The sequence below is a fragment of the Pelecanus crispus genome, chromosome 1 (genome assembly GCF_030463565.1).
Source record: "Pelecanus crispus isolate bPelCri1 chromosome 1, bPelCri1.pri, whole genome shotgun sequence".
NCBI lineage: Eukaryota > Metazoa > Chordata > Aves > Pelecaniformes > Pelecanidae > Pelecanus > Pelecanus crispus.
This window is the reverse complement of record NC_134643.1, coordinates 35,546,622-35,690,800: the sequence shown is the minus strand read 5'-3', so window position 1 is coordinate 35,690,800 and position 144,179 is coordinate 35,546,622. Positions and strand designations below refer to the sequence as shown.

Below are 144,179 nucleotides of genomic sequence, written 5' to 3'. Positions count from 1 at the left end.
AGCTTGGGATTATCAGAACTTCAGCTGGTCATTTCTTTAACTCTGGGCTCTGAAAAAAGCTCTGGAAGGAAAGCGTATCTGAGGACAGCACCATGATAGATCAATAAGGGCATTATATGTCATAACACATTTCTATTAAAGATAAAGCACTTCCCACTTGTCTGAAAGGTGTACACCTATCTTCCAGAACAGCAAAAAGGAAAAGAGACAAAACTATATACTCCAAATTAAATGCATACCAAAACTGATGTGGAAAACAGAAATAAACTGAAGAATTTTCAATTTGGACGTTAAAGAACTAACACCGAAATCTTTCTATACATTTTAAACAGGACGGCGGAAAAAATGCAGTGTAGCAGAGGAAACCATATTCTCAGAAAAGTCTACTATAAAACCTGCAATGTCCCATAAGAATCATGATTTAATTTTGTTACTTCCTTCCATTTTAACAGCCAGACCGGTCATCCCCAGGGTACTCAGGCCCCTGAGCTAGAGGATAGGGATGGGGACCAGAATGGAGCCCTCATAGTCCAGGAGGAAGCAGTTAATGACCTGCTATGCCACCTGGACGCTCACAAGTCTATGGGGCCAGATGGGATCCACCCGAGAATACTGAGGGAGCTGGCAGAGGAGCTCACCAAGCCACTTTCCATCATGTATCAGCAGTCCTGGTTAACAGGGGAGGTCCCAGATGACTGGAGGCTTGCCAACGTGACGCCCATCTACAAGAAGGGCCGGAAGGAGGACCCCGGGGAACTATAGGCCTGTCAGCCTGACCTCGGTGCCGGGGAAGATTATGGAGAGGTTCATCTTGAGTGAACTCAACAGGCAAGTGCAGGTCAACCAGGGGATCAGGCACAGCCAGCATGGGTTCATGAAAGGCAGGTCCTGCTTGACCAACCTGATCTCCTTTTATGACCTGGTGACCCGCCTGGTAGATGATGGAAAGGCTGTGGATGTCATTTACCTGGACTTTAGCAAAGCTTTTGACACCCGTCTCCCGCAATATTCTCCTTGGGAAGCTGGCAGCTCATGGCTTGGATGGGCGTAGTCTTCGCTGGGTAAAAAACTGGTTGGGTGGCCGAGCCCAGAGAGTAGTTGTAAATGGAGTTAAGTCCAGTTGGCAGCCGGTCACGAGTGGTGTTCCCCAGGGCTCTGTTTTGGGGCCAGCCTTGTTTAATAACTTTATCGATGATCTGGATGAGGGGATTGAGTGCACCCTCAGTAAGTTTGCAGATGACACCAAACTGGGTGGGAGTGTCAATCTGCTGGATGGTAGGATGGCCCTGCAGAGGGATCTGGACAGGCTGGATCGATGGGCCAAGGCCAACTGTATGAGGTTTAACAAGGCCAAGTGTCAGGTCCTGCACTTTGGGCACAACAACCCCATGCAGCGCTACAGGCTTGGGGAAGAGTGGCTGGAAAGCTGCCTGGTGGAAAAGGACCTGGGGGTGTTGGTAGACAGCCAGCTGAACATGAGCCAGCAGTGTGCCCAGGTGGCCAAGAAGGCCAACAGCATCCTGGCTTGTATCAGGAATAGTGTGGCTAGCAGGAGCAGGGAGGTGATTGTCCCCCTGTATTCGGCACTGGTGAGGCCGCACCTGGAATACTGTGTCCAGTTTTGGGCCCCTCACTACAAGAAGGACATTGAGGTGCTGGAGCGTGTCCAGAGAAGGGCAACAAGGCTGGTGAAGGGTCTGGAGCACAGGCCTTATGACGAGCGGCTGAGGGAACTGGGGTTGTTTAGTCTGGAGAAGAGGAGGCTGAGGGGAGACCTTATCGCTCTCTACAACTACCTGAAAGGAGGTTGTAGCGAGGTGGGTGTTGGTCTCTTCTCCCAAGTAGTTAGAGATAGGACAAGAGGAAATGGGCTTAAGCTGCACCAGGGGAGGTTTAGGCTGGAAATTAGGAAAAATTTCTTTACGGAAAGGGTGGTCAAGAATTGGAACAGGCTGCCCAGAGAGGTGGTGGAGTCACCATCCCTGGAAGTGTTCAAAAAACGGGTAGATGTGGCACTTGGGGACATGGTTTAGTCTAGTCTACCCTTGATTGGCTTGGAGTAGACTTGGTAGTGTAGGTTAATGGTTGGACTGGATGATCTTAAAGGTCTTTTCCAACCTAAACGATTCTATGATTCTATGATTCTATGAACTTTGTCACAAGATCACATTATCTCCTTCACATGCTGTAAAATGAAAAATGAGAATATGCTATCATATATATCAAAGTAAGTTGTATTCAATGTATATATGTGTCAAAAGACATAGCATTATTGTAGCCAAAAAGGCATAAGAACATAAACAAGAAAAGTTTTGTAGGTAGAGATGATATCTTTTATTAGATGAACTGGTCTAATTAAAAAAAAAAAAAAACAAAACAGGTTTGCAAGAGCACAATCTCTTGTGCAGGCCCGAAATAGAAACAGCAAATGTAAGTTTGCTATGAAACTAAGTTTTGCACATCACGGTCTGCTCCTTTCCCAGCCTCACGTCAGGCAGGTGATGCATTACCCCTCCCTATGCTTCAGCGGATAAATTTATCAAACCTCTCCACTTTGCTGCGCAAGTACCAGCTACTTTTTCCGTCAGGTGGCCTAACTTACACACACCTAATTTGGCTCAGGGCAGCTTCCCTTTCCACTTCTGCCAAGCTTTGAAGTTTGCTTCTACATCTTACCTGAAGAAGGCTGTGTGTGCTCAAAAGTTTGCTTTTCCCAGCGTTCAAACCTCAGCTTGCCAGCATCTGTTAGCGCACTCCATCTGCGTGAACTGTGTCCCGGGTCATTGCCGTCCCGCATGATGTGCTAACACAGAATAGTCCAAATGACTAGAAACCAGAAGGCAAGTTTTACTGCAGCAGCATGACAACGATATGAACAGTTCAGGCATTAATGTAATGACATTAATAGCCTCGTGTCAGTGGCCTAGGAGAAAATAAACACTTTCACAGTAAGAAATAATTTCTTAGGGAAAATGATAGGCATGCGAATGAAATACGAATGAATTCTGAATGACACAGTATTTTTAGACTGGATAAATGCAGGGGAGGGCGGTCATTTGTGTTCGCAGCCGAGTATTTTCCAAGAGTAGTTCAACACTAGATCAAACTGAAAAGTTACCTTTTAAAGTTTTATTTCACTCTCCGAATGTGCAGCATGGACTCCAAAACTCTAAGAGAGCATGCAAATAAATACCCATACTCAAACAGCCCCGAATGGACCACCTAGGTTCTGCGTGGCGTCACCAAGATGAGGAAGGGCGCAGTGTGTGCTTGCTGTCCCTGTGGCCCATCCGGCATACCCGGGCAAGCTCTGGATCAGCTCTGCGGACCCAGTGCACCGGGCGAGGCAGGTGAGCTGGCAGTGGGGTATTTTCATTAGCAAAATGTTATGCCCTGAAGCTAGTGGAAAGAGAAAGTTTTGCCTGTCCTTAACTAATGACGTTGGTGCTCCACCCTTTCCGTGATGTAACATGATACAATGTTATCTATCATATAACCTAGCCTTAACAAAGGGAAAAAAGCTAAGGAAAAAGGCAGGAAAAAAACCGTGAGTTTTAATCCGGAAATTTTCCAAACATGAGATTAAAGTGATGAGGACAAATCCCTCCATTTTTAGAAGTCCCAATGCAGCACTGTTGCGTGCAAAAGGCCTGAAGAAGGCAGCCTTTGGTTGTGTTGCCGTCCTCTTCGCATTACACAGCTCATCAACTCTGTTGTCACAGCATTTTCAGGCAATTGATTACCTGGTTAAGAAACACAACTTAATGAGTCATGAGCAGCAGTGTTTGTTGTGAGTGGCACATGTTTGTTTAACCCACATGAGAAATTAAACGAAAAGCATCAGTAGCCATTTCAAACCAGCTGAACGTCAGAGAAAAGCAAATAGCTTTATATATGTAACACTGCACACTGGCACCGAACCCTCCTCCTGCGTGAAAACCAAAAGGCAAACAAGGAGCAAGTGAATGCTTGTGCCCACAGAGGCTGCATACGTTGCCGGCAACAACTAGCCGTGAAATTGAAAGCAAATATTTGCTCTGCTTAAAAAACACTCAGATTGTAATAATTGCATAGTGCTGTAAGCTTCGAGAGTTTCTTGATCATTTGTGGAAGCTGCCTCTCTGCTTGCTGAATATGTACTGTGAGTGGGGTGAGGTTCCCAGCAATTCGCTATCGGTCACTCCCCTGGTTAAATCCAAAACATTTTCAAACAGAATTGTACAAGTGAAACAAGTTCTTATATACCATATTTTTAGTTTCCTAGTTCCCTGTAGCACAGGTTTTGTTCGGGTTTTTCTCACTGCAGGCCGTGGGCATGCCCTAAAGTCTGATCTCTTGCTCTTTCATTTAAGGTCCCGGTTTGGGTTCCTTAAAACCACAATCAAAATCTTGACATTTCCTATGCCAGGCGTGCTCCAAGCATTAAGTGGTTTGGGGGGAGCTGTGGAGCTGGATTTGTCCTGTCTCAGCCAAGAAGAGAGGAGGGGAGTCTGTGGCTGAGCTCGGCTACTTTTTGGCTGTTGTCGCCAGCGGAACTGCCACTCGACACCCAGGTTTTTCATACCTCTCACCTTTGCACTAAACCACAGACTTCAGTGCAAAAATCAAAAAGTGCAAAACCCAAGGAAAATTGCAGAACTGTTCCATCTACCTGGGATGCAAGAATAAATGTAGTTTTATAACCCTGAGAGCCGTGCAGCTCCTGTAGGGCTGTGCTCCCTGCCGCGGGGAGCTGGAACAAGCTCCAGCGCTCCCTCCGGGCTGGCACACAGAGCATCCTCTCTGTCTTACCGGAGGTGTGCATCACCAGCCCCTTGCCCTGTATTTTCAGGCAGCCCTCGTCAGGTCTGACAACGCTGTGACCCTGCTCTGGTCCCAATCGCCCCAGTCCTGCCCCTGCCACCTCGTGTTGGCATGCCCCCGCTGAGGCTGCCTGGGCCCCAGAAAGGGACCTCATCTGGTGAAGCAATGCAGTGGGGAGTCTTGAGCACCCGCTCTGGGAAGGGGACATGAAGGGGTGGGAGAAAAAGTCTCTTGTCCAGCCGTGGGAAGTCGGGTCCCAGACAAGTAGACAACTCGTGGGTTAAAAACGCTAGCTCAGGCTTCAGAGAAGCAAAGCCGCCTGTGCACCACCTGCCTGTTTCTGCCTCTGCACTGGCCCTTCTGTGAACTGATCTGATCTCAAGGCTTGGGAGGGTGTTGTTCTTAACCTGGATGTGTGCCCCAGCCTAGCTCAAAGCAAAAGAGATGTCTGTGCAACTACGAGGGAGGTGTGCTCCTCCCCAGGCTGCTCCTTCCCCCTGGACCCTTGTAACTTCTGAGCAATTATTTACATCATTATGTCCTGGACTCCCCATTATGGACCAAATTTGGGAAAGTGCTTCAGCACAGGCTATGTTTTATGTACCTGCCTGTCTTCATTGACTTCAACAAGCTTCCAGTCAGCCCTAACAGTGACTGAGATTGCTGAAGACGCGACTTCCCGCAGCCCCCCGCACTCAGGGGGTGGAGCAAGATGATGGACTCTGCGAAACTGGCACCACGACTCTTTCTGAAAACAGCATTTTTAGGTGACAACCTTTTAGAAAACCATCCACAACCCGAACCAGGCAGCATTTGCAATGAACATGAATATTTCAGAACACATTTACAAAATGCAATTACTCCTTCCTTTTACAACTGCATTGGGCCATGATGGTAGTAGTAGAAGCATATTGGGTCAGGCAGGTTCACGTACACTAGTCCGTAACAACATTTCCAGTGTGACTTCAGTACTTGAGTGCACAAAATTTGCAGGATCAGGCTATGATTTGCTTCCAAGGCAAGGCTTTAGGAAGACAGAGTTTTCTAATGGCCATTTTGGACTAAGAACGCTCTAACAAACTACAGTCAAGTTCATGCATCAAATACAAGTTCTGAACTCATTTGCAGGGTTTTTTAAAATGTATTTATTATAAGAGATATGGTAGACATATGCTAACATATAATATACACTATGTACCTGTAAATTTTAGCTATAAAATAGTAATATATATAAATTTATATATATTACATATTGTAATATATCTTCTGCCTTCTGCTTATCCAGAGCTTTATACACCAGGTCTACTGGTAAAGCATGTGTTGCATTCTGATCTTGTAAAACTTTTTTCTACTATCCCTTACCTCAGGATAATTTCTTTTAAACCAACTTTTAGACTTTTATGTGGGTCTTAGAAATTTTATTTTACTTGCCCTCTAACACAGCTTTGTTAAAATTTTACCTGTTTTCTTCATCTTCTGACTAAGCAATGTGAAACAGATGGAAAAAAGGGGAGGGACCTGTAGCTGAGATAAAGCAGTGGGAGTCAAAACTACTGAATCCCTTTTCCGGTCTGAAGAGCTTCTACCAATGCTTGTGTATGTTCCACTGATAATCGTTATCTTGTTTCCTGTAAGAATGTACACAATTAGTTGTATGCATTGCTAAGTGAACAGCATCTTCTGCTAACCCTCGTTTACCAGAAGAGGCTGTAGGACAAGGCGGGTGGTGTTCACTCAGATGTTCAACTTCTGGTCACACCGAGCATCCCAGATAGGACACTATAGGGATGTAAGCCCAGATAGGAGAGGGATGTAAGCCCACAACTCTGCAACACATTTTAGGTGGGCAAATATACAGCTGCTGGAAGACAATAAAACAGATGCTGGTAGGGAGCAGGTTCAGCTTTCCATCTCCAAAGATCTCAGGAGCTGGCATGAAGACAGACCTACCTCTGTAGAGGCATATACTGATAATTAAGGCAGACACATAAAGTCTTTTAAGATGTCTTTTGTCTTGTAATACTGTGCTCCTATCATTAATATGACCACACAGAATTTCCTGGTTATTGTACAAAGAGAGGGGAGCTGCTCTGGGGAAGAAAACTTGCAGGTGCTGTATTCAAGTGGAGGCTGTGAGCAGTCTCGTTTTGTACCCAAAATCTATAGCACCAGGACATGCATGGAAGACTCCTCCATCCTAAAGAAATGCAACAAAAGGTCTTTTGCTTGTAGGATCCCCTTAAGGACATTAAAGGAAAGGGTAGCTAGTCTCGAACTAGCTAGTCTTGCTCCACCATTTGACAGGAATCCTAAATAAATAATATATTCTTTCATTTTTCCTCCCAGTTTTCAATCTGCAATGGGACTAATAATACTTGCCCCTTGTAGCAAAATACTAGGAGATTCTGAGATGAAAAACACTATGTAAGTTCAAAGTACTTATCATAATCAATAATTCTACAATATGACAGACTCCTCACTTCAATCAAGTGCACTTTAAAAAAAAAAAAAAAGATGTCCTCTAAAGATAATTTCCCAAAGACTATCCTTGAAATCAGAGGATTCAGATATGGAGTACTTAACTAGATTGCAGGAGTGCATGCCATTTCTAGTCCTGTAATTAGGCAACAGAGCAGATCTAATCACTTCATTACTGTAATGACAGCTGCTATATGAAGCCCAAAACCAGAGAGAGAAATAGGTTACCGCATAGGTACCTCAGAATATTTTTAAGCACGACTGCTAGTAGAGCTGTGTACCTTGATATTTTTGTCTTCTCTTTGCCTTTTTTCTTTATTTGCAGCTTGAGCTCAGTCGTGTGTCAGGGAGGTGTGACTGGCATTGACCAGCTCTGTGCTGCAAGGGAGACTCGGGGGAAGCAGCCACACCAGCAGTGCTGGAGACTTCCCTGTCTCGAGCAGATCAGGAAGTTTTGCTGTATTTATAACATGAAGTTCCAGTTAGGTTAATTTTATCAGTTTAATGTTTTTTCTAAAGAACCTGACTCCTCCATAAACACATTATTAAATGTATGCACATTTAATAACCCCTGAACACGCACACACAGAGAATTGCTTTGGCCTACAGCACTGTCACAGTCTCTAGGGAAGGACTTTCACGGAATACATGATACCCAAAGCCTTGTAAATTATGGATTAAATTTTGCTTTCACTGATTTTGTTTAAGTTTAATGAAAATGGAATTTGTTTGCATTTTAAAGAATTGCAAAAGTTAATGTAAATACCAGAGGAACAATGGGCTGGGTACTGGGCAACACACGAGGCACCTGCCCCGTCTTATGGATGTGTTAACAACCTCAGCTTTTAAATACGCTCACTATTTCTGCTGTATTTCAGCTATGCTTCCTGACATGCCCTTAGGCACATCAATAGCTTTATTTTGGTTTATTCTTTTAAAAAATATTAGCCATCAAGATATTCTTAAAGGACTTAATTTTAACCTAGTCCTCTACTCCTTGAGTATGAATTTCTTGTGTGTAAAGCTAATCTTTATTGGTTGGTTGTTTACTGTGGTCATTTAAACAGTCCACCATTTTAGCACCATCCTGAAAAGCTTATGTCATCTTATTAGATAGGAATTGCCAAAAATAAGAACTCACCCCTTTTTTTCAAAGTCACTCATATCATGGTGTTTCATAATCCTGTAACTTCTCCAGGATACATTATTTTTGGATTACAGTAAGGTCAGTATGCGCAACCTTGATACTTACAGGTTAGCATCTAATTTCATATATAGTCAGGTAAACGGGCACTCTGATTTCTAGAGATACTGAGTTCCCTCAACTCCCATGGATTTAAGCAGCAGTGAGAGAGGCTCAGCAAATTTGAATGCTTCTAATGAATTATATGGATTTAGATATACAATATTTGGCACCCAAACTCTGAATTAAACTTTCATATTCTTTTCTTTTATATATGTATCTTTTAATCTGCCTTTTTTAACAGAGGAGAATTCTATTACAGGGCTGTGCACTGGCAGGCCAGTCCTGGATTAAATAAATTATCTTCAGTATAATTTAATTCACAGCAGTTATCAATTATTTCATGTTTCTAGGCACATCCCATCTTCCATAGCTATGCTTTATGCTGGGACTAGGAGTTGCAAGTTGCCAGGACTATTTCTGGCAACCCAACATAACAGGTGCTGTCCCTCAAAGTGCTGAGCAAGCCTTTAAAGTTACTATACAAACGGAACGGCAAAAAAATATCCTCTTCTGGGAAAAAGGAAAGATGATCTCCTCTTTGTATTGTAACACAACTCAGCATCGTGGTTATGACAAAGTCTGAATTTACTCATTTCAGAAAGATTAAAGTTTTATGGTCTACTCAGACCATGTAAATTGGTCTATAGCACTATAAATTGACGGTAAGAAGGAACACCTTAAAAGCGAGTGAACAAAAGAGCGTTTTGTTACACATACATTTAAAGTGTGTTTAAATGAAGCTTTTAGTATCACTACAGGCACCTATCATACTTGCAGATCTCTTTGTTTTAGTCACTGCTATTTCCTTAGCCTCATGCAAGAAGTTTGAAACCTTTGTATTCCAGTAAAACACTTGTTCTGACCAAAGAAAAGAGTTAGAGCAGACGATCAGAAGGTAAGGAGAAAAAACACAACTACCTGGTTCGTTGCATGAGTTCCTGAATCTAAAGAGGAAGAGCAGAGGACAACTCCTCCTATTAAACCAGGATTAGTCACTGTAGTTGCATACCACACTTTGGCCAGGAAACTAACAAATTCCACCATCTCATGATCACAGAGTCACAGACATGCACGCAAGATTTCGCAGCCCTCGAAAACTGATTGTCTCAACATGCAGAGTTGGAGGCGGCTGAACACATGTTTAAACACAGTTGATGCTATCGGTGTTCACGAAATCTGTGACAAGTGTGGGCAGTTCTTTTCAGAGTATCGTGCAAGACCAGTCATGTACAGATCGTACATTATGCATCATAGTGAATGATGTTTTTACTTGCTCAGCTGCTAGGCAAAATATCCTTCTCAACTAATGTCACAGAATCAACGTCAGGACCCTGTTAGCACCAGCGGGCTTTTAACATGGCAGTAGATTCCCAAGAAACCTTTATTTTTGTCTGATAGCAAATCCTGGCATCGCAGACTAGAGAAACCATATTTGTTGAAAATTTTACTTTACTTCCAAGAAGAGAGTTGCACCGGGCAGTGCAATAGCTCACTGTACCGCTCTGGAAGAGTTCACCCACCTCAGGGAGCCCCTTGGTACGTTTGGGCTTGAACCACCCTCAGCCCAAGTAGGTACCAGCACTTTGTTCCTCCTTGCAGCACATCTGCAACACTTTTTGAGCGCACAGGCTCCTTGAAGCCGTGGTAGGATGGGCATCTCACTGCTTCCTAAAAGAGGACCGGTACTGCCCCCTCCTGTGAGCAGCCCTGTAGCTTAGACACTGCCTTATCAGACCTAAGGTCGTGGGCTCTCTGCAGCAAGTGGTCACAAAGTCTTCATTCCAAAAAACCAAAACCAAATAAAAAAAGCCCCAAAAGTCTATGTGCTTTTTATTTCAACTAGCACAAGATGTAGATGTAGCACTGAGGTGCAAAAATAGCCATTGCCTACATCCTGCGCTTCCTCATCCCTCTCGTCCATCCTTGAAGGCCAGTCAGAGACTTCAAAGATGTTCAAGGTCACTTTCTGGCAGCAAGCAGCTTCTCTGCAAAACACAGGATTTTTCTCCTTCAGCTGGCTTTCTGCTTCTAATCTGTTCTCTTTTATTCCCCTCTCTTTCACACAAGCACTAACACGTAAGTTCAAACATGCCAATGACGGATGTACTAAAATAGAGGTGAAGAGAACTCTGTAAGCACCTCTAGTTCCTCCTGTCAGGCTCGTCACATGTCAGCCCTGAATCCCCCCACCCCAGGCACAGCTACCTCTGACTCGAGCAACTGCCTTCCCCTGGGCCATAGCCATATATTTGCCCAGGAGTAAAATATTTGAACGGGTAATCATCGAAATTTAATGACCCTCTGTCATCAGCTTTGTGCCAGGTGCAAGAATTGTGCTTGGAATCTCTCACAGGCTTCCCTGCAATTTGGAAGCAAAAGACAACAAAGAAGCCAACCAAGCCCCACTTTCAATAAAACGCACCCCAAATCAAACAGCGTCCAGAAACTGGGCATGGAGAAGCTTGCCAAATGCTCATATGTGTGATAATTTAGTCAACTAAAGAGGTATTTGGAGTCTTTTGATTTAAGTTTTATTATATAGGTATATTTTTTGTTGGATACCTGCAGTTTCCATTACAGTTTAAGTTAGTCAATAAGCATAAATTTTTGAAGGACAGTGCAGAAGGGAATTTTCCAGCCTCTGGAAGAACATTGCACTTCAGAGTGTAGTTCTGAAAATGAACGTGGCTGTTGATGCATTTTAGGCAGAGGAAGGATAATCTAAAGAACATTTGGAAGTTGCAGGTCTGAACAAAAGAAGGATGGGAGTGGTGTTATCACAGAGAAAGGCTCAGGGCTATTTTACAGGAAAGAGAAGAGGATCCATTTTGACTAGATAAAAGGGCATTGAGAGGCATCCAAGAAGAGAACTGCCAGTTCTAGATGGACAAGAGGAAGTAAAACGATGGGCTTGAAATATAATAGCAAATTCCTCAATCTTCAGTGTATCTGAAGCCAGATACAGGAACAAGACTATAAGTGAAAAGGATAAAGAGAAAGGCCCAGGAGAAGTGAATAAGGTCAATAAAGAGTGCATGGCATGAAAACCTATTGGAAAAAAGCTTACAAGAAATCATAAAAGCTGGAACTAGGAGATGCCGGTCACAAGCATCGAGGTTCACAGAATATCAAGGCAAAGAGAATGAACAGTGCCAAAAAATCAGGCAGATATTGAGAGTGGAGAAATGTGAAATACTAAAAGTGCAAAGCAAAATAGTTACCATTTCTGAGAAGGGCTGTTATTTTTGTGGAGCTGTGTTAAGATATGCTAAAAAGATTTTTTTCCAAATTCTATGAAAAATAATTACTTTTGTTCTCAGACTATGTTTGACAAGGTAAGAATCAAATTATCCGTAAGGTAGAAACTGCAGGCCTCTACAGGTATAAAATGAACGGTGGCAACAGAACGCATCAAATCAATGACCATTCATTCACCTGATAGTCAGCCTGATACATGTTTTGTTTTAAAGAAACTAAGTCAAGTTTCTTGTTATTCCTTACAACTATACCACCTGACCACATAATACATATTTTTATTTAGTAATTTGGGGGGGGGGTGTTGATTATCAGTTTAAGAGAAATAAGTCTAATTGAGTAAGAGCGAATTGCAAATACTTTCTTCTCTGCTTTTGGGCATGGTGCCTTGCACATAGGGCTGGATGGGGAGTCAAGCCCCGACTCGGAATCCGACCCCACATCCTTTGCCGATCTGAAATTTCTACAGGGCTGCACAGGGTGCTGGTGTGAGCCCCGGAGAGGTTTATTTACACGAGGAAGTGTTGGAAGAGCAGCCCTTGGCTCAACAACCTCAGGCAACCAGCACTTTCTCTGGCTTCACTCTCATTGCTGGGATGATACGGCTCTTGTCCTAGTGGGGTGCGATGGGTGTTCATTAAATGACTGCACAGTGCTTCACACTGAAAGAACTACCCTAGTGAAAAAAAAAGCGGTACAAGCACCAAAAAGGGAACCCAACTTGTACATGCAAAGACGGTAATTTGAAAACCACACTTCGTGTGTGTCATCTGCCTTTTTGGCTTGACATTTAGGAGACCCGGTGGGGGAACTTCCAGAGCAAACACCTCGAGAAGGTGCTGGCAGAGCTACCGTGAGAGCTTCCCAGCAGCCGTCCCCGCTCCGTGGACAGCCAAGCAAACCGCCCCCAAACCCGCCGGCTCCAGCGCCCTTTCACGCCTTGCCTTGCGATACCCATGCCAGTCATGCGTTGCGCGGGGTGAAACCAAGGACTGCGGTCCCAAATTGTCAGCTGCAATGCCAGCTTCTTTCAGGTTTGTTCTTAAAAAGCTTTTTTTTCCAGGCTGAAAAGCTCATACAATGCTTTCTAGAGACTAGTATGGAAACAACAAGGTACAGGAGATCATCTGTGCCCCAAATCCCCCTCTGTATCTGAAAAGCCTGTCTTGCCCCAGCTGGAAATGTTCCGACCTCTGACACAAATGGCAGCACTTGCAGCCTCTAGTTCTGCATGACGAAACAGGAAATTGGGGGACATGATGATGTCAGATCTTCCGTGGCCGTTTCAGGGAAAACGCTACAAAAATGCGGTCTGCCTGCCAGGCGGGCTTCTCCTTTGGGCAAGCCGTGGCGTAAAAAGAGAGAGAAAAACGCTTTTTGTTGTGGCGGTTGTAAAAAGAGTAAAAAAAAAAAAAAAAGGGGGGGGGGTTTAAAAAAGGAGAGACGCTGAACCTACAGGCGGCCGGGGGGCGGGGGGTGCCGGGGAGCCCCGCGGGTCCCCTGCCCCGGGGAGGCGGCTCCGCGGGGGCTCCGGTCCCGCAGCACCTGCGGGCGCGGGCGCGGCCCCGGCCCGGCCCAGCCCCGGCCCCGGCCCCCAGCCCGGCCCCGGCGCGGCGGCGCGCCTGGCGCTCTCCCGCCGCCCGCCCACCTCCACAGGCACGCACCCGCGGCGGGAGGAGGAGCGGCATCCTCCTCGCCGCCTTCGGACCGCCAGTTTAATTCCCCCCCCCGCCGTCCTCGCCCCTTTTTCTTAATTTTTTTTTTTATTTTACTCTTATCACTGTAATTATTTGTCGGCGTGCCCTCGCCGGAGAGAGCCGGATTGCAGCCCGGGGGACCCCGGCGCTCCCGGGAAGGTAGGCAGCAGCTGATGCAATCGGGGGGGCCGGGGCCGCGGCTCCCCGCGCAGCCTTTGTCTCCGCGCCGCGGCCGCGCAGCGCGGGCCGGAGCCCGCCGCGGGCCGCGCTTTGTCTCCGCCGCCCTGCGCACGCCCCCCCCCCCCCCCCCCAAACCCGAGCCTCCGAGCCCCCGGGCGCGGAGGGTTTGCAGACCTTTACAAATGCGCGCAGCGAGTCGGGGAGGGGATGGGGGAGCCCAGCGGCATCGCTGCGGCGGGGTGGGGGGACGGGGGGAGGCGGCCATGCGGCATCTCCCCGCGGCTGGGGCGCGCTGCGGGGCTGGCCGCCGGGATGCTGCCGTAGCGAGCCGCTGCGGCGTGCCTTTGGAGGGAAAAAAAAAAAAAAAAAAGAGAAAGCAAACAAAAAAACCCCACCACCCGGCAGTCAGCAGCTACGAGCCTTCGCTGGCGGCGCCAAAAAAGAAAAAAAAAGAAACGAGTTTCACCCTGGCAAGCGTGATGGCTGGGCCGCGTGTGCCGCAGCCCCCGCAAGACGCGCGGCCGCGGGTTTAGCCCGGCCTTGCTGGGAAACGTTCCTGCCTTTCGCTTAAATCCAGCCCTGCCGCAGGGGCGCTGGAAGTTTTAAGGTATTCAGAAAATGCAGGCTGGGCCCGCGGCCCGCACGCGTGTGCGTTTGCCCGTGAATGCATAGTACGCGCTAAGCTGCTCGCTGTTTAACGAGCGGGGGGCGAGAACAGAAAGGGGCAGGTTTCAGTGCCTGGCTATGCGTTTGCTCGCGTGTGTACGCGGCCAGCTTGTTCCTGTGGCAGAGGGCTTGTTCCGTTGTTTTGCAGAGTTTGCAATGCAACCTGTAGCGAGGACCTATCTCCTTGTGAAAGAGGAGAGGAGGAGGTGTGTAAACCCGGGCTTTGTTTATGTGACATTAGAAGGACTGAAAAAAAAAAAAACCCGTGTTTGGCAGCTGGTTTTATGGAAAGCAAAGCTATAATCTGCTTGTGCCGCCAGCTGAACCCGCCACATATCCTTAGGCTATTCACTGTCCAGCCCACTGCTTTGGGGCATTTCTACTAACCTCTGTTCCAAATGATAGTAACCCGTGCTTTGTGGTGCTTCATTCACCTTTAGGTTTGGGATTTACGCGTGCTTGAAAGGCAAAATAATATGTACCAGCCATTGTTCTAGAAGTAAAGTATTAGAAAAAGATCTTTCTTAATTGATAAAATACATTCTGGAAGGAAAAAAAAAGACATTCTGAGTCTAACCATCTTGGATCAGAAGTAAAAACAGCTACGGGGGAGAAAGAAAGAGCATCCTTCCATCTAACTTTTACTCCATTTGCCACCAAAGTACCAACTTTGTTGAAAAGGAAATTCCATCTGTTGCTGAAGGATAGAGTATCAATAACTGCCCTTTTCAGGCTAGGAGCCCGTGCCGAAATTGCGCTGAAATCGACTGGCAAAGCCTGTCTGAAATCTAGGAATTGCCACCTTTCCGGTGAGCAGAGGCCTTCTGCTGTGGCTCAGTGGAAATTCACTGACTAAAATGGGATCTGCTTCACTGTCATACTGCATGACTCCTATTTGACTTTGCCTTTTTGGAAGGTTTGGGTTGTTTTTTTTTTTTTTTTTTTTAAGAGGCACCACAGAGAGAGCACTTCACTGAAGCACACTGCAGCATCCTCTGGCTTGTCACTTGAGCCTGTTTATGCTGTAGTTGGCCCAACTGGGCTCTCCAGCCCGGGTGAGGACGGGAGATGCGTTGGCAGCGAGCGCCACGCTCCACATACCCCTGTGCAGAGGATTATCCTCCAAATTGTTCAAGGCTTCCTGCAGGCTGCCGTAGAACACGGAGGAGCAATTGTCCTCCATGTCCAAATCCTGCTTTTTACAAGGGTTTTAAAGGACGGAAGGGAAGGCAGGGCTCTCTCAGCCAGACTGCTTGCGGGCTCCTCATGCTGGGTCTCCATCTTACATTTCATCAGGGTTTTCTGGTTTTGGGGTTTGTTCTTCACAGGGGAACAGTGGTGACTGAGCAGAAATGGGGCTGTCCTTCCTCCCGTGCTCTCCCCTCTGTTTTTCTCAAATTGCTCATTTCTGTAGAAACACGCTTAGCACATAGCATGACAATAACCGCTGCTTTGAGAGTTTGTATTGTGAAGGCGAATGAGGTGGTGTGGGAATATTTAAATATTCTAAGCCTGAATTCAGTTTCCTTTCTGATAGGTATTTATTGCTGTGACCTTAATCCAATCCAAGAAGTTCGAGTGGCCACTCTTGGGAAAAATGGCAGCTTTGTCATGTTGAAAGTGTTTCATGGCCCTTTTCTACTTAACTCTCATATTTGTGTAAGCTTATCAGGTAAATATCACTCTGAGTCTCTTACAGTCAAGAAAACTGAAGCAAAGAAATTACTTTTAAACTGGGGGGGAAGGAAAAGTGAGTTGCATATGAACTTACGCAAAGAGTTCTTCCTTCTGTAGTGCAAAATTCATTTTAAGTAAGAATTTCAGAGCTGCTGTTTGGCCCTCACGAATTCATCTGGATTCTGTTTCATTGCTGTAACCCATACAGCCCCACTCATACAGCGCTTCCTCTTTCTGGGGAAGACAAGAGTTCGTTTATTTGTGGCGGTGCGTTCTGGGATCTCTTCAGCAAAACCGAGACTGTTGAGAGGATTTCACAGAGAAATATAATTAGGAAAAAATGTGACTATATTCCTCTGCCAAATGCCTTCCCTAAATTGACTGGGAAGGGCTCAAAACAAAAATGTACTTAAAACCATTTTCCTTTATGGCTCATCTTTAAGTGTTTTGCCTGAAGTCATGAATCACTGGGTGAATCAGACTGGGATTTTATGATTCCTTATTTGCCTGTCTTTGATCAGCTGAGTAGCCTGTCGAGACTTAATTTGGGACTGTCTTCCCTTTCTTTATGGCAGCATGGAAAGGCAGTGTGGAGAACGGTGGGGCAGAGCAGGACCGTCTTCCTGTTGCAGCGCAAGGTCACGCAGTACCGAGAGAAAGGTTGAGAATCCACCTTTTGAGAGTTTGTGCTCGTCGCCTCTTCTTTAGAGCATCCTGTTCCCAGCTTCCTTCTCAAGTCTTCTGTCACTTGTTTGTTCCCCCCCAACCTTTTAACTGTTTCCATCCCTTGCGCTGTGGGGGCTGCGTGAGAGGGAAGGAGCCTGGAAATGAGAGGTGATGGCTTGCAGCCGCCAAGCAAAGAGCTGCAGCAGCTGGAAGGCCTTCCTTTGCCAGTGGGCAGGACGGGCGCCTGCCGGCACCTCGGTGCCTCTCGCTGGTGCCCTCAAGCCCACCGGAGCTGGGCCGCCGGCGGGGCCGGGGTGAACCCGCTTCCTTCTGCCGCTCCTACGGCTGCAGCCTGCTGCAGAGGGGCAGCGCTGAGGAGCTGGAGGCAATGACATTTCAAGCACTGCAGGTGTTTGCTCAGTGAGTGTGAGTCAGTAATTTCCAAGCTCTTTGTTATCTCGGTGGCTCTTCTCTAATCTCTCCCATTTTGTCCTTCCTGTAGATGAGGAGTAAACCGGGAGCTTTATGTTCCACATGTCAGGTGTCACTAATGCTGAGCAAAAAGGAGATAGTTGCTTCCCCGCCTCCCAACGTGATACTGTAACGTACAAAGCCTGTTGTTGCTTTTTGTCATTCAGGTGAACAGGCTGTACACAGGGTTTCAGGCTCAGTGTTTCATTATTTATATCCGTGGAGTCTTACTGGTCATATTGCTCTTCTTTCAAAGAACTTTCAAAAGTACGAGCAAAGAAAGACGTATCACATCTCCGGCTTTGCAGGAATAAAACCAGCTTGTGTGAAACTCAAGCGCTGGATTCTGATAACTCATAACTGACAAAGAGGAGTTCTTGGCAAAACTGCCTTTGAGAAGAAAGTTGAGTCATATTTCAGCTTTTAAGCAAATTGTCTTGAATTCCATAGTTAAAACTGCCTAGCGTGTCTTGGATATTTGCCATCCCCAAGACCGTTTGACTGCGGGTAGCGCTCACTGAATGAAGTGCCCGGTGAGTGTGCGAGAAAGGCACGTGACAAAAACCATACCCAGAGACCGGCGAGATGTTGTCCAACCCGACCGCTTAGCCGAACGCCTCTCACATACTAGGTCGGCTTTTGGGCAGCCATGTGTCTTAAGATGGCACTTTTTGAATGATGTCATGTACAGGATATAAAAAAAATGGCATGTGAATTAAGCCATCATCATTACCACCAGGAGTGATGATGTTACTGTTAAAAACATTACTTCTGGTGAGGGTTTTCTGAGATTACACCTCTTCCAGGTACTGCCCAGAAAGGATTCATGCTTGAGCCAGCAGAAGAAATAGAGTTAGATTGTCTGTATTACCATATTTTTTCAAATACAAACTTTTTGAGCCCATTACTGCTGTTGTGGAATTTTAGCAGTCCAGAAAACTGGAGTTGCAGGGATTCTTTTTTTTTCTTTTTGATGTCTCAGAAGGCAACAGAGAAAATGACCCCAGTTCTTGGAATGTGTTTTAATGGCTTGTGAAGGTCTCAGTGTCCTTGAGAAAAATAAACTCATTTTATCTTCTTGTGTCATCTCACAGCGCTCCTTCTGAAGTCTGTGACCAGTTGTAATCTTTCCCATATTCTGCAATGAGCACACGATGAATAAATTATCCATAATGGGTTTTACAAGACATGTCATGGGATGTTTAAAGAGAAAACTAAGCTCCTAGGCCAGAGCAGTGCTTTTCCTACTAAACGGAGCGGCTGGATCAGCTACCAAACACAGACCTTCGAGGTTCCTTTAGAAGGGTCATTAGCTCTTTCCTGTTTTTTTCTCCGGGTGATTCCCGCTTCAAGGAGGAGTGTTTGCCCATGCGAGTAGAAAAGTTTGAAGTAAGAGCTAAATTCTTATTTCTTCATGCTGATTTGCTATGTGTGTGTCTGGAGGGAGAGGTTTGATAGCAGGTCTCCGGGTTTTCTTTTTGGGAGGTTTAAGGCTGGGCAGAGTAGTAGGCACAGTGACTGGAAGTGACTGGGATTGCTACAGTCACTCTTCAGATGATTATTTACTGCCTTTCAATATGAGTTAAGAATAAAGCTCAGTCTAGGAACTTCTGCCAACATAGCATTTTTATTTGCATTTATTTCATGACATTTCTTGAATGAGAAGACCTTAAAAGTAAAAATATTACCATGGGGCTTCCAGTAGCTCAGCGTCAACATAGGTGAATTTTTATTAGTCAAAGCAATTTTTTTTCTTCCCACAGCATTAGTGGCACATATACCTGAGGTGGCCACTTGCTTAGCTTGGCTATCTCAGTGGCAAAGATTGCTTTGGGAGCAAAGCTACTGCATTTGCAGAGAGCAGCTCAGCGTGGCTGCGAAGCCCTCCCGTGCACCGGGACGGATTGTCCTCTGGCAGCGCCAGGCTCCGCTGCAGGGGCCAAGTGACGAGCCTGGGGCGGACACTCGACTTGTAGGGAATAAAGCTGGTTGATGTGAAGCCTACCCTTAGGGACTGCAGATTTTATTTAGGCTCCGTGATTTGTCACATCCATGAACTTGAAATTTAAAATAGGTGATTTTCATGCGACCACCTGTACTCCACTGACTGTGGAGGGTGCCTAGAGTGATGAGCAATCACAAAAGGTTTGCTTTGTATCTATCTAAGGTAAAATTACCTTTGCAAAAAATTTGCGATTTGCATAGTGGTTTTTTCCAGTTATCACACTTCTATCGCCCTTTCCCCCTGAATCTGCAAGTGCTTCTTCACAAACTGAGTGTTACTGTTGCTATTGCTATCTTAATTTTACAGATGGAGATGCTAAGGACAAGGTGGTTATCCTTTGCCAAAGATTTGCAATGAGTTCATGCTGTGACAGTGAAAATTTCAGTCCCCAGCCCCACCTCTCTCTCTTCACCCTCCTTGTGTTTTGGCGCCGACATCAGGTTTTCTCATACTTGGAGGTGCAACGCATTATTTCACCCAACAATTTCTTGGTGTCAGGGGTTTGTTTTGGTGTTTTTTCAGTAAATCACTTAACCTAGCAAGAACCCGAGGCAGATTCAAAGATGTGCCTGATGTCATGCTGCTTCAGGAGCAACTCGTCTGCCTGAAACCTGGAATCTGCTGAAATGATTGCTGGTGCTTCCGCTGGCAGTGCTTGCACTAAGGTTTTGCTGCGTCTTCATTCAATCAATTTTTTGTAGAATCAGAATTTTGGTTAAAACGAAAAAAAAAAAAAAAAGGTTGTTTGCACTGCAAAAATTCCTTGCGAATAAACCAGCGAGCCGTTTCCCTGCCAGTCCAGCCTTGCAGCATTTCAGCTGCAGAGGAGCAGAACGGCAGAGCAGGAGCTGCACGTCAGTGAGCTGCGAAGTCCGCTCTCCAGCATGCTGTTTACCTCACAGGAGTGCTAATTTCAGCACCTGCTTTTGAAACACTTAACGGGGAATTTGTTAAGCACAGGCAATGTCAAGGCAGTTCTGAAAATCCTCCTGGGGGACCACGATGCAGAACAGTGCCCAAAGGGAAAGCTGCTCGGCTTGTATCTCAGACGAACCTTTACACGGGTTTTTAAATGCCAGGGGATACAGATCTTGATACAGAGGTTGTCACATCTATTAAGGAATTGTTTATTTTAGGAACTCCTGGTCACAAGAAGCTCCAGGATTCAGCAGGCTCGGTCCTTGCCACCTCAGCAGTCGCTGTCTCCTGTGGCTTTATCCTTTTATAAAAAGATCATGCTTCTCTTCCAAAATAGGTAGACTATTTTATCCCCACAGCCTCCGGGAAGACTGTTCCAGAATGTCACTGCTAAAACCACCCTCTGCTTGCCAGTATGCATTTATTTATCAGCAGCCTAAATCCTTTTCTTTTTTCTTTTTTTTTTTATTGTGCCAACATTTTAATACCTGAGCGGTTGCTCCCCTGGTATCTGTAGTGGAAATCTCCTCTGTAGAGGAGTTGAAAAGGACCCAGCTCACCCCGCACTCCCCATTCGCACACCAGGCTGTACCAGGCCCTGTCTGCCACCGTAACCACGTGCTTAAGTTGCTCCTTTAGTAGAAAAGCGCAGATCCTGCCCTACTGTAAGCCTCGAGGCTCGCCTTTAAACTTTGCGCCTGAAATCTGGACAGTTTGGGCTCTTGAGGAAATGTTAAGAGCACATGTAAACTTCAGCATAAAATTACATTTCTGAGAAAGTAGTTGCAGGGGGAAAAAAAAAAATGCTCATTTGCAAAGCCCTTTTCTGCCCAGCGGGGATGTAGTATAAACCAGAAGTATTGGGTCTTACAAACTTAATTTGAAACAGGCAGCTATCATCACTGAACAAGTGAACTGTGTCCTCCTGCCTCGACATAGTGCCCTGCAAGAGTCGGGGATGCTCCTGCTTCTTTGGTTGCATGCGAGCAGTTTGATGGTTTTGAGGTAGCCCTGACAATTTTAAAATATGCCCAAATTAATCTGGCATCTGAGCGTTCACCACGTACCCCAGGGTGAATCGTTGTTTGGCAATACTGCTGAAAATTCATTCACAAAATGGGAATTGAGAGAGTTGTGGGTGCAGGAGCTTGTTTGTGAGTAACATCCTGTTGCCTCAGCACCACACTGGAGTTGTAGCTCTGCCAAGAGTGGTCGGACTCTGGAAAATATTGGTCTTTCAGTTGATTTGCATTGCTGATGAGGAAATATGTCACTGTAGCAGACTTGTGTGTCTGCCTTTAGTGTTATTGTCGTCGCTTTTAAGCAACACACCTATCAGAGGAGAGATCACCCGATCTCTAGATAATAACTGCTTGACACAAGATATACATTACTCTTTCTTCCTGTGATACGTGAGCTTAGAGATTTGGTTTTGTCTGTTTCTGTCCTTGTTCAGAATAAGTTTAACCATACACAAAGCATCCTCTGCACATCCGCTTTACCAAAAAACCTTAACATATTCAAATACCTGGAATACAGATATTAGTAGAACAGAGTACTGGGATAACTCTATCCCTCTGCTCCATCCACTTAACAGCATGGACACAAGGTATTTTATATTTTTAAGAAAGAGGCAACATGGAGAACATACAGAAGATGAACACTGAATATCAAAGTGAGACTTGGACAAGCACATAGTTTTTATTCCTTAATTTGTAGGTGGTTAATCTTCTTCTCCTGAAACAAATAGGATTGGTTTACTCACTAGTTTATAAATGCAAGTACTGTCTTCAGCAGTTGGTTGTGGGACAGAGTAAATTTGTAAGGTTAGTGAAGTTGATCTCATTAAGGCATATAAGGTTACTGCTGTTCAGCAATGCATTTAGGTTATAACCTGACGTCCTTCCAACAATACAAAATTGGTTGGTAAGGACAGTCCCTCTTGTCCAGGTTTCACTGGCTTCTTCTGGTGATATTGCCTGCTGGTGGTGGTATACATCTTGGGTTTTTTCCTTGTGTTTTATTTAGGTTGCTGACACTGTGGCTGCAGTTTACTCACGAGATACCAAGCAAACACTAATATCTGGAGAAACGCTTGGATACGTACAGTTCCTCACCCAGGATGCCTTTCAAAGCTGGATTAGAACTGACTGAATTGCAGAATATGACTGTCCCTGAAGACGACAACATCAGCAATGATTCCAATGATTTCACAGAGGTGGAAAATGGCCAGATAAATAGGTGAGTATTCTTCCACTGACGCTGCCTGTGCTAAGAAACACACTGTTTAAAAACAGCATTCTAATTTTCAGTATATGTCTTGAATTATTCATTACCAAGTCATGCTCCATTTGAAGATGTAATTTGAATTTCATATGTGACATCTGTTGGGCATAGGCTGCAACAGCAGATAAAGCAAACAGTGGCAATTTATTCATCGTTTTGAATCTTTCAAATTAGTCTAATAAAATGCACAAACATATAATGTAGCAAAAAGCCAACATTTTGAAATGTCTGCTTGCACCCAGCAAAGAAGTAATAATAATTAATACAATTAGACCAATGGCATAATTTGGGGCAAATCGCATTGTTGGCCTTTGATACGACAATTTTAACCTGCCTGGCCACCTCCATGCACCCAAGCTCCTGGGGATTTACAGCTGGTGGTGTTGGCAGCCAATGTAGTCCCGGTCCATGTTTGCAATTCGGCGAGGTAAACTGGGCAGCTGCTGTTGCTCCCTGAAGGAAGAATGGCAAAAAGTCGGTGAAAGAGAGACGCATGCCTAACTCATGTCAAGTTTAAAAAGTGCATCTATTTATTGATATTGGTTTGTTTAAATTAGGCTGTAGACTTTTCCTATGAGCTGTACAGTCATTTCAGAGATCAGCCTGTTCCACCTGAGAGCAGTTCTTCAGGCCCTCCCAGCAGCCTCCAACAGGTGCTGAGCCGGCCTGTTTACAGCAAAGACCTGCTGACGGACCCTTTGTGGGTTTTGTGAGCTGTAAAACGAGGAGCTGGTTTTTGATCAAACTTCCTGTTCAGATATTGGAAACCAAGGTGGAGCACGCCAGCCGGCCGGTGCCTGCGCAGGGATCCAGCCCTGCCCAGCACTGGTGCTGCTGGGAAGCCTCTCCTGGCACATCATCCTGCTCCTTCGCTGCTGGGCTGCTGCCGCCTGTGTTTATGGTCTTTAAAAACCCCTTCTCTTGCCCTTTCTTCCTTTTGGCAGCAGCTTCTCTGGCTACCCAGAGAAGGTCACTTTCTAGCCTAAAAACAAAACTAAGAGCTGGTTTTTCCCAAGTGAGGGTAGAGTCGCGTGGCTCTCGTGGCCACGCGGGCGGACAGGGAGCTTGGTGGCAGGTCAGGATTAAGCACGTGGCGTTGGCCATACCATGCACGTGGCAAAACCAGCCGGCCATACCCTGGGACTGAGCAGGGGGCCCTGGCTGGCGGCGTGGGCGACCCCCCCTGCCCCGGCAGGAGGGTGCCAGCCTGCCCCCCCCCCCCCGCCTGCCTCGGGGGAAGTCCTGGGGCGGTCGCCAGCTGCGCCGTGTAGCGACCGCAGCGCAGCTGCACTGATGAAGATTAGAGGTGGCCAGGAATTTTCTGATGCAACTGCTTTGATGGAAAGTGCCAAAACGAAATGCAAACCACTTCTGTTAAAAAAAAAAAAAAAAAAAAAAAAAAAAAAAAAAGCAAGAAAAAAACCCCCCTCCAACTTTGCCAAAGCAAAGCAGTTCCAGTACGAACCTGCTTGCTTTCCCGCTGGCACGCTTCGTAATGCGAGGAGCTCAGGGGCTGACAGTGGTAAATTTGCTCCTTGGAGCCTGCTGAGGATTTATACCCTTGAGAGGAGAAGAGCCGTACCAGGCTGGCTGTGCCTCCCCAGCGCTTTGGCTGTGCCACCAGTAACTGTTACGGGGAAAAACCCTGTTAGCGCTTCATCTTTCAGTGAATGTTTATGGAGGGTGTGGAAGGAGCGCGTGCCATATGTACCTGATCCTCAGCGGTCACGGCGTGCTTTGTGGAGTTAGGGCGTAGTAAGCGTGGCAAGGTCTGGGTTGGATCCAGACAAGGGAGGAAGAAAAGTGGGATGAGGAAAGAGCGTCAGAAACTCAGAGAATTTCTGATTGCTGTTCTGGCTCTTAGGGCGGATGAACATATTCCACAATTTTCCGTTCCCTTCTGGATAACTTTGTTCCTCTGCAGAGCATCATTTGCTTGTAGGGTAGCCCATTATGGTTGTCTTATCCCTCTGCTGGGGTGCTTGCGGGATAGCTACCTACTCATGCATCCCATACATAAGTATTTTTCCCTATACATCCTGGTGCGTTCATGCTCCCCTCCATGTCTAAGACAAGAGTCTCAAGGCAGCTAGTGCTGACCGCAGCTTCCAGCGCAGCAGCACGCTGGCGCTGGCGCAGCCCCGTCGGCGTCCCCCGGGGCTGTGGCTGAGCCACCCGTGGCCGCTGCCCTGGGCAAGCACCTCCACGCCGACACGGGTGGCAAGCAGGCGGGCAGACCCTGCTCTGTACCCCAAGCCAAATGCGTCCTGACAGGACGTGGTTATTCCCTTTCTGTGGCTATTTTGGCAAATGCCCTGTCTCTGTGGAATAAAAGGTTAACAGGCGTGCAGAAGAAGCATTTCTGTGCTGCCTGGCACACGGTGCAAGGCCTTGTGAAACTCCAAAGTCCATCAAAATCAGTGAGACTTTTTCTGTTGATTTCACTTGAGCTTTAGATTAGATCTGTAATTTTCAGCTAACCTTTTTTTGTTGTTTCGACCTGCTGGTTTTGCACTCTCTACTTGATTTCAAACATTTTTTTTCTCCCAATGCGTAATTTTTCAAGCTCAATATAGAGCAGAGTTTTTAAGGGTCTTTTGGAGAAGGTACACCAGGGAGAAACTGATTCCAGGCCTGGTTGTAAACTCCAAATATTTCTTGATCTTGGAAAAGAACTCTCTAGTTTCCTTTGGATTTCCAGCCTTTCCTGTGCTGTATGTAGGGAGTTGTATGTAGGGAGGGGATGTTGTTTGGAAGGGGCTGTATGGGGAGGAGTATTTCTTTGTATGCAGATTGTTGAATTTCTTCTGGGAATGTCGATAAAGAGACTTGCATCAAATCCAGACATGGATTTGGTGTCTTTTAACGATGTGTTCTGGCTATAAAACTTTGCCATCTCTGCACATAACTGTAAACCAGTATTCAGGTGACCTACTGCTTATCTGTAACTACGATGATGCTCTCAGGAAGCTGCTGGCTGAATGTCTGTCTTGGTTTACAGCTACTCGTAAGTTATCAGCACCCCTCGTTTGGTTAAAAAGGTTGTTAGTAGGTATACCCAGATCTGGTCCAAATTTCGTAGTGTAAGCCAGACCAAGGTTTCTTCTGCATCTCTTGTTCCTGCCTGCCCTGGAAACCTTTGCCATTGCTCAAGCTAGAGCTCAGTTTAAGAAGCTGCCTAAGGATAAAGTTCTGTCATCTTGGCAAAACTAGGTTTCCCTAACGAATGTTATAAGGCATTGTCAAATATCACTTTAATTTAATTATGTTTAAACATACCTGAGATGGCTAAATGGTTTTTGGCTAACTCTGCTTAGCCAAAATGGTTAGCCTGGGGGTATCACCTTAATCAAACATTTCTCATTTAAGTCCCTTAATAAATTAAATTTGGAAACCATAGTTAAACACGGTCCTTTTAAAACCACTTTATCAATAAGACTAAGTTTCTGCTTTGCACTAAATCAAACCAGAAGAAGAATTATATGAAGAAATTCTTTCCAAGCCAATCGTGAGGCTTCATGCATCGCAAGGATCAGCTGGTTAGTTTTTGGCCAGGATATTTTATTAACATATCTGAAAAGTTTTGTATAAGCTGCTCATACTCAGCTGTGATGTAGGAAGCACAACAGGAAAGAAGAAACAAATAAGAACAGGTTATGTCTTTTTAACGATGAGTAAAGCGTTTGAAATGAAGCCAGCAAACAGTGCAAATGGATTTCATGCTTGTCAGGGAGTCACAAGGCTTTGATGGCACAGACGGTCCTACTGCGCGTTGCCACAGCACCTGTCACAGTGGCCTCTAGTCCTCGGGAGGGCTGGGAGAGGCTGGAGTAAGCAGTCATTTCACTTCATTCGTGTCATATCTATAAAGGTCAGATATACAACATTCTGTGACAATGAATAGCTCGTTTTCTAAGCACAACTATTAAGCAGAGCAGATGCATGTCACGGTTTAACTAGAAATTCCACTATTCCAAGATATGTTCCCTTCCATATGCTGTAGGGGAAAAAAACACCCTGAAATAAAAAAATGTTTATAAAAAGCAAAATCTTGGGAAAATTTGTTTCTGTTGAGTCCATTGGATTACCTTTCCTTTTTTTTTTTTTTTATTTATTTTTTTTTATTTAAGTTCAGTAATACATTCCATTTATGGAAAACTTAGGCTGTCATATGGTACGTCTGTACCACCTACCGAGCGTGGTCCCGAGGCAACCTTCTTGTCTGGACTTGCAAGTTAAGTTGCCTGCAATAGCAAATGCAGCACAGCCTCCGGATCAGGCGGACCCCGCATCCCCCACCACTGCCTCGCTGCTGAGCTTTCTGGGCAAGCTGTCCTGGGGCTGGGAGGCGGTGTTGGGAAAAGCTCCCCATAGAAAAGCTGGGCACGATGCTATGTACCTCACAGAAGGTGTGATTTGGGAGCCCGGTGGCTACATTTCCGTGCCTGACTTTGCCCTCCCGTACCCATCATACAGCATAAATGGAGAAAAAAACTGTGGTAAACATGGGGTAGCTGAGGAGCCCAGCTTATAATAGGAGATGAGAGGCTGGACAACAAGCCCAGTTCATTTTAATGTAGGACTAACTCAAAAGAACGTACTTTGGATCAATTTAGCAAATCAGTCTAGTTTTCTTAAAGCCCCGTCCAGAAGGAAATAATGTGTTGGCCACAGAAGATACCAGTTCTGCAGAAGCTGTTTACTCTGTCACAAGTATTCTAATGGAAAGTCCCACGGACGCTTTATATTCAAACAATATTACTCTAGTGTTGTCATGTTAGATCTTTAACAGTAATTTTCATTGAACTTTAATACCAGCTGGCAATAATAATAGTATCTACAAATTTGTTATTTTTGTAATTATTAAGGGGGGACTGGCTGCAGGGGGATGGGGAGAAGTGGGGGGAGCAGATAGTTGCTTCTATCATAACTCTGACAAAATCTAAAATGACACATGATCTCCATAAATGACAGAAGAAGGCAAAGTCCACAGATGTTCCCAGGAGCACTTACAAATCCAAAAGAGGCAAAACTCTGCTCTGTGCTCCTGCCTGTACAAACTGCCTGAGGGGTGTTTCGAGAGAGAGCTGGAATGTCTTTTTCAAACCATTCACACTCTGCTGCCTGCGTTCAAGAGATGGGCTTTAAACAGACATGGAAAAAAACAAAAAGCACATGCTCGGAATCAGGTTGAGATTTTATTCCGTGAGGATGAAACACCTACACAGTGAGCTTTGGAAAATTAATTTTGGATCAGCCTATCTTAGAAGTGGTTGCTTTTCACTTCTTGAAACAGTGGGGGAGGTTCAGCCATCTATTCCAACTTCATTAGGGCTCGTAAACCTGGCACAGTGTCTGTATTTTGCAGAAAATTAGTTGCTGAAATTAGTAGTTTAAAAAATATAGGAGAAGCCTATAGCTGGTTTTTATTGATATAAAGGAATTCAAAGCAGACCAATGGGTAGGAGCCAAAGTTGCAACAAAACCAGCAAAAATACTACATATATTTTGCCAGCTATGCCCAGATTTAAGGGATAAACTCAAAACGTGGATGTAGCACACAAAATGTTAAAGACACAGGGCCCAGTGTGTCAGCTGTGGAAGCCAAGTCAGCAGCATTACAGCTACATGATTTTGGCATACACTTAGAAGCTGTGCCAGCATATATTGCTAGTAATTAGGCCACAACCGGGGTAGTACGGAACTTTGATAGAGCTCTGTCTTTATGAGTTCACGGTTATATTACCAGCCTGAATACCTTTGGATGTACTCAAATGATGCACAGTCTTGAGTCACAGTTTGAACTATATATCCCCAGCCAGTAGACGTTCCCAGTTGTGGCAAAGGACCAGTGGTGTTGCTCTTTCTTCTCAGCATATTGTTTTTCTGGTTTAATTTAAGAAGAGCCACCTTGATTTACCTACAGCAAAAAGGGTCTCTGACACTTGGTGACAGCCCCTGGTTAGGTATGTAACGCGTACGATGACTGACGCATTAGCCAGTGCAGCCTAAGAACCATCTGTGGATTAATGAAGATGCCAGGGACTTAATTGTGCATAAACCTTCAAAAGATGAAAGGCTGAAAGAATGCTCTATACAAACTAAAATGTTTACTGAAGAGAGGATCTGGGAGAAAATAGCAGCTCACCCAAATCAGAAGTGTTGTAAATCTCAAGGATACCAACACAGCCGCAGGAGGCAAATCTTGTTCTGGTGACAGTAAGTTCCTAAATGTGGATGTATCAAGGACACAGAACAAGTAAAGGGTGCAGAGAAAGAAAAGCTGTTTATTCCGTGTTTCCCTGCACAGAAGTCTTTAATTTTGCAGTATGGTGAATTTGGTATTGAGTTTTGAAAGACACTTACATGAAAATCCAGTAGCCCAGAACAGTGCACCAACAGAGCACGTTGCCCAGTTCAGGACGGTCCGGGCAGTGCTGGCTGCGTGGGGCACCTCTTCCTCCTCAACTCCAGCCGTACCGGCCCTAGTGGCAATTTAGGGTTTCACAGGGTGCTGTGGTGTCACCCAACACTGAGGGGACAGACAGGGTCTTTTAGCGACCCTTGGCAAAATGATGATGGCACTAGCTTGTAGTTACAATTAAAGCTTTATTTTCTTAACAGGTACATTAGGGTAGCACAGAATTTATGATTCGAATGGCACAGGCTTTCTACTAACAGAATCAATGTAGTACAACCTATAAGTGGCATAATACAGAATTTATAATACAATTTACAATTTCTAGTCACCTGGAGCCTCTGCAGACCGGGTCAAATGCTAGACTCGAAAATCATATAAAAGAAGACGAGTCACTCCCTCAGTCCCTGGAGGAAGCAGAGGGCGGTGGGGGTGTCCCTGGCCACCGGGGGTCCCGGGTCCCACTGTCCAGCAGCAGCTCTGGTGCAAGTTCCCCACGTAGGACTTGTAACTGTTTGACTTTATGGACGGTGCTCTGGGTGCTGTTAGGCTTCCCCACTCTGTGGTGGGGTCATGACCAGCACCCGGTGGGCCTGGCGCCTGGGACCTTCAGGGCTGGCAAGGAAGGGAGTAATCAGCCTGGCGCCCAGAAGTCTTGAGGCCAATAAGGAGGGGGAGAAGAAATGTGTTTGGTTTGTCTGCTTGGTTCACAGGACCTTCAGCGCCTGATAATGGGGGAAAGGGAATGAATACGTGACCCACTCAGTCACAGAGAATGGCTGCTTGCCTCATAAAATGGCATTAGTTATGCTAACCACATTAGCAGGGGTCAGGAGCAGGGGGTACCCGTCACATGCACCTCTGCAGGATACCTGGAGAAGTATCTCCTCTTAGTGTCTGTGCAAACAAATTACTTGCCCATCCACAAAATTGGTGCTGCTTCTTTACTAAATCTCCTAAAAGACCGTTCTGTATATATACGTTTATTCTCATCTTGTGCTAGTGTTGCCTTTATCGATGCCCAATGTACGCTTGTATCCATGAAGCATAATCTGGCTCATTAAATATGAGTTTGACCTCTTTTCACATACACTTTTCATACATCGCGCATTTTGTAATCCCATTCTGCTCATGGAATTAATGTGTTTGCATTTTCTAAACGCTGGAAATAAATCCACTGACTTCTTTCAGCAAGTTTATTTCGGATCGAGAAAGCAGAAGAAGTCTCACAAACAGCCACCTGGAGAAGAAGAAATGCGATGAATATGTAAGTCTCTCTAGCTGTTTTTTTCCCTGTCAAAATGAACTATATGTTGTGCATATGAAGGGCCTTTAGACACGGTCTTCAAAAGTGCTGGGCACGCACAATTATAACTGAAATTCAGGTTTCAGTAGGAATTGCCTGTACTGAGCACTTAAGAAAACCCCAAAACCAAAAAACCCAAGCATTTTGGTTGAGTTGAGGCAAGGGAATCCCTCTGGCCTGTGTTAGGCAGGAAGTCCTGGTGGTTCCTTATTGGCCTTACAATATATGAAACGTGCACCTAAGATGTTTCACAGGTGTAGCGAAAGATGGGGTTTAAAACTGAAAGTGTATGAGATGTGTATTGCCTATACCGTTTACGTCAGTTTACAAAATCTATAGGACAGCGATCAGAGTGTAGCTGTGACAGGGTTCAGCGACGCCTTTTCCTCTTTCAAACCAATTTCTATTAAGTCATTTCAACAGCAGTAATTACTTATATCTGATATATCGCAAAAAGTGGAGTTTGAAGTATAAAGATGCATTTCCCTGCCCCATTCCAAGCTGTTGCTGATGCGCCTGTCTTTACTTCTCCAGATCCCAGGAACTACTTCGCTGGGGATGTCCGTCTTCAACCTCAGCAATGCGATTATGGGCAGTGGGATTTTGGGTCTCGCTTTTGCCTTGGCCAACACAGGAATTCTCCTTTTTCTGTAAGTATTCGCGTGGTGAGTAGCTGATCCCCGTGCAGTTTCAATGCATTTAAAGAATCTCTGCACTGCCAGCAAGCGGAGGGATTTATAGTCCATCCGTAATCAAGTACAGCATTCAAGCCTGAAAATGTTAGCTACAAGTTTTTTTCAGTCAAATTTTCTGGGGGGAAAAGCCCCTACTTGTAATGCTAGAGCAAATTAACTCCATGTTATTTACGACTGACCTGAGCCTAGCCAGAGATTTTTCCTATGGTCCACAAACTACACATACATCGGAAATATTCAGTAGTAATATTCGCAGTGGGATAGTACCTAGTTCTTACTTGCGTCACAGGATCTCTAGAGCTTTCATCAAAACATGGTGCAATAGCTACTTTTTTTTTTAACCAAGAAAAAGAATATTTATATTCCTTTATATGTTACATATAATATTTTCATCTCACTCCCACAGTTTCTTCAGTTTCTTATGTGATAGTCCTTGAGAGCCAACATAAATACAGCCAAGATTTTAGTATAAAAAAGGAGTTGAGGTAGAGTACTTAACTCCAGGAAAAAAGAGGCATTTTGTAAAGGAGAATTTTATAGTTTAAAAATGAAACGGTGCCAGTGAATGAGTAAGACAGTGTTATTCTGTGTTATTCTGGATCGCAGTATGAAACATTGCATTGTGAAAAGTGATTGTTAAGAAATCAGTTGGGAATTGTGTGCAGATTTCAGTGATAAATGTTCATTGAGGGAAGAAATACAATAATTTACAATCTTTTAGAACTGTTCAACACAGTTAATGAATCTACACCTCTAAAGAGGTGTCATTTCTTGAATGTCAAATCTGAAAATCTAGAACTTTTATTATTTCTTAGGTTTTTGGGAAATATATAATATGAGCCCTGTATATAGCAGAGTGGATGGCCAAAGTGGTACGTATAGGCATCTGCTCTGGGGTTTTGTGCCAGGATAACTACATCCATGCTGCTAGCTTACAATTTGCTGTGGTTGGGTAAAATCTAGGAATAATCCAAGGAGTTAATATATTTACATTAAGAATGTACAAAGTCTCGTAATTGTGTTGTCACTAAGCTAAGCTATAAAGTAGCTGGACTCTAATTTAGGTCTTTCTTATGCAGAGGGACCGAGTTTATTTTACTTTTCCTGCTTTTTTTACCCAGTACTCTAACCTGTTTGTGATACTTCACCCATGCTCTGACAAGCACACCTCTGAGGGCACAGGCTGGTGGTTGCAAAACCTGTTGTAACCAGGGAGGAAAGTTACCTCTCTACAGCCTTGTTACAGCTTTTGTGATAACCGTGCCTCAGCCAAGGACCACCCTCGATTTCTCCTTACTGCTTCAGTTTTCTATAATCTCATCCTCTTCTCGTTCCTTCAGCAGTTTTTCATGAGAGTTAAGTGAAATGTGAAATGTGTTTGCTCTAAAGGATATAAAAAGGCAGTTTCTTTTAAGCGAAGTAGATCACACCAGCGATGCGAACATCAGAGAAACTTCTAACAGCGTGTGACGGTGACCAGGCTCCTCTTGGCCCAAGTAGTGAGTGTGTAGATCTGTACCACCGCATTGTATGAAAAACTGCCAAACCTGAATGTAGAGATTTTATACAGTAAATAACAGCATTATTCTCTACAGAATTAACTGTGTGTATTTAAAAGCGGATAATTGTTTTTGTTAGCTTTATAATGCCTTTAGATCTGTTGGCCTGGAGATAGACCAGCCCGCTGAGATCAAACGTAAGGAAGCTAGCAGGACCTAACTAACCAGGTTAGCAGAGCTTTCCCCTTTGAAGCCTGGAGATACAGGATCCTAATGTTGTGTCTGTAGTTATGCCTGAAAGTTGAAAATGTTTTAAATGTTCTTTTATCATGCAGTAATCTCAGAGTTAAACCTAGGCCAGTAGTGTTAAAATTTTTTCTCACACTCTCATTCAGTGCATTTTTCCCCTAAATGTATAGTTCTGCTGTCACTATCACAGGTGGATCTTAGAACCATTCCTGCTTTACAAGTGATTAAAGATAGAGTCGTAGCAGAACTTTAATTGTTTTTTGCATATGAGAAAGCACTTAAATTCATTGCTCTTGAGTAGCACAGTTCTGGAAAGTTTCTAGGTTGCTTTCATAGAATCATAGAGTGCTTTGGGTTGGAAGGGACCTTTAGAGGTCATCTAGCCCAACCCCCTGCAGTGAGCAGGGACAGCTTTAACCAGATCAGGTTGCTCAGAGCCCCATCCAACCTGACCTGGAATGGTTCCAGGGATGGGGCCTCCACTGCCTCTCTGGGCAACCCGTTCCAGTGTTTCACCACCCTCATTGTAGAAAATTTCTTCCTTATATCCAGTCTAAATCTACCCTCCTTTAGTTTTATGCAGTATTGGCATGCACATCTCTGAAAAGCAGAAAGCAGAGGTGGAAAAATTAAAGGAGCATTTTCAGCGCTAACAAAGCAGACCCAGCCTGATTTCCACTCTCACAACTTTTACACTCCTGCAGTGTGAAGTGTGCACTGCCATGCACACCTGGATCAGTTCAGATCCTATATTCTTGTAAAATAAACATGGCAATGAGTATATGCTCTCACATCCTATTTGCATAACTTAGGGCCATAGCAGTGTCGTGCTTTTCAGGCAAAACAGCTGAGGAAGGAACTCAGAGGAACTTAATCCCAGTATTGTTGATAACTACAGCCTAGACCAAAGAAGAGCATCCTTTCCTGTATGCAAAAGGGAAGAAAACCTTGCTGCAGAAAGATGGCACAAAAGACTCAGGAAGTAAGAGATGGACCAGGCCACCTAGGGAAGGCAGGGAGCACTCATCGCTAGCTCACCCTGCTTGTGGTTTCATCCTGGAGACCCAGCCCTGGAGTGATGGATCACGTTGCAGAGACATAAGCGCCGGCCAAGTGCAAGGTGCCTTCAGCCACATTTAGCCCAGCATTGCACGTGATCTGAAAAACCCTGCTGACGCACAGGGCTTGTTAGATGAGGTACAGTATGAGATTACAACTGAAGTTTCACACTGCTTTCTGCAGCCACTTCTGCTAGGGTAAACGGGAAGCAGTCACGAAGCCACAGCCTAACTCCTCCAGAGTTCAGGGCAGACAGTCCCTCTGCGACACCATACGGTGGCAAACCCTATTATCTGCCATGCTCTTCTGCACCCGATACCTTGTGAGGGTTCAGAGCTGTTCTGTGCAGTAAGGCAGGTGACTGCATGAGCCTCACAGGTCTTCTGGTCCCAAAGTCTGGGACTCCACGGAGGGCTGGGGACAGCACATGTTTCAGCTGAACCGGTAACGTGGCAGCTGGGAGCAAGCAGCAGTGGCATCGCAGGAACAGTTTGTTCTTCCCAGCACTGTATTGGTCCCCTGCCCTAAACTGTTTATTCTGAATTTGCTGGGGGGAGATGACTTTTGCATGTGCCAGTTGCTTGCACAGCTGCCAGCACTTCTTTAAAAGCAGGAAAAATAAAAAGTAGGGAAGTGCTTTTGGGACTGCAGCGCAAGCTCCCCTGCTTCTGTTTTGAATTTGTGCAGAGCAAGTGGCACGGACATTTTCATTCCTTTCCAAAGGGTGGTTCTGGCACCAATATCCCTGTCCATACCACAGTCCTAACACAAACAAGTTTTTCACACAGCGCTAATGAAAATGCCAAGTGTCTCTGTAAGAACCCTACGGGGAGCTAAGGACAACAGATCAGATAAATACCTGGCTGCTTGGGAGTGTTATTTTTACCGCTGCAAAGACTCCATGAGCTCAGTGCCTGAAAAACGGGAGCTTTTAATATTAAAATAGACTCGATGCTGGCATGTGGAGCCGAAGCCATTTGGGGCTGGGAGTGAGTCAGCCCAGCAGCCGAGCACAGGGGGCTGCGAGCACCATGCCTCCAGGCAGACAGGGGCGTAGCGGCTCTGCAGGGAACGCGGGCAGGAGCAGGGCTTAGCACATCTGTAAAAAATGGAGCAGAGTGACCTCAGCCAGTACAATCTCCCTTCCCTTCTCCACCTCCTGGAGCAGAAACACCCTTTGGGCTGTACAAAGAGTGTGTTGTTATTGTCAGCCATCATACTTCGTTGGCAAAAGAGTGGTTCCTCCTATCACCTCTTTATGTTTCTCCCTGCTCCTCTGGCCCCGAGAAACTTGTGGGTCATTATTTGGCACTAAAGTATTTCTAGTCTAAAATAATAAAAAAGTGGGGGGAGGAGGCTTATCATCCTGTTCTTTCTATATATTCCTATGAAAAAGACGTGTTGCTGCCTATCTATGGCAGCAGCTTGTTTTCTGTTAAATTTTAGGCTTGTTTTTCGCAGTGTCCTGAGGGTAGTTGTCATAATAAAGAGAGGAGTTGCCAACAGATTGTCTGAATGCTCTTCACACACATCATGAAAACATCATCAGGTCTTTGTGTGTCAGTGTTGGAGGGGAAGGCACACATGGTGCTTGGCTTAAAGACATAGAGCAATGAGTAAATGTGTTTGTATGTACTTAGCCCCCGGCACTGACTAATTATCATTTGTGCCAGCAAGTTCCCTACACAAACAGTTGGGTCATTACTTCCTGCAATTCTTCTACACGAAGTCAAATTGTGGATCGCAGCAGACCAGGAGTGACATCAGTGAGGGAACACCAGTCCCCACCTGGACAAAGAACAAGCCTTTGGTTTCTGCCTTTATTCCCAAGGGAAGCCAGTCAAGCCTTAACTTCCCTCCTCTTCCCCCTCCTTGGCCACTGGGAGGCACGTAAAAAGCCATTTGGGCACCCCTTTGGTAGCATGTGAAACATGTCCTGGGAAAAGATGCTTCCGTTTGGTATATGGAAGTCTTTAAATAGAGGACTTCCCTTTGAAATTTTTACTCTGCTTCCAGGAAGAAAGCTTTAGAGTGGGTGGTGAGCAACATATCTGGCTCATCCCTGTTCTGATTAAATCTTAATTCCTACCTGAAAAGACATCTTCATTTTTGCTTCTTTCAGCTTGGAGGGGGGTATAGCTCACTAATAAGCTGCACTCTGCAGCTCTGCTAAGTTTTACTTGGTTGAATCCCTCTGCATGCAGGGCTTTCTACCTCCACGGTGGTGTGGTGGAACTGCAAAAAGCATGTGAATCACATGTATTTTTAGGGCATTTTGCATTGTAAGGAGAGTATAAAAAGTATCTCGGAGTCAACGGGAATATGACCTGACGTGAAATACTGCAATGTTAGAGCTCAGCTCTTACAGTAAGCTTTATTTTCCATTCTTTTGTAGGCTGCTTTTGGTTTCAGTGACACTGCTGTCTATTTATTCAATATATCTCCTGTTGGTGTGTTCAAAGGAAACAGGTAATTTAAGATGTTACTCTACCATTTCAATACAATTGTAAAGAACGAGAGGTGAAAAGTGCTCAAATCAGGCCAGGTGTTTTGTGTAAGACAGAGTTTCTATCACTTTGCTGACACAATAGAAAGGCCTAACACATTTGGGGTCAGAAGCCCAGAATTAACACGAATTTATGTCATGGCAATGGAGAACAGCATCTGACCGTCACTATAAAGAGAAAAACTTACGACAAAGAGTGAATTCTGCTACTGTGAAGTGTTGTCTTCGGTGAGCTAGAAGGAACAGCTCATATAGTTTCTTTGCATTACAAAACCAATTGCAAATGAGATATGATGAATCTTTGCCTATGGTGAAGCTTACCTGGAAATACAGTTTGTTCTTAATGGTTAGTGTGAAATTCCTGATAGCCTTTGTGTTGTAGTAGGAGGTTTCCTAGAAGAAAATACAAGGGAACAGTTCCTCCACAGAGAGAAGTGTATCTGTAAGCAAAATATATTCTGAACACAGAAATTAAAAGTTACCTACAGTGTTAAATGTCACTGTGCTCTGAAGTCCAAGAGTCTCTTTCCTTGGGTAACAATCTATGAAGCCAGATTTTTAAAATTATCTGTGCACAAAACACGGTAATATTTTAATATGTAATATGTAATTTGGGCACGCATGAACTACTGTTATAGCATGTATAATGGCGCGACTGCCTATCTAAATTAGGTACGTATGCCTAATTGTGGACACGTTTGTGCCTGGTTAGTTCCCAAAATCTAAGCCCTGGTTTCTGTGCTGCTGGTACATTTAAGCTCAAACTTAATGTTTATACAAGCTTCAAAGCAGAAATGTCAGCTATAAAGAAATATGTAGAAAACCAAACAATGGGATGCATTTTAAAAATCATCTGTACAGTGTAGCATCTGCAGTACTTCTCTTTCTGTTCTCATGCATCTCACCATCTTCACAATGTCCAGTCTTTTTCTCAGCCTAAATCACAGCCAAGGAAAAAACCCATTTAACAGAAACACAAGCCAATTAATAGAGGAGTTTCTCAAGCTTGACAGGTATTTTAAAAGAAGTTTTAGTTATAATTTACACCTTTCCCTGCTTTTACTAAAAACATACCACACTGAGAATTCACAAGTTAAGGCTTCGTCATTAGAAATTGTAAATCATCCTGTAAAGCAATGGCTGCCCTCGTTTGGATTGTTGAGTCAAAGCACGCAAAACTGAAGAATGGCGGTACTGTGTCTGCTGTGGCCAGGCCGCCAGTGCTGACTTGTGGATCCTGCTGTGCCGAGTTTTGTCTGGAGAGGAGGCTTTCTGCGTCACTGTCATTGCGGGCACAAACCTAATATGCCAGGATGGGGATACCAGAATTTAACATGTCACTAGGGGTATAGACAGACTCATTAAAGGGGTGTAATAGCCTTATTAAGAGCTTCAATTTCAAAAGTGACTGGTAGCCAACGATAACATTTATAGACGTCAAGAAAACATTCCTACATAGGTTTTAGCCCTAGTAATTACAAGAGAGCTCTCTATTTACTTCCAAAGGGCAGATATGGCTGCACAGGTGGGTGGTTAGCTGAAAAGGAATCGTAAGTGTTTCGACTCAACAGCTTTTGCTGGTGTGTTGGTTACCTTTCTCCTTGTTTTCTCATGCAGGCTGCATGGTGTATGAAAAACTGGGTGAGCACGTCTTCGGTAGCCCAGGGAAAATGCTTGTCTTTGGATCTACATCTCTCCAAAACATTGGAGGTAAAGGAGATGACGGGTATTGAAAAGCAAAACCCAGTAACATCTTGATAAAGTTATGGCTACCAGGCAGTCAGGTTCCTCCTTCCCTCAGGGACATCTTGGGATCTTCACGCTCCTCAGTATGGCTGTGGCTAACACTTTGCATGCAGCCCTTTAAAAATGCTGTGTTACTGAATGATCAGTAGTTTACAGCCAGTTATAGTTTGGGGTCTTCTGTCATCAGAGGCTGATGTGGGAAGAGGTTCAGGATGCTGCTCTGTACTTACTCTACAAAACATCCATTTTCTAAACTGACTTTCTTCTTCCAGCAATGTTGAGCTATCTCTTCGTAGTCAAAAATGAGCTGCCTTCTGCCATAAAGTTTCTAATGGGAAAAGAAGAATCTTTTTGGTAAGTTGAATTCATTTTGGTGATTAGATTATAGAATTTAATGTTGTGGAGATAAGTTTAAGCATATGTTTACAAAAGCTCTTAAGTATTGGTTACTCTCGAGGTTTGTCAAAGTAGATTTTCACAGGAATATCTGAGGCAGTTAAAAAAAACCAAGACAACTTTGGAAAGGAAAAGAAGATGGATAGGAAATGAAAGGTTAAGTCATCAGCAGTTACTCTCTTCACACGCCAGATCTTCATGCAGAATTGTGGTTTGTACAAACCTCTTATCACAGGATCCAATCTTTTACAGTGTTAAGCAACACTTGAAGATATTTGGAACAATGCAAGCTTAAGATATGTATTTCCCTGCATTCTTAGCATCTTGCAGTATTTTGCCTCTGAAGCGCTGTCTTTAGTATGAAATTCTTCGATACTAGCATATGACAACAGCAGAATATTGTGCTTAGATTTCTGCCATTTACCACTCCTTGACATTTACCAACCTCTTTAACAGAGGGGTGGTATTTCTTTATAGTGGTAAATAGCCTTTGCACTGGGTTATATAGTGTGCTGTAGTGCACGAGAAGAAGGTAGAAATCCCGTTCCTCAGGCTTGCAGACTAAATTGGACGGAGCAGTGGAAATAGGTCATACAGAACATCACTAACACTCTCCCTTCTCCCCTTTCTTGCTTTCCAGCAGGATTCAAGCACTTTACTAGAAGGAGATACAGCCTTGGGCTGGCTCATGTATGCCAGCCCGCAGGAGCCTGGTTTGCCACTCCAGGCGTGTGCCCGGGTGGTTTAGCAAACAAATCGTGGTGCCCCCCCTGCCCCACTGTGCTGTATGTGTGGCCCTTTGCATGATTTTTCCTCATCCTGGCATGTTACAGAGGGAGTTGTTCTGCCTCTCAGGCCCACTCACTGATCTCAGCAGTAGGGTGATATTTTTTCTAGGGACTAGGAAAATCTGCCATATCTGAGTCAGAGCAGTGCCATGTTTTAAGGGCTGGATACTTAATGAGTCTACAAAGTTCAGATGTGGCCTCCATCTCTCCTTTTGCAGGGTAAGGAGACCAAAGATAGTTTTGTAACTGCAGCAATCAAGGAGGATGACTGAGTGTGAGGAAAACCAGAGAGGGTTTAAGGTGTGCTCATGGTGGGTTTTTTTCATGTTTTTTACAGGGCATGGTACGTGGATGGACGGTTTCTTGTTGTCACAGTGACGTTTGGTATAATCCTCCCTTTATGTCTCCTTAAGAACTTAGGTAAGATGCAAATGCCGTTGTGGGAATAAAATAAAGGACCCCAGACATCATGCCACTGATAACCACGCTGGCAACTCAGCCATAATTTAAAAAAAAAAAGTGCTCTCATGGTAATCTAAGCAGCCTCCCTGGTCCAGGAATAAGCTGTGTTTTGAGCATCTTGGAACAAGTAGGCGTAAATTGTCACAGCGGTTGAACTCGGTGTAAACCAGCTTCATCCATACAATTGTGGAAATTGATTTAAAAAATTTTAGTTGAGAGGGTCTTCATTTCATAAGGCAATTCTAGTTCATATGTAGCTTGTAAAAATAAGTTCACAAATTGTGACATTACAAAAACTAACATTTTTCTGTCAGCATCGAAATTTTCAGTGGTGAGGTTAATTGGAGGTATTGGACTTTGAAGTACAATGTGTATAGAGGATTGCATTTTCAAATGTGTTTGAGTCCACAGAGATGCCAGTAGGTACACAACGTATTTTTTAAAACCATGTAACAAGTTTCAGCACTGAAGTCCTGTTGGGATCTTCCTTTTGAGAAAATAAACGTGGCTCATATCAGGAAATCTGGGTCACGTTCTGATTGCAATTCCACATTTTCAGGTTTGTTTCAATTATCACAGCCCCTTTCAAAAGTAAAATTAGTTAAACTACCGTAAAGGTGACCTTCAGGAAGTCAAGCCAGTCAGAGCAAAGCTCAGGTCTGTCTGAAAGCCCAGGAGGCTTGTGACATGGGAGACTTCCACACCAACACGACATGCTTCTGTCCTGCCCAGAAGCTCACAATGCATATTAAATTATTAAATGTATAATACGTTTAAACTTTTCATGAAGCAGCAAAAAGAAGTGAAAAACAAGATATGGCTAATAAAATAATTTTGTATGAGTTTTCCTTTTAATTTCTTTCAGGGTATCTTGGTTATACCAGTGGATTTTCATTAAGCTGCATGGTATTTTTCCTGATAGTGGTAAGTTCAGCTTGCTTTCTTTGTTGAATGAGAGTCACTTGATAGGATATTCACAATTTCTCTGATGTTTTAATTTTCATTTCTTTTTTTATTATTTTTAGCAATTAGCTGTCTTCTGCTTTCATTCCAGGTTATTTACAAGAAGTTTCAAATTCCCTGTTGCGGATCGGAGCTAAATGCAACATCAGCTATCCTACCAAATAGCTCAGCACATGAACATATGTGTAAGCCAAAGTATGTTATCTTTAATTCCAAGGTATGTTTCTTTTTATAATACTTATTTTTAATTCACATAATATATGCACCTACACCCCGTGTTCTTAATCTGGTCAGCACCACATAGGGCATGATTCTCCATGCTTCCACTCGTGCTCCAATGGGGAATGCACAATGTGTCTCCTTGCCCAGTCTTATGGAGATGCCATGTTGAATGTACCTCCTTGCAGTCTTGCTCTGCCCCAGTAGTAGATGTGCTAAGGCTGTGAGCCCAAGCTACCACCAGACAACAAATGCTTTCTTTGGGAGAATTTTCCTTTCCACTACTTCTTACTACCCGTGCCGCAACTGCACCTTTAGGCTGTAGTTCAGCAGAGGCTGAGTAAGCCATTCCTGCATCCAAAGCCCAGACGTAATCCCTCTGCCCTTCTGCACACAAACTACTTCTTTGTGATGTGGTACGTGTTTCTGTAGCCATATGGTGAACTGGATCGGGAAGAGGATACAGTTGAAAGATAATCCAGCAAAAATTTGATTGCCTTTCAGCTGGATGTTTTCCTCCATTGCCACACAGCTGCAGAAAAACTTGTGCCAAAAGAATGCGAAAGAGCAACTGGCTGTAGCTGTGGGAGCAGGAGGATTGCTCCTGTCAGCTGTGCTGGGGCGCAGTGCTCGTTAAACAGCACCTTATCCAGCAGGGCAGGGTCCTCAGGGTGTCGCTGTCGCATTCATAGGGAATGCGCATGTATAGCATATGTGTGCAAAAATTGGTTTTTTTTAAATTCATCCTACCAGCTTCAGCTGAAGAAGCCAATCCGAGCACTTTTCTTTAGTTGGGGGTAGCCATCAGCCCAGGTCTGATGTGACTGACCAAGTGGTGTGCGATAGCAGCTTAGGTGTAGGTATATTTTAGATAGCATTGAAGGGCAGTCTTGTTCTCCTGCAGTAAGTGCCAGCGTTTGCCTTGGAGTCAATGGAGGCACATCAGAAGGATCGGTCCATCTGAACTAGGCACGCTGGAGCTGAACTCTAGAGATTTGCCCCTGGGGCCAGCAGTTTGCCAATCCATTTAACAACTTCGGTGTGTGAGAGGAGAGACAGTTTCACAGAATCAGAGGATGGCTGAGGTTGGAAGGGACCTCTGGAGGTCATCGGGTCCAACCCCATTGCACAAGCAGGGCCACCTAGAGCTGGTTGCCCAGCACCGTGTCCAGGCAACTTCTGAATGGGGACTACAACAGTAGCGTGCTGTGCACGAGGGAGGGGATGTGGCACAGGCCAGGGTGAGGAAGGAGTGCTGGAGAGCAACCAGTGTATTTACTGAATCTGTCGGACCTGGGGCGTACCCCAGGACGGCTTCTGTGGGCAGGGGATGCCTGTGGCCAGTGCAAGCAGATCTCAGAGGGCCGGAGAGAGCCGCATGTAGGGATGGACTCATTTTGTCCTCGCAGGGGGACCTGTTTTTCATGTGATTGATCTCTGCTCGTACCTGTTCCCTGGGGAGAATGAAAGCGCTTGGGCGCTGAGATAATTTGTGAAGTTTGGCTGTACGCTGAAGACCGAAACCTGCTCAGGTTTTTGGTGGAGAAGGGGGTGAAGTCCCCCCCCGGAGGCCTCCTGTGCTTCCTGGTGACGTAACGGTCTCTCTCTTTCCCCAAGGAAAAGCATGCTCCCTCCACAGCCCTCCTAGCCCTTTTGTTGGCCTGGGAAATGAAGGGACGCAGTCTGATACCTTGAAATATCCATTTATTTGTAAGTTCTGCATTCCTCTTCTCTTTTCTTACAGTCTGGATATGGGCTTCCTCTTCAGGACTTCAGCCTTAGCACCACCGGTGCGCACCCCTCTCCATGCCAAGGCAGGGTAGAGTAGCGGTGACCCACCATACGTCCCTTTTACGCGTGACGCTGTGCTAGTAGCGGTGCCAGTAGCTGGGCAGGGAAACCCATCCCAGGGAGCAAAACCAGCAGCCATGTGGCGTCCAGCGCTGCGCTCCACGGGCAGAGTCAGGACTGTGCTCGTATGACCAACGAGAAGACTTTGTCCTCCCGTTGAAAGAGCACTGCTCTCCATGTTTCATTAAATACGTGCTAGCTGACAGGTCTTCTGCCTTCTCTGAAGGCTCTCAACGTTCGGTTGAAGAGTCCAGAGAGCTGAGGTAGTTGAACACGGATCATTTCTTCACACCGCTGGGGGAAATACTTCTTCTTAACTTCTTTTCTGAAATTCTCTCCGAACAGACCGTGTACGCTTTGCCCACCATCGCTTTTGCGTTTGTGTGCCACCCGTCAGTCCTCCCAATTTACAGCGAACTTAAAGAGTAAGCCTTCCTCTTTTTTTCTTTTTCCCCGTTAATTGTTTTGAACCGCTTTGCATGGAAAATGTTAGCGCAGAGGTGCTCTGAGTCATTCATGCCATTCAGAGGAGATGTGCTTTAATAACACCCAACAAGCCAACGAGCGTGGCTGTCAGCTAGGAAATCTGGCCTCCCAGGCGTGCCGCTGGGGCGGGGGCGAGGGAGGCTGAGGATAATGCAATACTTTGGGAGTTTTCTCTGGAAGTACGCAGCAGCCTGGGGAGAGCCAAGTTGCGCCGGTCGTTATTTGGCATAGGGGAGAGGCGTGTGTTCAGCTAACGGCGTTTGTTCCAATACAACTAAAAAGCTGTTGCAGTACCAGGGAAAAAAGTACTTTCAGCCTTGCCTGTACTAAAAGACCTTTGCCGATAGAGCTGTCTCACTGACACCTCTGTCTGGGCAGGGCTGTGGGGAGCTGGAGACCGGCCCTGCTGCGGCATGGCCGGCGGCCCCGGGGGGCTGCAGTGGGGTCCTGGGCCCTGGGGGGAGCCCCAGGGGAGAGGTCGGGGTCAGTCGGACCCGTGGGTGCTCTCAGGTCTTGGTCGCTTGCTGGGTGCTTTGAGTTTCAAGGCACTCCAGCAGGTGCCTATATAGGCCATCCCTGTGTGGATTTAAAAGCCTAACTTCAGGTACCAGAGCGTGAATATTTCAGAACAAATAATCTAAAAATGAGATGCTTACACTTAACCTATTTTACAGGTCTGCGGTGGTCTGCAGACATTCATTATTTCCTACCCATGGGGACACAAACGTTTCTCTGCAAACATTCAGAATGTTTGGGGTTTTTTTTCTCCTGTGTATAATTTTACTGTTCCTTTATTTTGGCCTTTTAATTGAATTACTGAAGTGTTTAAGGGCCGTCCCTCTCCGCTTGGCTTCACCCTTCACTCTGTTTAGGCAGGTATGGCCGTGGAGCAGAACCAAAGGGCAGGCCCACCATTTCTTGACTTAAGCCCCAAGCAGGGTCCATTTCCCCAGTCCTCCTCTTCCTTGTGCAGCTGTCAATTAATTCCTGTTTTAAATGAAAATGCATTCATGAGTCTCCCCAGAATTACTCTGTTTATGCAAACACTTAATACATTTTTAAACAGCTATTGAAAAACCCAGCACAACCATTTTTATGTGTTCTTTTCTTCTTTCTCCAGCCGTTCACAGAAAAAAATGCAGTTGGTTTCAAATATCTCATTTTTTGCCATGTTTGTGATGTACTTTATGACTGCCATATTTGGCTATTTGACTTTCTGTGGTAAGTATGCAGTTCTTTACTGATTAAAGTAGAAAGGGAATACATGTGAAATCATAGCATATCCCAGCTGGAAAGGAAAGTCCCATCCACTTATATTAAAATACTTTTTCAAATCGTTTTCGTTAACATTTTCGTACTGAAGGTACACATCCTCTCCTCCTTTCCCCCATGGATGAAAAGCACAAGTGAAAGTAGTATTTACAAAAGGTGTATTCAAAATACGAGGGAGAGATTTGTTTAGCAGAATTGGGGATTAGGTGGGCCCCACTACAATTTTCATTCCAATGTCCTCACCTGAATGTTGTGTACATTGGTAATGACCGAAGCCTGCATATCTGTATAAAATGAGACAGATTTGAGAGCGGGTCCTAGAAAATGGGTATCAAATTAGCCATCACAGCTTTTTCTTTTGCTTATTGATGCTTTCATCATAGAGGCGAAGGACCAAATGTTTTCCCTGTGTCCCTAGAGCTGACCCCGTCAGGTCTTGGTTAAAACAATTGGCAGTGAAGGCGGGGAAGCTTCGAGCGCTGTCCCAGCCCAGCCGCCAAAGGATGGTTATTTCAGTGTTTGGGACTTGCACCCTGTCTCTTTTCATGGATATCAATTCACTTAAAGAAACAAACGAGTTATGTTGTATTGCTAAAGGATAAAACATATATGCCCTAAAGGCACAATTATTAAGTAGGATAAAATACGCATGTTGGCCAGGAAGCTACTCCCATGTTCCAGTATAATGGGAATGTTGAAAAGTACTGTCTTTTTCCATGGACCTTTAAGGGGTTACAAGACAGATGACAAAACTGATGTTTGCCTTTTACCTCAGAGTCACCAAAAGGTCATCAGTCTTCTCCACCCTAATCCAAGTGACCTTTTTGTTACAATCTCCTCATTCATGGTACTGTTCCTTGTGAGCCACGTATTGCAAGAGAAAGAAAATAAGTAAATATGAAATGTGGCATTTTTTTTTTTCAAAGGTGTACCTGTCTCATTTGTTTTCTCAGGCTCTCATTCTGATTATGAGGCCTTGAGTCTGCATGCATTGAAGTAACTTGAGGTCGTCTGTTCTAATTTTCCCAATAAAACTGCAAATACGCTCAAGTGACAACAGCAACAGCCGTTCTCATCCAACTGCTCCCGTCTAACACATTTTCGTAGAAACGCATCAAATTAGCAGCCCCAGGGAGCAAGTGGGTGTAAATCAGCACGGACCCCTTCGCTTTGGCAGGGAGGAGATTCTGATGTGATTGCCCCAGGGATCTGAGGAGGCAGATCCGTGGCGCTCCTCTCTGGGAATCTCCCACGCCCCTCAAGGACGAGGGTCTGGAGTCCATGGAGGAGGTAGGGGCTGCGTCCTTCTGGCCCTCCCGAGGGGGAACGGCGGAGGAATCCCTGGGGTGTCTCGTGTGCCTCTCCCCACGTCAGGTGTCCCTGCTCCCCAGCGCCGAGAGCCCGTGGGTGGAAGCTGTGCGGCTACGCTGGGGCTTCTGCAAGGGTCAGAAGCCTCTCATGCCATGAGAGGCAGCAAAAAAGATGCCGAGGGAATATAAAATTCCTCCACTTTGATCCTTCTTCCCCTTGAGACTGACAAGACCTTACCTTTCATATGTTCCCTTACAGTTTTCTAACCCTCTTCTCTACCCTTACCTGGATAAGAACAGCATTTTTATTGTGGCCATTTCTTCTTTACACCAATAGTACTTGTCTGTTTGCTGTATTCTCGAAAGTGTTGCAGTGATGACTATATTTACATTGCAGAATTACAGAAAAGAGGTGTTTTTCTTCCCCTAAAAGGTCACACTGTGGTTGGGCTCTGTGGTGTATCTAGCTGAAAGGAAAACAGACCTTCAACTGTAAGCCTTGCCCTTCACTTCCTACCTGGCTGCAGTCCGTGAGCGGTACAGAAGTTGCAGTCTGTGCTTGCAGGAGCAGAGTAAGCTCTGTGTCGCAGAAGCTGTGCATGTGCCCGGCTTGAAAACCCCACTCCTAATCTGCAGGGAGGTGGGAGAGTGTTTCCTTTCTCCTGGTGGGGATTCAAGCACTGCGTAGGTGGTGTTGACCCGTGGTCTCTCCCCAGAAGGGCGTCCTGGGGGGAGCACAGGCATTTTGCTGCAGGACGGATCCCTCTGCCTCCAGGAATACATGAGGTCTTATCAAGTGCCAAAGATTTTAAACGAGACGTGGCTGCCGAGTTCCCTTTAAGGACTTTGGTTTAAGAGCCTGTTATGTTTTACCACCAGCTTTCCAAGATTAGCAGGCAGAAACAAAACATGAGCCTAAACAGGGGCAGCGAGTATGTTTTTGTGGCATGCTTAACATCCACCCCCGTAGGTGATTGCTCCTAGATATTTAAACGTTTCAAAGAAAACACACAGGTCCTTCAGCAACTTGGTTTTCCTGTTGGTTAGCACACGCAGACCCACTCTGCGCTATTTACCACAGCTGCAAGGAAACATTTTTGCAGGAGGTCATATTAAAATTATCGCCAGCGCCTCCCCGTTGGGCACCGCCCCCCCCCCCCCCCCGATTTGTCTTGGCTGCTGGGGCCGCCAGCCGGCGCGGGGCCAAGCTGTAGGCACTGCTGGGGGTGGGGGACAGGTTCGAGAGAAAAAACCATCAGGGCAGCCCTCAGAGGAGCTGCCGAGGGATTTGAGTGCAAATGTCAGAGCGTCCCACTAAGAGTTGACCCAACGTAGGCTTTGTTCTTGGTTGAGAACAGGGGCACTGCTTTTCGCTGGAAGTTTATTTGCTGTTTAAATTAATTTAGCTTAAAACCTTGTAGTTTATATTAAGTTCAGCCATTGCAGTGCATGTGGGTTTTTTATAATGCTTGAAACTTTAAAAAAAAAGCCCACGGAACCAACTAGAAATAGCTTATTTCACTTTTTTTTTTTACATACATATATATGTAAGCAAGCTTTCGTGTATGTGTCACTGTTATCTTTCCCACAGTGAAAATTACCTTAGACTTAGGCATGTGCTGTCTCGAATTAGGATGCATTCCTAAATCAGGCCTCCAAAGGATTAATCTGGAATAATGGGATCATTAGGATTTGGTTCAAAGTGCTGGTTTAACTCAAGAATGTTTCATTCCATACTCTTTTGTTTGCAGATAAATCACTTGTTGTTCAAGAAGGCTGTTGTTAAGCCATGATTTTTGTGAACGGATTGCCTGTTTGCCAGAACACTTACCTTACTGTCTTTCCCATAGACGATGTGCAGTCAGATCTGCTTCACAACTACCATAGCAAAGATGACATCCTCATCCTGACCGTGCGCTTGGCTGTGATCGTTGCGGTGATACTCACGGTGCCAGTGCTGTTTTTCACTGTAAGTAAAAAGCTCCACGCGGTTTGGAAGTCGCTAGTGGCTGTACACGGCATGTTTCTTCAAACCAAAGGCCAGCGGTTGCCGTGGCAGTGATGTTGCAGCTACAAAAAGAGCTTGAGCTCGGATCAGTCTTTTCCCACACTGGACTCCCACTAACTTCTGGAGAAGTCCTCCCTGCAGGAAATAAATTAATTGCTTTTGGTCTTAAATCTGTTCTAAATCGAATCCACAAGGGCCCTGTCTTACTGCACGTGACTTCACTGGAGCAGGCTCAGAGGTGAAGTTCATTTTTAAGTGCAGAAGGACCCCAAAAGGCAGGTCAGAAAGGGAGGAATATCCTACTGCAGATGCATGTATGTATACCTACAGCTTTGAAATACCAAATACATTTTAAGAATTATTTCAAAGGGCTTTACATCAGAGACCCCAAAGTTTCTGACAGATCTATGCAGCCCTTGTTGTCGCATGAAGAACTGCTTAAAATAAACATGGGAATCTTTCAATTGGCTTATAGACTGTTCCTGACAGAGAACTCTCTCTCTTTCTACAGGTGCGTTCATCATTATTTGAAATGGCTAGGAAAACCAAATTTGACTTATGCCGTCACGTTTTGGTTACTTTTGTTCTTTTGGTTATCATCAACCTGTTAGTCATTTTTATCCCAAATATGAAGGATATTTTCGGAGTTGTAGGTACAGTATCCTGGTTTTGTGCTACTAATAAAAGACTGTTGCTAATTAGCTGTTGCCGACAACTAACAAAACTCATTTATTTGAATTTTGCAGGGGTCACTTCTGCCAATATGCTGATTTTCATTCTTCCTTCATCGTTGTATTTAAAAATTACACAGCAAGATGGATCAAAGTTGACTCAGAGGATCTGGGTATGCATTCCTTTCCTGTCAGTGCAACACTTTTGTCTTGTCATTCCTTATAATGTGCTAGATGCAAAGCGTACCCAATCTGAGCATATGTGTGAGCTTCTTTACGTTACTTTCCATCCTTGCTTCAGTCAGCTGGCAGCTGTGCTTGCCTTTCTCCTTTGCTTACCCTGGGGGTCTCCCGGTAGAGGGGCTGTACCACGCAGGGCACTTTGTGTTCTGGGGGACTCTTCTCTGCAGGGCGAGGGGCTCTTCCCCTGGCTGGCGAGCGGCAGCTCTGCAGCAGCCGTAGCTGTCGGCAGGGTGCGGGTACCCCTCCAGCCCCCTTCGGCTGCCCTTTCAGCCCAGCCAGCTTTCTCTGTTTCAGCGTGTTGATCCAGGAAGCGTGCAACGCGCGCCGTTTGCGATATTCCTCGTGGTTTTAATGGACCTCATTCAGACTTAGGGTGCTGCCCCCAGATGCAGACAGCTGAAATGTTAGCCTTTTAGCATGCATGATCAGATGGGAATGGGCCTTGGAAAGATTTTCTGTGAGCCCCAGAAAGAGCTGCAGCTGAAAAGATGCAACACTCCTGTGTATTCCCAGTCTGACGGGGTGTGCACTGGAAGCATTCTAAGGTCAGACCTTCCTGCTCGGAGCAGACAGGCAGGAAACCCGTGTTCCACTTGTGGCTCCATCCACAGACCCCAAGACGAAAGGGCTGAACTTTGATGGACACATATCTGACGGGAAGCGTACACTTATTTCCGTAAGGCTTTGAAAAGGGCAGAGCTGATCGGTCCTAAAAACAGACTCACTTAATCCTCTTTAGGGATGATCAGTGTTTAAGAAGTGCATTGAAAGGAGAAAAAAATTGGTTTTGGTGTTCAGCGAGTAATTATTAATGACGCTAATCTGTTTAATTATCTGTGGGTCTTGTCTTTACCAGAAGTGTATCCCATTTTAGCTGATAACTTTGATACATCACCTTGTAAATCTTCTTAAGAGGAGAAGTTAACATACTTGAATTAATTGTCTTTTCTTTTTATTCATTAATTTTCTCTCCTTTTTGTTCCAGGCTTCTCTTTTCTTGGCACTGGGGATAATGTTTTCCCTAGTGAGCATTCCCTTGGTCATCTATGACTGGGTACAATCAGGAGGCAGTGCCAAAGGCAGCTGAAGTTCACCTGAAAAGAAGACACCCCTGTTTGCTACACACCAAAATCGCAACCATCCGTTCTGTTATCTATTCCATCTTTTGTGAGTTTACTCAAATCAAATCCAAATAATGATTAGCCAGTACTGAAAATACTGTTATGGGTGTATTTTCTTGCAGAAAACAGACCTATTTTTCCAACAGGCTTATCACTCTGTCCCCCCATACGGAGTTATCAGATCAGCCTAAAGTTTGTGTTAATTGTCTATGAGGCTATATAGAGCATTGCTCATAGAAATTCATCACAGTTAATTTGTTTCCCCTCTTCCACCCATGTATTGCATTGTTCCGTTACTATCCGTAGCCCTTCAACCATAAGCTCTGCTCCTTTAGGGCAGCATCACCTCTTGTTATCAACCCCAACTAGAGTGATGTCAGTTCACAGCCTTCCCCCCTCGCCTTTTAGCCAAAACTCTGCTCTCCCATTGTACGCATCCAGTTTGTTGGTTTGTTGGTTTGTTTGTTTGTTTGTTCTGTTGCTGTTTCATGCACCATTTGCCTCATTGGGTTAAGTGTAGCATTCTGGTTACAGGCACAAAAGGCACCATGAGCGTATAAACGAGCTTTGTATAAGCGTAGGTCCTAAATCTGTTGCTTCTCTCTGATGTTCTGGTGGGGGAGCCAGGCCCAGGGCTTGGCCATTTTGTGGCTTTGGGGAACAGACCTGTGTCTTTGTGATGGGGTGCAGGGAGCAGGAGAAGGGCAGCCACCACCACCAGCCACCGTTCCCCGGCACACTTCAGTTGGAGCCTGACCAGAACTAGGCTTGACCCCAAGCCATGAGTACTTGAGCCTGAAGAGAAGCAGATGCTCAGAGATTTCCATAGGAAGTCTGCGTTTTCTTCAGCATTAACCTGTTTACTAATGCCCCACTTCTCTCAGAACAAAAATGGCAAGCTCCAGTTTTATCAAAACCCACGCATTTAATCATACCTCATGCCTTTTCCATTCTGGGATTCATTTGTACGTATCTTGTAGAGACTGGCTCCTCTTTTGTGTCTTACCCTCCTCCCACTGAAGTCAGCGGGGTTTTTGACAGCAGCGGGAGCAGGATTTGACTCACCCTGCCAAACTACTGGATTTCTAATGGAAATTGAAATCTGTACCATTTCTTTAAACAAACAAAAACACTTTTTATATTTAAAATATTTCATTTACATTTCCTATCAATTCTCCATAACGATTAAAGAAAAAGACATTCAATTACTACTAGCAGAAACACTGTAACTTGCATCTGTTGTCCATAAAATAAGCATTTGCCTAATGCCTTATAGCTGGTGTAGAGAACTACTTGTAGAGACTCAAATGCTAAGCAGGTGATCGTTAACCATCCTGAGCAGACATCTTTTATTAGTGCACTGCCAGCAGCATAAGCGTGTTCACTTTGTGTCATTCACCGTGTGAGCTAAAACACGTCTCAAAATATGAAGCCGGCTCCCACTGAAAGAACCAATGGCTAAAGGGAGCCCCGCTTCACAGCCGAGGGCTGAGTGATGCCCTCGGTGTGCTGGAGCCGTACCTGTCAGTATGCCGTGATCCTCTTGTTCCCAGTAGCTGGTTCATTGCCGACTCCCACTGTAACTGTGGAAGGAGACTGTCATCAGCTGTGGGGAACCTGTCACTGCAGCTTGCTCTTTTTAAGGTTAGGGATGGAGAATTCGGGGGTCTTGGGATTTCTGTGAGCTATTGAATTGCCTCAGTTGCCATTGCCTTGTCCTCCAAGGCTAGAAGTCACTGAGAGTTGAGATCACAGAGCACTTCTCAGGACCTTGAAAGCTGGTTTCTGAGGGTGACATCCAGAGAGGTTAGTTTGGGGCCTTCCTTGGAAACTGGGCATCGAGATGCAGAGCGGTCATGCTGCAGAAAGTAAACCTACTAAACCCAGACTTCTAGATCTGTACCTCAGCCTAGGCAGTGAGGTACTCGGCTCTGCCGATGCTCCACTGTGATCAGAAATAAGGCAGAGTAGACTCTGCAGGCTGCCCAAGTCCTTGGAGTAGCCCAGCAGCAAAAACAAAACTGGAAGCCTCCTCCCTCCAGATGAAGTGACCTGCTAGACTGCAGAGCGGGGTTTCCTTAGTCTGTCCTCCTCCTGGCCCTTCAGACTTTGAATCCTTGCGGCACAGGCTCCCAGCAAGGTCTCTGGTGCAGCGTCCTTCCTCCCAAGCACCCCCCAGCCCAACATTTACACGCGAACCACTGAGCTACCTGGGACCCCTGGGCTGAGGCAGCTCATGCTTTCCACCGGCTGGTCTCAAACCCTTGCCTGTGATGGGGCAGGTCACCAGTTTTCTCTGCAACATCTCTTTATGGGACTGATCCCTGCCCTGATTCACAGAGAAGTCCATACCATAGCCTACAAGCCCAGGTGTTAGTCAAGCTCCAGAGAGAAGAACCCATGCTTGGTTCCTATCTCCTCGCAGCTCATTCCAGGCATCTTCCCAGCTTGGGGTGTAAGTTTGTGGCTCCCCTTTCACAGACACCCAGTTCTGTCTGGTCACTGCAGCAGGAGCCCAGCATCTCACTCCGTTTTCTGACTCAGCTTGCTGGGGTCACATTTCAGGTTTCGAGGTGCCTTATAATCTCTCTGGATCTCATCCCAAAAAACCTAACTCAGACCTGAGAATGCTGTACTGTGTTATCCTCAAAATGCTCCAGGGCTCTCCTGCTTTCCTCCCCCCTTTATCCTTCTTCTACTACTGATTTATGTGCAGTCATTGGGGGGCTGTGAAAGAGGACATCCTGGGAGCAACTTCAGAATACCCAGGTAGGAGCTAGAGGTCTGATCTGTTGTACAGGGTCCCAACAAGGTCACGACTGTGACATCTCCCTTCCACCCCGCCTCCCAAATAATCTGTAGTCTCGTGTTTAAAATACCAACCATTGAGTTTTGGCACCCAGTTTCCTTCAACTTGAAGGACTGTTGGGTGACTGCTCCTTGCATCTTCCTAAATCTCCTCCATCGCTATCCCTCTCTTTTCTGCCTTCTCCTTTTTCCCAGTTTATGTGTATTTTGGAGTTTTACTGGATAAACAGGGAGAAGAATGAGCTGGGTGTGTGCATGGAGTGAAATTACCCGAGGTACTGGACCATCAAAGCATATCTTAGATACTGAAAAATAGATAGTCAAAATATTGAGTCTTTAAACAGACTTTGTCTCTGGGTCTCTGAAAAAAAAGAGGGTATTTTGCTTAGACTGATTTACTGGCATCATATTTATAGATATTTATGGAAAGGAATCATGTGTTTATTGATGTCTGTGGTAATGAACGTGAAATAACGTGCTTTTTGTTTTCTCATCAGGTTTATACATTCTTAACAGAATGCAATAGACCCTGCTGTAACTGTCAACATCAGTGATGGATGACAATATTTGTATGAGGTTATCTGTAAAATGTACTGCTGTTATTCAGTTCATTTGAAATAATAGTGAACTTGTAGCCAACGGTGTACGAGTCCCACATTTTAGCTAGGATTTTAAGAGCACAGTGAAATGCTGTAGGAGTTTCTCTATTGTTAATTTAATAGGATCCAGAGTACCGTATCTACTTAGTAGGTGGTAGCATGCTTTCTTTTCATAGAGAGTTTATCACTATTGTGAGAACTGCAAATGTCGTAGACTGGATGCAGAATTGCTCCTAATAACTACAACAAAATACTTTAATATTCTCATTTGCATAATAGTGACAATTGAGTAGTGAGGGACAAGGAAGGACTAATTAGAAGCAGGGGCTCCTAGTAAGATTGTAGGAGTTAATCCTGTACTTAAAAGACGGCCTTGCTGCCTCTCCTAGTCCACAGCACATTGCAAAGAAAATAGTCATGAGCCTAAAGCACCCTTATGGTTGCAGAATACAGCTGCCCTTCTCTGTCCGATGGCAAACATGCCTAGTAAGTAAAACACAGAAAATTGTTATTTGGGAACAGTACCTCGGGAGCAGTGGCCTCTCTGGGTGATGCTTGCTCCTGGTCAGAGGGCCAACGACAAACCCCTGCACCGGCACAGAACTTTTGTAGGGCTGAGGTGGACCGAGCGGTGCCCGGCCTGAGCACAGGCCCAGGGCAGAACGGCCAGTCTCGTCCTGCGAGGTCAGGGATGGGGGTGCCCATCCGCTCCCGAGGGCTGCTCTCCTGCGCCACACGCTGACCCACAGCTTGTGCTCCACATGCCAGTGCAGACTGGACGATACGTGGGTTGCGTCCGTACATCTGCCTTACAACGCATAAGCTCCACACCTCTCTCTGATATTATTAATAGTAACAATTAACGGTATCTCTAGCTTATCTTTAAATGAATAAGTTTCTTTGCTTGAACCTTACATTAAGGCTAAAGAGCATCTCTTGGTCAAAACAAAACTCTTTCCGTGTGGTGGTGTCCCTTCTCCAGTCCTACCGTCCCACCCCAGTGCCTGTAGGAGAAAGGCACAGCAGAATGTACTCAGCTCCATCAGCAGCTCCACGAGATGGCTTTATCACCTGGCACCAGGGTGCTTTCCTAAACGACTCCCCAGAGCCCTTGGCGCCAGGAAAATCCTTATTTCCTATAACTTACACAAAGAATGTTTTATTTGTATCTAATGTAAGGATTTCTGTAACAAACTGTGAAAAAAAAAAAAAAAAGATAATGAATTAATAAAAAGTACAGGGCTGGAAAGGTCTAGAATTCACAAATTGTACACATGCCTATGTTTCTGAAGACAAATCTATGCAGCTGTGTTGTATTGTAGGAAATTTCATTTTTATGTACAGATATATTGTAAATAAATAGGATGCTGTATATTTTTGCAGTTCTTTATGCCCTATGGTATAGAAGTGTTGAGATAGGCTCTGCATATTAAGAATAATTTTAATAGAAATACAAATACTTTAGCTTCTGACTTAGCAAAATGTATATCCTTTCCTTTCTCCCAAGAGCTCACAAGTTAAATCCTAAACTTGAAATTATAATTACATCACTGATGTAACAAGAAAAAGAGAAATAAAAGGTCCAATGAAATTGCTAGGATTAATTCCAGCACATGACACTCTGTTTTCTCAACAGCAAGTTATCCAGTCTTCTTTCTGGGTAAAGTATCTCCCCTGTAAAGGGCCCCTTTGGTACCCATGTACCTCTTACCTCCTCATTTGAGGTCAGGTGGTAGTAAAGTGCTGGAAAGGCTTTATGCAGAAAGCAGAGCAAATTGCAGCCAGCAATCTGACCCAGCATTATGCTATATCCAGGCATGTATTTACTCAACTAGTAAAATCAGGGCAGGACTTCGCATTTCCATTTTCAGCCACCAGAAAATGCCTGTAGTGCAGGAAAAAAAAAGTACTACAAGCCAGGGGCGGGCAGCAACCAGAGCAATCCACACTGTTTCTAGCCCACTCCCTTCCTGCGGAGTCCTGCGGCTGCTCCTCTGCTGCAGACCCAGGCATGCTGCTATCATGCGACCAAAACACTAGCACCTGAGGCTGACGAGAGCATCCCCAGCCAGGGACTGCTTGCACATCCCACCCCACGAGCTGGCAGAGGCCGGCATTTTGGTCGTGGGATAGCTGCGTGTCCAGGGGTGAGGATGATGGGAGGGGAGGGTTGTGTATGTCATCAGAGTGCCTCCGTCAAGAGCCTTGCGTAGTCTTTCTTGCTGGTAAAGCACAGAAACGTATTTTTTCAGGATTGCTGAAAAACGGAGGTTGAGAAACACATCTAAAAAGAATTGTATTTTTTTTCCATGTTTACTTTATGGTGTTGGATGGAAATGAAACTTGAAATAATGATTGTTTTCACCGTGAGCACAGATTTGAGGAAAAAAACCTATATGCAGTCACTTCTACAGAGCTTTTCAAATTAATACAAATGTACATTTTGTTTTCACTGTTATAGCCAACAAAATGTAAACTGTAAAGGTATTTTTCCACAAGACTTGAACTTTAACTTGTTTATAAAAACCTGTTTTTAGTGTCCCAAGAAATGTTAAGGCTCACCCAGATCCAGTATAAACAATACTGTTTGAATGATGTACGCTTGGTATGAGCTCGTCTCTAATAGATTGTTGAAGTGAGTCATTGATAATATTTTGCTCCTGCTGACATCACCATACTTTGTGCTGCTCATATCCAAATAAATGATGCAGTTTTTTCAGTTTCTGTGTGTAAATAAAAAAAAGGTATTAAGTTCTATAATCACTGTGTTACCTCTATAGTTTTTAACATTAAAATTGTGATCTAAACTAATGTTGGGGCCATAGTCATTCTTTCAAAGGAATTACTATATATCATAATGCCTTAAACAGCATGTGCTGCCTGCTCTTGCACAAGAATTTTCACTGAACTCGGGGCCTACAGCTCTTGCAAAGCCAACTGTTATTAGACTCGGTGGAGTGTATAGAGTAAAACATCAATACATGGCTGTGGAGCATTAATGTGAAGTTTCTGATACAGTTTTAAAGGGACCTGAAGCTGGGGCGTATGTTCACCACAGATGAAGATGACAGCATTTCTCAAGCCCAGTCCTTGTTTCTGCCTGTTTCCTGAAGACTGTCGGAGCACTCACCAGTCTGTTTCAGAGTCAAGTCAGGCGCTTTAGCTTTAAGAGCTTCTGTTAGTGTTGGGTTTGATTTCAGATGCCAAATTGGTGCCTGGTATGGCTAAACCCCTGCTGGACCTTCTCTGCTGTGGAAGCGGAAGCTGTTAGAGCAGATGGATGAGGAGTATCCCAAGGACAGTAATGTCTTAAGCATTCCCAGCTAGGTCCGCCACAGTGCCTCTGTCAAAGCCTCAGAGGGTCTGGAAAATGCTAAATTTTTGCTTTTGACCACTAATTTTACTAGTGCTCAGGTTGTAGTGACCACTTACAAAAAGACCTCTTGGCTAGAGCCCTAGCCATGTGACTGAGTAGCTTACTTAACAGGATGAGTACAGCCAACATCTCTGTGGCACATTTTGCCGGGCCCCTGTGCAATAGAAGCGATGGGAGGATTTATCAGAGGATCCTTGGCAAGCCTCTGCCTGGTCCCCAAGCCCAGGCAAATGTCTTGAAGCCATAATCCTGGGAGCACAGAGGCACATGATCTGATAGTGTCTCCTGTTGGGGCATACCCACTTCTCTGCCCAGCCAAGACCAGTCATCTCAGAGCCATACCTTAAAACATGGGAACATGGGTTGTGGTGCAGAGGAAACAGAGGAGACGCTACATTTCCTATCTTCCTTGCTAGCAGAGGCAACAACAAACATCTGTTGCATTCTGCAGTGCAGTCTGACAGCTTCACCTGAAGCTCACCTTAAGCCACACAGCCAAAGAAACACCAACATCCTTTCCAGCACAAACTTCTACCTTTGGTTTGGCTTGGTCTTCATGTATCCCTAAGGTTAGCCAGATCTCTGAGTTTGTCTGACCGGTCCCTACTTGGGTGTGGGAAAAAAAGGAAAACTACCTAAGGCAAGCTCTGCCTGAGGGAAGAGACCCCCCATTTGGTTCAAGTGGAGTCTTAGTTTGACTTAAGTTTGTCTGAAGTTGCAGTTAGTCTTCAGGCGGAAGCCCAAATTCAGGCCACTGTTAAGATGTCTTATTCCCCACTGTACCAAGAGCTGGTAGTAAGCACTCACGCCAACTTTAAGAAGTGTGGAGAAAGCGGAGGTGGTAGGAGCAGGGATGAGTGGTAAGTCCATTTCTAAGCCTTGCTGATCCCAGACCCTTGATAAACTGAACATGGGCTTCACTTCTTACACCCTGTTCTCCTCAGACCCACGCAGGACAGCAGCACCATTTGCTTTGCAGTCAGTTGCGTTCGCTGAAATACTGACTTCTTAACACAGACCCCACTGTGGTTAGACAGACGTTTTCAGGCAGCCTGGCATCTGTATTTTGCAAACATTAAGCGCCATGCATTTCTCTTTCAACTTACAGAAAATGGAGTCCTTTAAAGCTGTTGGTGTTACACTGCTAAATGCGATGGCGCTGGCAAGGGACGGTGCTGCTGGCTTAGTGTGCCTCAGCCTTGCCATGGCTCACTGCTTGAAAAACATGAGGTTACTGGGATTCTTGGAAAAAGGTGTAGTTTGGCCAAGGCTCAGACAATAGAGTTAGGAAAGTAAACTGTGATGGGCTGGGGTGGCACAGGCCAATCTGCAGAGCAAATCCACCTTGCGAGGCTGATGGTCATGCCTGGCTGACTGCTGCCCTCTGTGACATCCCTGTGCTATGGGCCCAGGGAGGCTGCTGCCCCGGAAAAATGGAGGGAAGTTTATTATCAACGGGAGCCAGAATGTACCCCAGAGCTGAGAACCACATCCCTGCCCTGGAAAATGCCACCTGGCTTAAAGCCTCAGCTCCTTTCCTCAGAGAGAGACAGATCCCTCTCCTCCTGCCTATGTCCCCTTGGGAGAGCGTTTGCCCAGTAGTCAGCAAACCTTAAGCACTGTCCTCTTGCCAGTTATGAAAAGCTGGTGAAATTCACCTAGTTTTTGGTGGAGATCATTAGTTCAGACTACACCCTTTGAATGTACCAGGTGCTGATCGTGCCCATGACATGCTCCCACAAGCTCTTCCTTTCGGAACCCGTGCTCAGGTAAGTTCCCAAAAGTGACTCTTTCCAAAAACTGTTGTTTTCCCAGCAGTGCTCACTTCACATAAGCTTTGCAACAGCTGGACCATCCCCGTTACTGCCTGTTACAGACCTGCCCTGCAGCCCAGGCAGAGCTGCCGGCTCCCCGCACCTCACTTAGGAAGGGTTTGCTCAACCATTCCCCTTCCGCAGCACCGGATGGCAACAACCCTTGTGCCTCTAGAGGTGTTTGACAGTGATTAGGGAGGCGAAAACAAAGTACCAGATGCAGGAGCTTCTGCGGCTGCCACTTCCCCTCTCCAGGCTCAAGTCATGAGCTCGTGCTGGTGAGTGGCCGACGAGGATGAGGGGAGAGGGTCTGTTAGCCAAATGTCTCCCCAGCTGCCAGGACCAGCCCTCCGGAGCTCCCTGCGTGTTCCTGGGTGTGCGGTCTGCCGCAGAGATGCGGCGAGCGCAGGGCTCGGCAACACCGCCGCAGGAGCCAAGCGCGTGGAGGGTAAAAAAGGCGGTTGTTCTACCCAGGGTAATTATAAGGAGCGTAGCAGAGTTAGGCGCCAAGGTATTGGAAAGTGTTATGATAACAAAGAAACTCATGAAGAGGGTGGAGAAATTTTTACGACGTGAGATCAGATTAATGACCTGTACGACAGCTGCAGTAAAAACAGCGGCGTACAGATGCTACAACATTTGTAGAACACATTTCTCCCAACCTTAACCAAAGCCTGTAATTTACTAGGATGTTAAAAAAAAAAAAAAAAAAGAAAAAAAAGAAAATTATACGTTCACTGACAAAGCCAGTTCTTGCAGACTCTGAAGTCTCCTCAGGCTTTGTGCAGGCAACGGTTCCCACTAGTATTTCTTGCATGAGAGCTGGATGTCCTATTAATTTTCAGATACCATTTGTAGATAATCAGAGAAGTGCCAGATGCTGGAGAAACAACTTCCCTGACATAACGAGGAATTATATATCTCTTGCAATTAGATCATCATAAAATGAAAGGAAAACAGGCATCAGTCTGCCATTCTCACATCCAGTGGCATTTAAACAATGAGCGCAGTCTCTGTTACTACTGCTGGCAGGCCTCCAGCAGCACTTTGAAAAGGCAGCGTGGCCTCCCTGTAAATTGATAAACAATCTTGTTGAGCAACAGGCACAGGAACATTCAAGCCTTTGTTAAATTTTGACTCGAGTGGAGCACTAATTGGCATCTATCCGGGCAGAACAAACAGGGTCAACTTCTCCTCTTTCCAGAGGCAGAGTATTTTAACCAGAATCCACAGTCCCTGCAGTTAATGGAATAAAACCCAGGACTGCAGGTACTAAGAGATGCAGAAATTGTTTTCTTAAAGATTTCTGGTAGTGAAAACAATAAAACTCGGTTGACAAAAAAGCCTGAATAACTGAGTCCTAGCTGCGCCGATGGTTTCGACACACACTCAGTATCACTACAAAAGCAGACGTCATCTTCACATGGGATGCTGATTTCCTAGTGTAAGATGGGATCACAGACTGTACTGTTTAGGACAAATCCAATCCACAGAGGGGATGATAGTCTCACCTCTGCTCTGGGCTGAGGAATAAAGAATGGCCTGAAATCTTTCGTAGGGGCTGCCAGTGCCCACCAAGATGCAGAGTACTCTCTAGGGAGCAGGAATTGTGCTCAGACACACACGTGACACTTAATTATCTTCCTTCGTCCAGAGAGCTCCGGCACATTCCTTCCTGCTCCAGATTACACCGGGGCAAACTCAGCTCTTGGTGGGACTCATGCTCTGGTCAGCTGTGAGAAGGAAGTTCCTCTTGGTGGCTGACCAGAGCATGAGCCCAGCGAGCAGAAGATGCACCCCATGCAGCCTGGAAACCCCAGGCAGGTAACCAAAGCACTGAGCAAGTGGGGTGGCACTACAACACCCCAGGCAAACACATCACCAACACCTTGACTTCTCTGGGGACAATCTCACTATGCTAAAAGAGAGGACGATTATAAATCAGTTAATTCAAGTAAGAACATGTCTATATTTACATTACAACCCTCTAGCACAAGGGACCATTAGTCCTGTTCAGTGCAGAAATAACCCATACTTCCTCTGAGGGCATCTGAATGCACTCTGAGGGCTTGGGACAGTTGTCTAAAATTGGAAAGATTTTTTTTAATTTTGGTATTTACAAACAGTCCAGACGCCAGTAAACAAAATAGGTCAAAACTAATTGCCAGAAAACACCTCTTGCAACACACTCTTTACCTACTCACCTACCTCTGAGAAAACACTGTGGTTAGCACAGATGAGCAATGAAAACAGCACCCACAAAGAGCAGATTCATCGAAGCCAGCTCTGAGAGGTGCACTTTTCACAAGGGGACAGACGTGATGAGGACATTTACCCAAAAGAAGAACATGCAGTGTTTCCAACCGCACTACTTTATAGGTGCTCTCAGTGGACCTCCATAAGTGCTCTACCGAAGGCAGTATTGTACCAGCAGATAGCTGGTAACACCTCTGCTACCTTGCTGTGGAAGTACTAACTTTGGGATGTCCTATGGCTCAAAGCTGCAAAAGAGGTTTCACATGTCCTTGGCACAGGTCTGCCCAGCAAATTTTTGGTCCCAGGGACCTTTCAGGAAGACCTAGATGAGACAAAAGCACAAAACCCACAGTCTAGTTACAATAGACCACATTAGCTATATAGCACCCATCTACAAATGCTGTACATTTTTTAAGGATTAAGAGCTAATTAACTGCTATCAAGGACGCCATTTAGAGTGCTGAGTTTTATGAGCAAAGAAATTTAGCCACAAAGATCTTGGGTTGGTACAGAGCTTACGTCACAAAGGTCACTAGCAGCCACCTCTAAGTGGTAGGAACACTACTAGAAAGGACCAGACTAATTTACTATTAGATACACAGACCTATTCCCAGATATCACTTCCACAGACTTTCCAAGGTTCACAGCCTGCTGTGAACTGGTTGAGGTCACTGTGGTCAATGGAATTAGCCTTAGATTTATATAATCTGATGTCTTAGACTTCCATAACCTGAAGAACTGCCTTAATGGGCCTCTACTAAGATACTAAATTATACATGAATTGCTTTGGAGGGATGGAGGGGACAAGGGAAATGCTAGGTAGGCTTCAAGCCTTTGTATCTTTTATTGCTGACATAGGATTTATATTCTATTGGTTCCAACCTTGGTAAGAAATGAAAAATTATCAAACCAACTCTGCAAAAGATGTGGAGAATCAACAAAACCCCAGGAAACTAAATAGCAAAGGATGCCAGTGTTGCACTGCTGAGGAAAACATTTTAAGGAATGAAAACTACTGCAATGGAGTTGTAAGAGCTCCAGGTCTTCCGGGGCAACATTACTGCAAATCTCAACTAGAAAAAAAACCCCAAAAATTAAAGGCAAATGCAACTGTAAAGCTCAGTGAAACCCCATCTAATGCGTGAGGTCCAAGCTGTGATGAGGTAGCTAACATGGCTACTGATGGCTATTGAGAATCGCACAACTGGGCACAGAGTCTTCTCTGTTCTTGAAGCAACATTACTTTGCATATGCGCTCGTATTTCTAAGTGTGTCTTTAGCTAGTGCTGCTCTTTTTCCTCATCTCCCCAGTCAGTTGAGCAAAAATATCATTAGCTATATGATTTGCTCCTTGTGGGCTACCCATGCAAACTAATCCCTGACACAAATGTATCATTTCTATCCAAGGTCAAGAGAAATCAGCACGGACACCAGCGGTTTAGCACTAAACCAATAGGATTTGCAGCAGTACTGCATGCTATAGAAAATGCATCTGCTCTCAATGCCAGTGAAACTGGGTCACCAAAAGCATTTCCTCCGGCACTGTGGTTTTAGAATCATAGAATCATAGAATGCTTTGGGTTGGCAGGGTCCTTTAGAGATCATCTAGCGTAACCCCCCCTGCAGTGAGCAGGGACAGCTTTAACCAGATCAGGTTGCTCAGAGCCCCGTCCAACCTGACCTGGAATGTTGCCAGGGATGGGGCCTCCACTGCATCTCTGGGCAACCCGTGCCAGTGCTTCACCACCTTCATCGTAAAAAAATTATCTAGTCTAAATCTATTCTTCTTTAGTTTAAAACTGTTATTCCTTGTCCTGTCACAACAGGCCTTGCTGAAAAGATTGTCCCCATCCTTCCTATAGGCCCCCTTTAAGTAGTGCAAGGCTGCAATAAGGTCTCCCTGCAGCCATGCAGAAACTGAGGTGTTACTCCAGTGTAGCAGCTCCCGATGACCTGTGGAACAAAACCACCTCACCCAGCAAGGAAACGAGAGGCAACCAGAAGCCTCACTGGTACTCACAACATTTTTCATAGGGTTAGCTCTGTGATAAGGCAGATACCGCGTGTTTTGCTTTGACATCTGAAAAAAAATAGTCATACCACAACACTAATGTGTGTGTGTCATTTAGCAGCCCAGCTCACATTTCTTGTGATGGCCTTAACCAATCTGCAAGACACTGGGTGCCTGCTGCTTTTTCTGTTTCAAGTCAGTGGACAGTGTTTTTAGAAGAACTGTCTTCCACTTCTGCTGCTTTAAAGCCAAAGGAGTTTGGTAGACCCTGTAAAGAGATGCTCCACTGAGCTGCAGGTCACCTGGGAGGCCTAGAAGGGGAGTAAGAGGAAAAGGTTGCACACATAACCTTAATACTGGTTGAAGTAAGGAAAGACAGAGGGTCAGAAAGCTTTGTGTGAAAATATAGGTCCCTTGATGAGCCATGCTTTCATTTTTAGTAATGTGCTACTCTCTCATCTCAGCATTTTGTACCGCTGTTTCTCAGAAGAGAGTCTCAGACTGCCCCCAACGCGCAGCCAGTCAAGATGGGGAAGTCTCTGTTGAATGTATTCTGCGGAGAGGCACAAACCAAGCTGCAAAGGAAGAAAGCGCCCACAAGAGTCCCAACACCTCCTCAGAGCTGGCCAGGCGAGGAGGTGATGGCCAGAAGGCTCCTTCGCCTGCCATCCTGCATTTGAGGACCTTGAGGAGGACAGGGGAGGAGAATAAGGCAGCTCAGTTTATTTATTACTCCCCTTTTAACACGTCTGTCCTTTTCTGTTTGACTCAGCCGCCGCGCTGTGGTTGGAATTTCAAAGTCAAAACCTGAGCAATTTGAATGCATTTTAATAATATTATTCATAATATTATGCCATTATTATAATAATGTAGAAAATGTGCATTCTTTATATTCTTAAAATGTGTGTTCCCTCTGCCTTTTTATTGAAAATTATCTTTTTCTTGAGCTTTTACAAGGATCCTGAGCATTTTCACATGTTTGCCCTCTCCTCCTTGCCCAGGCAACGTGGCCGCAGCCGGATTTTTGTGGGGGCAACTCATACCTGAGGCTCCTCTTCTCCATGCACGGGGGTGACCTGGGGTCCCGCGCTCTCTGCCTGCCTGCTCTTAGGGGCCAGGCAGGAAGGGCAGAGCTGGCTTCTTGGCCCCCAGCCGAGTTTCCAAACCATGTGAGAGCAAAAGCAACTCACTGCGTGTGCCAGACAGGCTCGCTGAACTGTTCCCAAACTCACAGGGTCGGTGCTAGGACTGGCCTTCTTGCCCGCCATCCACCCTATTCTTTTATTGCCATAATAAACCCATCATTTTTCAGTCATTGCCTTTGCGCTTTCGAGGGACCTCTGGCAGCCTGGGTCCTGTAACGCTGAATGGAGCAAAGCACAGGGACAGCATGCTCACACCCACAGCAATCTACACTGCCCTTTTGCTGGTACTGAGCTCCCCTCTCCCTGCGGAGCCAGCGACCCATTGAAGGGTTCAGCTGCTGCGCCATAACCTGAGTGGCATCAAGGGTGCTTCTACTTGTCACCTGTGCTTATGGCATCCTGATGTTACAATAACAATAATAAAAAACAGTTCTATGCAGCTTTCACAGCTTCTTTGTAGTAACTGAGAACTAACACAAACATTACTCTAACGTCATTCAAGCAAACCTGCAACAAGTTTTTGTCCTGTATGGAAAATATTTCAATAAATGAGAAGTCCTAAATCAGTTTTCTTGCTGCTTTACAGAACAAACCTGGTGGGAAGCATTTTAACTTTAGCCCAGTTGATTGGTGATATTCAATGTGTTTCATAAACCTAGCAAAACTCAAAGCAATTGAAATCAAATTAAGGGGTGCTCACTGGATAGTCATACGCAGGGGAAACCACAGAGGGTTGTCAGTCCTAAGCATGTAGAAGTTAGCCAATATGGCTTTCCTGGTATATTGCCGCAGCAAATGACAACACAAAATTGATACTAGGCAGAAGACCAGCAGATCTGCAAACACCATGAAGAAGTTGGCTCTACAGTTCTCTTAGCTGTGCCTCCTGCAGTTTGTTGTAACATCACTCGCACATGGAAGCAGATGGTACGCTACGTATCAATTTACTATGCCTCACTTTCACAGACTTCTTTTCAGCTCCGTCTGTGCATTTTTATTCAAAAGGGGACCATATGGTCCCTGTGAGGTAGTTTATAAATAATTGTATATTTACAGTAGCAATTGAAACCAGAGTCACATGCTTACCTTCAAGAAGGCAGCTGAAAGTAGCAGGGTACTATAGGGTTTGGAACGATTTCCTCAGTACAGCATAGAGATATGCAATGAATAATTAAACAGAAATTGATTTCACATGGCCTTCCTGATTGCATTTGTTCTGCTACTGCTGCAAAACACAAGGTTCCTAATCAGAGCTGGTCGAAGAGAGATGGGGCTGTGCACGCTCCGATGGCATCGCCTCCATCTGTCATTTGCAGGTTGGAGCAATGATCCTGTGCCCCTACTCTGCCCAGGGCTGGATTAAGCTCTCAGTGAAGGATGGCCTAGGAATGATGGTGCTGTCTCACCAGGAGACCCTCCTTTACTTCATGCTTGAAGTTTGCAGGGGCTGGTTTCAACGCCTAGCTCAGCCCTTCCCCCAGGAGAGAAGTTTTCCAGGTGCAGATGGTTGGAGGACAGCAGATATCTAGCTAGCACCACTTCCCCAAACACTCTGAGGCGTAAAGGCTCCTGCGAGCAACCACCACGCTACTGGCTCCTTCTGCTTGCCCTTGCCCTTCCCCTTCCTCCCTGCGCGCCCATTGACCATACCTTACTTCCATCTCAGCAAAGAGCAAATTTACCTTAAGAAAAAAACAACTGTCTGAAGAAACAAAACCAGCATTACTCATGTAAAAACCTAACTTTTTTCCAAGTGGCAGCAACTGAATTAGGGGCCGCTTCTGCCCCTCCTGAATATTTTCAGCACTGCCCTCATTTTCGCACATAAAGATTCAAAGGCAAAACTGCACCTCCCAGATACCAAGGGAGGGTGTGCAAGGTCAGATGTCCCAGATGCTCAATCTCCCCACTGGGGATAAATTGTCAGAAGAGCTCAGTTCCTGCTTTTGTCAATAAATAAGAGTAGATTTTTAAGAAGTGCCTCACATTGCTATTACTGGCCAGGATATGTCAGCGAGAGCGCTCTTCCAGAGAGTTCAATCTCTCTTTGTAAATCCTGACTACTCGTTTGTGGGCTTAACTGCGGGCACGGGAATAAGCATGGCCCCTGACTCCCTAATCCTACACCTTCAGCATGAGATCTGGGCTCCTCTGGTCACAGGGAATCCTGTAGTCCAATTCCTACCTCCTTCCCCAACTCCCTGGCACGACGTTTTTTGTGTGTCTAAGAATTAATACTGGATAAAAATGAAGATAAAACTGATTCAAGCTAGGTGGCAACGTTATAATTCTCTTTACTTTCCATTCTCTATCGCTTGCACTGCTGATGGGTAATGAGATTTGCTTTTCATCACGATCCTCCGGGTTGATGCCTAAGAAGAGGGCTGCAGGCTGCGATTTACTGAGCTGGGAGGCAGGATTAGGTGGGTTATGTAAGCAAGACAGCAAAATCAATCACGAACGAAATTTAGACTCATTCCAGTGTTGTGTTGAACCCTGCCCTCCCCCCTTCAGCTTGAGGACAAAAATTGCAGAGATCTGTACAATGATTTGAGAAATGGCTTTCAGGCACTGCCCCTCCTACTCCTTTCCAGCTTGGCTGTTCGCACTGCCAGATGCTGGCTGACATCTTTTGCCTCGGTTATCCAGCACGTTCATCAGTACCACAGGCAGCAAGGTGTGCTGATGTGTTTCTTTCACGCGAGGATGAGAGAAAAGTAGTATAATACATACATGCAGTCCCATACGATTCTTAAGTCTGCTCCTGGGCTTCTCAGTGATCAGTAAATCTGGATTTGGGCAAGATGACGGTCTGCCCACTGAGCATGGGGAAGAGCACAGCCAGCCCTAAGCTCTCCAGCAGCCACTGCGGGGATGGTGCGTGGGGTTTGCAGCGTTCCAGAGACATCTCCTTCACAGATGCTGGGCGAGATGCTCCAGTTGTTTGCCTTAAGCAAGGTGGAAGAGGCATTGCCTGGAATTGCTGCTGTTTCGCCACTTCATGAGGTGGTTACAGCACGGTCCTCTCGCTGAGAGGGCGAGGAGGGCTGCCCGCCACCTCTGTCCCCAGTACCAGCCATCCTACCCATCCCCACACCTCGGGTAGGTCGCTCTGCGAAAGCATCTGTAGCAGTGTGAGCCGCCGCGCAGAAAGCCTCCCACCAGGGACTCAGCTGGCATCTTCCCCGCTGCTGGAAGCTTGCTGCCCTCTTTCCTTATTTAGAGAGTAAGAAAGGAGTTTTGGTTTTCATTGTATTTCTTTTCCAGCTTGACAACCAGACTGTTCACAGTAACAGAGCTAGGTACAGATTAATGTGTTTCCATTATCAGGACTAATGTCTGACTCCACAAAGTTATTTAGGCTCCTAATAATAAACACAGGCACCAGGCTTGCCCTAGATTTCCAAACAGAAATGCCTCTGAAGACCTGGGTCTAAGTGGCCATATCAGTAAAACCATCAAACTAATTATACACAGAGGGCTATCAAATGCATAGACTAATCAGCTAAAAAAAATAGAGATTGCTTTTTGTTGATTGCTTTCATTAACAATTATTTTGCTGTTATTGGTGATGATAGTTCAAACTCTTCTTCTCCTGACAGGAGAACTTAAATGTTCCAATACAATGCTCGATACAAATACAGTGCACCAGTTCTGTGCTTCTGCAAGACCTCCAGAAAGTAAAACCAACATAAAAATGAGAAATATAATTCTTTGTCTGAACTAGTTCACTGTGATAAAATGAGCAAGCAAAATACCTACAAATACTGAATTTTAAAAAGTGTTATTGCTTAATATAATCTACAATATTATTGGTTTAGCAATCCTACCTTTAAAGGTATAGACCCATTTTTAAATATACAGGACCAGATAGTACACTGATGCAAATAATAATTTCACTGATTTGATCACAGTGGCTTTAATTTTTGTTATGTGACAAACAGATTCAGTAGTATCTGTCCTCTATTTTTAGCTTTCTTCCAGAACTCCACATTGTCCCTGACATAGTAAAATGACACCTTCCACAAAGACAAGAAATTCATCGACTTCATATTGTAAACAAGCCATTGTTAAAATAAATAGAAGTCTCTTAACAATAGTGAGTCAGATGGATCTGACCTCTGCGGGTGGGACTTTAATTATGCCCGCTATGTTTAAGAAAGTACAGTATTGTAATAATATTATTCATTGCATACCAAGAGTTCCATCAAAGGCTTGACAATCCCAGGAAACGATGCACATCCTCACTTACAGTACTGCTAAAATGCTAAATATGTCCGGTCATATAAAGCCTGATCCTGTGAAGTTTTGGCATCACTGCTTAATAGGAACTAACAACATCTCCGGCCGTCCTTTTCCCTAAGGGACAGTCATTGTGCTCAATCACAGCTTGTCGCCTTTAGCCCTCTCTAAAAAAGGATAACTGGGAGGGATAAAACTCCAGCAAAAATAAGTGGTATTGCTGCTGTACAATGAAGCGTTTGTGAGGGGAGGGAGGGAAGGAGGTGAATAAGTGGTTAGCTGGTGTGGAAAGCTGGGGACAGGTAATTTATAGGCTGTAGAGGACAGAAGAACTGCTGGAGGGAGGGAAATTGCAACGTGACGTAAAAGCGGCATCTCTGCGGAGCCTGTGGTCTCTCCTAAGCAGCTCAGTTATGAATTGGAGTTCCCAGCTGCCAAACCATACTCTCGAAGGGTGACATGCTGCCACATACTGCGTCGGGGTCCCGCACGGAGCCGGGGCGGCTTGCCCAGCTCTCCTGCCCCGGTGGTGGAAAGACTCATCTGGAGCAATAAATCCCGGCATCTCCTTCAAATGATGTGGCTAATCGATACTTGCTTGATAATTAATTTTGGATCGATTTCATCGCAGTGAACAGAAAAGTTGTCTGAAAGGGGTTACCGCGGCAATCCTTTTTTTTTTTTCTGGAAAATCAGGATGCCGCTGCTCAGTTACACTTCTCATTCACAGCTAGTAGTGTTCATAGAAATAATCACAGGCTTATTCTGAGTCAAAGGCTGTGGTTTAGATCCTGCTGAAATACTTTCTCAGGTGGAAATCAGTCACGATGTTCAAGCATCTAGAAAATTAAACTTTTCCCCTAATCTTATGTTTCCATTCAAGCAGTTGGGTCTGTATCCGGGGTCCCATGCCTGCTGGCATTCGACCCCGCTATTTAGCATTGCTGAACAGCCTGCTAAATCTCTTCCCTGTTCAGAACTGCTTTTCTGTGTTTGCCTTCTATTTGAAGGCCCACTGATCACTTATGTCTGGAAGATACCAAGCAGGATGCCTGCCAGCAGTTTGGGAGGCAGCATCCCAAAGCCAGGAGGAGCATCTCTTGGGATTCTTTGACCTTCTCCTCAAAACTAGCTCCACCATGTGGCTACTTCAGTTACTTTGCACCTTCTGCAACTCAAGATGTGTAATAGCTGCTTGGTGACTACTTCGCAGCAGCTGCCCCAGGAAGGTTGTCTGAAGGGGCTTTCCAACCACTCGTCCTGACTTACATTTGGAGAAGAGGCCCTATTATTCAAAGAGGATTTTGCATCTTTGCCCACAATTATCCAAGTAATTCAGGCTCGAGAAAATACGGGCACTTGTAGCTACCATATACACAGGTTTTGTTTCCATCTAAAATTTTCAAGAATTATTAGCCAGTCCAGAGTCAATTGCAAATCCACATTTCTCCCTCTAAAATCAGCAATCTGCTTTACTAAAACTAATACAGAAATCCATACAAACTACTGCCCCAGGCATTCTCAGGAGCCAGGGAGGGCCTGCGTACAAGCTGGCTGACAGGAGTTGTCCGCCTGCCACGTGCACGTCCAAGCTCCCAGCTCATGCCAGGGCCACCGCAGGGACAGCCTCTCCAGGGAGCAAGCTGCACGGCTTCGAGGAGCAGCATGGGAGGGCTGTCCACCTCTCCCACCACAAAAAAGGGAGGATCCAGAAGCCAGCAGCTGCCATCTGATAAACTCATCTCACCCTTAAAACAGTTCCCTACCCATTATTGAAGTCCTTTTGGAAAGGTGGTTGGCAAGTGGGGGAAACAGAATAATTGCTCTCATGGGCAGCAGTGCCCTCCAGGCCACCACACCACCAGCCTCCCACGTGAGCTGGTATGTTGATGCTGTGATAGGGAAGATGGCATCAAGGAAACACTGCCTTTGCAGGGCTAGAAAATGTTCAACCTATCCAGCTTATTCCAGAGGGGTGGGCTGAACACACAGCATCCATCACATCTCTGCTGGGGAGGTGCAGTCTCAGTGCTGGATCTCATTTTTGTTGAAAAGATACAAAATTTTATTTGGAGTCTCTTTAGCACTTCTATTACAGACTTTAAAGCAGCTGGAAGAGGTTGGTAGGCAAAAATAAACACCCTTATGCTATGTGCTTAAAATGTTCCTTTTGAGCAGTGTACCCCAATAGTTGAAAAATAAGGTTTGTCGCATCTCAGGTATGGACTCAGCCACACTTTTAATGTTGAATTGAGCAGGTCACTACTGACTGCCCATAACAGCTTACTGTTATTAATAGCTGCAAAATATGTAATGTGCTCCCTCAGAAGAAATATGGCTTCCTGTTTTATTAAAACTTTATAACGTTTCCTTCTCACTAACCTGGGAGGATGGCATTTATATGATCTACTTAGCTCTCCAGTGTACCAATTCGGAAATTTATAAAGCAGCTCATCTAACTTGATAGCGTTTTCTTTTCTTTTTTTCCCATATTTGCTCAAAAGCAGCTTGGCAGAAAAGGCCCTGGGGTCCTGGTGGACACCGAGTTGCACAGGAGCCAGCAAAGTGCTCTTGCTGCAAAGAAGGCAAATGGTATCCTGGGCTGCGTTAGAAGGAGTGTTGCCAGCAGGTCAGGGAGGTGATCCCTTCCCTCTGCTCAGCACTGGCGAGGCTACACCCAGAGTGCTGGGCCTGGTTCTGGGCTCTCCAGTACAAGAGGTGCTGGGACATACTGGAGAGAGTCCAACAAAGGGCCACAAATGATCAAGGGACAGGAGCACCTCTCCTATGAGGAGAAGCTGAGAGAGCTGGGACCCTTCAGCCTGGAGAAGAGAAGGCTCAAAGGCGGATCTCATCACTGCGTACAAATACCTGAATTGAGGGTGCAAAGAAGACGGAGCCAGGCTCTTTTCAGTGGTGCCCAGTGACAGGACAAGAGGCACTGGGAAGAAACTGAAACACAGGAGGTTTCCTCTGAACACTTCTTTTATTGTGAGGGTGACCGAGCACTGGCACAGGCTGCCCAGGGAGGCTGTGGAGTCTCCATCCTTGGGGATATTCAAAAGGCGTCCAGACATGGTCCTGGGCAACTGGCTCTAGGTGACCCTGCCTGAGCAAGAGTGGGGTTGGACCAGATGATCTCCAGAGGCCCCTTCCAACCTCAACCATTCTGTGATTCTGTGAATTCTGTCTGATAAACAAATGGATACACAACCATCCTGTATGGGTCACAGAGATACTGTGAAAAGCACACACAGACTGTGAAGGGCAACGGCTCACTAAGGAATTGCTGTGGGCAGCTACCTGTAGGCACTCCACCTAAACAGGTCTGCAGTAACATCAAGGTGCTGGGGGAAGAAGATGGCTAAGACCGTGTTGGTTCCTTTGATAGATGGCTAATTGGGCTTGATAGCTCAGATCCCTTCTGATTTTTGATGCTGCATGAGTTGCAACCCAGTCACTCTTTTTATCTCTTGGGTCCCTTGAAGAGACAGTGGCTTTTCCTTTCAGACACTACTCCAAAATTTGTCTTTCACCCTGTGTCCCGTGAGCCTTGCTTGGGTGACAGGTTCATATCGTGGCAGACCCGCTGTTCCCCCACACAGAGCTGAGAGGAGCAAGGACAGGAACCCCACAGCATGCAGTGTGCCCCACAGCTTGGGGACCTCAAGACTGCAACAGGGGGGGCATCAGAAGGTGCCCAACTCACTGAATTCCTATTGGGAAAGTTACTTCACTATTTTTAGTTATTATTTACAGGTGTGAAGGTGCTTACAGCTTTGGTTACATTTTCTTTTAGCATTTTGAATTAAAAGGACTAATAAACTTCAGGTGGAAAAAGCCCCACTGGAAAAAATCCTAGCTTAACTGTTGAAAATAATTTTGAATGCAACCATAAGAGAACAAAATAAAACAAAACAGCCTAGAAAAATCCCAAGGCATGTGATAATGGACCTAGGAAATAATTACATAGTTGCTTGATTTTATATCCTGTGAGTAGTCTCAGCAATTCGACAGAACTCTTCACAGTGCATAAAGCTAAGCATCTGCTCCAGTCCAGCCCGGACAGTGGCTGCATTAGCTTGAGCACCATAACATTAACAACTCCTCCACCTAGCTGCCTTTTTCCATAATGTCAACCCGAGCAGCTGCAGTCAAGCAGAGGCTCACTGAAGGGTTATTTTGGGGGAAGTGCCAGAAATTATTTATTTCAACAGACTTTTGAACATACTGTACTAGTATTCTTAGAGTGTATCAAGTGGGGTGTACTTTTAGTAGAGTGGATGCTTAATTTTTGTTTTGGCTAAAAAGATCATTTATTATGCACTGAAAATACACCAGTGGTATTATATATGATTAAAGGATGTTCTTTTTAGCTGTGCCCTTATTAGTGAGTCTGCTATGAAAAATGTGTTTATTAGATAGCTAACCGCACTTCAGTTTGATTCGGACCATTAGCTGGCAACCTCATGGGTGACTCTACTGCTGTTTCTGGGTGATCAGCTGGGGATTATTGCCTAGGGACTGTAATAACATAGCCCAGTTTGGGTGCAGTAAATCACTACTGTCCAAATAATGTTATCAACATAAAGTATTTGATAATAATACAAAGCTAAATGACTACTTGGAAAAGCTGATGATGGCGATGTTGGCATTGATGTAATTCATGTGAGCTATACAGCGAATAATATGAAGTCTGATATAATTTTTTTAAAAGTTATGGCCAAGTTTTGTTCCTATTCTAGTCACTTGGATTATTGCCTGTTGTGCTTAGGACTTGACATTTGCTGAATGCATTTAAAGAAACATACGCAACTTTAAAACTAGTTAATAGAAGTTAAGAGAAAAAAAGGTCTGAAAGTCCCCTGAGAAGGTGCCCGGCCCCTGAGAGTCGCTGCCTCAGAGCAACTCCTTTCCACTTGTGTGACACTGAACTACATTCCTGTTTTCTGCCTTCTCTGAGAAAGACCCATGCAACTAACACAGGGGATCAACAAACTAACTCGGCAGACTCAGAATTACCAAAAAGATGAAATGAGCCATCTCCAAAGAGAAACAATCAAGTAGCATCGTCTTTCCTTGTCACCACCTCACCAACTCTACCAGCACTACCAAAAGTGAACGTGGATCGTCTCCTACCTTCTCTGGGTATTTCCAGACAAGCTTGGGTGACTCAGGTGGAGCAATCAAAGAGGATATTCTACCTCTAGTGGTAATATTACCACCTCTTTTTCCTTTTGCTGATGACCAGCTCATAACAGGCAACAGAATCAACATTTCAAACTGCACAGCTCATCACCCTGCCTATTAATGTAAAGCACCATAAGTTTGGGATTTGTTTGTTGGGTTTTTTTCCTGAAATAGAAACCTTCAGGAGAGGGACAGCTTAGATGGGGGGGAAAGTAACTCCTCTTGGTATGAACAGACAGACGTTTTCTGCAGACACTGTTCTGGAGCAGGTTCTTTAACTGCTCTTGGATCATGTCTAGATGGCATGGTATGTTGGATTTCAGAGACTCCTGTTCATCCACCAGTTACTGCCATTGGTAAACCACAGAGTTACAGATACAGAATTCCTCAACAGGGGGAATGGCAACTGCAGGAAATTTTGCAAAGTCTGGTGTATTCAAAACCTCAAGGAAGGGCAAATGACACAGCAAGACTCAAAATGTGGGACAACTGAGGAAGAAAAAGATTTCAAGCCAGATTTTTTTTTTCTCAGCACCTTTGAACTGTAGTAGTTAATCAATACTTTGGAAAAGTAAGTCTGTGCTAAAGATTCAGCATTTTAAATGAAATATATGGGGCTCTTCTATAGTAGAACCAGCAAAGGCCAAAGAGTGTTCCTAACATCTCGAGGTTAAATAAGGAAGAAGATCAGACAAATCAATCTGTCTTTTTTTGTCATGTAAAAAATCAGCTAATGGACCTTTTGCATCTGTTTAAAAAACAAAATCTTTTAGATACTCATATAAGTACAAAAATATTGATTCAAGTGAGACAAAATTATTAAATTGCAGTATTATAGTATTCTCCAGTATGGTTCAGACTGCATATGCTCTTGATAGCTGAGATGTTTTCATCCCTTAGGGTAAACAAAAAGAAGGAAAAAAGATAGGGAATAGGTTTATACATTTATTGATGTAAGAGAGTGCTGGGGTATGCAATAGGAGCAGTACCTCCACCTATGGAGTCCAGATGTGTGGTACAAATTAGGAGTCAACATGCAAATAACAATGTACCAATCAATGTGACTATGTGACAGGCCTCAGAAGGGTTTAATTTCATAGGGTTCCTTCACTTGCCCAATAACACCTAGGTATGCCTAATTTATTACCTGTTTGTAATAAAGACATGAGCTAAAGAAGTCAAACTGATGAATTTGCAGTTATCAGTTGCTTTAGCAGAAATATTGTAAAATATACCAGAAAGCATAGAATCGTTTAGGTTGGAAAAGACCCTTAAGATCATCCAGTCTAACCATTAACCTAACACTACCATGTCCACCACTAAACCAATTAAGGGTAGAGTAATAATTTCATGTTTCCTGGCTTGGTGGCTGGATTATTTTTTAATGAAAGTAAAAACTAGGTGCAGAAAAAAGAAAGATGCAGTTTATCCATCCCCTCATTAATCAAGAACATTAATGGGTTTATTCCTATGTCAAAAGGAAAGAAAAGACAAGACCTTACATGAAGTACATTAAGACTCAGTCATTTAAAAATTCAGCATGTAATTTTAAATGTTCTTATTCCTACTGCTATATGGGAAAAGTATATTTTCATTTATATACTTTCTATATCAAGAGGATTACAGTAAAGAGTTTCCCAAGTAGATGGCTGAATCTACAGCAGGCACGGGCTGAGACTGAGAACCAGAAACACTTTCAGTGTTGGCTGAGAATGAGGTATCAAAAGCTGAGTCTTGCCTAGCTGCGTTTTTAGATAATATTAAATGGTAAAGCTAAGAGCACTGATCTATCTTAAAAACACTAATCAGCCACTATTTAAGTAAATAATATACAGGGAATAATGCAAAAAAGAAATCAAGAAATGAGAAATATAAAACATAAACTAGTACTTTTAGAAAGAAAAGCAGAAATGGATACTGGTTTTTTTGCCGTTCCTTGGTCTTTTGAGACTGCAAGATTTTTGAACCTTGACCTATGCAGCTGCGATCATGCAGCACATCCTTGGGCAGTATCTGAAAGTAATCATAACCACAGTTACAGCCTGAAACATGCAATCCCCAGCTGTAGCTCCTAGTGCCAGCAGCTCCTAGTACACACTGTAGCTTCACAAGGTACAGCTTGCATGTGTGTTTCACACCAGGTTTGTCCCAGACATTCACGAAGCGTGTGTGTGGTTGACTCACGAACGTTATGCACCATTACGCCACTTGACGGAAGCGGGTGGCAAGCAGTGTGAGATCCTACAACTTGGTGTGAGAAGAGGTTGATAGAGAAGTAAGGAATCTTTCATCGTATTTTTGCTTATTCCTGCTATTTGCACAAATGTAAAAGACTCTGCTTCCCTAAATATTTCAGCTGTACTCTCAGTTTTTTCTTGGTGTTACCGGTTAACTCCGCTCCCTCTCATCCTCCTCCCGCTCTGTCACGCACATGCTCCCACAGCAAAACCTCACTGCCCAAAGAGTTCAAGCCTGCGTGTACCTTTGATTTGAGCTTAACTTGGCTTTCACTTAGCTATCTCCTATAGCTCTTCTAAGATGAAGGGTGGTAGTTACACCCAGCGCTTTCAATAATATTTATCACAGCCTGTTACAGCAAGTTTGAGTGAAATCGGTAAGCCTGTTCAGGGTGGCGAAGAGGACCATTGCATAATATGGTTCAGCTTAAGTCCAGTGTGCTAAATTAGTTAGGTCACCATGCCACCAATTAGAAAACATAATTTGGAACAAGAAAAGAACGCAGGTTATTTTTGCTAAAGAGTGCGCTGTTGGGTTTTTGTTAGAAATTGCAAGGTATGCACTTACTATACACTGGTGTTAAAAGCTCCAAGCATTTTTTGTCTTAAGATTGTGTGAATAAATGTGGTTGCTCACAGCTCACTGCCAGAATATTTGCAAAATGCTCATGGGAACTCTTGGAATAATTAAAGAATGGTGTCTCCATGACAGGATAACACCCATTCCATTTCTTGCCGAGGAAATAATATTGTTATATATTATAAATTATGGCTAATTATCTCACATCCTGTTTCCTCATAGCCCTAAACACAGGAAGCCTTTTCTTCTTCATGGTATTCAATCTTGCTGTTAATAACATCTTTCATTTCTACAGTGGGATGTATTCCAGAGGATTCCAGTCTATCTCCACGGAGCACAGTCAAAGTGTGAGGACGACCTGGCATGGTGAGAGGAAAATTCCGGCCAAGACCATTACAAAATTCCTCTGATCCTATATAAAAGGGTCACTGCTATCCACAAAGAACTGAGAAAGTCTCATTTCCTAGGGTTTTGTCCAAGATCTTCAGCTTCAGAGCCAGAACATACTTTAATTGAACAGGAACCTCTCAGGAACTGATGCATGGTTCCTGGACATGGAAATACTGTGAATCTGAATTGTGTGCTGCCAAATTTTATCTGATCTGATCCCACCCATCAGATTCTTTTGAAGCTGAGTTTTGCCAAAGATTAAGGCAATGGGTGTTTTTGTATTTAGTTTACTAAATGATAAACATGGCTGGTTCAAACACCAATAGTAGAACCAGTCGTAGCTGATTAATCTCTTCTAATGAATTAGAAGACCAAAAAGCCCAAACAAACAATGAGCAAAAATCCAAAGCAGAGGTTTGATAACTTGGTTTCCAACATGGTCCCTAGCATTTATTAAAACAAATACAAGAAAAAAAAAAAAGAAGAAAAAAAAATAGAATAATTGTCTGTACTCTGACTGACTATACTCTCCAAAAAAGTTTTTTTTAGTTGTTAGACGAACCTTTTGCATTCCCTTTGGCTAAAAAGCAGAAGTCTTGAATTCCTCATTAGTGTGTGTTAACACATCCCACTTACTTTTATTTATAGAATATCATGCCATATTTCCAAACAATGAAGCTTGCAAGCAAAGACATACTGCATACAAATAAAAAACATATAATCTCAATCAAAGAATTTTTTAAAACAAGGAAAGAATGAAAAGCTCTAACACTGAAATAATGTTCTCAGTGCAGCCAAGTATCTGAAGCATCTTAACATACAAAACACACAACCTATTACTTGGATAGATATACATATGGCAGAACTTAAAAATCAAAAATTCCCCAAAAAGCAATGAGAATGCAAGTAGCAAAGACAGAGACTTCAGAACACTATGTTATTAGAACAATGAGCTAATCCACCTAGTTTATTTCCAGTTGGTTTTTTTTTCCAAAATATAAAAACACAAGCCAAACTTGAATTTTAAATGAAAGCAATAATAAAAATTCATTGCTGCAAAGAGGGAGAGAGAGATCCCCAGAAAATTTCTGGAAAAAATAATTAAGCAACTGATTTGTAAGTACTTCAAAGATAAGAAGAAGTTAAAGACCAACTAATTTTTCAAGAACAACTAATGCCAAACCAATCTCATTTCTTTTTATAGCAGAGTAACAGGCCCCTTGGATAGGACAGCCCAAGCACTTATCATATATTTGACTTTAGTAAGCCTTTCAATGCTGTTTAACCTAAGAAGAAGATTGAGAAGGAATTTTAAAAGTTAAAAGCAGATAAAAAAACTGTTGCAAAGAGAAAGGGGACAATCTGTTCTTGGTGCTCATGTGGACAGGACCAAACATACAGGCTTCTGATGCAGCAGGAAGGATCGTGGTTATGGATCAGGAACAGCTTTCCAAAAGTATAAATTTCAAACCAGAGAAATAGCCTGCTTGAGGAGGCTTTGGAAGAGAGAGTCCACCACCAGAGATCTTGAAGAACAGAGTGAATGAAGGAGCAATATATGCATGACTGACCCTGCATGGAGGCAGAGGGTGAATGACCTCTGAATAAACTCTCAGAGTCCAGACTTTTTTTATGCCGTTTCAATATATCTACATTCTTCAAAGGCTCAGAATCCAAGAGCCAAATAGATGAATCCTTCATTGCTCAAATGACCATCTGAAACCAGACAGCAAAAATATTATATCATCAATGGTCCTTTTGTTCCCTGGGCATAGGATATTTTGGTGGCCTTAATCAATCACTCCCAACAGTGTCACAATAGGAAGAACAACCCACTATGCTAAAATTTTTTCATCTTATCTTCTCCAGAGACAGAATATAGTACTGGCAGCTTCAAGACTCCAAATACACCACTTCAGGCTCATTCAGGCTTATTACGTTGAGAAAGTAATAATAATAAAGTCACTTGCCTGTGCCTTTGTTGCAATGTTGTGTAGATGGTAAATGGCATAGAATCATTTCAGTGGTGCAGGGTACTTCAAAGTTAAGAATTCAAATTCACAGCACAAAAATGCAAGTACCTCCCTCTCCCCCTCTGTGCTCTATGCCAATCCTAATTTCTGCACTCATGGATAACTACCATTTTGTCCTTCAGGAGTCCCATTCTTTATCACGTCTTGCCTCATCCCTGCTTTCTTCACCCACCACCTCCCCTTCTACGCTCTGTCTACCATATTATGATAAAATCTCATGGTCTGTCCTGCCACCATTTCCCTCCCCCTAATACTACTCTTATTTCTGGTATCACACTCCCTGTTGCTCCCCTCTCCAAACAACCATGCCCTCATTCACACTGTTCTCTCATGCATGTCTTCCAGTTTCCTTCTGACACATCTGGCTTCTACTTGTCCTCACAGCTGCACCACGAGTATGGCTCTGCTTCTGCTTCCACACAACGCTGTCCTCCCGAGAGACACACAAGTCAGCAAGAGGCTCAACTTCAGGGAATTTTCCAGCTCTCATGGCTGCAGGGAAACTCTGAAAATGTGAGCAGAGTACATCCCCCAAACAAAACACAGGGCACACACAAAGGGACTCCAACGTACTGCTAAAAATCATGTGCCTCCTACAGCTTGGGGTTTACTCATGATCTTTCAGTAGAACATTTTGGAGCTAGCTGGAAAATGAAGAAACAGTCCTACTTATGTCTAGCTACAAAAGACAGCAGGCAATAGTAACTGTCTTCACTAGTCCTATCCTTCATCTACAAAGGATTTATGGGTTGTGGTGTCCACCTTGACTAAGGACAACCTCTACCATCAGTTGAAGAACATTTGAAGAACCTAAAGACTTTAGAACACATAAAAAAAAGACTAAAGAAATGATGGTTTTACTATCCTAAAGCGTGAAAACAAAAAAAATTGTATGTCAAAAATCACAAGCTTGGCTCCCAAATCGTAAGATTTTGAAAATAAGATTCTCCTTTCAGTGAAACTGGCTGGTGCTCCCAACTCATCCACTAATCCAGAAATTGTAACAAATTATTTCTGTAACCATTCATATCAATTTTGTCGCAGTCTGATCCCTCTTTTCCTGCCATCTTCACCTCCATTCCCAATGATATTTCATCCATCCCTTCAGGCCAAACCACCCCCTCCTTCTTGATTTTTTAGAAGAACACTAACGGGTCTGGTCAGACTCGAAACCTCTGCAGGCTGGAACTTGATGTACACACAGGAAAACTCAAGCCATGTATGCCAGAGCTGACAGCAGTGAAGTCCCAGATTTTTCTCTTCATTGTATAGAGTGTACGGGGTATGCCCATCTCAAAGGTTGGATGAGAAACGGCCAAAGCAATTCTTCTGTCACTACATATCTTGAAGTTGTGTGAGCAGCTATAAAGGCCATTGTGCAGCAGGATAACTACGACTTAGTCGCCATCACAGAAACATGGTGGGATGACTTTCATTACTGGAGTGCTGCATTGGGTGGCTATAAGCTCTTCAGAAGGGATAGGCAAGGAAGGAGAGGTGGTGGGGTGGCTCTGTATGTTAGGGAGTGTTTCGATTGTATAGAGCTCAACGATTGTGATAATAAGGTCGAGTACTTATGGGTAAGGATGAGGGGCAAGGCCAACAAGGCAGACATCCTGCTGGGAGTCTGTTATAGACCACCCAACCAGGATGTAGAGATAGATGAAGCATTCTATAAGCGGCTGGCAGAAGTCTCACAATTGCTAGCCCTTGTTCTCGTGGGGGACTTCAACTTGCCGGACATCTTCTGGAAATACAACAGAGCAGAGAGGAAACAGTCTAGGAGGTTCCTGGAGCGTGTGGAAGATAACTTCCTGACGCAGCTGGTAAGTCAGCCTACCAGGGGAGGTGCTTCAATTGACCTGCTGTTTACAAACAGAGAAGGACTCGTGGGAGATGTCGTGGTCGGAGGCCATCTTGGGCTTAGCGACCACGACATGATAGTTTTTGATTCTTAGCAAAGTAAGGAGGAAGGCCAGCAAAACCACTACCATGGACTTCCGGAGGGCCGACTTTGGCCTGTTGAGGACACTGGTTGGGAAAGTCCCTTAGGAGACAGTCCTGAAGGTCAAAGAGGTCCAGGAAGGCTGGGAATTCTTCAAGAAGGAAGTCTTAAAGGCGCAGGAGTGGGCTGTCCCCATGTGCCGTAAGACGAACCAGCAGGGAAGACAACTGGCCTGGCTGAACAGGGAGCTTTTGCTGGGACTCAGGGAAAAAAAGGAGAGTTTACTTTTGGAAGAAGGGGCAGGCAACTCAAGAAGAGTACAGGGATCTCATTAGGTCATGCAGAGAGGAAATCAGAGAAGCAAAAGCCCAGCTAGAACTCAATCTGGCCACTGCTGTAAGAGATAATACAAAATGTTTCTACAAATACATTAGCAACAAGGAGAATCTCCATCCTTTGTTGGATGCAGGGGGGGACATTGTCACCGAGGTTGATGAAAAGGCTGAGGTACTTAATGCCTTCTTTGCCTCAGCCTTTAATAGCCAGAGCAGTTATCCCCAGGGTATTCAGCCCCCTGAGCTGGAAAACAGGGACGGGGAGCAGAATGAAGCCCCCATAATCCAGGAGGAAGCAGTTAACAACCTGCTACGCCACCTGGATGCTCACAAGTCTATGGGGCCAGATGGGATCTACCCGAGAGTACTGAGGGAGATGGTGGAGAAGCTTACAAAGCCACTTTCCATCATCTATCAGCAGTCGTGGTTAACAGGGGAGGTCCCAGATGACTGGAGGCTTGCCACTGTGACGCCCATCTACAAGAAGGGCTGGAAGGAGGATCCAGGGAACTATAGGCCTGTCAGCCTGACCTCGGTGCCAGGAAAGATTATGGAGTGGTTCATCTTGAGTACGCTCAACAGGCATGTGCAGGTCAACCAGGGGATCAGGCCCAGCCAGCATGGGTTCATGAAAGGCAGGTCCTGCTTGACCAACCTGATCTCCTTTTATGACCTGGTGACCCACCTAGTGGATGAAGGAAAGGCAGTGGATGTCATCTACCTGGACTTTAGTAAAGCCTTTGACACTGTCTCCCATAGCATTCTCGTAGGGAAGCTGGCGGGTCATGGCCTAGGCAGGTGTACTCTTTGCTGGGTAAAAAACTGTCTGGGTGGCCAAGCCCAGAGAGTTGTGGTCAATGGAATTAAATCCAGTTGGTGACTGGATTAACACAAGCGGTGTTCCCCAGAGCTCACTACTGGGGCCAGTCTTGTTTAATATCTTTATCAACGATCTGGATGAGGGGATTGAGTGTGCCCTCAGTAAGTTTGCAGATGACACCAAACTGGGTGGGATTGTTGATCTGCTCGAGGGTAGGAAGGCCCTGCAGAGGGACCTGGACAGGCTGGACCGATGGGCCGAGGCCAACTGTATGAGGTTCAACAAGGCCAAGTGCTGGGTCCTGCCCTCTGGTCACAACAACCCCATGCAGCGCTGCAGGCTTGGGGAAGAGTGGCTGGAAAGCTGCCTGGCAGAAAAGGACCCGGGAGTGTTGGTCGACAGCCAGCTGACATGAGCCAGCAGTGTGCCCAGGTGGCCAAGAAGGCCAACAGCATCCTGGCTTTTATCAGGAATAGTGTGGCTAGCAGGCGAAGGGAAGTGATCATGCCCCTGTACTCTGCACTGATGAGGCCGCATCTTGAATACTGTGTCCAGTTTTGGGCCCCTCAATACAAGAAAGACATTGAGGTGCTGGAGCATGTCCAGAGAAGGGCAACGAAATTGGTGAAGGGTCTAGAGAGCAAGTCTTCTGAGGAGCGGCTGAGGGAACTGGGATTGTTTAGTCTGGAGAAGAGAAGGCTGAGGGGAGACCTTATCGCTCTCTACAACTACCTGAAAGGAGGTTGTAGTGAGGTGGGTGTTGGTCTCTTCTCCCAAGTATTTAGCGAGAGGGCGAGAGGACGAGAGGAAATGGGCTCAAGCTGCACCAGGGGAGGTTTAGATTGGATATTAGGAAAAATTTCTTCATGGAAAGAGTAGTCAAGCATTGGAACAGGCTGCGCAGAGAGGTGGTGGAGTCACCATCCCTGGAGGTGTTCAAAAACCAGGTAGATGTGGCACTTTGGGACATGGTTTAGTGGGCATGGTGGTGTTGGGTTGATGGTTGGACTGATGATCTTAGAGGTCCTTTCCAACCTTAATGATTCCTAGTTTTTACTTTCATTAAAAAATAATCCAGCCACCAAGCCAGGAAACATGAAATTATTACTCCACCCTTAATGGGTTTAGTGGTGGACTTGGTAGTGTTTGGTTAATGGTTGGACTGGATGATCTTAAAGGTCTTTTCCAACCTAAACGATTCTATGATTCTATTCTAGGGCCAGTGCTGGAACAGATGCAAGATACACAATCAGAGGATCAAACAAAAGTATAGACCACACCTCAGAAGTGTTGAGTGTTTCTCTTTGCATTCCTCCCTCTCACAGACACCTCTCTTCAGCTTGCCTGGCTCTTCTGTGCAACATGATCTGTGCAGCATGAGTAGATGACAGAAACGTCTCCATGACTTGTGACAGAAACAGTGAATACTGAGGCTTTCTCTGCATTTGTGAGTTCCAAGTGACTTAGTCATTTTAATTAAAAGACTCAACAGTAACAAATAACATACAGCAGTTCTGTATAGCATGCCCTCTTTGCAACAAAACCTTACCTCTGTGATCGGCTAGTCAAACATACAGCTGTTCTTCTGCTACGGCTGTTTTTCTGCTATTGTTCTTCCTTCTTAATTGCGTCAGTGTCTTGTTCTAGGGTCACTCAAGATTTCAGTCTGTTCAAAACACAGCACTGAAAGTCATCTTTCTTATTTTATAACAGAGCTTTCTTTAATGCTAACCTTCAAAAGAGCTTATTCCTTTCTTTAGATGATCCCACTGAAGATTTGGGGAGTTCATTAACCTTAATAACTTTAAAGTCAGACCTACCTTAAAGCATTCATTTCCATTCATAACTCTGTGTTTTCCTACCTATGGTTGTAGTCTTGCTTCTTATTACATTTCCCTGCAGCCTGCTAATGAATCCAGTCTTTTGCTTTCTTCCTGTGACTCTTCTTACATGCTGTCCCCGCAGGCTGCTCTTACTTAATTCAAGTTCTTCTGAGTTAATCCTAAATTAATACTCTGTCAGTAATCATGGCAACTAATAAGGTATCATCATTCTTGACAGACTGACTCTGACACATATTTTACTCCACTCAGGCTGCAACAGCTTCATTCTGGACGCGAGGAGACACTCTAACAAGCCTGCGTATTTGGGGTAGCTGGTTCCCCTTCCGTGTAGTTTGTTGCTATGGCAGGTGCATTGCCCTGGGGCTTCAGCTGAGGGTTTGGCGATCCACAGCTCCCCCCAGCTCCCTGCTGACTCTGAGCCTGCGTGGAGGAGCCACGGGCAAACACATGAGTCTGGGGGTGCTGTGATGGAGATGTATAAACAGGACCGGCGTGCAACAGGAGCTGCTGCATTGAAAAACTTCTGTTTGCTATAATCAGGATGTATGACAATGTGGCAAACTGCTTTGAAAAAAATGGTTATAGAAGTATATAAGGATTAAATCTCGCTACTTCTGTGAGGCCCACAAGCACTATTTAGCACCAGTCACCACTGGCAGCTGGAGGGACTCTTCCGGCCCTTGCAGCAGCAGTGCTGCCTCTTCCCGCGCAGCCGTGGGGGCCGTGGGGCAGGACCCACGCTGCCGCCATGCCCCACACAGCGCCGCGGCCATGCTGGGGGCTCCTGGGGGACGGCATGAGGCGGCCCTTTGGGGGCACACAGCTGAAAGCCCCAGGCCTCTCGACGAGCAGTCGGGTCGGCGGCAGAGGCGGTTCCCAGGCCCCAGCCTGCCCCGGGCCTCTCGCCCCACCGCCGCCATCGCCCCCAGGCAGAGGACAGCAGGCCCAGGCTGGGCCTAGGCCCGCTCGTCAACCCCCACCGCCTTCTCATGCAGGTCGCAGGGCTCCGTCCAACGCTCCTTTTGGATAATTTTATTAAATTGAAAAAAAAAAAAAAATATTTGGCACTGTGGGTGTCCCACGTCGCGGTCAGATGACGTTGAGGCCCGCGCGTCCCTCGGCCGCGCCCTGCCGCCGCGCCGCCACCAGGGGGCGCCCCCGCCCGCGACGCGCGGCCCCCTCCCCGCCCCGGCCGCCGCGCGCCTGCCCACCCCTCTCCCATTGGCTCCTCGCCGACCGGCGGCGGCGGCGGGTCACGTGCCCCCCCCCCCCCCCCCCCCCGCGGAGGGCACCGGCGGACCTATCCCACAATGCCCCCGCCGGCGGCGCGGGGCGGTTTGGAGGCGTCTCGTTGGCGGGCCACGCCGCCGCCCCCCTCCCCCACCCCCACCCGCGGCGGAAGGCGGCAGAGCAGCGCCCCCCCGCGGCCCCCGCCGGCGCTGCGCACTCCCGGCGGCGCGCGGACATGTGGCCCGGCGGCCGCTGAGCGGGGCCCCGCCGAGCCCAGCCCAGCCCGCCCGCCCTCCCCGCCCGGGCGGACGCCGCTCCCGGAAGGCCCGAGGCGGCGGAGCCTCCGCTCGATGCGGGCGGCCGCGGAGCAGTGACCGCGCGAGGGGACGCCGCGGCGCCAGGTGAACGCCGGCGGTTGGGGCCGGGGGCGGCGGGGGGCGGGCGCCTCCCTCGGGAGCCTCCGTGCGGCGAGGGGGAGCGCTCGGGGCCGCTCCCCGAGGTGGGGCGGCGGCGGGGCGGCGGGCAGGGGGCTGGCGGGAGGGAGGGGAGGCGGGCGGTGCCGCCGTCCCGCTCTGGCCGGGGCCTTCGCCTCCGCCCGGAGCCCGCCGGGCTCGGGCGCTCTCTCCCTCCCTCCCTGCGCCGCGCCGCGCAGAGGGCGGGGTTTGCTGCCGGCTCCGGCCTCGGGTTTTCCCCCTCCTCTCCCCTCCCCTCCCCTCCCCTCCCCTCGCCGCCCGCGTCGTGGCGCCGGCCGGGAGGCTGGACCGGCCCGGCGCTGCCGCTCGGCCGCCGTGACAGGCCGCGGGGGGAGGCCGGGGAGGCCGCGCGGCCTCCGGTGCGGCGCTGGGCCGCCCGCCGCGCCTCTGGGGCGAGAGGGGAAACAAAGGGGGGCGGCCGGGGCCATCCGCCGCTCGCAGGCCGCCGCTGGCCCCCTCGGCGCCGAGAGCTGTTGTGAAGGCGCAGCGGGAGGAGCGGCAGCCGCCCTGCCCGGCGATCCGTGAGCGGGGCCGGCCTGAACAAAGATCCCGGTCCGGGGAGGCACCGCCGTCCCTCCTCTTCCCGGGAGCGGCGGGCTGCCGGCGGGGCGGGCGCTGAACCGGCCGCCCGGAGCCGTAAGTACCGGCGGCGTCTGCTGGAAGAGCGCCTTCGAGCAGCGGGACTTAGTGGAAGAGTTTGCAGTTGCGGAGGAAGTTGCACGGAGAGGCTCAGCTCAAAGCCCGGCTCCGCTTTTGTGCTGCTGGGGCTTCGCGACTGACTGAAACATCAGTAAAGTTGCACTGAGTAGCGCTGGAGCCTGGAAGTGGTGCAGTTATCAAGCCAGTGAGAGACTCCGCTTCTTCCTGTATTTTAGAGTACCTTGTGTCCTCATTTCCCTCCCCGCCCCCCTCCCCCTTTGGTGAGTACTAAAGAATATTATTAGCTTGAGCCCCAAATGTAACTCATCTTTGACAACTGATTTCCACGTTCAAAACTCTTCAAAACAATTCTGGTAGGACTAAAAGTGGTCCCCTTCCTCTCACAGTGCTTTTGTTTTAGACTACTAATTAATTTTAATTTTTTAGGACGAATGAGGTAACAGAGAGAAAGGCTGGGTAGTTACTGTTTGGTTATTTGTATCAGTAACTAGGTACTGCAAAGAATCACCTATTTAAAATGTCAAGAGGTGGTTAAGGCTGTTCACATCTAAGTAATAATTATATAACAGGTTGGAATGCCCCTGATTATTGAACAGCTATTTTAAGATTGTAATTTTGTAGCTTTTTAGGGCTTTGATAACCTTAAAGGGAGATCTGGCTAACTTAGTGTCTGATGTTATGTTTGTATATCACTAATGTATTGGGGGATTTTAATTCTCTTTCAGTGGATTATAGTTTTAAGTGAAGTGTAATCTGACTTTTACTATGTGGGTATTCAGACTCTTACAGAAGAGGAATGGGGGAAGTCTTTTAGTCATTTTGTCATGGTTTCTTTCAGTCTTAGCAGAAATAAATAGTAGGCTTCTTAAGTGAAATTACAGGGTGACTAAACTTTGCTATTATTTGGTTGATCATACATGGTAATCCATGCCTTCTCTTTTTTAACTGGAAAGCTGTATTTAGAGATTCACAAGATTAAAAAAATGGATGGCATCCTTTTTAGTCACATGGAAAAGACTTGGAAATAATCCCAAGTACTTTTTTAAATGTTTCCTTTAGAATTTCTAGGAATACAGTGTTTGTTGTTCTGTTTTCCTTAGACAAGATGACAAATACTGGGGAGGGGGAGGGTATTTAGACTTTTAGTCACAATGTTAAATCTTTTGCAGCTTTCCTTTCAGTAGTTTACATTTGCTGATGTGTCAAATTGAAGAGTGCTAAATGGCCTAAATAAGAAATACATTGATTTTCTTTCATGTTCCACTGGCCTTAAAGTCTGCTTGTGAATAAGCAGAAAGGACAACTTTGTGGCGGGTAGGATCCCCCTCATCTAAATGGTCTTGAAAGAGAATGTTTTTCAGACCTTCTTTAATAGCAGTAAACCCGGGTTCACTAGTTTGTCTCATATTCAGATTATCTTTAAAACTGGGAACGCTTCCCCAGGAATTCGGTGAGTTTTTTGAACATGTATTTATAGTGCTGAGACACAGTATGTGAAGGTTGTTGAGTTTGACTCAACAAGGAGATGTGAGTTTATTTTATTCTCCAGTTTTTCAGCTAGCGCTTTTGAAACATCCAGATGATAGAGAGTTACTTTGTGCTCTCAAATGGCTGTATTTTGACACAGTTGATGCATGACTTCTAGCCTCTGGTTTTATAAAACTTGTAGATGGCTCTACTCTGGTTACAAGCATCTGTTGTGTTGTAGCAGGTTTTTTCCCCTGTTATAGGGATTCTTTGCAGAATTGTCTCAGTTTTCCAGTGTCCTGAGTACTAAAAAACCTGTGCAAAAACTTAAGTTAAAGTTGGCTTTATTTAGTAATTATCTTAAGGGTGATTTTATTTCAGTTAATGCTATATTTAAACATACATGATATTAATGGCGGGGGTGGGGTGGGAGGGGAACACTGCTGGAAAAAGTGTGATGGACTGACTTGCCATACCTATACCAAAATTCTTGAAGCCTGGCCTTCTATCAGTCCACTGTTCAGTGTTGGGATTTGCTTTGCCAGCAGTCTAAGGTGAGGGAGGAGAAATGTCCTTCCAGTTAACAGTAACAAAAACATGTAGTCCAGTTCCTGCTGATAGCTAAACTGATTATTCAGTGCTGTCGACCTTTGTTATCAATTTATTTGAATGAATTCTGAAATGGTTACAGTTAATCTGCTAAACCATTTAAGATTAAAGTGGATTTTATAAATCTCATCATTGCTCAATTTTTTTGCAAGTTGGAGATAGTGTTAAACAGATTTATGCCCTAACCCTTCTTCAGTACTCATAAATGCCAGAGGTCTCTGATGTGCGTATTCCGTAGAGTGTTTCAAAACAAGGGTTAGTTCATGGCTTTTCAGCAGTGAAGGCACATTTTGTTTGATCTGTATGCACTAGTCCACCTTGCTCTGAAGGTCAGTGACCTTGATCTGAGAGGATATGAGTGCAGTGACATTGTATCTTCTCTTCCCTACCTGTTTGATGCCTTTTTACCAACAGTTGAGGATATGGGCACAGTTTGCGAATAGAGAAGGCTGTGAATGTCTCTCTTTTGGGTTTGAAAGTTGATTGGTTTTGGTACCCTGAACCACTTGAGTAGGATGATTCTCTTGCGTAGGAAGTTAGCTGCAGTCGTGAAATAACAAATGGAGGACTGCAGCTGCTGGAAGATGGAAGGTGAATGTGCGTCTGCCTTTCTGTTCCCTAAAGTTGCAGCTCTGCTGTCCTAAACAGTTGTCCATCACCTCTCTACATCTGCATCTGGTGGAGTGCCAAAGGCAGGGTGACTGCATTGGAGGGGCTCTCAAAGCTTGAATAAGCATGTTCTGTACTTCAGTGGCCCACACCAGGTTCAACAAGTAGTTTTTCTCTGTCAGGAATTTTTTAAAAAAAAAAAAAAGTGCTAAGGAAGTTGCCCTTTGCTTTTAGAAACATTCTGCTTTCCTACAGCTTATTTTTATGGCGCATCAGATTGTTTCTCCAACTAAAAGTCTTAAGGAAAGCTAATTAAATTTAACCAAATGAAGTTGTCACTTCTAGGCTGGGGAAATTGTTAGCTGACTTGACAAAGGATGATAAAAATACTACATTTAATTATGTACGAGTAGGCCAGATGAAAATAAACTCTGTGTAAAATGCAGTTACTCAGCTAACAAATATATAACTAATACTTACATATACACACACCTGTAGGCATATGTGCATCTGTGCCTTACAGTTGTGTATGTTGTGCTAAAATGAATATTTTCAGCCATTCATTTTTTATTATCAAGTAATGCTGTCTCACAAATTAACTTGATGAAACAATAGTATTACTTTTTTTTTTTCTACATGAGAACATAAAATTTGAATTTTAACTCAAAAATGCTCCATCAGAGCAAGCATGAAAAGTAGTGTTTTAATTCATCTGTGGCCATTGGCATCTCTTCTTAACTTTCTGAGATTATTTCAGATTATTTCACGTGTGTGTATATATAAATATATTTTAAAAAAGTATGAATGGGTATGTAGAGAGAATTGGGAAGGAGAATAAATAGGTCTTCCAGAAGCTGTTTTCTAAAGCCTAATAAATTGTGGTAAATTGCAGTATCTAATAACTTTTTCTAATAGACATTAATAATAATGTCTCTCTTAATGCAGATTTTATTTAAGGATTGCTGAACTTCCATTAAAATGCAATCTTTGTTCCTCTGTTATTAGGTCTGTAAGTAGTGCTTAACTGCGATCTGCCTTCAAAGGTACGATCTGTGAGTAAACCTGACTGATGCATTTAATGGTGTTTGGAACTTTTCCAAGCTAGTATGAAAATGTTTGGAAATGTTGAGTTAACACTAGTTGTCTCTCTCCTTACTACCTGGCTTTTGTTAGACTGCCAGCAGTAATAGGGAATGTGAAATTCCATGGGATCGGTGTCTGGGTAGATGTCCTCATGTGTGTCCATACCTTTAGATAGTAACACAGGCCAAAACTGCAGCACTGAAGACTTCTGCCTTTCTTGGTGTGCCACAGAAGAGATGGAGACCCTTACACGATGCTGAGCTGTACTGATACTCAAAACTTGGGCTTTAAGGTAGAATCTGAAGGTAGATGAGTGCTGTTAGTTGGACTGCTCTCTATCCAGAGCAAATAACTTCAGCAATTTTGGACACAGGAGGGACAATTAAATTCTTCTTTTTTTTCTGTACAGCCACTGACTAAGCACTTCTTGTACAGTTTTGCCTTTTTTAAACATTCTTAGTTTGTTACTTGTGATGTAAAAGGTAGTGACCCCTGTGGATAAATAGGTATAACAAAAAGCAATCGGAAGTCCTATGAAACTGTTGGAGAAAAGCAGTCTGTTAGGACTACCTTGAGCTCATTGGAGCTTCATTTTAGAGTTGTTACCAAATAAAGATACCTATCACAATGAAGGTAAAGTATGTTCTTTTCTCTAAACCTACACAATTATGATTTTTAAGATGATGTTTCATCAGCCCAAGCAAGAAAGGCACCTTATACAACTCTTGGATAAGTCAGTTGGTACCAGCGGTTATTTTGTGGTTGTTATTCTGGCCAGAAAGTTTGAATGAGAATGGGGCTCATCATTCTAAGGAGCTTCTAGTGTTGTTGACATAGGAAGTGTAAGGTGTTTTTTGAAGCTTTTTGCAATGAGCTAGAATAATTAATTATAACAAAAACTAGGTTGGTTACTTAAGAATTCACAGTGAAGTACTGTTTTGTTATAGGTGATTTCTTGATGCCCTCTATATGGTGAAAGTAACCCAAAAGGGTGATTAGCATGTTTTTCTATTAGTAGACTTTCTTCACAAGTTGAAAGGAAAGGTCATGGAGCTCAGGTTGTATTTTCAAGCTCAGATCTGACTTTTCCCTCTTGCGTGCTTAATAGTTTGTTACCTTTTGTGTGTTGTTACTGGTGTTAAGGAAACCTTCTCTCACACACCTGTCTTCCATTCCTGGCCATGTTTTTCTAGCTTTATGTTAGCTATCTTGAAAGTTATTGCTGAGTAAGGGCTGTGAAAGCAAGATCAACAGTAATTGAAGCTGCTTACTCCTCATCTAGCTATTACTTCTGAAATGACATCTAATGCATTGTTATTCTATAAATATTGTAGGAGATTTTGTGCAAAATACAATTACACTTAAAATTATTTCAGTTGTCATAAATCCTTTGCAAACTCTTCATATTTCCACCATCTTCCAAAAATGCAGCATTTCATTTTGTCCAAGATTTATAAGAGGTTAGTGTAGGTCTTTGACCTGAGCTTATAAAATACTGTTATTCAAAGTCAAAAGGAGGTGGAGGACCGTGTTTTTGATACCATAGCTTTCATCTAGTGCTTTTTTTTAAAAAGAGTATGCCTCAGAGAGGCAAAATATACTTTTAAATGGCTGTGTTATTTTCTTTCTTTTGTTTGTTTTTGAATCAATGTCTGTATATTTTACATGTAAGCTGAAATTACTTTTTATGGAAACACATTTTTTTAATATCAAAAGAACATGTCATATCACTAAAATCTTGATGCTTAAAATGAAAGAACAGCATGCTTTTAATAGAGGACTCAAATTCAGTGTATTTTTATCAAGCATGTGTGTATGGTTCTGTGCAATCTTCTGTAGTGCTTTTTTTCCATTTAAGTAAATCCATAAAATTATAGGGGAGCCTATACATTACATAAATTTTGTTAGAGGGATGCCCTTCAGTTTGCAGGGGTTCAACATTCAGAAGCTGAGAAATAAGACTACCATGATGTAGGTGAAAGAAAAAAATAGTAGTATTCTGTAATTGGATAATTGTATGCTATTTCTTCCTTTGCTGGATTCAGCCCTTTCTTCTTTGGCTCAATATACTTCTCTAATCACCTACCACTCTGGTTTTGTTGCCCCATTAATTTTTTGCATCTTAAATGTGCTTCTTGCCATTGCTACTGCCCCTGAGCTTTTAATCTGAGTTCAGTCTTGCTCCATCAGTTTTACCCATCATTTTTCCTTCTACTGTTAAAGGGTCTTAGCTTTTCCATTTCTGTCTTCGCAAGGTCTTTTGGTTCAGCTCCTGCATCCCTGGTGTTTAAGTCCAGCTATTTGGGCACGTTTAGGATGGTATTAAGAAAAATAAAGATGGTCTTCCTAGTTTCTTTAGCATCAGAGAAATGATTGCAACAAGTCCTGCTGTGTTGCCATAGCACTGGCTGAAGTATGCTCATTCATCTTGTGGGAATGTTGCATGTGCAGTGCAATGGGATAGGAACTTCAAATTATTAGTATATGCTAAGCACAGATCCAGTTTATGGGAAAAAATTAAATGCAATGACTAGCAAAGATTCCTTGAGTAAATGCAAACTTTTTTCCCCAGATCCTATGACATGGCTAGGTTTGGAAGGGTTGCTTGTGTAGAAAGCATGTTCTTGATCTCAGTGACCCACTGCCAAGTATCTGCTCTTTGGTAGAAAGCATGAAAACACTGGTGCTTCCAAGTGGCCAGAAAAAAGTACTTTTTTTGTTGTTTATTTGTTTTTAAACTGTTCTTGGAAATGGCTGAACCATTTTTGCTGACTTTGGAATGTAATGCTATCCCTGCCAGCTGCAAAAGTATGCATGTGACTAAGGACCCTCAGCAGCAGAAGGCAAGGTCATGAGCTTATGCTGATTTGATTTAGTTGCTTGAACCATGTGCACCATGACAATAGTATCTAATCCCTAATTAGTTCCTGTTATTTGAAAATCTCAATTTCACCCAGTTTAGTCACAGACTACTTAGAAGAAACACCTAAGTGCTGAATTGTACATTTTGTGATAGAATGTTACGTATGCTATTTTCTGTTTCATATTTCTTTGTATTATATTAATCAGTACAGTACTTCAGCGTTTTATCAGCAGTATATAAAACAACACGGCTTAGCCCCTGGCATACATACATGTTCTCCCTACAGGGGTGGTTGTGGTATAGTGCTGTTTCTGTTGGGAGTCTTATCATACACATGCACACGTGAAACAGCAGCACAGTGCATACTGCCTTCTATTGAAAATACTGTTTTGGAAAGCAAAATAGGGCGGTCTTTTAATTTCTGTGAGTATACATTTCATCATCTTGTATCAGTCTTTAGAAGGTTCTATTCGTCCTGTCTTCTGTATAAATGAAGCTGTTTTTTCCTGGGACAGTTGACCATAGCTCCAATGAGCATTCCTTCTTGTGGCTGTCATGGACCCAGCCATGGACTTCTGTAAAGGTTAGGTCTGGGATTGTCTTGTATAATTCAGAACGTCTTTGGAAAGCAGTGTTAGGATGGCAGCCTTACTGTGGAGCTACCCTGCAAAATTGCCTTAGTTCAGTGCATAGGGAAACTACGCAGCTTTGTCCTCACTGCTTTTGCATTGTCAAGAGCTGACAGCGGCTTGAGTAACCTGGTTTGTCCTCTGGCAGAGTGGAAAGGAGTTTTCTCACAGACTTAAGAAGTGTCACTAAAGAGCCAGTAGGGACACAAGCACAGCTTTAAATTACAGGTTAGACTGATAAGCTGTGAATATATACTTTGAATTCCACCCCCCCACCCCTTGCTGAGTAGCAAGTTTAGCTTCATCTAGTTTTTGGTCTGTGAACTGAATTTGCCTGAACACTGGACCATCTTGATTGTCAGTGGTCACCCTGAACGTACTGATAGTGTGGAACTGTCATTTCAGTATACTTTGGTAATTGTAATTTTGTAATTTCATGTGGTCTGATGAGTTAACCTCACAGCTGCTGGCAGATACTGAAAATGATGGAGGGATAATTGATTTAGATTGACTTCTGGAGGGAATCTGCTGAAGTACAGTTTCTCATTGTGGCTTACTTGGGTATGAGCCCTTAATATGAGTTCAGGAGACATCCTAAACTTCTGTCACCTATCCTAGTGGAACAAAGTGTTTTATGGTTGACAGTGCAGAAAGATGAGAAATGAAATTTGCCTTCTGTAGATAATTACCTATCAGTGCCAGTAAGGTAACTGTAGTTCAGTACCGAACTCAAATTTGTCATGTCTAAAAGCTGCTAACTGCTGTGCAAGCTTGTAATCAGCTTTTCTTCACCTCTTCATGAGCTCCCTCAGAAAATGGGGCTCAGCCTTGTGTGATAGCATGCTGAGAACTGATACATACAGGGAAACTTTCTTCAGTGTGTTTTTTGACAAAGAAAATTAATATCCTTTGGTGCTTTAACTGTTTTGGTCAAACATCATACCTGTTCTGGCTTGCGGAAGTATCAGTCTTCATGCGGATTGTCCCAGTAGTTATGTGGATGCTCATGATTCTCATGAGCAATCAGCCCTTGCATGTGTGTCATCTTGGAGGGGGGTGGTGTGTGTGATATAACAGTGTTTCACAAACCTTCGTGCCGTGTGTTGTCTTATGTTATCTACTACTAAAGACTGATAAAATGGCTCACTCTTTTGAATGGTTTCTTGGGATGGGATTTGGAATTTCATTAAAGGCTGCCATAGCTTTATCAGTTGAATTTTAGCACAAGACTTTTGAGTTTGTCATTTTGTTATTGCTTTTTTTTTTTCCAGTGCTAATGGTTCTGTAACCTATATCCTTATTTTTCTTTATTACTAGGTAAAAAACAATGAGAACTTGTTACATTGGGAAGGAAAGGAATATGAAGGCTGGTAGATTAAGGGGGCCAGCTGCATGACTGGGAGTCTGAGGTGAAGGGATGCTTGTCCCATACATGAGTTTCCCAGTACAGAGAGAGATGGGAAGTTCCTTAATAGATACCCGTTGGTGATACTAACTTTATTACTGTCTTCAGTCTCTTGTATACATAAATCTGTTGGGTTTGGGGTTTCTTTTGGCTTTGATAATAACTCTTACTTAAGAGCATTAAATCGTCACCATGCTGTTAGAGGTATTAACGGCAAAGTACAAGTTTTGTGATCTAAGTATGTTGCCCTTTTTTTCAAGTTGGTAGTCTGTCTGGTTTAGTTCTGTGTTGTACTGAAGCTTTGTGGATAGTGGCTTTTTTAAGTAGAGCAAGAACAGGGTTATTCACCCTTACACATATGAATAACATATGATGAATAAAGTATTCTTCAGTTACTGTTAGTAATTATAGAATACTAAAGAAACTTGTATTTCTTTAGGATCAGCATGACTTGTCAAGGCACAGATACATGAAATGGTACTGCTAACATTGTTTGGCTACCTTCTTTTACTGTCCAGTAAACTGAAGTGTTTTTAACTGGTTTTAGCTGGTGAAGGGTCTAGAGCACAGGCCTTATGAGGAGCGGCTGAGGGAACTGGGATTGTTTAGTCTGGAGAAGAGGAGGCTGAGGGGAGACCTTATTGCTCTCTACAGCTACCTGAAAGGAGGTTGTAGTGAGGTGGGTGTTGGCCTCTTCTCCCATGTAGTTAGCGATAGGCCGAGAGGAAATGGGCTCAAGCTGCACCAGGGGAGGTTTAGGTTGGAAATTAGGAAAAATTTCTTCACAGAAAGAGTAGTCAAGCATTGGAACAGGCTGCCAAGATAGGTGGTGGAGTCACCATCCCTGGAGGTGTTCAAAAAGTGGGTAGATGTGGCACTTCGGGACATGGTTTAGTCTAGTCTACCCTTGATTGGTTTAGTGTGGACTTGGTAGTGTAGGTTAATGGTTGGACTGGATGATCTTGGAGGTCTTTTCCAACCTAAACGATTCTATGATTCTATGAAATGCTAGACACTGGAGTGCAGTCTGATTTGTAGCAGCACTTCAATATGTAACTTTCTGTAAAAGACACAGTGTGTCCCCCACAGTTTATAGAATATTCTCAATTATGTGAGGTCTTATGAAATGACATCTTTCTTACTGCCCTCATGTTTTGCCTATGTCTTGCAGGTGCTCTTTTGTTAAACTTCAGTGAGGAACACTGCCTGCTCCCTTGACTTAACATGAAGAGGTCTGTATGGCAGGTTTTAAGCCAGTTAATGATTATAAGCTTTATAGAGGAAGGAGGTTACCTGGTGTGTGTGTCCACTGTAAGGTTCTAAATCTTCCTTGAAACTTTTGGCTCTTTGGGTGGTCAGACAGGTTACTAGATGATAATTGCTGCATATGAGCCATTGCAGCAGTTTCTCAAGCTGTAATTGCACATTTCCGTTGAGTTCTGCATGCCTTCCTGGCTTAGGAGGCAGTTATGATGTTGTCCTGTATACTTCTGTGAATGCTGACTGGACATGAGTGTTGAGTGTCCGCAGCTGCTATTCAGTCTGTTACTGTTGAGGTGGCCACAAAAATGAAAGCGCTGAATTTAGCAGGGACATAGCTGTAGCCCCAGCACCTGCAATGTAAGTGTGCTTGTCAGTGTCTTGCTGCTAGGCTGTGGAAAAAGAAATCCTGAGGAGGTTATCCACTGGGTTGTTTTGGGGTTTTTTGATTCTTCTCTATAGGGAAGTGGAAAGTTGGCAGAAGGCAGTGTATTGTTTAGAATGGTATAATTCTAGCCATGTGGCTTTGACAGTTTTCTCCTGTGACTTTACCTTGCGTTTTCATGGGCTTGGCAGGTAATCTAGGTACTGCTATGTCCTTGAAGGGGAGCAGTTTGACAAGAAAGTCTTAGTTACTGCAGCACCTTGCTACTGCCAAAAGGGATAATCCTGTTTTGTGTCTTCCCCATTCTGTCACTTGCAATTTCTTTGGCAGACCTGTGGCTCTTAGCTGAGTCTGCTCACCACTGTTAGGGGCTCTTAGCTGAGTCTGCTCACCATCTCTAGGGGTGAGAAACAGAGCTGCTTCTTTTGGTGGCAGCAAGCTGTTAGATTAGATTAGCTCTCTTGGGTAATTGCATCCTTAGAGGGTCTGGAAAGAATCTTTAAATCAGCAGTGTCTCCTTGCCTGAATAGCACTGATTCTTTTCAAGACACTGGATCTACATGAATAGGCTTAAACCACCTATAGAAAAAGGTTTCTCTTTCTATTCCCCAAAGCATTAGCACTGGTCTCTCTCTTTCTCTTCATATTTGTTGGTTCTATGGCATTCCATTTGGGAATGCAGACATGGTGCAATTTGAGCATACAAAGAGTAAAGATCCTCTTCAAAAGCCCTCTTTTGAGTGTGCCTGTTGGTTCTATTCTCACTAATGTTCTGGGCCATGAGATTTTACTACACAAAGCAGCAAATGCAGGATAAGTGCTTCCAGATCCTCAGTTTATTGGAGGGCAAACAACATTACTGAATTGTCACTTGAAACAAGTCTACTTTCCAGGCTCTTCAGACAAATTAAAAGTTTTTCCAAATAAAAAGAGCTGTGAAGGTTCTTGATGTACTTGTGCAAATACCCAAAAGTGTCTTTTGTTTTCTTTTCTTGGAGTATGTGTTACATTAGACTTAATGATACAAGTAGGTAAAAAGCTTTTCAAATGTTCAGCTGCCATTGGAAATACTAGGTGTTTCCTCAGCCCATCTCCAAGATGGCACAAGACTTCTGGCAAAAGTTCTCCAAATTTTTATCAGCAGCTGGACATTTGCCCAGTACTAGTCCAGAGGTTATGGTGAGCCTGTATGGGGAACTCCAGAGGATGCTCCATGTTCTGCCATTAATTAGTAAAAAAAAAAAAAAACCTCTGATTTTGTAAATGTGGCTAATTACTGTGATCTGTTTTCCTTAAAAACATGCTTGCTGAGGAAGAATCTTAAACCTCTTTCCAAGGTTTCTTAAAGACCATCAAATGCAAACGGGACGATAGAGTCCTACTTACTGCTGCCCAAAATTTTGATCAGAGTAAAGGGCATTATTGTTTTATTAAGCAAATAAACTCTATGTTGAATGTACGGCTGACTTGTTTCATATTTGAAACTGATTGTTTCTTGAGTTAGTAAAGATATCAAAACACAAGTAAGAGTGCCACAAATCCTTTTTAAAATAAGATATTCTTAATAGAAACAGAACAGTCAAAGTAAGTTACTACTATGAGTATTGATGCAACATGTATCTAAGAAGTTGAAAGGTTAATTACAAACGTTTCCGAAGTTAAGTCCATTAAGGGAACAAGGATAAGCCAACGTTGGACATCATTTTGCACTTGCTTACTGGAGATCTTGTTGCATGTGTTCTTGATTTCCACCCCCCTTTCCAACTGAACAAGTGTACATCTGTGTAGATAGGTCTCTAGACAGTTACTGTATTGGAGGAAGAGTGTATTTAGCTGTTGCATTTTATTTACAGGGCATAAAGAACTTTGTCTTGTAGTTAGTCAAAAAGGAGGCACGTGCTAATTTCATGTGTCACTTATAATTAGGCTACTATAAATTTTCATCCGATGATTCTTCCATGCCTATTTAATTTTAAGATTTAATGTAATAAATTTTACTTCAGTAAGAAATTCAGTTTTATGACTTTGAACAGACCAAGTCTGTCTTTCTGCATACACAGTGAATTAGTGTCGAAATAAATCTGTATTTTTAGGTTAATTGTATGAAGGTGTTTGTGTTAATATAAAAGGTAAATCACACTTACATTTTTTGTGATACAGAAAATTGTTTAGTGTGTAAATGGCACTTATATCATTCTGCTTTACAGAGTTATTTAAGTACATCATGAAGCTATGTTTCTCAGACAGACAGTGATGAATCTGTTCCTATGTTCTATGGTTAACTCTGTTTAAGCACTTTTGTTGGCAGATGTCTTTGGCATCTGCCTTCCATGAATACAGGAACAGGAATTTCCTTTGAAGAATAACCTAAAAACTGAAATGTTTAACTCCTGTAAAAATAATGGGGGGATGGGGTGGCAGTGTGTACTTGTGGTAATGTCCTTGTTCACTGTTTTCAGTTTAATATACTGGAGTATTCTTGCCTTTATCTCAAATATGAAATTAAATAAGGTATTTCTTCTCAAAAGTAATTCCACTGAAAACTTGTAAGCACCAGCAAAGTACCATCTTGGCTGTAATGCTATGCTGTGTTTAGGCATTCTTAGAAAGTATTTTTATCTATAGAGTTGGGGGGGGGTGATTTTGGTTTTGTCAGCACTAATGTATAGTGCTTGTTGCTGTCTTGTCAAGAGTGCTGTGCATGTCTGAGTCGGGATATTTTCTAATATTTCACATCAACAACTGAATGATTCTAACTAAAACATGTTGGTCATGAGTCAATGGAATCTGGTATAAGTATTGTTTGGATATTAGCATTCTTCAAATACATACTAGCCTGATTGGACATGATTAGCCATGGATATGGACATAATATGATCTTCATGTGAGCTCATACAATTTGGTAACTGGGAGAATGACAAAAAAATTTATCTTGTGTCTTTCACTGTCTCTTTGCCAAAGAAGACTACAGTTTTCTTGTATGGCATGCAGCTGGAATGACAAAGTCTGAGAAATACTTCTCGAAGTAAACTTTTAAACTTCTTTTCTGTTAAACTTCTTGAAGTTTAAAAGAATCTAAAGGAATGTGTCACATTTTGGGACAAATAAGAGTTCTGTTTTCTGTGTTGTCTGCTCCTCCTAAACCACTATGTTCTTTTTTCCTAACTCTGTTTTTAATTTCATAAATTTAACAGCAGTCTTTAGTCTTAACTCTTCCACGATTCCAATGCCTGTGATGCCACTTCTAAAGTAGTGGAGAAAATAGTCTTTCCAAAGTTAATTTGTTAAATAGCTTGTACATTTTGATGATGTCTTTATAAATATTTATATTTCAGTAGTATTGAATTCCTCTGCTGTGCTGTGCGAAATGCAGTGTCGAACTGGCAAAAAGGTGCGCTGTGCAAAGTGATCTGTGAAATGCATTAGCGGCACTCGCTATCTGTTTAAATAATAGGTTTGTGAGAAGAACGATGTAACACCGCATAAATGTTTTCAGTTGCTGCACATCTTGGATTTACTGATATTCTGTCAAAATTTTAGGATCTCTGTTTTTCTAATTATTGTAACTGCAGGAATTTCTGGGATGTCTTTGTGTCTAGGAAAGAGTACAATGGAGAAAAGGTTACTTTTTCTGGGGAAAAACAAATCTAAAGAGCTTCTGTGGGTTCTGTTTTTGCAATGGGCCATAGTAAACTCAAGACCTCTGTTGTAATAAGCATGAACTCTACAGCTACTGCTTAAGTTACAATTCGGTAGCTAGATTGTGTCTATTTAAAACCTTTTCTGTGGATGGATGCAGAGTACAGGATTCTTGATCTTGTCTTTAAATGGTCTCAGCTGCGATGTGTCCTGGGACTTTAGGGTTAAGAGAGGTTTGAGCACACCTTACGGATTTTTCTGCTTCTGTAAAGCATTGCTGAGGTTTTGTTAAGACGAACAGAAGGAATGTTCTTATGTTTTATACATAAAAGCAAGTATACCGCACACCACCACACGATTTGAACTTCCTGGGACCAAAGCCACTTAAAAGTCCTCTTGCAAATCGGAATGAAAACAACAGACCCGATCTCATATTTTAAGCTCAAATGTGGTTTCGGTGGTCTTACCTGTCCTAATTTGATGCAGATTTTGCTTGTTTAAGGCATTAAATTTTAAAGCAGCTGTTTGGCTTTTGTTGGGTTTCATCTTGCCCAGCCTTGGGCATATATAGGGGGTGGTCTGGTCAGTGGTTGTTCTGCTAACAGAATGTGTATACAACTCACGGCATTCACTGCAACACAGTCTGTATCAATAATAGTGCTAGTAACTGCTCTACAGTTGATGGCATTTATCTTAATGATATCTTTTTAAGTCATTTTTGTATCAAAATAGAACAGTGGTGTAGGAGGAAAATTCCCTTATAGCTAGGTTTTTGTTTCTTTCTCTCTTCCCTTTCCCCCACCCTCAGTTGACTTGATTCACATGTTCCGTTTGTGGGATTAAAAAGTAGTTTCTAATGGGAACATTGAAGCCATTTGGCATTCTAATTATAGATTTCTGATTAGTTTCACAGTTTTGACCATTTCTTTAATGAACTGTGTTTGAGACTCACAGATCAGAGTCCTGCTTTCTTGGATTGCCTAAGAAAGCAAGAAGTATGTTGTGTGAGGGGTACCTGCGGGAACATTTCTTTTCTCAGTAAAAAAAAAATTACCATTAAAATACTTCCTGCTGCCAAGGTCAAGCAATAAAGACTTGATCAGAAGCTAAATTTTGCGAGGCAAATTCTGTCTCTCCCCCTCCTGGATATCCAGGTAGTAAAGGGAAACCAGTGTAGTTTGTAAGTGAAATAGGAAGAAGTTTAGTTGAGGAGTGCGATTGTGGCATTCTCTGCTCTGTCCTGCTGCTTTTTCTAGCAAAGGCATTAAAGAGTTAGGGGTTTGAAACCTCAGTCAGTTTGCTTCAGGTTTGAATGCTTAAGTAGCAAATCTTGGTAATTTCTGATTTCTTCAACCTGTTGCGAAGTTTTAATTTGTCCTTTTAAATAATAAATTTTAAAGCTTTATATAGTTCCAAAGAAAACTGCTGGTCCCTCTGGGGCTGTTGGGCTGGGGCTTTAGGTGCTTATACCATCTCTGTTGTGGCTACAGGAGTTTGAAATGCAGGAGATTCAGTCCTTGGTATAGATACTTCTTTTTTTTTTGGCATGTGTTTCATTCTGCATTTAGTAGGTGAGCCTCCAAAGACCATACACTTGCTGGTTTTTATGCAAGATCAAATTCTTTCAACCTATATGATGTAGGTCACAAAGATATTCTCTATCCATGTTATTCTTACTTCATACCGCTCCTTTGGAGAACAGTTAAAAGGTGCATCCTCCCCATTCAGGATACTCCACTACACCTGTGCTTGTGACCTGTCCCTTGGTTGATGACACAACTTTCTCTGCATTTTTTTCTGAATGCCAATAGTTCTAATTGTATGACGAAAGAAGCAAGCAAATGTAAGCTGCTTTCATTTTTCTCACTTGCCACTACTACGGTGATGCTAGGTGTGGAAGGCAACGAACTCTTCTGGTGCCTGTGTGTTTAATTTTGTTGCTTCAACCATTTGTGAAGGGCAACTTGCAGTGTTAGTTACTGCGGTGTTACGTGGGGTGGTTTGCATAGAAACTTAGCAATACATTTAACTTTTAAAAATAAAAGCACCATTGGTGGTCTTAAAACACTGCAAAAACTTTGCATTTGTTGAACAAAAACAATTTTCAAGTTGGAAGTATCAGTTGCTAGAAAGCATTAATGATGCTCATAAATCACAAACAGATTGTAAATGATCTGTATCTAATTCTTAGTGTCACTTGTTTCTACTCTACAAAGGTCTAATGAAATGGAGAGCACTCATTAAATCCATAGTGGTCATTTTTATTTTCAAGTGGCAATCTAAATGAACTGTGTAAACTGTTTCTGTGTTTTCCAGACTACATTTTGTAAGATGAAGAACAGAAAGCAATGTGTTCAAGATACTGAGGGTCAGAAGCATGAAGGCATGGAAGGTAAAGTCTGTGTGTGTGAAAATGTTCAAGTATGTTACTTGGGTTCAAGCTGTGAAGGTCAGATTTTACGTTTGCTCTCTCAATTAGTATGCTGCTTGTTTTGAAAGAAGTTGTGTAAACATAACCACTATCTCAGCATAATATTTTTCTTTGGCCTGTGGGGTCCCCAAATCCTTTCCTGTCTCTTCTGTGTTTTACTTGTTGACTTCTAGTAGCGGAACAAAAATGGAGATAGCAATTGTTATTCAGAAAAATAATTAATTTAGAGTAAAATTCTTGAAGAAAAGTTCTTGCATTTTTATATTCTGAAAACAGTTTCTAACTTTAACAAAATTGGGAGCATTTTTTATTCAATGTACATGATTAGGTAAATATTTGAGGATGTTCAGATTAAAATAGTTCTTAGACTGGAAAACTAAAATAAAGGTAGACCATGTGTATGTAGGATAATGAATATAGACTATGCTGGTCTAATTTATTTCACGGAGAGAGAGAGTGCAAACATCTGAGGAGAAAGAACTTGGGAGAGCAATGTCTAAATGACTACATGGCCAATAGGAAACACTGTGTGAAGCTTTCCTTATTTAAATAGCACTAGAGCTGCTTTCCTTTATTTTAATGGCAAATATTGGTACAATAGTGTATGAAATATGTTGCATAGTATTTTTGACCTGAAATAAATTCTTTAGCTACTTCTCTGGCCAGTGTCTTGACTGCATTAGACCTGAAAATTCGATTAATTTGCTTTTAACTACAGAAAACTGTATCTTAATGCCTTATTGTTCAAACCTAGAAGGACTTTGTTTCAAAAACTCAAAAATTCTAGTGTCAATGTTAATAATGCCAGGTGAAGAAAATGAAGAAAGCTGTTCCTGTTCTACTTTATTATACGACGGTGACACATGCCCCATCTGTCTGAACTGCCTTCTAGAACAAGAGATTGGTTTTCCTGAGAACTGCAGTCATACCTTCTGCATGACTTGTATTCTTAAATGGGCTGAGGTAAGACTAAGAACTGAGGTGTGTGTTTATTTTTCAGTGAAATCTATTGCATCTAATACCTACAGTTGTTGTTTTTTTTTTTTAAGAAAATAAATTATGCATTCTGACCTTGCGCAGAAGTGTTTCAATGATTAGTCTACAAATAAAGTACTTCATGTTTTCTTTCATTAGACATCCTAACTTACTAATGGTTACTGGAGATTAGGGATCAGTAAAAAATGGTGTTGGCTGTTTGGAAGATCAGACAGTATTAGGTACATGTCATAATATTGCAGTGTCATAAGCTTAATCTTGCTCCGTTATCACTTATGCCGTTTGTCAACTCCTAGGGCTGGGACCAATACGTTTTCATGTTGGTCTACAAAGTGAGTCTGATAAAACCTTAGTTTTCTAACCAAAGAGAATTCAGCTAAAAGGTTTAGTGCTGTTCTGAATTAAAAATTTTCATTTTAGTTGTGGCTGCTGATTGATCTATGTCAATACCTTTGTGGATAGTTCTGGAACCTTACAGACAAATGACTTGTTGAACAAATTCTTGATGATCTTGTTCTATTTAGTCCCTTTTTCCTCACACATGTCCTGTAATCATTGCATTAAGCCTTTGGTATCTTTAGCTTTCCTGTAACTTTTTCAATTGTCAATATAAAACACCAAATTAGAATTGCTTTATACTGTATTGGGCAGGGTGCTCAAATGACATGCTGCTTTTTGTCCTGCTTCTGTGCACTTAAACTGGTTGCTCACTGTAGTAGAGACCACTACTTGTTTTTTTTGCAATAACTTTCTTTTGAAGTAAGTGATTATTTTGGTTTCAGTATATCCTTTAGAAGGTTGGTATCACTTCTATGTATGTATATGTACAATATACTTATTTATGCATTATGTATTAATATATATTACTGAAGGCAGACAGTAACATAAATCACTTCTTTCTGAAGATTTTGTATGAACCTCACAGTATTAAGAAAAGGTTATTAGTTGAAACTTGCTTTAGATTCACAAACCAGGTAATAGACTAAGTCTCCTGTTGCCAGATTTTCTGTTCTGCAAATGATTAATTGCAATGTTTTTATTTATAAGGGAACAGGAAATTCTTATCCACAATTTTATCCTGACTTCCTTAGCTGGTTGTTGCAATGGCAGCTGAAAAGGCAATAAATAGTGACATGCACAGGGAAGCAGTACAGTAGATGGAGGGCTTGCTGCTGGATTTGTGTTTGTTCACATTGTCCAACAGATGCTTTTAAGCCCAATGAGGAAGGGAAATTTTCTTGTTTTCAAGAGGTGAATGAATGATACAACATTTCTCTTGTCCTGTCAGGTTTTTTTTTGGGCATGAAGTACTATCCAAATCGAATAAAAGCAACTTCTGCTTTTAAGAGTTTACAGGTGAAGTAGATGTGATGCCATAAGAATGGTGGGAGGTTGTTTTTAAAGCTATGTAAGGCTTCTACTGCTTCTTTCCATTAGTGACATCTGATGGATAAAACCAGCCAGCCTTCCTTTTCTGAGGATATTTGACAGTGGGACCTGTTGAGTTCATGAAACTCCATTGCCTAATCTAGTAATTTTAATTAAAAGTAAAGGGAAAAAAACACTGCTGAAGACTGGCTGACAGATGTTCAGAGGCTTCAGCTGTGAGAAGCAGATGAGGTTTTTATAGCTTGGAATGATAGCAACATATTATAAGCACGTGGCCATTTGAAGCATGCTGATACCATGCGGTTTTTGTGTCCAATATTTAGTAAGTAAATGTTTCTGTTCTTGTTTTGAGAAGTGTTGCATAAGGTTTAGCTTTCTCTGTTGGTCCTTGGTTGATCATAACTAATGAAAACTAAATAATTGGCAAGTAGTGAAATTTAAGTCACTCTGAATAATGAAGATACAAAAATTATCTGTTCTTGAAAAAGTATGCTACCAGATTCTATTTAGATTAAGTATTTTTATTCTGTATAAATCAATTGGTTTTAAAAACACTGTTCTTCTGTTTAAGCACTGGAGAATAACAAAATTGAGAATAAGATTATTGAGCGGAATCTTAAAAAAAAAAGAAAAAGCCTAATGTTCGCATTACTTGAAGTGCTCTTTTGTGTATCTACAGTTATGCTCCATACACTTAAAGGCTTTGCCAGCAGTCTGTGTTCGAGTTGGGTACTTCCTATATCTTTCCATGTTGCATCTGGACTTCAAATATAACAGGAACAACTACTTCTTTAAACTGTTGTTTTCAAATTGTACATAATCATTGTTCTTCTGAGAGTTTATGGCTTTTATATATAACTGTGCAGATTCTAATTAAAACTAGGGTAGTTTAGGCAGATGGTAAGAGTTTGTTTACCATTCTGCTCCCTCTTCTATCTATGGGAGATTTTCAACATTGCAACTGCAGTTAAGTGTCCTGTGCCAGCAGCTTTTCTGTCTGCAAGCAGAAGCTATAACACTTTGAAGAACTCTCTTTTTAAGAAAAAAGAGAGAGAGAGAGAGATAATCTAGACAGATATATGTGTACTTAAAAGCAATATATAAAAATTTTTGAGTGAGTATCTTCTGGTTCATTCCATGAAGGACTAAAAAGGGGTAGGAAATTTGCCACAGAACATCTAATACATTAGATCGTGATGGCTAAATCTGAGCATTTAGTTTCAGAATTAAGCAGCATTACAGTTGAGTCAGTGGTGTATTTTCCTCCCCTTTGAGGAAAGGTGTCCAACTCCTAAAAGAAAAATGAGGGGGAGACCGGAATCCCCACTAAGAAACTAGTGTTCGGAGTAACTTTTTTAAAGTGCCCCTTAAATTGTTCTACTCTCTTTGGCTATGTTTACAGTAGTTAATTGCAGCATCTGAGAGCATCGCTGTTCTCTAAATTCAGTTGCCTATGCTATTAAACTCTCCTATACTATTAGACTGTCATCTTGTGTGCCTTTGGCTGTACTAACCAGTGCTCTCCCAAGAATTCCTGGGCAGGCAGACTGTTGGGGACTGCTTTCAGTAGGCATGCAAAGATTACCATAAATGTCATTCATCCTGTGCTAGCTGTCAACCACTCCTGTAAACCAACACTGTGTAATTTACCAATTCACCAATGGAGCCTTTCAAGCTTGAGACTTTGTATTTCAGTGTGGCTATGTGGGAAGATCATAAAAAGTAAAAGGTGCTAAATCTGGATCTGAGGTTATTGGACACACCCTTCAATGGGAGTGCTGAAGGACAGTGTAAGTGAAGGGTTGCTGTCAGTATAAAGAACATGTACATGATAACATTATTCTGCCCACATAACAAAGAGGGAGCTTTGGCTGTTGCTCTGTGTGTAGGGAAAAAAAAGGAGGGGGAGTGGACCAACAACAAAAAACACAAAAAAACCCTATCTAGAGTCTTCAAACACCGCTGGTACTGTTGTGTTACACCAAGGGAAGTAATTACATTATGTATTTCTGTCTGTAATACCACTAGTAGATTAAAACCAGCTGGGTCAAAACTAAACTTTTTAACATTGTTTTTCTGGTACACTTGTATTTTGTATTTCAGTTGGTAAGCACATATGTTCTAGTTCATAATAATCAGTTGTGAAAGCATTTAAGGAAAGTTAATGTGAAGGGAGGTTAACTAGGTATCTATGGCAAGCAGGTACGCAAAGTGGCCAAAACCACCTCAGCTAAGACAACTGCTTTAGCAGCAGTAATATCTTGCCTGCACGCATCAGAGGAAAACTCTCTACTTTTTTGTATTCTATTCAAAGAAAACAATCTTAAATTAGAAGAGATAATATTTACTCTGCTTTACTGTAGGCTTTTTAACTTCCCTTCTGTTCTTCAGAGTGCTAACAAATATACTGGAAGTTTCTATCCTTGCTCTTCTATTAATTCTTCTTATGAACCATCACGGGAGAAGAGTGTTAAAGAAAAGATTCAGCTTGTTGTCTGCATTATCACAATGATTGTGTAAGAGACATTAATTTCAGTGACCCTCCACTACTAAGCTTATATCTCTCAGTCTAGGCACCTGGTTTCCCTCATGCATTTTTCCTATCTGGAGGATTTGAAAGTGGAGTACGTTCAGCTCTAAATTCTCCAAAGCATTGGGGCATATTCAGGTAGGCTCTGTGCAGTATCAGTGGTTGACTCAATAAAACTAAGCACTTGCCACAAAGAGCTGTCTTGCATTACGTTTCTAGCAGATGTTCTGTTCTTAGAATAGTAGTTTCCTTTGTGCTAGTGTAAGGTTTGGATCACTGATTACGTAGAGTACATACTGCATGTGTATATTCTTTTGAGGGTAAAGGGAGTTACCTGTATGGTAACTGGAATTCTTAATGTGTATTCTTTCTGATTTGGATTTCTTTTGTCCTAAAGGATATAGGAAGGAATCAGCTTATGTGGCAACAAGCTCCACAGTGATCTGCAGTACACTGTGTAATCTTACACAGTAAGATTACATTTATGAACCAAATATGCAGTACATTCAGAGAAACACTAAACCTAAAAACCAAAACAACAAAGAAAAAACCTTGTTTAAGTGTGTCCAAGGTAATGCATATGTAGACAGTGCATATGAGAACTGCTGCATAGAAAACTGTATTAATCAAATTCTTTCAGAAAATCTAGACTTTAGATACCTTTTTTTTCAAATTACATGTTTGTCTTTGTGGTATACAGTTCTTGACATATTTCCCTGCTTAAGCAGGGCAGTTGGACAAGATGACCTTCAGAGGTCCCTTCCAACCTTAACCATTTTGTGATTCTGTGATTTATCGAGTCTATTCATGCAGCAGCTTATGAATGTTAATGTTGTTAAAGTGCAATACAAAAGTCTATGTGAGCATGTTTCAGTTTGACTTCAATTCTTCCACTAATATAGAGTCAAAGGAAGTACAGTGACACAGTATCTTTCTTATCATACAATTCACAGTTCCTTACAAATAATGAATCATTTAATCCTTTCCTAAGACAGCCACCATTCCAATAGAACTTGTCAACACTTTATGGCAATTTTGGATGGAAGTTAAGGACTAGCCAAATGTGTGATGTAGGTAGAGAGAAGACAGCTGTTTAGAATTCTAACTAGGTGGTCTGTTGATGAGCTGTTGAGATCAGAGTCTCTGTTCTTATGCACTCTGTATCTTTACTACCCATGAATGATATTTAAAAAAAAAACCCACCTAATATCTCTTGTCAGAAATAGTGCTTTCCTAAAGCATACAAAAACTTTAAATGTACTTGCTTTTTTTTAAGTAGACTGAAAAAAAGTTGTCCTGATTTTTTTTATGTGCTTCTAGAAAATAGTGTATTTCCTGATGTCTTCCTCCTTTTCTTTCATCAGAATGTGGAGAGGTGTTTCTCACTACATGTGTTGTTACAGTCTTCCTTTTCACTGAAGTTGGAGGCAGAATTGTGGGCTTTTTAGTGTAGTATTATTACCAGGTGGAGTGAAATATACAGACATTACTTTTACAATCTAAATCTCACCTTTAAGCCTGAATTTAGTTACGAGAATCTGGTATTATTTGTGTTGCTTAACAGGTTCTCTAGCAAAGAAGCAGTAAAGAGTGCAAGATCATGTTTCTTTTTGGATCAGCTGTTCAATACAGTAGTTCAAGAACAGACTTTATTATGGGCCCCTTGAAGAAAAAAAAATAAAAATTATAGGGGAAGAGATTTACTGCAGCAACTTTAATTCCATACATCTTGTTACTGCTTGTTATGAAACCTCTTAACATGGAACTTGATGAGATGGGGCTATCTGCCAAAGTTATTTTATCAGCCAAATATGTTTTGGGGTTAGCTTGCACCTATTTGTGTAGCTTCCTGAAAATTCCCAGCTGGAATATAGTAACTGCTTCAGCCTTTTGTCTGCCTCACTTTGTTCAAGTGCTGTTTGAAGTGATGCAGTTAAAATAAGGGACGCTTACTCCTTGAGTTTAGAGATTGCAGTTTTGTGGTGCTGTAGCAGTAACAGGACTATTGAACATGAAGTTATGCCTGTAGAGCTAAAGCAAGGTTTTTCTAGAGGGTCATCAAAAACAAATAAAATACTATGAAATGAGTGTTTGGAAAACTTAGGAACGAACACATACATGCTCATGGATAGTCTTTCAGGGGTTGCAGACTTCGTGAACGCTTACGTATTTTATGAAGAGAGTTCTCTGGATATCACAGGATAGGTGAAAGAATGAATCACTGCAGAGTTACCAGTTTTAACACGAAAACTATGAGTAGTTTTATGTGGAGAGTAAAACAATCAAAGACATTTTGAAGTGTGCTGAGTTACTATTCTGTGTTTTTTCAAAGAAAAGCAAAGCAACTCACAAATACCAGCTGTGAGGGTCTAATGATTTTGGTAACATTAAATACTACGTGTTCCGATTTTTAGACGGCTGTGTTAAAGCAAGATATTGTATGACACTGTGGTTCTTCTAAGGTTGTGACGCATCCCACAACCCTCCTACCTTGTGCACAATAAAAGTAATAGCTGCCGCTTGGACTCATTCCATCTCAATGGCTTTTTTCTTGTTTTAAATATTTTTTCACCAAAAGGACAGTGTACATTCACTATTACTTATGATGCTACCTGAATAGAAGCCTCAGAAGAGAGGAATTGCTAACTTGCCTTGAATGAAAGATGACTCAGCACCTTCTTTGGTTACTGAACCATCTTCTCAAAAATTACGAGAGATGAGTAAAAGGCCACCACTCCTCGTGATTGCTTCCTGTAAAAATGTAGTCAACTTTTTTTTTACCCTCACTCCTTTCTGTAGCAGCAGAAATTCAGTCTTGCTGTTGGAAAAACGGACAGGGGAGATTTTTTTTTCTTCTGTTTCTGCTTAAAAGGCTTGTTCTTGTGTGTTAGCAGACAGACGAGAGCTGATGTGTGTTTAGACAACAGTGTTATATAGATGAAGTAACCTCTAGCTTTCCATGGGCTACCCAACAATTGTACTGTGCGGTGGGGGCACATGGGACTGTCCGGTCTTGACTAGAATTTCTCTTGAGATTTGTTGCAACCTATCAGATAATGCTAGGGCTATGAAAAGCAACTGAGTAGGCGTGGGGAGAGCATCTGCTCTTTCTGAACATACCTGAACCTGATGGTAGCTTTTGATTCTTCCAGAATGCTTTCCTCTTTTTCTACTACTATGCATAACTGTATGTAATTGTTACACATTCGTCCAGAAGAACTGAACATATAACAGTGAACATTTTTTCTAGTGGAGCAAAACCACTTGTCATTTGGATTGCTGCTAGTAACACTTAATATTCTATGAACTTCATTGCGATGAATAAACATAACTTACTGTGACTTAAACTTAGAACATAACTTAATATTCATGTGTAAATTTAATGTAGAAACAGATTATATTCTTGGAAAAACTTAATTTTCAGCTAAGGTAAATCCTGAAATGAGCCTGAAAATGACTAAGAAAATTAACTTCCTCCTACCCATCTTTGACAGTCTGGTATATCTAAGAATCAAAGTATTTACCTTGAAGTTTGCAGCTGATTCAACAGTTGCAGTGCATTGCACACTATCAAATAACCCAACTGAACAATGCACTACTATGTTACTGTGGGTTAGCTTTACATTGACTACAGGACAAAAACTGTCTTCATGATCCGAGTCCTCGGGGAACTGGCTTGATTACCCAATATGCTTTTGTTAACCAAGGCCATGACACTGCAAGGAACAATGGTATCCCCCAACAGGGGGAAGTTTTTAGTTAGGATGAAATACCAGAGCATGAAAAGGAGAGGTAATGGCTTTAACTTACGTTCTTGTTCAACAACTTGTTCGTGAAACTACCCCTGGGGTTTTTTGGTTTTGTTTGGTGTTTTTTTTAATCAGTCTAACTTTGTTCTGTCTACTTCAATTGAAATCAGAAGCAGCCTGAGTGCTCGAGGTTTGGGGGCTGTGTAGGTGAAAAAGAAGCTGAGCTCTCTTTGAAATTAAGAAAAGAACAGAATGAACTGGAAAATGAAAAGCCCCTATGAAAAGACAAGGATGAAGTTCACCACTGAATTTCAGGGAAAAGTTCATATGCAAGTTTCTCATAGCTGCTTATGCAATTCTAATACTGCATCTTGCTTGCATAAAATAAAAAGTGTAATACACTGATAGTTTTCTTAAGGGCAGAAATTGCATGCCTCTTAAGGGCATATAATTCATATACTGGTTCTTGGTCAGTCGATGAATTAGGGCTGGAGGCTGGGTGTGTTTTTTTTTTTTTTTCTTTTAGAAGAGTTCTGAACTGAGCCTGTGAAGGCCAATGGACTGGGCAGGGTGGGGGAAGGAACAATGACAAAAAACCAAAACACACAAGCAAAGAAAACACACCAATGTCCCCCCCAAACACATATATGGAATTAAAATTAATAAACAGTTCTCTAGCAGCAAAAATTAATATCTGATATGGATTCCTCTGAAAGTTGAGTCACTACATGATCCAGTTGGGTGGAACTTCAGTTGTAGTTTCCTTATTCCATGGTTAATAACGTTTTATTGTTCTCTCTCCGTGTGTGCATGTTATCTGATGTCGTGCAGCCTCAATAAGAGAGCATTTAGATGATTGGGGAAAAACCAATTAAATTTGTATTTCCATCAAACTGTAGGGTAAAATAACCTTTTTCAGTTCCATTCTCATGCAAAGTGATTTGTAAAGCTTTAGTTGTCTTAAATGTGGGAATCTGTTCTCTCTACTGACTGAAAAAAAAAAAAAGAGATGTCAAATAGATACGCAAGATGAGCGAAGGTGTTACCCTGTTTGATGTTGGTCTTCCCAGTTTTCTGTTTTGGCGGGGGGGGGGGGGGGGGGGGGGCGGGCATGACCCAACACATTTTCTTTTGAAAAGAACATTAAGAAATAAAACATTAGAACAATAAGAAATAAAAAGGACATTTGTGTATTGGTATAAAATCAGAGTTACCTAACAGGGATTAAAAAAATGTAGCTAACGATGTGAAATGCTTTTCCTTTTTTGAACATAACTTCTGAGTTACATTCTTGTTTCCTTTAGATTTTCCCCTAAGGAGCAATCTACTTATATAAAACAAAATAGTGAGTGTATGGCTAATGTGTGCAAATACATTCTTAATGTGAACAAGTTGTAATTTTGTGTATTTCTGTAAGCTACTATAATAGCGAATAAAAGTATAGAAAACTGAGACTTCTCTTAACATACTACAGATTTTGTAATAAGGAAAATAATTTTTCAGACACAGGCTTCATGTCCTATTGATCGCAGACCATTTCAAGCAGTATGCAGGCTTGATGCATTAGAAAAGCAGATAAAGGTAAGTTCCAGACTTACTTTATTAAATAACTTCAGTTGTAGGAACACCCAAGTTATGCTACAGCCTTTTATTCATATGTCTGTGTTAAATAAGCTTTCTTAATGAAATAATTACTGTTTTAATGTTTCTATTACATATTTGAAGCTAGGAATTAGCCTTAAGTTTTTTTTTTTTTTCAAAGCAGGTGTTTACAGTAATAATAAAAGCTGCTATCTGCTGCTGTTATAGTATCTTCAAGTGTTCCTGATATATCCAAGAATAGAAGTATAGTAATTTGTCTTAAAGTGGTTTTTAACTAGTTTTGTAAACAAGTGCTATATCAATTAGCATGCAATCTTGCCTTTTTTTTTTTAGCTGAGGTGAGGCTTGTATGTTCACAGCCTCCAATTCACAGACAAAAACACACGAAGGCAAGAGGAATCAATGCTAAGCCTTGTTCAACCTAACTTTTTGAATTTTTGCAGCTGTCAACTCTTCTGATTAATACTGCTGCAGAGAGTAGTTTATCAAGTAGGAAAATAAAACTTGATTCTGATAGTTGATCCTGAAAATGTATACAGAAAGATGCTGATAATTCTGTTTACAGTTTTGAAATTCTGTGGTGAAACTATGGTTATAAGTAATTCCTAAGCTGTTGGGTTTGCATTTTGCTGTGTTTAGAAAACAGGCTCCCACTACTCATTTCTTGTGCTTCTCGAGGCCCAGGTAGTCAACTGCAAAGGAACCAGACTGGCAGCCACAGATATTGCCTTCTCATAGAAAACCATGCTAGCATATTTTATCTTCTTTGTTTCTAAAGAATTGAGGAAGCAGCTGAAACAAGATAAACTGAAGTTTTCATTTGGAAGAGTGTAAAGGCTGTATCAAAATATAGTTTGAAAGGTTCTTTGTTGTAAACAGGTAGGCAGAGAACAAGGGTTCTGCTCTGAAAAAGAGCCACTGGAGCAATAGGGATAGATGGAACGTATACTGAGAAATGCTGACACGGTGGTCATTATTAGCAGGGGCGTTATCAGGACATTGGCAGCTTTCCCTTTGTGATATTCATAATCAGAATGCTAACAGCTTAAGGAGTTGCATATAAACCCGAGATTCTAGAACGAAGAAATACAGAATATCTAATGCAAACAATTGCAATGTAGCCATTGAAGTAACTTCAGAGTATGTAATAAAAATTGCATTGCTTTCTTAGAATGTTGAAGATGTGGGGGAAAAAAACAATGTTACAAAATCCGTAAGTTATTTTACTCTAGAGGAAGATTGTGTGTGTTTTAATTATGAGGAAGCATTTGAAATTGAGCGGTAGTTCAGCATTTTCCAAAGCTGAACCTTGTGTGTTCAGATCAACCAACTTAGTTTAAAAAAACCTAGCTTCCAGATTCTTAATGGAAGATAGTGCATAGCTTTGAGATGCTTGCCATGGGAGTCTGAGTGTTCAGGGATTTTTGGTCTTGTGGAATTAGTATGCATCTCTGTTACAGCCAGTATACATATTAAAGTGAGGGGTTTTTCCATTTCATGAAAAACAAAAAAAAAAAAATTCAAATCTGTGGACTCTGAGATTAAAGAAGTGATGATTTGAAATGGTTTTGAGTCCTGTTTGAGCTTATTTTCTCTGTACACCTTAAGAGTCTTTGAATGTATTTAAAGATTCTAGACTGTAGAATGTATTGAGATTCTAGACTCTATTGACTTTATTTTTCAATACAGGTTCAGGTTAAGAAGCAACTAAGGAGAAAGGAAGAAGAGGAAAACTGTGTCTGCAATAAGGGAAAATACAGCCATACGAAGATGAGAAGTTTTGTGAGGTTGGTCGTCCACTTAATTTCAAGCATTCTAATTGGAATATTCAAAATAGAAATTCAACTGTTTTAAAATGTACACCCTGGAAATTTTTAAAAATTAAATTTATTTTAAAATAAACTATTTTCCATCAGTGTTAGTTCAGCTTTACTTTTATCACAGATATAATTCCCATTTGAATACTTAAAATAGCAAGCAAGAAGTAAGGAGCAACGTATTTCTTGCATTGAGCTCTGTGAAAGTTGCATTTTTCAAGCAATTCTGACAAATTTCTTATTAATTTGAATTAAGATTTTATGGCTAGATCATATTTTAACAATATAAATCTTTTTCTTTGGTTACCTAAACAGACATCCCCTTTCTTGTGGTTGGGCTAGATGATCTCTAAAGGTCCCTTCCAACCCAAAGCATTCTATGATTCTATGATCATCAGCATTGGTGGTGTTCCTCTTTTACTGTAAAACATTGTTGTAGTCAAGAACTGATTTTATTCTATTGAGTTTGAGAGGGAACTGCACAAGCACCATTGCTGTTTTGAGATGCTTTGTCTTGTCACATTTGCTGCATTGTATAAGGGGAAGCTCAGGATTACACAGACAAATTTCACTAAATAGTGATAATCTAAAGTCAGTGTTTAATGGAATGTGTGATACATACAGAGTTCTTGAGATTGAATTTGAAGCAGACTTCATGACAGAAAAGATAACTGGAAGTAAATTACCTTTTTTGGCTCTTAGAAAATAAATAAGATTGATCTTTGCACCTCACTGTTCTGAATCACCACTGACTTTGATATTCTTCAAAGTATTTATGCAAGCAGGTTATAACATCTTTCACATGTTGTCATGAAATCAAGCAAAATTAGGCATTCAGATTTAATACAGCATAGTAACTTTGGTTATGTAAGGGGATTTTCTTTTTTTCCATCTGTAAGCTTTGTGAAGCATTGTGGCTTTTAATACATGGAAGATGATATACGTGATGCAAGTTCAGGTTTTAATAGCAGTCAGAACGTGGTTTATATGCACAAAATAAATCCTTTAGAATACGAGCTGGTTTTGTTTGGGTGTTTACACTGTTAACTTAAATATGCCCAGAAATAATTTTTGTAATATCTTTTGTTAATCTTGCAGAAGAGCTGTATGTCCAGACAGAGGGCCATTAACAGCAAAATTAAGCAAAGTTGTGAAAAAAAAATACAGTAAGTTGGTATTTGTCCTCTATTTGCTAGAATTGCTGGTTTTGTTAAGGAACTCTAGAATTTCTTTTCTTGATGAGCCAATTTAATTTTTGTTTTTAATTACTTACATTTGCATGTGAAAACCAAATACCAAGGAATAAAAACATGGAACTTAAAAGAACAAAACTGCAGTATGTGAAACTACTGTTCTTATTCTACTGCAAAAGACTGCCTCTTCAATTTCAGTCACAAGTGAAATGGATTTGGTTTCAGCCTAAAGTCATTTTCTGCATCAGACAGTTGGTACACAGCTAATGACTAGCTTTGATTCACAAGAAGCTTTCTGGTGAGAGTTCAGACACACGAAGCACTTAGCTGTATTTTGGGGCTGCCATTTTGAGAGGCTTGTTTAATAGATATTGTTCGGTAAGTGTGTTCATAACTTATGAATCTAAGCAAATATCTGAAGAGGTGAAAACTGCTTGATACATACAAAGCTGTTGTGAAGGTGCATGCCTTTTAATTTTACTCAGTTTACATACAAACTTTCTAAATACACTTGAGATACATTTTTCATTTACCTCTCATCATATTAATGATTTTGACAAATAATTAAAAACTAATATGCTGAATTTAAGATCAAAGTTTTGTTTCTTATTCCACACAGGTAATATTTTGTATGACAAACGAAACAAGAAAGCTTTGTCTGTGAAGATAAACAAGGTTGGTTCTGATAATGAAACATTTGTGAATGTTTTTTTCATGAAAGCATTTGTAAAACCACCTTTCTGCTTATTTTTAAGGTTAACTCCTTCTATTTGTTAATTTTAGTATGATCCAAACTTTGTTATTTTGTCTCTTTTTGTCTTGAAGGAAGTAATTAGAATATAGTGCTAGGTTACGTGAGCTTCTCTCCTGGATTAAATTTAGTTCTGTGGTGATAAATGTTTTCATTTAGATTAGGATGTTACATTATAAGGTACCGTAACTACCCTATTTTCATCTTTCTTCACCAAAAGAAGGTGGTATCAGCTACAAGCTGTTAGCCACTTACCATTATATGAAGGATGTGAAGGTTTTCATTATTTTCATGAAAATACATAGTTGTAATCAAGCAAGTAATTTGTTACATGAATAAGCCATGGATGTTATAGTTTGCATCAAGTTGTTTTTTTAATGGGAGATTACTCCCAAGAATGTTTGTGTTTCCAGGTTTCCTGTTTAGCTCATAAATGTTAGCCTATAACACAGACTTATAATATGCAGAATTTATAAGGAGCTATAAAGGCTCTGTAGTTTGCTTCTGCCTGCCTTCCTTTCAAAAATACTTTGTGTCTCTGGGACACAAGTTTGTGATCAGTGCTTTCTTACTCGTAGTTGTACCTGTAAATGTATTTGTATGAAATAGTTTTAAGCAATAAATTTAATTCTGAAGTGTGAATGTCATAATTCTCCATCATTCTGTCTTACCTGAAGTTTAAAAATTTGGAAGAAAAACAGTCTTCAAGTCCCTGTTTTGCCTGCTGCCTTGCTTCACGTAGTATATGGGCACATACTGCATAATGTGCTGCTTATCTACCATAGTTCTCAAGGATATCTTTAGCTCCAGCCTTCCCCTTCTAAGTCAGGTATTTAGAAATTTTGGTTCTGTTACCATGTGAAGTTAAAGGTACCTTTCATTGAATTGAAGAGGTTTTGAACTGGAAGGATAGGGCTTAATGGTAGATTAACCTCTAATGTGACTTCAGGGTTGATGAATTCTTTCATATCTAGTTTCACTGATTCATTGTGCACTATTTAATAGCATTAATGTCTCAACTGGTACCTGTTGCAAAAAAGGTGCATAAACAAAAGTAGAGCCATTAAAAACCTTCAGGAGGAGGCGCAGGGCTCAATTATCCAATAAATGTTCAAAATTTAAAATAATTTAAAAGAAAGCACTGATTTACTAACAACCACTTCATAAAGATATTTGTGGAACATCAGGATAGCTTTTTTAGGTGGAGGGAGAAATGTTAATGTTCAAAATGATAGTATTTTTAAAATAAAACTTAAAACCAGCAGCTTTTTAGGAGGAACTTAAAATTTGCACACTGATGAAATAGGGCACTTTCCCATCAAAACCAGCTCTCTGTGCCAAAGTTTGATGGAGCATGCTGATAATGACTGCATACTTGAGACATACATTTATATACATCCTATTACAAAGTTTATTTTTCATCAGAGTAAATAAATCCTGAAAGAAAATGATGGGAAGACCCTGTAAGTTCTCACTTTAAAATACCAGTCATGGGGAATGAACAGGAATGTTTTAGTCAGATCCGATGTGGCATTAACCCTTTAGGTGAAAAGCCATAAATGGTAAAAATGGGTCAGTGCAGGTAAGTGTGTCAGTCTGGTAGTCTGGGAGGAGTGTTTGGAGGATTATTATTCGGCCTTTTTTCCCCTGCAGCCAGCCCAGTACATAGCAATAGCAACAGAGTTTACTGCACACAACACAAAAGGTGATATGCTAGCATACAGTGGGTGGCTAGGCATTGTTAGCAATTGAGATAGAAAGAGGCATTTGTTGAAATATGGAGTGGATTCTGAGTTATTGTGCCTTTGTGTGAGGGCCCAGTGAACGGACACACCAGTCAGTCTTCGATATATTTGTAATCCTACCTGAAGGCAAAGGAGAATCTCAGCTACTTACATTAGGTTTTCTTGTTACTTTGAAACGAAACAGTCGGTGAACTGCTGTGAAGGGGTCTGTCTGAAGGTGCTAGCGCTGTAGTTACTGTGGTTCATTAGGTAGCAGAAATGGGAATTGTGAAATAGTAAAGATCAGGCTCATTTATTCATAATTTCTGTATGGAGCATTAAAGATTTTGCCTACAAAGTTTATCTGCAAAGAGCAGGTGTTGAAAATTTAGAGACTGAATAGAGAAAATTTTTTGCTGTAACTGCAAATCTCAGCATATAACTATGGAGTTACTATGGTGTCTGCTTTTTGTGAGCTAAAGTCTTGCTGACGTGATTTAATTTCAGTGCATCTTCATGTATTAAATGTTAATTATTTTGTTTTGGATGTCTTTAATTCATAAATTTTTTTTGTAGCCCAGAAGACAGACCTGCTGGAATGAGTGCTTCAGAACAAATTTCTTCAGCACGCTTCCAGCCAGCGGTAGCAATGAAGAATCCTTTTTTAGCTGTAGAAATGACTGGTTAGTATATACTGGTGCTGGTTTATATATATTTATTTATTAATTATATATTTTTATATTTATATAACCCATATAAAGCGATGGGTTACTGTATTGTAGATTCTGTAGTTCCTTATGCTTCTGTCTGTATATACTCCCTTGAAATATTTTGAAGATTGGCTGGTTTTATACTCATTGATGAAGAGCGGTTAAAGGATAAACACAACCATTTTAAAATGGGTTGTGTTAAGGGCACACCCCAATTTCTGTCATGTGTTCAGCATTAAAATACTTCAGTGTGTGCTTTTAATCTCATTGATTTAATAGGAGCTAATAAGTTTTATTTTTAGCTCATACTTAAACTTCTTGCTGAATTGAAGCCTTGGATAGGAAAGGGTTAGTCCTGTTATTACAACAGCAGTTAGCAAAACCGTTAACAGCAAATATCCTGTTTTGTATCACAAACAATCTTTGTTGTTGTTGCTCCTTGATTCCAAGAGGAATACTTTAAACATACATGAAGCAATTTGGCTTAATGAGCCTAATACTTAAGAATGGGTGTAAAAAATACTTTTTGTTGAGAAGATGGAAGAAAGAAAACAGTCTAGAAGAACATTATTTGGATAATATTGCCTAGTCAAAAAATTATTGTGTCTGTATGTTTTCAGCAGTCTGTAAATGAAAAAAACTTTTTGCCATGCATGCAACAGTATTAATTTGTTAAGGATGGAAAGTTTCTCCATCTTTAAATTCCCCAGAAGACGCATTTCAATCTCCTGTTTTCCATTCTGTCTGTCTCCTTTATTTAGGACTTCTGTTATGTTTACTATGACTGTTTTTTCCCTCTAAACAATAGTCATGCACAGTTTCATCATGACTGTTGCAAGTTCCAATACAGTTAAATTAAAAGTCATTGATAGAAGCAATTTTTTAAATACAAAAATTGTCATAGTACAAAGTTGCTGTTTGTAACTTTTTGTATGAAATTTGTATTTCAGTACAGAATTCACAGAAGTTAATGCAGCCATCAGACAGAAGAGACAAGAACTGGAATTGTCCTGTTCATCTGTGCTTGCTAGAGTTGAAAGGTATGTGTTTTGTATTCATAGTGCAAAGGATCTTAATATGATACTTCAGGTTTAGAATTTGATTATTTCAAATTGCTCTTCAGATAGAATATCATTTAATGATAAAACTAAATAGTGTTTGCATGTAACATGTTAAATTTTTGTGTATTTGCCACATGCTATTTTTATGTCAATAGATTTTTTTCTGTGTATCTGTTGTGGTTTAAGCTGGCAGGCAGCTAAACACCACACAGCCATTTGCTCACTCTCCCCTTCCCCAGTGGGATGGGGAGAGAATCGGGGGGGAAAAAAAAAAAGTAAAATTTGTGTGTTGATAGAAAGACAGTTTAATAGGACATAAAAGGAAGGTAAAATAATAATAATAATAGTAGTAATAATCATAATAATATACAAAATAAGTGATGCACGACGCAATTACTCACCACCCACTGACTGATACTTAGCCAATTCCCAAGCAGCGATTGCAGCCTCCTGGCCAACTCCTCCCAGTTTATATACTGAGCATGATGTCATATGTTATGGAATAGCCCTTTGGTCAGTTTGGATCAGTTGTCTTGGCTGTGTCCCCTCCCAGCTTCTTGTGCACCTGGCAGAGCATGGGAAGCTGAAAAAGTCCTTCACTAGCATAAGCAGTACTTAGCAACAACTAAACCATCAGTGTGTTATCAAAGTTATTCTCAAACTAAATCGAAACCACAGCACTACACCAGCTACTAGGAAGAAGACTAACTCTATCACAGCCAAAACCAGGACAGTATCCATCCATTATTCTGTACCATCTACGTCATGCCCAGGTCTCTACCCTTTCCAATAAATTCCAATTAACCACAACCACTTTTCCTGTCTTTTGATATATATACACACAGATATCATTCCCTTAGTCTGTGGGCCATCCCTGTAAAATGTCCATTGAGTTCATTTAGTCCATAACTTTGGGTTCCATCTGTCATAACAGTCTTTCAGGGCAGGAGAGGTGATGTGCGGTGTTGGATTGTTGCATGTTGAAATCAGTTCTGGTTCCATCACTGCTGCGCTTTGTTCAGTTTTATTAAAGTTCATTCTACATTAATCTGAGTGATTCTTACTGTAATACTGCTGATACGGCACATAGCATCCATAAAAGTGATGCCATACAGTATTCTATAGCAATTAACATCATACTATTCAGTTCATTGGCTATTTTCACCCAAAATCAAATCCCTTGAGGTACATGTCAGACTTGCCCATCCTTCCACATTACCCACCAAGTGCACCCAGGTCCTTGAGCAAAAAGCAATCCCACAAATGGGTTTGCCTTTGCCAGAGGGGGAAGTAACCCAGACTGTCTTCCCCAGCATATTTTTTATGTGCACTACAGGGACTTTATCTCCTTCTACAGTACATGAAAGTTTTGATTGGGCAGGGCCAGCTCGATTGGCAGATCCCCTAGTGTTGACTAACCGGGTGGCTTTTGCTAAATGTGTATCCCAATGTTTAAAAGTCCCAGCACCCATTGCTTTCAGGGTAGTCTTTAGCAGGCCATTGTATCGTTTGATTTTCCCAGAGGCTGGTGAGTGATAGGGGATGTGATATACCCACTCAATGCCGTGCTCTTTGGCCCAGGTGTCTATGAGGTTGTTTTGGAAATGAGTCCCATTGTCTGACTCGATTCTTTCTGGGGTGCCGTGTTGCCACAGGACTTGCTTTTCAAGGCCCAGGATGGTGTTCTGGGTGGTGGCATGGGGCACAGGATATGTTTCCAGCCATCCAGTGGTTGCTTCCCACTGTAAGCACATGGCACTTGCCTTGGCGGGTTTGTGGGAGTGTGATATAATCAGTCTGCCAGGCCTTCCCATATTTATATTTCAGCCATCGTCCTCCATACCAGAGAGGCTTGAACAGCTTGGCCTGTTTGATCACAGCACATGTTTCACATTCATGAATAACCTGTGCAATAGTGTCCATGGTTAAGTCCACCCCTCGATCACGAGCCCATCTATATGTTGCATCTCTTCCTTGATGGCCTGAGGTGTCATGGGCCCACCAAGCTATAAATAATTCACCCTTATGTTGCCAGTCCAGATCCACCTGAACCACTTCAGTCTTAGCAGCCTGATCCACCTGCTGGTTGTTTTGATGTTCTTCAGTGGCCCGGCTCTTGGGTACGTGAGCATCTACATGATGTACTTTTACAACCAGGTTCTCTACCCGGGCAGCAATATCTTGCCACAATGCGGCAGCCCAGATGGGTTTGCCTCTGCGCTGCCAGTTGCTCTGCTTCCATTGCTGTAACCACCCCCACAGGGCATTTGCCACCATCCATGAGTCAGTACGGAGATAAAGTACTGGCCACTTTTCTTGTTCAGCAATATCTAAAGCCAGCTGGATGGCTTTCACCTCTGCAAACTGACTTAATTCCCCTTCTCCTTCATCAGTTTCTGCAACTTGTCATATAGGACTCCATACAACAGCCTTCCACCTCCGGTGTTTTCCCACAAAACAACAGGACCCATCAGTGAACAGGGCATATTGCTTTTCATTTTCTGGTAGTTTATTATACAGTGGGGCCTCTTCAGCACGTATCACCTCCTCCTCTGCCAATATTGCAAAATCTTTGCCTTCTGGCCAGTCCACGATCACTTCCAAGATTCCTGGGCGACTGGGGTTTCCTATTAGAGCCCGTTGTGTGATCAGTGCGACCCACTTACTCTACGTAGCACCAGTGACATGATGTGTAGAGGGGACCCTCCCTTTGAACATCCAGCCCAGCACCGGCAGTCAGGGTGCCAGGAGGAGCTGTGCTTCAGTACCATCCACTTCCGAAGCAGCTCGAACCCCTTCATATGCTGCCAATATCTCCTTCTCAGTTGGAGTATAGCAGGCCTTGGATCCTCTGTATCCCCAACTCCAAAACCCTAGGGGTCGACCTCGAGTCTCCCCTGGTGCTTTTCTGCCAGAGGCTCCAGGTAGGACCATTCTCCCCAGCTCCGGTGTAGAGCACACTGTTTTACATCTTGCCCGGCCCGGACTGGCTCAAGGGCTACTGCATGAGCTATCTCCCGTTCAACTTGTTCAAAGGCTTGTTGTTGCTCAGGGCCCCATTTGAAATTGTTCTTCTTCTGGGTCACCTGGTAAAGAGGGCTTACAGTCTGACTGTGATTTGGAATATGCATTCTCCAAAAACCCACAACACCTAAGAAAGCTTGTGTTTCCTTTTTGCTAGCTGGTGGGGACATAGCTGTTATTTTGTTGATCACATTGTTGATCATTGGGATCTGACGACATCCATCTTGCCATTTTATTCCTAAAGACTGGATCTCCTGTGCAGGTCCCTTGACCTTACTTTATTTTATGGCAAAACTGGCCTTCAGAAGGATTTGGACTATCTTCTTCTCTTTCTCAAAAAATTCTTCTGCTGTGTTGCCCCATACGATGATGTCATCAATGTACTGCAGGTGTTCTGGAGCTTCACCCTGTTCCAGTGCCGTCTGGATCAGTCCATGGCAAATGGTGGGTCTATGTTTCCACCCCTGGGGCAGTCAATTCCAGGTGTACTGGACGCCCCTCCAAGTGAAAGCAAACTGGGGCCTGCACAGCCGAAACCAGGACAATATCTTAATGCTTTTTTGATAGTCATGACAAGCATAGTAACTCCACTGATTTGTGCATCTTAATATCGCTGTCACTTTTTCACAGAAATGGAAGTTTAAATATTATTTTCTATTTGGAAGCTAGTGTTCAATGCACTTTTAAAATTATTTGTATCATTAGAAATCGGACTACGTTTGCTTTAACATCAATCTGATTCTGATTTCCCTCTCCCACCCCCATCTCCACCTCCCCCCACCCCTTTCATGGGTTGGTTCTAACACTTCTTTCTGTAATTGTTTATAAGCAAATGCATCTAGAGTTAAGAGGGGCTCTATCAAATGAAATGGAGAACACAAAATAATTTTGTTTTTGTCAAAGAGCAGATGAGTGTTAAAACATACCCTAAGGATGTTTTCATGAATATAAAGCAGAAGCATAAAAATAACTGATTTTAAAATAACACAGTAAGAAATTGGTTCTGTCTATGATCCTAATTTTACTACATATCTCTACTCTCTTTGGCATAAAGCAAAGGCTAAAGACAAAAGAGCAAGTAAAGAGATTTTTAATTATAATTAAAAGTTGTACCTAGGATTTAAATAATGAATTTATATTTTTTTATGTGTACTTTTCCTTGTGGAAAGTTTTGTTCTAACTCAGTGGTAACTTAAAAAATGTAGATGTATAGCTAAACTCTGGTTTTTGCCCAAGGTTTGCTGAGGGAGCCTGAATAAGTATATATTTATTTTGTTTGTTAAAAATAAAGGAAGCCTTTACTAAATTGTTGTGCAGACTATTTCTCATTTTTCTGCAGAAAAGTCTATTCTTCTGCTGAAGTACTAAATCAGTGTTCAGAATTTTATTTCCAGCAGTATAGCCTAGTAATTTGGAGTAGACTGTTTGTTACAGTTCTATGTTTGGCTTTGAAGAAAGCCAAACATATATTGCTTTAACATAACATGCCTTGTTGAAACAGGTTTACTAGATTAGGCAATAATATAAACCTGAAATTAAATACGGAAAATTTTGTTCTCTGTCAGCTTTGCCTTTCTCTCCAACTGTAATGAAGCTGGAAGCGTCGTGGTTGCCTAAAGTTTTGGGTTTGTGCATTGTTTCCAAAACTTGCTGCAAACAGCTAAACCAACTAATATTGATGCTTTTACTTTTCCAGAATTCCTTTAATGTCTTATGGAGCTGAAGCTGAGACCTTTCTTCTCACTTCTACTACAGTAGCAGGGACAATTCTTCCAACAAATATCAGGCCTTTGGAAAACTTTGGTAAACTTTTTTTTTGTAAGTTTTATTTATAGCTCATGTGGAGTATTGTTAAAATATGATTCTCAGAAATCAAAGCAGAATATATAGTTACAGTTAACAGGAAAAAATTCCAAACCTGTTTTGATACAGTTTGGTACTATTTCAAAACTAGCTTGTTTATTACTGAAATTAGAAGATGAACCAGCCGCCCCAAAACTGGCAGAAAAACCATTTTTTTCTCTCACCAGAAAGATGAAGAATATTTAAATAAGCTCCAAATTATTTTTCAACATTAGACTATTTAGAACATGTGAGTAATTGCTGTTGATAATATCAGCAACTGATCCACAAATACTGATAACATTGTCAACTCCTAAGGCAGAATATGGAACTAAATCCCTTACGCTGTCTTTTGGGAGAGGCAGGGGATTGGGTTTGAGTCCTGACAGTAAAAGAAAAGGATTTCTTTTTTTTTTCAGATATTTGTGTTCTAAAATTCATATTTAGAACAGAATTTTCTCATTTGTTGTCTTGATTAGAACTTTATGGTTTTTATATAAGCATTCTAATTCCTCTCTTAAAGGTGTGATTTTGAAATGTGAAATTATCGAGCTAACAAGACACAGCAAATAAATTCTTCAAATAAAGTTATTTTTGTATGTTTCCATATGTTCTTGCCACACCTGAACTACAGTTCAGATGTTTACTGTAATATATTACTTATACTGTGGACAAAGTGGAAGACAGTCATCAAGACTGAATCTTAAAACACTGTAGTATGTTGACACGAAAGTTTTAAGTCACCTTCAAGTTTGACTTTAAAACTTCCTACTGATAAGAAGCATGCAGGAAATAAGACACAGAGTCTTCAAATTTCCTAGTGAAACTAGAGGATGTTGGATGCGAAGATGTGCCTTGAGGATTTTGGTCACATTCTGTTGAGTTGAGTGTTCCTTCCCCATTCAGTTTTTATATAGCAACTCCTCAGACAGACATGCACAAAAAAAAGTAAGGACAAAAGCAAGGAGAAACGTAACCTGAATACTGTTTAGAGGTGCGTGACAAATACATGTAAAGGAGATGGGAGCAAGGCCTTCTCTTACAGGAAGTATGAGAGATGAAGGAAAAGGCAGAAGATGGAGGAAACAAGGGGCACCGGGACTTTCTACAAAGGTGGAGAACAGGAAAAAAAATGAAGAAAATACTAAAAATAGAAAAAAAAAACCCAGACTGGATCTTGTGATTCTTACTAACTGTGCCTGAAAGATGGTCGCATAAGCTTTTTTTTTATTATTTTTACACACCCCACCCCATGTCTTGGTCATACATAAAGCGTACAGTTTTGCATCAGAGCAGTAGTTGACAGTTGCTTCCAGAGTTCTGCAAGGAGGTATGCAAATATCAGTGATGGCCATGTAACTGTACTGCCTGAATCTTCCCTCTAGCTGCTGGGGTTTTTTTAGATTCTCTTACCCTTAAATAGTCTTTTTCCTAATTTGACCTGAAAATGCATTAGTGAATCTACAAATACCATTATGATTTAGGCTGGCATTATACAGTTCTTTTGCGTGATTAAAATATTTTTAAATAAAGATTCAGTGAGCTGAAATACCTGTATTTGGTCCAAGTCCAAAGCTTGCAAAGCTTGTCTGTTAAAATCCTACAGATAGTAAGGAATGCTAAAAAGAGGCTTGTGTTTCACAAGTGGGCTTTGAAAGTGCCACAAAAATAATTGCCTTTTAATTCTGTCAGGATTCCCACATTCCATTTGTATTATGAATTTTTATTATTGCAGGGTGATTTCTTCCCCACTGAAGAAAATCATCCCAGATGTTATATGTCATTACAGATTTTTAATATCTGACTTGTTTTCCTGGCTATTGTAATAGGTTTGAAGACGTAGCTCGTCTGAGATAGCCACATGTGGCTGAATGACTGCTGGTCAACCACTGTGAAGTCCCTTTTTAACAAAATTATTGGGGAGACTCTTAGAGTAGATACCTCAAATAGTGCCAGCCACCTAAAACTCCTTTGGAAGTTCTTTACCACACATGTTGTTTTCTTTTAAATGTATGGCACCTTCTATACAATCAATACCATTGGTTTTCATTATCTTAAGTGATAATTTGATCAGTGGACATCCAAAAACCAAAACTAGATTCTTTTTGTGTTCAGGCAAATTATTGCGTGTTTATAAGGGAGGTCAGAGGAGGTGATTAATAGTCCTGTGCTCTGCTTTAGCCTTTTTAAGGCTAGTGAGGTGCTTGCAGAGTTACTGCTCTAAGGTTATCAGATAAGTTTACATTTAATAGACAGTGATATGTTTTTGATTCTGCTAACGAAGTAGTAAGTGATAGAGGATTTTGTGCTCTTATATACTTGTCTTGTTCCTATCCTATTTTTAATATAATTTGTTTAAGAATACATTACACAAATACTTTAGTGCAGTAAAAGCATGGAATAGCAATGTTATACAGAGAGTTAGAATCAAGACTTTGTGTGATGTGATAAATGCATTGCAAAACCCATAGAAATTAATCTTTCTTAGCAAGTTTCTACTGTTTGTTGCATGAAAATGAAGCTATAAAAAGATCTAATTTAAACACCAAATTCTTTATGCTTTCTGAAGTCTACGCAACGTATGAAACAAATTAATAGACATCTCAAGAAATTAATTTAGTTTTGGAGTATTACATTCAAGCATATTTACTTAATTATCGTTAATCTTTAATTCCTGAGCCTGTCCCTCATAAGCTTTTGTAGGTATCAAGAGTACATTCTGTTCCCTTTACAGTGACTATAACCCTTGGCTTCCCTACAGAGACTTTTGTCAAATTGTGGATTGCATGAAATCAATTAATACAGTATCAAAACAAGAACTCTTGTGCTGCTGTGTGCGACTTACGGTCATTCTTCTACAGCTTTAGGGTTCTCTGTGCACCCTAGGCTGCCCCAAAACTTTCACTCCTTATTCAGTTCTTTAGGTGCTGCAGGCACCCCGGGGGCCCTGCGGCAGAGTTTAAGTCCAGTTTGCCATGGTGCGTGCAGGGTCTGTCTTATAACTGGTGAATGAGTTTGCACTGTCTGAAACTTGATTTCGTAAAGATGTATGCTCTCAGTGCTGCTTCTGATCAGCTGCCTCCCATGGGATCGTCCACTGACAGCCATTTAAAAATGTCACTTTCTGTAGTATTGAGCTTCACTTTTGTAGCATTGAGGCTTCACTGCCAACAGGCCTGCATTTTAGAGTGACAGGAACTGCTATACGCTAACAATGTCATGTGGTTCATTCATTACTTCTCTAACAGCTTAAATGCTGACTGTCTTTGAATGGCAATATCAATAGCAGTTTCATTGTGAATGCCATTACTGTCCATGTAGCTATGCTGGCACTGCTTCTAAAATGTGTGTTTAGATGTCACTTTGTTAGCTTCATTCTGTTCTTTAAAGGTCTGCACTGAAAAAAAAAGGATTTAAATTTATCTACTTAAGCTGTGGCAGCATTTCATAGTAAATCTTACATTGAATTATTTGAGGATATCTGTTAAACCAGAGAAGGTCATCTTATGTTCTTAACTGTGTTTGGATAAACGGTTATTATTAAACTTTAATGTATTCTGCTTTTATTAGAATCTTTAGGCAAAGGATATGCTGTTGCGTGTACCCAAGAAGGAGAAGAGAAAAAGCAAGCTTCTGGTTCATCTGGCACTAGAGGAACTAGAAGGAAATCAGTTAATACTACTCCTAGAAGGAGGTCTGCACGAAACAGCAAAAATGAGACTCTGGGTCAGTCTCGGAGCTCACCTCGGTCAAGCAGTTCTGCATGTGGTGCCCCTGATGGCAATAACCCATCTCTGAATAAATCTCCTTCAGAATCAGAGAAGGCTCCTCCAAAACGAAAGCCTAAAAGAATAGTTAAACAACAAACACCTGTGCTTAAAAAGAAACTCAGAAGTTCTGCACGTTGCGAAAAATCACCCAGTGATTCAGTGGAAGATGATGACATTGCTGAGTCTGAAGCAGTTCTGACATCTGAAGCAGTTCTAACATTAGATAAAGACCAGCAGTCAGATAATGAAAGCAATAACGCAAGCCTTCCCCAGAAGAATAATGCAGAAACAGAATCTGCTAATGGATTGGAAAGCTGTAGTGAACATACAGAAATTGAGGGAACTACAGGAGAATGTGACAAAGATGAAGATACTTCAGGCAATGCGAATATAAGTTTTTCTGTCCAAGAACCTCCAGTACTAAATTCAGGAGGTGAAAGTCAGGAATTTGAAGTAAAAGGTGTTACTGAAAAAAATATAGATCTTGAGAGTCAGAACATCTGTGAAAATACTCTTGAACAAATGGAAACAGTAGCTAGTCCCAGAGATGAAGTATGTGACCATGCAACTTTTGCAAAAGTAGATCAGACCTTGTGTAGTCCTCAAAATGAATTGATGGAGAATGTAGAAACTTTGACAAAAATAGATCAACCCATAGCTAGTCCAGAAAATGAATTGTTGGAATGTCCAGAACCTTTGGGAAAAGATCGGCCATCAGAGAGCCTCAGGAGTGAATTGCCTGAGCATCCAGAAGCCATAGAAATTGATGATTCTGAGGCTGAAGAAAAAACGGTGGTAGACTGTGCAAGTACAAATATTCAAAACTTAAAAACTGTTCAAGATGAAGAACCAGATACATTAATACACAGTATTTCTATGGACAGTGCATCAGAACAATCCTTAAAAGAGAACACCATGCCAGAAAGTGAAGAAGGTAGAACTTCAGAGTCACCCCAGATAAATGCTGAACATAAACATTTTGGTGAAGATAACAATGAAATGATACCAATGGATTGTGACTCATTTTGCAGTGACCAGAATGAACCTCAGATTGAGCAGTTACCACCAGTTGAAAGTACAGAGCAAGGAGATGTGAACTCCTTACAGTGTGATGCAGGAAACGGTACATCGCTTTCAGGACTTCCTGATGAAAAGGATGAAACTGTTCCTCAAGAAAGAGAGTGCCAGTCAGAACTCAAAAAAGATAAAAAGACTCGAACTAGAAGGTCTAGGTTTCACTCTCCATCAACAACTTGGTCTCCTGCTAGGAGAGAGGGCAGAAAATCTCAATCACCATCCCCTAAAAGGGAGATCACCAGAGACAGGAGCTCGCGGTCACCCAAGAAGGAGACTGTGAGGGAGGGAAGGAGATCTTTATCTCGTTCTCCGAAGAGAGACATGCTCAAAGATGAGAAAAAAACACCATCTCGATCTCCCAAAAGGGAAACTGTCCGGGAAAGCAGGAGATCATCTTCTCGGTCAAGAACTAAGGATTCATCTCCGAGGCAAAAATCTAGATCTCGAAGCAGCGATAGAGATAGTCAAAGAAGAGATCGTGACAGAGAAAGAAGAAATAGGAGGTGGTCTAGGTCACGGTCACGATCTAGGTCAAGATCACGATCTAGGACAAGAAATAAAGGTTCTTCATTCTCTAGAAATGAGAGGGACAGTCATTCACCTCGATGGAAAGAGAGATGGGCCAATGACAACTGGAGGAGTCCCAGAGGAAATGATCGATACAGAAGAAGTGATCAAGAGAAACAGAATGAAAGTCTTAAAAAAGAGAAGGACAACACAGAAAAAAACAGTGACGATCAATGTTCTTCAGACAAGCGGAGGAATGATTGTCCAGACTGGGTAATGGAGAGGATAAACTCCGTTCCTGAAGTCAGGAACAGAGAGAGAGATAAACCACATTGGGAAGACAGCAGGCATGATAATTCAGGACACTCTTGGAATAAAAACTTTGGTTCAGGTTGGATTCCAAATCGAGGGAGAGGTCAGCGTGGCCGAGGTGGGCGTGGAAGAGGTGGTTTCATGTATGGAGACCAGAGTGAAAATCACTGGCAAAATAGAAAACCTCTCTCAGGGAACTCAAACGGTTCTGGGAATGAAACTTCAAGGTTCCCAGAACATCAGCCATACAAGCGTAAGAATGAACAAGATTATTCTTTCGATACACCTGCTGACAGATCTGGGTGGACATCTGCATCCAGCTGGGCTGTAAGAAAGACTTTACCTGCTGATGTGCAGAATTATTATTCAAGAAGAGGACGCAGTTCATCAAGCCCACAGTCTGGATGGGGAATGAGACAAGAAGAAGAGACACCTGAACAAGGTATTCATAGTTTTGAAACATAAAAGCTTAGTTCACAGCAGCAATAGCCAAGTAAAATCTTAGCCACATTGACCTATTTCAAGTTGATTAGTTCCTCAAAATAATTTGGGGTGAATCTATAGTCTTTTTGCAATATGGAAGTTTGTAGGTATGGAGTTTGGGGATTTCTTGACTTTTGATGATGTTTTGATGGCTTTTTGGTTTTGCTTAACGTTAGACATAATTTGAGGACTATGCATCTGAAGAGTGCTACTTAAGTAAATTGATTTGGGTGAAGACAAAGCATATCCTCTTCATGGATACTTTTAAAAAGGGTAATTTTTTTTTAAGGAGATTTGCATTTGCCTGTGCAGACCCACACCATAGATTCTAGAGATGACAAATCATTATGTTGATGTTTATCTTGCTTCTAAATAAGCATTTTCCTCTTTATATGCTTAAAAAATCTAGGGAGGTTTATAAATGAAAAAAACAGTACTTTTACTATACTTCAGCATTAAAATTCCTCTGAAGCGTTAATAGAAGTCTAAAATGTTTGAGTATTTTATATCTAAAAGGTAACTGCCCTGATGGAAATAAACTTCTTGGTAGACAGTGAGTTAACTGTGGACGAGGTTGATTCTGAATAGCTAAGAAGTTGTGCACAGACTGTTAATGCTCTGAAGTAAGGTAGATGTGAATTGTATTTGAAAACTGTAAAATCCAGTTCTGAAGACAACCACACTTGCACTTTCCCATTGTCTCCTTGTTTTGTCTTTCATTTTTATCCATTTTCATCCTGTATGCCAGCAGTTTTCTCTCTTTTCAGAGACAACTGCATCACTAGCAGCTTAGTTTTGAGGCAACTTTGTCAACCTTCAGTCTGCTGCAGGCAAAATTTATCAAGCCTTTAATTGAAAGTATTGTGTGATTTGCAGGCTTTATTTCACATAGTTCAGGAACAATCACACTGTTATATGCACTTTTGGAAGGTAAGCATTGCATATGTGATAATGTATGACTAACCTTCTGCAACTGCAGAAGCTAGCAAGTTATGTTGTCTTCCTGCTCTTTGGGAGAGAACTACTGTTTCATTGTGATGAAATAATTTATTAGCTGTGCTATGGGAACAAGTAGAGAAAATAGAAATTCAAAATGCAGGCTTCCATAGTAACCCGAATTTTTTAAACTCTGAAACTAGCATTTGGCTCCGTGATGTGTCTAGTGACGAGTGCTGTGCAATAATGTAATGCAGTATCTTTAAAATACTCGGATTATAGAAAGCTTTTTGATACTCCATACTTCCTGAGGAGTTTAGACACCTGGCTCTACTTTTGCTTTATAAAGTATGGATTTTCTACTTCATACACTGTCTGTTTTTTCTTTTGATAGATCCAAACCTCAAAGACCAAGGCAACCAGCAAAGTGATGGTTCTCAGTTACCGATAAATATGATGCAGCAACAAATGAATGTAATGCCACAAGTGAATGCACAGCACCAACCTATGAATATCTTTCCGTATCCAGTGGGTGTCCATCCTCCCATGATGAATATGCAACGAAATCCTTTCAACATCCACCCTCCGGTGCCCATGCATCTCCCTACTGGAGTGCCTCTCATACAGGTAGCTGCTCCCACAAATTTGTCTCAGGGATTACCTCCGCCTCCACCTCCACCCCCACCATCTCAACAAGTCAACTACATTGCTTCACAGCAAGATGGAAAACAATTGCAGGTATGCTTTGTCAGAAGCCATGGCAAGAGCAGTACTGAAATAATAACCAGTTAAGGGTTTCTTATATTGAATACCATAGTCTTGATAAATTTATACTTGCAGTTTCTTTCTCTCTTGCCTGTCTTCTTCCACCCCACACCAAATTTAAAGTGGAAGTATTCATGAGGGTATGGGTTGGTTTGGGGCTGTAGCTTTTAAATAATAATACACAACACCGTAACTGGGTTTTTCTGGTAATGATATATTCCAGTGGGTAATGGAACACTGAAAAATTTCATCAGTGTTGTCAATTACCTTTTTCTTAGAAATGCCACGTTTCCAGAACTAAGTTTTCTCCTTCAAACCCTAATTTTTAAGCTTTAGGAAATGTTTGAATCCCCTTTCAGCAGCATGTAGGAAGTGACCTAAACCTCTTTGTTGCAGTTTTCATCCCATGGGGTGTATCAGCAGAGGAAAATTATCAAGTACTGCATGGCACCTGTTTGTTCCACGCTTCCATTCTCTGGCTGTCACTGTCTCAGCAGCTTCCCCCCACACAGGCGTTTTCTATTCTGTTTGATCTTTTGAGCCTTTTTGTTAATAATTTCCAAGCTTTCTTTGGTATGTTTTACTTCCCCCTTCTTGCCCGAGTCTCCTGTTTTTGCATGCCCTGTTTGAGACCTAACTCCCACTTAATTTCTCCTGTTTCAAAAAGACTCTGTTGTGCTTGGGGCAGGTCAGACCATCTTTTTGTGTGTTTCAAGATATCTTAAAACAACCTTTGTGTATGTGAGCTCCTCCTGTAGCCAGCTGTTTATATTAAGAGCTTTTATATCAGGCAAAAAGAATGTGAACAACTTCCAGGAGGAAGTTACATCTCCTGTGAGGAGATGTAACGCTGCATCTATGATGTATAAAGGGCTCTTCAGGGTTTGACTGAGGTTTCTGCTTTTCTTTTGTTGCAGGCTGCCTGCTCTAATCTAAAATGCTTTCCCCTGCATTCCAGGTTGAAAAAGTGATGTTCTAGAACAATGATTTCTAACCCTGTTTTCACACATCATCTCTAAAGATTTGAAGCGAACTGATAAATGGCCTACATTCTTTTCACTTTCAACTGCTGTTATCATTCATATTCATTAACTTAGAACAAAAGGAGTCAAGTACTGTGGGAAATAATGAGTTACAGCTCATATTAAATACTTTAATACTCTGCAAGGTAACACAGTAAGGTACCGTTGGAACTAAAATGCTGGTAGATTGCTTGTTGATTTGATTAATGCCTGCTGTCTGTAATTAAAATATTTTCACAGTTGGAAATTCCGTAGGTTTAACCTCTAAAAATTTAAGAACGTAGGCTACAAATCTCTGTGAAATACAGTATCTAGTGCAGCAATAAATACGTTTCTATAAAGACCTGTGTATTGCTCCAAAATACAGTTACTTGTTAGTAAAGCCCCCATTCTCTTTGTTGCTCTTAACCTGCTTTTCTGGAATGGTGTCCATGAACCTGAATGCTCTTGGGAACTGCTGCTGCTTTTAGTTTGAGCTTTCATTGGATGAGTCCTTGGTGGTAGCACAGTACAAATTACTGAATACTGCAGGACTCCACCCATCCTTCCTGTTGAAAGGAAGATGAAGAGAGCGCACTGGCGAGTGTTAGCATGCTGATTATAACAGCTCAATACCTGTGTCCTTTCCAAGGAGCTCAAATTCCTGTTTCATTATTTTCCATCTGGATTAATGCAGATGTGAAAAAAAAAAGTAATGGTGATTATCTGCAAAAAAAGTACCATTTAGGGTGGCCTGCCAGAAACATGTTGGGAGGATGCATTCTTGGCTTTTGCTGAAAGGGACCTCTGTCTGAGGTCTGAGAGCTATTTAATTTCTCAATTCCAAAGTAGCAACAGTGCATGTGGTCTTTTGGTGATGTTTGGAAATGAAAATGGCTTTTCCTGAAGAATAGATCCTGGTCCTTCAACCAGCATTTCACCTCTAGCCTCAAGTAGACTTGTAGGTGTATTTACATTTGAAATTCATTCGCAAGTTCAAGCTGATAACAAATATGAAAATAAATGTTTTCAAAGCAGCATCATTATGATGCAGGAATGCAAGTGAGGTTTAAGGTAGCTTTTTGTATGTATGTTCAGGTGCTGATTTTTTTTTTTTTTTTAAAAAAGTTAATCTGATTTACAAAACAGGACTTCCTATACACTCCTGTAACAAATCGAGAGGTTCTGCTGCCATAAGCTAACACCCTCCGTGCCTGTTTGCAGGATACTTTGTTTGCTTTATCACTGGGATCAGAGCCAGAATCTAGCAACCACAGTGGTGACATGGAGGATGCCTTACTTTTACAGCTTTTTTTTTTTTTTTTTTCCTTTGAGTAGATCTGATATGATATAGAGCTGATACAATGTGCGTACCTTCCATAATAATGGATGGTGTGGAAACTGGCTAATGAATGTGTAGTCTTGATGCTCCTTCTATAGCTGCTGAGACTTCTAGGAAGGCACGTTGTAATACTGAAGTATAATGTATTAACTACCGATAACTTTTTAAAACAGGGTATTCCAAATGCTGCTCATGTAAGCAATAACATGAGTGCTCCAGCCGTGCCTGCTCCAGCGGCAGTCCTGGGAAACGTGGGAACAGTTCAGGGACCAAGTTCGGGTAATGCAATGTCGTCAAGTCACGTCAAGAGCTCTAATACAGCTGTAAAATTGGGAGAAAACAAAGCAAGTGTAACAGTGGAAGCCAGTGCAGATAGCTCGAAGAAGGACCAGGCAAGTTCAAAGTTCAGAATATATTTATATACATCAGTTAATATATTTATATATAAAATACATATACATTAATTTTTCTCTATGTATATGAATTCTGATATACTAAAAAATAGCAAACTGTGGCAAGACCCCTTCTGTGCAATATACTTGATACCATCATGTATGTGATACTTGTGGCGGCTGTAGGACATAAACTAGCAAGCTGGCTCTTTTTAATGTAGTCTTCTTTAAAGCAGCACTATTATGAATATTACTTTAATTGCTGTGTGACAACATTCTGGTCTTAGTAAAACACGGGCAACTCGCATGACAGCTGAAATGTGAGCGAGGGGAGCATGGTTTTCTAGTCTTCTGTAGTAACTTTTTTCCTGTAAAGTTTTAAGTTGCGATTGTTATTTTTCACTGCCTGCATATGTATCTTTTTATCACTCAAGTTTTTTTTTTTCATCAGAAATTGTTAATTCAAGAAAAAGCAGCACAAGAAGTCAAACTAGCTATTAAACCTTTCTACCAAAATAAAGATATCACTAAGGAAGAATACAAAGAAATTGTACGGAAAGCTGTAGATAAAGTAAGTTGATCTGTTAATCTGAAATGCATACGTTTCAGTTGAGGTAGGGTTTGGGGTGGATTTCTTAATCTTGTGGGAAGAACTGGTAGTTGCTGGGAGAAGGAATAGGAAAAGCAAGAATACCTTCATCTTTCTCCATCCCTGAGAGCTTTCACAGCTCCTCAGAATGTAACTCATTTGTTGTGTGAAAGAGTTGAATGGGAATTCAGAAGTATTTGGGAAGCAATTGGGAAGTATTAGAAGTTTCCAGAGTTGTTCTGCCTGAGACGGAGAAACCTGGGGTGCTAGGAAAATAAATAAATAATGCGGAACAGTGGCAAATCAACAGAAATGTTTCAAACATTTTTCTCTTTAAAACTGTTGTAGGTTTGTCATAGCAAGAGCGGAGAAGTTAATTCTGCAAAAGTGGCAAATCTAGTGAAGGCGTATGTAGACAAATACAAGCATTCACGGAAGAAAAATCCCGAAGAGGCAGTCTCCTCTGAAAGGAAATAGAACACGTTTTCAGTTTTTAATTTTATTCTATCTGCAAAGTGCAATTTCAACATGAACCGTTAACTGAAAATTGTACATGACAGTGATTTGAATCTGGTTTTGATAAAATTATTTTTCAATGTAGTATATAATGTTTTGTTCTAAAGAAATATAGATCTACAGGGCAACTTCTTTATTCCTTTTTAAAAACAGATGTCTAAAAAAAATAAAGGTGTAAAGAAGAATCGTTAGGAATGTACGATTGTGTGGATACTTAGATGTACAGCATTTTGACTTGAATAACAGAGTGCATTAAATTAGAAACTTCTGTCTGAGTACATTGGTTTTGGAACAGGTATGTACATACATGTAATCGGTCCGATTAAAGTAAAATTTTTCTTTTGATTTCTCCCTAATTATAGAAAAGATAAAATAATGTATTGCCTTGACAAATATTTCTAGCATTAACTGGACAGGCTCAATGCAGGGGTCACAATGTGTATATAAAAAAAGCACATGGAGTTGTCTGAACAGAAGAACTGTTTAGATTTTAAAAAGAAAAATCGTAAACAGTAAAAGGCAGCGCCCAAAAACATGGGCACTGCACATCTGTTGTAACACCAAATAAAAATTATGCTGCTTGGTTTTGCTTGTGACGTTTTTCCATTTGTTTCAAGATAGTGGGATGAACTTGAATAACTTTTACGTGCTGAAAGCCCCCAATCACCACACGCTGACAACCTCAGTTCCTGTCTAACCCTGCCCTTAGCTAGTAGGGAATTAGTATGCTAGAGCTGGATGTTCAGAAACACAAATCAGTTTCTTCTTTGAGTAAAATCGAGAAAGCTGGAGTTTGTTAGTAGGCTCCCAGCTGATCAGAGACCACCAGTTGTGCTAATCTTAGCTGTGTAATACTTTCCTTTGTTAACTAGGGACTGTAGCGTGGCTCGCCAGGCTGGTATCATTGAATCTGCGCAATCTGAAGTCAAGTGTAACAGCTCTTCTACTTCCCCAACCACTTGCATGTAGAGAGGTTAGTAGAAGTACTACAGGCATTTTAAAAGGAGATGTGGGGTCATTGAATGTGCTAGGGGAATGCTTACACCTAAGGTAAAACCAGTTTTACTGAGGTGGCAGCAGGGAGAGTTGCTGAAACACTGTCATCACTATGTGCTCCTTATGAAAAAAACAGCTTGGGATCCTTCCAGATTTGAGTGGAGAAGGAGCCTTACTCAGAGAGTTACTGTGAGGTAGAAATATTTGTTTCCTTACTCTCACAGTGCTGTTAAAATTTCCCCTCCCAGTCCTGCTGTGAAGCAACAACCTTTGGTGTTGGCTCAGCCTGGCTTCTGCTCCAGCCCAAGGTCTCCTGGCCCAAAAGCATGAATATAAACCATTTTGACAGAAAGTATGGATCGAGTGTTCTGAGAAATTATCTCTTTGTAGCCAGTAGTTCCCAAATTAACTGTTCTTGGCAGACAACAACAGTCTTAACCCTGCAAGTAACTTTTGCAGAAGCCTGAGGATGAAATAAGGGATATACACCCCTGTACACACACGTGATTATATAGAGAGATATATGTGTAAAAAGATGTGATGTTTGTCACAGCAGTTGATCACTTGGTTTTAACTATAACTTTCTGCAGACTTAATGAAGCAGTTGACTGTCTATATTTATTTTTGTGTGCCTAAATAAAAATACTATGTAAATTAGAAACAGATATAATAATTTTCTACAGTCAAGCCAGGTTTTAGATTTTTCAAAGTACTCAGTTTTACACTGTGGTAGCAATTTGTATGATCTCTGGAACTATTTTAAGCTAAAATTGGTTAGCACTTTTTGAAAAATGTTGTAGCAAATTGCTATGTCTATCCTGGTTTATCACGCCATGCGTACTTATTTTTATTACATTTTCCTTCTCTGAATTTTTGGATTTTAATGACCTTTTATATCTTTTTACTCTATACAGTTGAGCCTTGCTATAAAGCTCCTTTCAGGAGCCAGATAAATGTCTTGTGGGGTTTTTTTTTTTTTTTCCCTTTTAGAGGAGAGGTGGAAATTGGGTGGGAAGGAACAATAGAGGATTTAAACTGGCGGAGGGGAGGGGTCATTAATTTCTTGTTTTGCAGCTCCTGGCTGGAAGATAAGCTGTCACTTGCTGCCACGATGTTCAGGCAGTGACTATAGCGATGCTCCACTGTATTTCAAAACATAATGAAGAATATCGGATAGAGTAGCATGTGATCAGTAACTTTATTTTTTACAATTAAATACTTCAGAACTTATTGGAAAATATGCAGTTTGTTACAATTTCTATGTTGAATTTAAAAAAAAAACAAAAAAAAAGCATTGCCTTAATACGTAGACTCTCCTCCTATTTTTCCCAAAAAGCAGTAAGGTTGCTGTTGGTGCCACTGCCCAAGAAGGTGTGTCCTTTAACCGTGTAGTCACGTTTTTTGTTAAAATAGTATGAAAGCTGTATTTCTATTTATTGAAACTCCTTGTACTCAAAGTCCCGACATGCACTAGCACTGCAGGCACAGTGATGGGGACGCTGAGCCCCCTAGATGCCTCTAGGGTATCGGTAACTCATTTAATCCAAATTGCCTTGAGGGAAACAATTGCTAAACTGTATACCTTCTGTGAACTTATGCAAATCAAAAGGGTTTTCCTTGCACTCCTTCCACTGTCTCACTGTGCATGCTGCTTGAATGTCTCATCCTAAAGATGTATCTGAGGAGCACAGTGGCTGTCCAAAGTCCACAATATGGTGTTTGTAGCATAAGGCTGGAGTGCTGTCTACTGAAAAAAAATACTCTAAAAACTAGTTTTGTGTAGTGCGTAACAGTTTCTAATAAATTCTTTTCACTAAGCTGTTAAGTAGTCCGTGTTTGGTCTTAAATGATTCTGGCTCAAGTGGTTTAATTCAGAACACGCTAGTAAGTGCTATTGCTTCTGTCCGTATTGCATATTTAACCTTGTTCTACATTGTCTGGGCTCCGGCTCCCCCTCCTTCACATCCGGTTTGTTTTCAGTGAGTCTGTCCTCGCCCTGCCTCGTCTGTCTGCAGGTGCTGCAAGCTGAAGAAAAACAAATGCACGCGGCAGAGCGTCCCCGCACTGAGCGCGCTGCGGCGGGGGCTCGAGGTATGGGGTCTTGCAAAACAGCGTGGGGCTGGGCGTGTGTTACAGTCTGCCGCGTGGACCAAGCGAGGGCAGCACCCAAACCAAGCAGAAGTCCTGATCAAAGCAGTGGGCTGCGCTGAAATAGCCCCCTGGGAATTTAGCAGATGATAGCCTACCTTCCTTGGGAGCTGTATTGCAGTGGCTTTACTTTCTAGGATTAACCCCAGTGTACTTCGATGAGGTGCCTCCGTAGGCGATGATGCAGACACGAGCTGTGCGAGAGCCTGCTGTCCTTCAAGGTGGCTGGCTGCCTGCTCTCCGAAATTCAAAGCAGCTCTGTTAGATTTGCGTTGGTCTGGCTGGGTGATAACATCCAGGCTGGGAAAGGCTGGTCTTGCCTCCGTACTGCTCACCTGGTGTCGTGGCTCTGTGTTTACTTAAAGGTGCCCTAACAGAGGAGTGCGTGGTCTTAGGCAAGAGCACACCACTTCGAGGAGCCAGGGTGGAAATTAAGGTCAAGACTCAAGTGGCTTGGTGAGGGTGTTCCCTGGGGAGGGGGAGGCTTAGAGGGGTCGCTTCCTTGAGGCCAAGTCTTCAGAAGGAAGAAGAGCACTCGGAGGCGTGTCCTGCAGCTGTAAGCGGCAGCTGGGCTAGCGAGACCAGCTCCTGGTGTGTTACTCCAGGAGGGGTTTTGTCACTCATGAGTATGAAGTTACCTCAAGTAGCTGGAGCTCGAGTTAAGATCACTGCATCGGAGGCTGAGGGAAGACGTGCTGAAGGACATTAGTGCCAAGAAAAGATAGTCTGGAAGAGGGAAGTAATTTAAACCGACTGCAGTTAGTTAATTAAAAATTTATTGCCCAAGTTGTAAGCCAGTCTTACTTCCACATACCTGCCTGGGGCCGTGGACCTTTCCAGGCATCCTAACAGCAAAAATCACCGCTTCGTCTGTTGTTGCAAAGGGCTTTTCAGTACAGCGGGCTGACCAGCGACGTCCACCGCTCCCCCCTCGGCCTTCACCTGCAGTTTGCTGCAAGCCGCACACAGGCGTCACAGAAGTTGCTTTTTGCACGTGCAAAGATCTTGATCTGTGTCCTGCAAATACATGCAGTCAAGGTTAAGCAGGTGAGGTTCATGCATTTAAAAATCGAACGACTTGTGTGTCAGGAGAGCCATCTGCTTGGTCTCCTCAAAGGGCGATCACTGCATCAAGCAAAGTGGTCAAGGAAGGACAGCTCGTTTTGGGTCTGAGCAGGGTCGGCACCACCAGGACAGACCCGTGGTTGGACTTGATGATCTTAAAGGTCTTTTCCAACCTAAACGATTCTACGATGCTATGATTTCTGAGCATGAGCAGGCCCAGAACATGCGAAGAGGAGAGGTACGTGGGGACAAAGAGCAGGGACAGTAGCAGCTCATTACTCAGGACTTGACATTTTTGCTGAGCAAGTGCCATGGCCATCTCCTTTATGCAGCTAAAGCCTTTCTGGCTCCCGCCTCTGCAAATTAGTGCCTTGAAATCTCGACTCAGTTTTGCTAGAGGGATCACTCTGCTGCAGTCTACTGCCAGCAAAAGGCTTGGCTTTTTTTTCCCCAGAAGCCACGGCTCTGGCATTGTAACACATCAGGGTATAACACAAGCACCTTGATTCCAAAGGTAAACGTACACCTTTTGAATCACAGCAATGAAACTACTCTGGCAAAGATTTTCATTATTATTAAGCATTCCAATATTCACATTAATCAGTAGTTGATAAAAAAGTAAACAGACAAGAGCGAGGACAATGAAGTAGCTATTACTGAAATTGGCTATTAAAGAGTACTTATAAGATGCAGCAGCTTTCAAAAGAATGGAGCATCTATGAAGTTCGGTGGTGGGTTGTTTTTTTTTTTTTTTAAATCACTAACCCAGAATTTAAAAAAAAGCACAATTAAGTACTTGCATAAAAGGAGATGAATCCTTGAGAAGGCACAGGCTAGGCTATGGAACTTTTGACTCAAACTTGACTCTTACTCTGCCAACGTTACTCAGTTGCAACTCTCAGACTGACACACCAACAGTAAGCTTTCAACCTGCTCTGCATTTTCATAGACTGTGCTCTAAATACAGGGGATTACAGCAATGCAGTAGATGCTTATTATCCATAGTAAACAATCAAACCCAGAATGGAATCCAACACAGAGAAAAATTACTGCAGGAGCCAAACGCAAGGCATTTTAGCAGCAGGTTGTCATATAATTAGTCCTAAAGTGTTGCAGAAATGAAATCTACAACCACTGAACTTTTTAATGCCCAGCATCAATCAAAAATAGCCAGGGATTCCTAGATGCTTCGGTGCGATAGCAGGTGGGATTAAAGAGAATAACAACTCCTGGAAGTCAGCGTTTACCTATAAATTCCAGAGCCTTTTACAGAAATCCAGGGCTCTCGGGGACCAGGAAGGTAGCTTAACAGGTGGCGTAGAGTCTCCTCTAACACGAGACAGGAACATCGCTGCCTTTTTTCCTCTCCACGAGCTACAGCAGGACAGCCCACGTGCAGGTATTCTCAGGAGCGCTAATGGCCACCGGCTCGCTCTGCCCAAAGCCACGAGGAGAGCGGACCTTCTCCCGCGGGCAGCAGCAGGACCAGGGACCCCCGGTGGTGCCTGCAGGGGTGAAGGCCCAGGGCACACACGCACCCAAAAGAAACCCATTATTAGAGAGCATCTAGGAGAAAAGGCTGTCACACGCTCAGCTTGCTGTCATCATTATTTACCGCTGCACGGTACCTGGTAGTTAAATGACTGTATCGGACTGATAAACTCTAAGATATTCCCCGTGAAAACACAGTGAGATTTCTTGGAGGCACAAGATCCGCCTCTGATTTGATCGTCTTTGACTAATGCCAGTACGCTACGGAGCTGCTGCTCCCTGCGCGAAGCGCAGGGCTTTGCTACGTAACCTCAGCATTCCCGAAACACAAGGGATTAAATAACCAACTCGGGGTGTGGGAGACCCTCCTCGCCGGGGGGGTCAGCCCCCCCCACCCCCTCGCTGGCACGGTGCAGCTCTGCAGCCACATCACCAAGCCAAAGGGCACAAGGAGACGGGCTGCCCTGGCCTCGCTTCAAGCCCTAAGCTTGTCCCAGGGCAGTTCCAGAGGGGAATTCAACGACAATTGAAATTCTAAAGAGTTGTAATAAACACACAGTGACACTAGGTATTGGGGGAAACACGAAACACACACACCCCCCCCCCCCCCGCAGCGTTGGCACCTTGTGTTACATGGGTTGCGGCAAGTGGATTGAATTTTTGATGCGCTGTGGGTCTTACTGCGGGGTTAGCTGGAGGTCAGCCGGCCAAGACTTTGCAGAGCCTTATGACAGGAGAAAGATTTGAGGCTGTGCCCCTTCTAAACCCTACGGAGCCCAGGTGAGGGGGGTAGGGCAGCCCCACCGGCACACTGCGGTGCCCAGTGGCTCACCGGGAGCAGCAGCAGAGCTCCCGAGTTGCAAAGGTTCCACCCCGTCCCGTCCGAGTAGCGCAGGGAGGCGCACCCAGAACAGCACCCACCCCATTTCCTCATTACCCCGATGACATCTAGTGGAATGACATAATCACATTGACTTTTGTCATGGTGCAGGCTCCCTGTTTCTAAGGTCTTACTCCAAACAAGAAGCGCTGGCCCTTCTTCCTCCCTTGCTGCTCCCCTGGCCAGAGACTGGCGAAGCGACGGAGCTCCAGCTAAGCCTCCCCAGGGTTAGCCAGCGAGGAGCCCTCCGGGGCCGGCGCAGAGCTGGGATGAGGGTACCACCTCCCATCCCGGAGGATGCGTTTCACCGCGTAACTCCATCCTAAACAACATAAACGCAGACAGCCCTGCCCACAGGTAAGGAACAAGCAGACAGCTGGGTAACAGACAAATTTGCTCCTAGCCAGGACAGCAAGTTACCTGTGGACAAGCAGATTTAAAAAGCCCAAACGACAAAACCAGCAAACCTTCTCAAAATGCAGTTTGCGGCAAATCCAGCTAAAAGCTCTTCAAAGCCAACCTTAAAAGAGCTGTCCAAAAGCCACCCAACGTAAGAGCAGGCGATAGACCTTACCCTGAATACATCTTTATGAGATTTTTTTGCTATTCTAATATTGCATTGCTTTTCACAGCAGGTAAAAAGCCATCGGCATATCCTGCCTTTTTAAAGCCATCGGCTCACATTACTCCGATTATCTTATCAGAGACAGGGAGAAGCCAAGACACAAATGGCAACGATGTTGCGAGGAACAGCAAATCGTGATACAACCAGGTGAAAACCAACCCAAGATTGTTTTGAAGTCGCGGTAATTTAAGAACATACTGCCACTTCACTGCGAACAAGCTGGTGATTTTAATCATAGGATACAGGTTAGCTCAGTTGGTTAGAGCATGGTGCTAATAACGCCAAGTTCACAGGTTCAGTCCCTGCTCACTGCAGGGGGGTTGGGCTCGATGATCTCTCAAGGTCCCTTCCAACCCAAAGCATTCTATGATTCTATGGTGCTAATAACAACCAGCCCTGAATTCTCCGCTGCTTGAAAACGATTCACAGACTCGAACCACCCCCTGAGGGCAGCGGATCCCCCCCCTCCTGCCGCGCAGCAGGACGCAGAGCAACCCCGGGGCTCCACGACCTTCGCCGCGCGCGGCACCACACCCCGCGAGCCAAAGGACATCAGCCGCGAAGCTCCCGGCAGCCGCCCGCGCAAGGAACCACCGACAGCCTAATAACCACCTGGTAGAAAAGGCGGAGGAGGGAGAAAAGAGCGCGACGGGATGATTACGGGTATCCCTAGCTGTTGCACATCACCGCATCACAATAAGCTGCTGATTTATCTTCCCACAAGGCAGGGCAGCGCTGCCATCTCCGTGTCGCGGCAGGCGAGACGATTCCACGTGTCGTGACTTGCTGCAAGCCACGAAGGAGATCTCGGGCTGTGATGTGAACTGAACTGAAACCTCGCTACGTGCTCCCGTGCTTCTCCCTCCAGGCTACGCCCTTTCAAAGCTGGAGAGTGAAACTAAAAAGGAAACA

At 42.9% G+C, this 144,179-nt stretch overlaps 2 protein-coding genes across 5 annotated transcripts; both read left to right on the top strand.

The window, feature by feature from the left end:
• The first annotated feature begins 22,180 nt into the window (after positions 1-22,180).
• Positions 22,181-49,633, top strand: SLC38A1 (solute carrier family 38 member 1). Its single transcript, XM_075719033.1, has 15 exons — positions 22,181-22,303; positions 29,958-30,033; positions 30,607-30,722; positions 35,970-36,043; positions 37,698-37,790; positions 38,099-38,180; positions 39,348-39,430; positions 40,338-40,396; positions 40,527-40,652; positions 42,851-42,930; positions 44,112-44,212; positions 47,424-47,542; positions 48,093-48,234; positions 48,328-48,425; positions 49,481-49,633. Exons 1-15 carry the CDS (start codon positions 22,185-22,187, stop codon positions 49,580-49,582), a joined length of 1,470 nt encoding a protein of 489 aa, XP_075575148.1. The 5' UTR covers positions 22,181-22,184; the 3' UTR covers positions 49,583-49,633.
• A 35,221-nt stretch (positions 49,634-84,854) lies between these two features.
• SCAF11 (SR-related CTD associated factor 11) lies at positions 84,855-136,646 on the top strand. Of its 4 annotated transcripts, none has more exons than XM_075707745.1 (15): positions 84,855-84,872; positions 101,870-101,945; positions 102,793-102,947; positions 112,152-112,229; positions 113,940-114,037; positions 115,166-115,233; positions 115,880-115,935; positions 118,312-118,418; positions 119,396-119,485; positions 124,227-124,333; positions 127,943-130,480; positions 131,852-132,195; positions 134,739-134,957; positions 135,409-135,528; positions 135,895-136,646. In XM_075707745.1, exons 2-15 carry the CDS (start codon positions 101,885-101,887, stop codon positions 136,021-136,023), a joined length of 4,170 nt encoding a protein of 1,389 aa, XP_075563860.1. In that variant the 5' UTR covers positions 84,855-84,872; positions 101,870-101,884; the 3' UTR covers positions 136,024-136,646. The 4 variants fall into 4 exon arrangements, with proteins under 4 accessions (XP_075563860.1, XP_075563866.1, XP_075563878.1 ...); XM_075707751.1 differs by lacking the exon at positions 84,855-84,872 and adding an exon at positions 85,566-85,788; XM_075707763.1 differs by lacking the exon at positions 84,855-84,872 and adding an exon at positions 89,315-89,332.
• Positions 136,647-144,179: the final 7,533 nt, after the last annotated feature.

Coding starts and splice junctions, on each gene's coding strand:
- SLC38A1 (XM_075719033.1), top strand. CDS start 22,185: ATGCCTTTCAAAGCTGGATTAGAACTGACTGAATTGCAGAATATGACT. Junction 36,044..37,697: donor GGTGTGTTCAAAGGAAACAG/GTAATTTAAGAT, acceptor TTTCTCATGCAG/GCTGCATGGTGTATGAAAAA. Junction 40,397..40,526: donor TGGTATTTTTCCTGATAGTG/GTAAGTTCAGCT, acceptor CTTTCATTCCAG/GTTATTTACAAGAAGTTTCA.
- SCAF11 (XM_075707745.1), top strand. CDS start 101,885: ATGAAGAACAGAAAGCAATGTGTTCAAGATACTGAGGGTCAGAAGCAT. Junction 101,946..102,792: donor GAAGCATGAAGGCATGGAAG/GTAAAGTCTGTG, acceptor TAATAATGCCAG/GTGAAGAAAATGAAGAAAGC. Junction 102,948..112,151: donor GTATTCTTAAATGGGCTGAG/GTAAGACTAAGA, acceptor ATAATTTTTCAG/ACACAGGCTTCATGTCCTAT.